This window comes from Cucumis sativus, chromosome 1 (assembly GCF_000004075.3).
Source record: "Cucumis sativus cultivar 9930 chromosome 1, Cucumber_9930_V3, whole genome shotgun sequence".
NCBI classification, from domain to species: domain Eukaryota; kingdom Viridiplantae; phylum Streptophyta; class Magnoliopsida; order Cucurbitales; family Cucurbitaceae; genus Cucumis; species Cucumis sativus.
This window is the reverse complement of record NC_026655.2, coordinates 2,723,716-2,861,891: the sequence shown is the minus strand read 5'-3', so window position 1 is coordinate 2,861,891 and position 138,176 is coordinate 2,723,716. Positions and strand designations below refer to the sequence as shown.

General features: G+C 33.1%; 16 protein-coding genes and 1 non-coding gene across 40 annotated transcripts; 9 read left to right on the top strand and 8 right to left on the bottom strand.

Moving 5' to 3' along the window:
- Window positions 1-1,222: 1,222 nt before the first annotated feature.
- Window positions 1,223-5,833, bottom strand: LOC101204349 (zinc finger CCHC domain-containing protein 7). 2 transcript variants are annotated; one of them, XM_011650964.2, is made up of 10 exons: window positions 5,292-5,833; window positions 4,746-4,862; window positions 4,496-4,651; window positions 3,788-3,949; window positions 3,570-3,683; window positions 2,884-2,991; window positions 2,671-2,778; window positions 2,425-2,532; window positions 2,192-2,299; window positions 1,223-2,060 (listed from the first exon to the last, which is right to left on the bottom strand). In XM_011650964.2, the coding sequence occupies exons 1-10, from the start codon at window positions 5,691-5,693 to the stop codon at window positions 1,593-1,595; spliced, it is 1,851 nt and encodes a 616-aa protein (XP_011649266.1). In that variant the 5' UTR covers window positions 5,694-5,833; the 3' UTR covers window positions 1,223-1,592. The 2 variants fall into 2 exon arrangements, with proteins under 2 accessions (XP_011649266.1, XP_011649268.1); XM_011650966.2 differs by lacking the exon at window positions 2,192-2,299 and having other exon boundaries at window positions 5,292-5,830.
- Window positions 5,834-8,306: 2,473 nt separating this feature from the next.
- LOC101204110 (protein BUNDLE SHEATH DEFECTIVE 2, chloroplastic) lies at window positions 8,307-10,015 on the top strand. Its single transcript, XM_004137309.3, has 4 exons — window positions 8,307-8,703; window positions 8,838-8,874; window positions 9,151-9,234; window positions 9,849-10,015. Exons 1-4 carry the CDS (start codon window positions 8,428-8,430, stop codon window positions 9,899-9,901), a joined length of 450 nt encoding a protein of 149 aa, XP_004137357.1. The 5' UTR covers window positions 8,307-8,427; the 3' UTR covers window positions 9,902-10,015.
- Window positions 10,016-10,189: 174 nt separating this feature from the next.
- On the bottom strand, window positions 10,190-19,385 carry LOC101212777 (kinesin-like protein KIN-12E). Its single transcript, XM_011650948.2, has 22 exons — window positions 18,970-19,385; window positions 18,024-18,179; window positions 17,866-17,949; window positions 17,500-17,619; window positions 17,232-17,345; window positions 16,825-16,917; window positions 16,521-16,610; window positions 16,346-16,416; window positions 15,928-16,002; window positions 15,735-15,822; window positions 15,173-15,231; window positions 14,925-14,988; window positions 14,696-14,761; window positions 14,366-14,524; window positions 14,185-14,289; window positions 13,757-13,992; window positions 13,534-13,603; window positions 13,368-13,424; window positions 13,155-13,208; window positions 12,693-12,752; window positions 12,482-12,561; window positions 10,190-12,303 (listed from the first exon to the last, which is right to left on the bottom strand). Exons 1-22 carry the CDS (start codon window positions 19,228-19,230, stop codon window positions 10,284-10,286), a joined length of 4,182 nt encoding a protein of 1,393 aa, XP_011649250.1. The 5' UTR covers window positions 19,231-19,385; the 3' UTR covers window positions 10,190-10,283.
- Window positions 19,386-27,475: 8,090 nt separating this feature from the next.
- Window positions 27,476-37,244, bottom strand: LOC101203626. Of its 5 annotated transcripts, none has more exons than XM_004137308.3 (11): window positions 36,443-37,240; window positions 36,079-36,336; window positions 34,677-34,919; window positions 34,393-34,542; window positions 32,415-33,799; window positions 31,688-31,761; window positions 31,479-31,560; window positions 31,276-31,401; window positions 30,950-31,056; window positions 29,427-29,584; window positions 27,476-28,067 (listed from the first exon to the last, which is right to left on the bottom strand). In XM_004137308.3, the coding sequence occupies exons 1-11, from the start codon at window positions 36,881-36,883 to the stop codon at window positions 27,819-27,821; spliced, it is 3,273 nt and encodes a 1,090-aa protein (XP_004137356.1). In that variant the 5' UTR covers window positions 36,884-37,240; the 3' UTR covers window positions 27,476-27,818. The 5 variants fall into 5 exon arrangements, 2 of the variants coding, with proteins under 2 accessions (XP_004137356.1, XP_031741834.1); XR_004216848.1 differs by having other exon boundaries at window positions 27,932-28,067; window positions 30,950-31,046; window positions 36,443-37,242; XM_031885974.1 differs by lacking the exon at window positions 27,476-28,067 and having other exon boundaries at window positions 29,426-29,584; window positions 30,950-31,046; window positions 36,443-37,243.
- A 1,597-nt stretch (window positions 37,245-38,841) lies between these two features.
- LOC101203378 lies at window positions 38,842-43,796 on the bottom strand. Its single transcript, XM_004137307.3, has 6 exons — window positions 43,555-43,796; window positions 43,313-43,444; window positions 40,911-41,065; window positions 40,285-40,374; window positions 39,871-40,029; window positions 38,842-39,195 (listed from the first exon to the last, which is right to left on the bottom strand). Exons 2-6 carry the CDS (start codon window positions 43,440-43,442, stop codon window positions 39,097-39,099), a joined length of 633 nt encoding a protein of 210 aa, XP_004137355.1. The 5' UTR covers window positions 43,443-43,444; window positions 43,555-43,796; the 3' UTR covers window positions 38,842-39,096.
- A 6,572-nt stretch (window positions 43,797-50,368) lies between these two features.
- On the top strand, window positions 50,369-51,243 carry LOC101203132. The gene has a single exon (XM_004137306.3). It carries the CDS (start codon window positions 50,480-50,482, stop codon window positions 50,990-50,992), a length of 513 nt encoding a protein of 170 aa, XP_004137354.1. The 5' UTR covers window positions 50,369-50,479; the 3' UTR covers window positions 50,993-51,243.
- Window positions 51,244-56,296: 5,053 nt separating this feature from the next.
- LOC101223165 lies at window positions 56,297-61,466 on the bottom strand. 2 transcript variants are annotated; one of them, XM_031890139.1, is made up of 12 exons: window positions 61,308-61,466; window positions 60,312-61,111; window positions 60,017-60,150; window positions 59,795-59,914; window positions 59,621-59,708; window positions 58,044-58,135; window positions 57,851-57,955; window positions 57,457-57,566; window positions 57,254-57,341; window positions 57,127-57,162; window positions 56,936-57,026; window positions 56,297-56,841 (listed from the first exon to the last, which is right to left on the bottom strand). In XM_031890139.1, exons 2-11 carry the CDS (start codon window positions 61,081-61,083, stop codon window positions 56,943-56,945), a joined length of 1,629 nt encoding a protein of 542 aa, XP_031745999.1. In that variant the 5' UTR covers window positions 61,084-61,111; window positions 61,308-61,466; the 3' UTR covers window positions 56,297-56,841; window positions 56,936-56,942. The 2 variants fall into 2 exon arrangements, with proteins under 2 accessions (XP_031745999.1, XP_004137353.1); XM_004137305.3 differs by having other exon boundaries at window positions 60,017-60,129.
- A 1,754-nt stretch (window positions 61,467-63,220) lies between these two features.
- Window positions 63,221-79,548, top strand: LOC101221907 (hypothetical protein). Of its 2 annotated transcripts, XM_004137300.3 has the most exons (42): window positions 63,222-63,387; window positions 64,139-64,214; window positions 64,926-65,000; window positions 65,113-65,196; window positions 65,816-65,892; window positions 66,004-66,058; window positions 66,151-66,199; window positions 66,303-66,440; window positions 66,889-66,967; window positions 67,304-67,382; window positions 67,485-67,528; window positions 67,670-67,864; window positions 67,951-68,026; window positions 68,873-68,953; window positions 69,029-69,109; window positions 69,370-69,446; window positions 69,543-69,597; window positions 69,698-69,746; window positions 69,925-70,062; window positions 70,715-70,796; window positions 70,885-70,963; window positions 71,160-71,206; window positions 71,331-71,542; window positions 71,789-71,876; window positions 71,962-72,081; window positions 72,173-72,291; window positions 72,377-72,449; window positions 72,531-72,650; window positions 73,590-73,658; window positions 74,032-74,202; window positions 74,295-74,342; window positions 75,154-75,295; window positions 75,467-75,564; window positions 76,066-76,210; window positions 76,310-76,398; window positions 76,468-76,578; window positions 77,269-77,343; window positions 78,021-78,086; window positions 78,202-78,390; window positions 78,475-78,585; window positions 78,950-79,030; window positions 79,134-79,548. In XM_004137300.3, the coding sequence occupies exons 1-42, from the start codon at window positions 63,295-63,297 to the stop codon at window positions 79,314-79,316; spliced, it is 4,119 nt and encodes a 1,372-aa protein (XP_004137348.1). In that variant the 5' UTR covers window positions 63,222-63,294; the 3' UTR covers window positions 79,317-79,548. The 2 variants fall into 2 exon arrangements, 1 of the variants encoding a protein (XP_004137348.1); XR_004216780.1 differs by lacking the exons at window positions 78,475-78,585; window positions 78,950-79,030; window positions 79,134-79,548 and having other exon boundaries at window positions 63,221-63,387; window positions 76,475-76,578; window positions 78,202-78,251.
- Window positions 79,549-80,598: 1,050 nt separating this feature from the next.
- On the top strand, window positions 80,599-87,985 carry LOC101222147 (DEAD-box ATP-dependent RNA helicase 42). 9 transcript variants are annotated; one of them, XR_004215784.1, is made up of 6 exons: window positions 80,600-80,768; window positions 80,858-84,612; window positions 84,761-84,887; window positions 85,330-86,038; window positions 86,265-86,307; window positions 87,407-87,966. XR_004215784.1 is itself a non-coding variant. In XM_011650903.2 (3 exons), the coding sequence occupies exon 2, from the start codon at window positions 80,864-80,866 to the stop codon at window positions 84,218-84,220; it is 3,357 nt and encodes a 1,118-aa protein (XP_011649205.1). In that variant the 5' UTR covers window positions 80,600-80,768; window positions 80,858-80,863; the 3' UTR covers window positions 84,221-84,222; window positions 84,761-85,121. The 9 variants fall into 9 exon arrangements, 1 of the variants encoding a protein (XP_011649205.1); XR_004215780.1 differs by having other exon boundaries at window positions 86,265-86,311; XR_004215790.1 differs by lacking the exon at window positions 84,761-84,887 and having other exon boundaries at window positions 80,599-80,768; window positions 80,858-84,222; window positions 86,265-86,311; window positions 87,407-87,985.
- Window positions 87,986-89,592: 1,607 nt separating this feature from the next.
- LOC101222545 (aldose 1-epimerase) lies at window positions 89,593-91,821 on the top strand. Its single transcript, XM_004137303.3, has 5 exons — window positions 89,593-89,769; window positions 89,853-89,902; window positions 90,083-90,209; window positions 90,626-90,730; window positions 91,044-91,821. Exons 1-5 carry the CDS (start codon window positions 89,655-89,657, stop codon window positions 91,664-91,666), a joined length of 1,020 nt encoding a protein of 339 aa, XP_004137351.1. The 5' UTR covers window positions 89,593-89,654; the 3' UTR covers window positions 91,667-91,821.
- A 643-nt stretch (window positions 91,822-92,464) lies between these two features.
- LOC101221680 (zinc finger protein VAR3, chloroplastic) lies at window positions 92,465-96,446 on the bottom strand. The gene is made up of 7 exons (XM_004137299.3): window positions 95,938-96,446; window positions 95,479-95,596; window positions 94,966-95,312; window positions 94,198-94,314; window positions 93,678-93,794; window positions 92,951-93,049; window positions 92,465-92,786 (listed from the first exon to the last, which is right to left on the bottom strand). Exons 1-7 carry the CDS (start codon window positions 96,327-96,329, stop codon window positions 92,639-92,641), a joined length of 1,338 nt encoding a protein of 445 aa, XP_004137347.1. The 5' UTR covers window positions 96,330-96,446; the 3' UTR covers window positions 92,465-92,638.
- Window positions 96,447-98,739: 2,293 nt separating this feature from the next.
- Window positions 98,740-103,306, top strand: LOC101221439 (prostaglandin E synthase 2). Of its 7 annotated transcripts, none has more exons than XR_004214199.1 (7): window positions 98,740-99,205; window positions 99,901-100,035; window positions 100,174-100,261; window positions 100,904-100,998; window positions 101,549-101,716; window positions 102,616-102,844; window positions 103,041-103,306. XR_004214199.1 is itself a non-coding variant. In XM_004137298.3 (6 exons), the coding sequence occupies exons 1-6, from the start codon at window positions 98,866-98,868 to the stop codon at window positions 102,774-102,776; spliced, it is 987 nt and encodes a 328-aa protein (XP_004137346.1). In that variant the 5' UTR covers window positions 98,741-98,865; the 3' UTR covers window positions 102,777-103,300. The 7 variants fall into 7 exon arrangements, 1 of the variants encoding a protein (XP_004137346.1); XR_004214196.1 differs by having other exon boundaries at window positions 103,034-103,306; XR_004214194.1 differs by having other exon boundaries at window positions 103,023-103,306.
- A 1,371-nt stretch (window positions 103,307-104,677) lies between these two features.
- On the top strand, window positions 104,678-115,177 carry LOC101221204 (outer envelope protein 64, chloroplastic). Its single transcript, XM_004137297.3, has 13 exons — window positions 104,678-105,082; window positions 105,987-106,139; window positions 106,504-106,628; window positions 109,635-109,760; window positions 110,380-110,562; window positions 110,673-110,817; window positions 111,035-111,203; window positions 111,975-112,109; window positions 112,437-112,637; window positions 113,800-113,927; window positions 114,024-114,075; window positions 114,360-114,429; window positions 114,759-115,177. Exons 1-13 carry the CDS (start codon window positions 104,880-104,882, stop codon window positions 114,842-114,844), a joined length of 1,776 nt encoding a protein of 591 aa, XP_004137345.2. The 5' UTR covers window positions 104,678-104,879; the 3' UTR covers window positions 114,845-115,177.
- A 152-nt stretch (window positions 115,178-115,329) lies between these two features.
- LOC101212542 (uncharacterized protein C17orf53) lies at window positions 115,330-119,472 on the bottom strand. Of its 2 annotated transcripts, none has more exons than XM_004137507.3 (7): window positions 118,830-119,467; window positions 118,660-118,742; window positions 118,328-118,390; window positions 118,127-118,228; window positions 117,920-117,985; window positions 116,293-116,371; window positions 115,330-116,143 (listed from the first exon to the last, which is right to left on the bottom strand). In XM_004137507.3, the coding sequence occupies exons 1-7, from the start codon at window positions 119,308-119,310 to the stop codon at window positions 115,656-115,658; spliced, it is 1,362 nt and encodes a 453-aa protein (XP_004137555.1). In that variant the 5' UTR covers window positions 119,311-119,467; the 3' UTR covers window positions 115,330-115,655. The 2 variants fall into 2 exon arrangements, with proteins under 2 accessions (XP_004137555.1, XP_031740992.1); XM_031885132.1 differs by having other exon boundaries at window positions 116,069-116,206; window positions 118,830-119,472.
- A 2,452-nt stretch (window positions 119,473-121,924) lies between these two features.
- Window positions 121,925-124,690, top strand: LOC101220972 (protein C2-DOMAIN ABA-RELATED 4). 2 transcript variants are annotated; one of them, XM_031880437.1, is made up of 4 exons: window positions 121,972-122,163; window positions 122,878-122,973; window positions 123,382-123,441; window positions 124,131-124,690. In XM_031880437.1, exons 1-4 carry the CDS (start codon window positions 122,002-122,004, stop codon window positions 124,416-124,418), a joined length of 606 nt encoding a protein of 201 aa, XP_031736297.1. In that variant the 5' UTR covers window positions 121,972-122,001; the 3' UTR covers window positions 124,419-124,690. The 2 variants fall into 2 exon arrangements, with proteins under 2 accessions (XP_031736298.1, XP_031736297.1); XM_031880438.1 differs by lacking the exon at window positions 123,382-123,441 and having other exon boundaries at window positions 121,925-122,163.
- A 3,377-nt stretch (window positions 124,691-128,067) lies between these two features.
- Window positions 128,068-131,070, top strand: LOC101220737 (probable auxin efflux carrier component 1c). Its single transcript, NM_001305738.1, is given in 10 exon segments — window positions 128,068-128,362; window positions 128,513-129,028; window positions 129,031-129,040; window positions 129,043-129,046; window positions 129,049-129,425; window positions 129,572-129,824; window positions 130,060-130,145; window positions 130,239-130,396; window positions 130,467-130,543; window positions 130,736-131,070. Coding segments are annotated over 10 exon segments (1,821 nt in total). The 5' UTR covers window positions 128,068-128,089; the 3' UTR covers window positions 130,803-131,070.
- An 820-nt stretch (window positions 131,071-131,890) lies between these two features.
- Window positions 131,891-131,964, bottom strand: TRNAI-AAU. The gene has a single exon. It is a non-coding gene; the product is annotated as a tRNA-Ile (tRNA).
- Window positions 131,965-138,176: the final 6,212 nt, after the last annotated feature.

Sequence of the window (138,176 nt, the reverse complement as noted above, 5' to 3'; positions counted from 1 at the left end):
TATATTTTTTAACCTCAATTTTCACACTAAATACTTATTTCATTAATAAACTTAAAATGAAATTAAATTTATAATTTTACTTACTAATTATCTATAATTAATTAATATATCGATACTAGTATTTAATCAAAATTTAAGATTAAAAAGATAAGATATTGAATATTAGGGTTCAAATTAAAACAAAAACTCTAATGTTGAAGGTAAAAAAATAACATTTTAATATTTAGGAACTAAATTAAAATGGAAAGAAATAAATGTATAATATTTTGAAACCTAAATAAATAGAAACTAGATCCAAGATTGAGAGAGATAAAACTTATTTATTGTCATCCCATTTGTAATGATAAATTGTGGCAAGAAAAGTAAAGTGAACATTTGTAAGTTATATGACAAGGCATTCCACTCACCAAATTTTATGTAATAAAAGAAACTTTCATGGTTACTGCTTTGGGTTTCTTTATTATTATTTTATTTTGAGTTTGAACTTTAGATGTTTAAATTATTGGGTGAAGATGTAAAGTTCTAAATGTTCAAATTGTAAAAGTAAATTAGGTTAGTTTTGTTTATTTTTATTTTTAATTGACTTAATTTTGAACAACCATCCAAATGATTTTGTATAAGACATCATTATACCTTATTCTAATTATATTTGTAATTTCGTAGTGGTATAATTAAATTGATAAAAATATTCTTAGAAAATATACATGTAAACTTTAAAATATGTATCAATTAAATTACATTAAACTTTAAGTTAGCGTAAATGTATCTTCTTGCCATCTTTATTATATTTCGACTTATAAGTATATTGACTAAGTCTCTAAAATTTCATAAGAGAACAAATTTAAAGTCCGAGTTAGAACTTCCTTTAAAAATTTACAAGACAAATATCCATAGTGGAGTTCACAACTTCATTCTCCCCAACTCCTTAAGTCACACCCCACACAATATCACAAGTGGAAAAAGCTAAGAACACAAGAACATTTTGCATTTTAAAATTTTGATTATACTTTCAAAACGCTTTTCTTTCTGCTTTTTCTAGAAAAACAAATACCTACACGTCTGCAAAGAGCTTGAAATGAAAAAGAAAAAAAAAAGGCTTTCTGGTCTTCAACAAATGAACCACAACAATGGAGAATACTCCATGTCACTTGTCTTGATTAAACGTGTTGACCAATCTACATATAAGTATCTCAAGATCAATAAGAAATTGAATCACTCAAAATATAGAAACTTCAAGAATTGATTCATAAACAATCAAAATTGTTGACCAATCAAGTCCAAACTATTGTTTTTCCGAATAAGGGCTGTAATCTTCAATTTGTTGTTGTCGTACAGAGAGAGACCAGTGATGCACAGAAATGATTATGATAAACTAAGAAATGTTTAAATTTATAAACTGCAAACAAAAAAAAAAAAAAAAAGGAAACCTGACAAGCAACTCTAGAGATAAATAGGGATTCATGAAAACTAGGCCAAAAGAAGAAAATATGGTACTATTACAAATGAAGCATTAACTTACAACAGATTCTGCTTTGAAATTAACACATCCTTGAGAATTATTTCTTTTCATTCAAATCAAATAACCACCCTTTCTACCACCATCCGTAGCTTCTACTCCTTCCTCCGTTGCTAAAGCCACCAAATCTCGACGCTGAGTATCCATTTTGAGGAGTTCCTGGATGAAATGCGTGCCTCTTTGAGAAAGATTGATGGTTTGAATAGTGACCAGAGGATTGAGGGCTTGCATAGTGACCCGAAAAATGAGTGTCTGCGTATTGACCGTCGTATTCCGCATAATAATCATGACCCCACCGAGATGGTGTGACAGGAGAATTCCAGTCGTTTCTATTGAATGTGCCAGGGGAAAAGTTATCAGGACCAGGATCTTCCATCATCCAGCGACCCCTTTGTCCTGACTTCCTAGGCAAGTTGGAGTATCTTTCCTCATGGTTTATCTTTTTCTTCTTATCATGAGGTGCAGATTTTGACCCCATATAGTTAGTTTCTTCTACTTGTGACCTCCATTTTGGATTTGATAACTCACGATTCCTCTTGCCACCCTGAGCAGGTTAGTACAAGTTTAGAATCGGATTTTGACATGACTTATAAGCAACTGTATGCCAAAATGAACTGTTTTTCATTGTCGTTTTTCCCTAATATAGCAGGCCGATATGTAAGCTATTTTATATACCTTAGTGGAACTTGTGCACTCACGGGCAAAATGCCCTAGTTCACCACATCTATAGCACAAGCTAGGTGATGCAAAAACAGAGGATTCCTCAATAATCCTCTTGCCACCCTGAGCAAGGTCGGTCCATAAAGTCCAAGTATAGAATAACATTTCAACAGGAGATTATACATAACAAAATGAACATTTTCTTTTTTCCTAATAAAACAAACAAACATGTAAGCTATTTTATCTACCTTGGTGGAACCTGCACACTCACGAGCAAAATGCCCTTGTTCACCACATCTATAACATGAGCTAGGTGATGCAGCACCAGAAGTTTCCTCAAGAATCCTCTTGCCACCCTGAGCAAGCTCCAAAAGTATCAGTTTAGAATGACATTTCAACATGAAATATAAGTAAATGCACAAGGAAATTAACGGCTTCTTTTAATTTTTCCACAATAAAGCAGGCTGAGGCCAATATATAGCTCTTTTATCTACCTTAGTGGAACTTGTGCACTCACGGGCAAAATGCCCTTCTTCACCACATTTATAGCATGGGTTAGGTGATGCAGCACCAGAGGCTTCCTCACGATTCCTCTTGCCACTCTGAGCAAGCACCATGGGGTAAAGTTTAGAATAGCATTAGAAGAAAAAATACAAGTAAATGCATAATGAAGTTAATATTTTCTTCTCCTATTTTTCACTAACTACCTTGGTGGAACTTGTGCACTCACGGGCAAAATGCCCTTCGTCACCACATCTATAGCATTGGCTAGATGATACAGCACCAGAGGCTTCCCCACGTAATCTCGAGCATGACTGTAGATGCACATACACACAGGACAAAAATTTAACCATCCACATGCAATAAACTTAGAAGGAAGGAACATTAATCTAAAAGAAATGAGCTCTCTAGTCAACAAGTTCCTATAATTAAAAATTTCATCCTCGTACAAGACATCAAATCAAGCAATACCAAGTGAAAGCAACACTTATTTTATAATATAAAAAAAAAGGTGAAAGAAACGTTATAGACCCTGCCTACTTTCTCACAAGTTTGACTAACTAAACATTGAACTCTATAATTACGTTACAAGCAAACATTAGCATCTCATCAATCTCAATTATTTGATCAGCGTACGGAAATACACTGAAATTACATAAGTCCAGGAATGTAAAACCATTCAATGCTCAAGAAACAGCCAAATTCAGAACTGGCGTCAAGATGTGTTCCAATGGCTACTGCCACTGGGGTGAACGTGAAACTGAAACAACTGAACGGGTGTATATAAAAACAAAACATAAAAAACCCAGAGAACGTCTCAAATGGAAATGAATGGTGATATAAGTATCATGTGAAGATCGTCTACAGTCAGATATAAGCAAAGAGGACTTACCAGACCAGTATGTCCAGTCTGTCCACATTTGTAGCAGGAAACTACTGAAGTATCACTGGTGAAATTCACACAACATAAATGACCAAATTTCTGACAAATGTAGCACTGTATCTTCTGGAGGAAAAGAAAAGTCCCACAAGTCAAGAGTTGAGAAAAAATGCAAAACAACTTTTGGAGAAGAGCCAAGAAAGAACACTACAATGAAAGTAGAAGAAGACCTTAAGATCATCATCTGCATAATGATTCTGACAAGAAAACATATCATGCCCAGAATCTCCACATTTTAAACATATCCTCAAGCTTGAAGAGCCATTCTTGTGCTTCTCTGGACAAGCATTTGCACGATGCCCACTTTTCTTGCAAATAAAGCAGTCTCGGGCCTGAGAATAGTAAGGAGCAGGTTTTCAGTTTTCGAAGTTCCATAAATCCAAATGATCAAGAAACAGAAGAATCTTAAGAAGACAATAATCCCACACATGGGATACTCAGGTTGATTGTGTGCTTTAGGTTATAAAAACTGATACATTAAAAATATTTTCTTCAAAATTACCTCTGTTACAAATATATTTGATGAACTGTATAATTTCTGAGGATCATTAGAAAGCATGCATAGATAATCGTAGACCACCCATTGAGCACAGTAGGTCCATTTCAGAGAATTTTTCCACTACACTCACCATAACTACACTTTGAGGAACTTAAACGTAACCATGAAATCCTAATATTTATTGCCACCAACAGGGCCCAATCCATGACTTCAACATCCAAAAGATATTTCATACAATTTATTATTTATTACTAGTTATGCAAACTATGTTTCCCCTCCCACCCACCCACAAAAAAAACATAGAAGTGAGAACTCAAAACCATCTATGAAATAAAAGAGAAGTAAGATGCAGATCAATTTTAGATGATTTATTCCTGACCTTTGAGCAACTCTTTGCATTGTGCTCCAGACTTCCACAGACAAAGCATGGTCTCTTTCGTTTAGCCGATTTGCAATTCACAGCATTATGACCTTCCTCGCCACAATTATAGCATGTTCCCCAACTATCTGGAGGATCAAAATATCTTGGTCCACGCTGGTAGAATAATGTATGAGAGATGCAAAACTAAGCAACCACAAACATTAACTTTTCCTTAATGACAGTTCAGAGCAGTTAAAAAGGGACTCACAAGAAGCTTCCTGAACACATTATTATCAGTTGTCCCGGTCAAGTTTGGTTCCACTGGATCCACTTGATCGATCACTCCAGTAGTTGTCTCGATCTTCTCTTCTTCTGTGACAACCACCTAAAATGAAAGGAAGCAGCAAAACAATAAAGAAAAATGAAGCTCTAGTAGGCATATCTCACGATTGTTTAGTCAGATTATAGGAAAAGAAATATGAACTCTGGCTCAAAATCTACGACGGTTTATACTTTGAAACTAGTGTTATATTATCAGATATTTTGTTTTAAATCAACCAGAAAGAAAAAAAAATTGAAAATTTCACCATTACACTGGTTACTGGTTATGATGAAATGAGCGCTCTTGGGCTAAGTTCAGTATTTCTTTCTTACCACTGTCATCGAGTTTCAACAAAACCCCAATGGGAAGGTCTCTTGAGCTGTGGCAATGCTCTAACAGATAAACAATCCTTCTACAACTCATTCACTCCCACTATATTCTTCAAAAAAAAAAAAAAAAAAGAAACTAAAGCGAAAGTCGTAGAATGCTTACATTGCGCTCTTCAGTTCCCAGCTTCTTAACCTTCTTCTTCCTCTTCTTCACTGTCTTCTTAGAAGCAGTAGCGATGTTATCGGCGCTGGCTTTGCTAGTTCCAGCGTCGACTTCAGCACCCTCCAATGACGATGAAACCAATTCAATGGCTCCGACGGCATATACATCATCATTACCACTTTGTTCACATTTACCATCCTTATTAACGCCGGCATCGGTAACCAACTTTCCTGAGCGCAATTGCATGGCCTTCTCAACAATTTTGAGGGTAAGATCTTCATTGGCCTCGTCGTCATCACTGCTCGGCGAATTGGTAGACTTGGGAGCCGCAGTTTTCAAAACCTGAAGTTCGTCATCGTCGTCTTCGAATTTGAACTTCTTCTGCTTGATTCTTCTCCCCATCTTCCAAATTCGAAACTGAATGAAACTGCAATCTTGGTAGCCCTAATTGAAGGGTGGGAGAATAACTGAGCAAAGTTGGGAGTTTTTCAGCCGTGGGTGGCTAGGGTTTCCGCAATTTTTGTATATACTGCTATTTCCCTATTGGATAAATTAAACGACACGTCGTTTCTTCATAAAGGTAAGGAACCGTCTTATTCTGACGTTTGTCGGAACTGAACTCCCGCTTATGCTGCTTAATCGTTTTCTTCCGTTCGCAAGTTTTACTTTTGAGTGGTATTAAACGCTGCGTTTTCTAAAACGTTAAAACTATTTTTAAAAATAACAATTTATTATTCACAATTTACTCCTCTACTTTCAATTTTGATATAAATTGGGTTAAGATTTAAGGAAGTTTCTTATTGAACTAAACTAATTAGAGTTTCAATATTTTTATAAAATACAAAATCTACACCATCAAATAATAAAATTTGACATCTAATTTCAACTATTTGTTTACAAACAAATATGAAAGTATTTTAACTAAAAATGGTTAAAGTTTATTTATAAAATTGAAAGACATTGATTAATTTGTTATACGCTAAAGTTCATATACTAAATTATTAATTTGATTTTTTTGAGTATGCAAATATTTTATATAATAATTTTAAAAAAATAGTATGCAAATATTTTTTTAACATTTATGGTAAAAATGTTGATATACAAGTGATTAAATTTAAGATTGTTGAAAATAAAATAAAAATTTATATTCTTTTATGTTCTTTTTAAAGTATGTGTGATTCTTTTTAAAATATATATACGAGATAATTCTTATGATTTTAACAACATTCTTACGTCTATCATATCATTCTAATCTTCCTTACACAGTCAAAATTGGTAGTGTGTATAAAAACGAGGTTGGGTTGGTGGATTATAGAAGGAATTTCATAACCCTCATCTAATATGATATAGTTAGATGTGTTTTGGTTTAGGTAACGAGATTACGAGAAATTTAAATGTAAGAGAATCAACCAAAGGATATCCAATTCAATTCAATTATTTCATTGAACTAATTAAATATCTTATTAGAAGCTGAAACTAAAACCAAGACAAATCCACAGTTTCTAAATCCTAACAAGATCTTCTTCCTCAATTCATCCCTCTTAATTTTCTTAATCAACAAACTCTCCATAACTTTGACCTCTTCCACTTTCCATACTCCATTATACACCTTCTTCACAACAATCAAATGGGCACAGAGGGAGGGAGAAAGATCTTTGATGGTACTTTTTTTTCAAGGCTTTATGATCTCCAGGAACCTTCGCAATAGAAGCTAAATAAAAATCTATGGTATATATAAAGGGATGGATGTGGATAAATTCTTTAGTTCAATTTTACCTTTTATTATAACTTTATTTAGGTTTGTTTTCGTGACAATATTGTTATTAACCTATATTTAACGTTTAACGTTTGTATCTTTCACATTATAACTTTTAATGATTGCTTTACTGATTTTTTAAACTTTTCATTTCTTTCTTATAATTTTCAACCTTTCAAATTCTGGTTATAAATATCTCATTACTTTTTTTCATTTATGTTCACAAGTCATGACAAAATGTTAAGGCTGAAGAGAAAATCAAATCATGTTTTTTTATTCTCTTCTGACTTTGTTATCTATTTTATATATATAAAACTATGTTTGTATTTATTCATTCATTTATAAGTTTATTTTTTAATACACAATATAAGTTGGAAAAACTTGAACCACAAACTTCGTGGTTGTGGTTGACATGTACATATGTTTATATTATTTATGTTTAAATCATGTAATACTGAGGATCTTGTAACTATGAGAATCTTGTTCATGTTTTTTTGTTCATTTAATTTTTTTATTAAAGAAATTGTCTAAGTGATTTATATCTTAATTTTGTTAAAACAACGTAAATATTGTTGGAATTTATTCAATATAAGTAAAGATAATAAAATATGTAAAGCAACAAATATGCTTTTTACCTACAAAATCATTAAAAAATAATTATGATTTCATATTTATAATTTCATAATTTGAAAAGAAATATGATTTTGATAGAAGTTAAGTTTTGGTTAACTTTTCATCTCCTTATTTAAAAAAAAAGTTTTGATCTCATAATCACAAATAACAACATTTCTACCTTTCACTTTATGTAGATATATATATAGATTAGATGGTTAAGTTTACAACATGTAAACTCAAGATATTAAGAAATAAAATTTGAACATTCAAATATATATTTAAAAGATGATAATATTGTTTTTTCTGAATAAATTTATTTTTCGGTCGTTATCATATGAATATAAAAATGATATAAATATGAAAATATTGGAATGATTGTTATAATTTTATAAAGTTAAGTTATAATTTGTTTCATATGTGATTTCCACGTGTGTTGTTTACTGGTATATAAAAAAATCATATAATTACGAATTTGTTCCATGCAGTAAAAAAAAAAGTACAAATTCAGTGGTTAACATTGTAAACAATTCACCATAGTTTGATAAACCGTCGGTAAATAATTCAATTGAAATTTAAGGTAATTTTAAAATTTTTTAAATATACGTATAAATAATATTTAATGGGCCATAGAGAAAATTCTGTTATGTTGACGATTATCCGTTCATCAAAATTAGCAATTGGCCGACGAAGATTCTCGTCCGACCTCTCAGTCAGTACCCAAAATCTCTGTACCCACCGTGAGAATCAAACTCTTTTCTCCCTTCCATGGCTGCACTACCTTCTACGGCGGCTCTTCACGTTCTCCCACATCTCCCGTTGCTAAAACCTGAAGTTCCTCTTCTTTTTTGCTGTTCTTGTTCTTCAGCTGCAACCACTTCCTCCACTGTCTCCACTTCCGCGGCTGCGATTCACCCAATTGACCCTCTTATTCACCCCCTTTTGCTCTTCGACAGTTTCGATGCCCCAATTGACACCCAAACTTTTCTTGCTACTCTCAGTGTCTTGGTTGCCATTTCTCTTTCGCTCTTTCTTGGTCTTAAGGTATCACTTCTTTGAATTCTCTTTCGTGTTATGGTTATGGCCACTCCAGGGCTTTCTGATGAATGTAATAGTTTGAAAGTTGTGAGGATTTTGGTTTGATTCTAACGGTTGTTGGTTTGGATTTAATTCTGCAGGGTGGTCCGGTGCCTTGTGAACGTTGTGCTGGAAATGGTAAGTATAAACAGTATCCAATATCGATGGAAAGTGGCAAAGTTTACTGTGACCTAAACTGTATGCATTTTCACTTCTCAGATTCATATTAATTAGCAACATTTCAAGGAGTCTAGAATTTGCAAATCCCATTGAGTATAGAAGTAGCTATTAACTTCTACTTGATATAGTTGGTAATCTGTGGAGGCTAATTCCCTATAAGCCAATGCTTTAGTCTAAAAAGTTTCTTAAACATCTCCATTACTCAATAATGTAGCTAACTATGACAATGTGCAGGCGGCACAAAATGTGTTTTCTGTGACAGTGGTAAGATGCAGCAACAGTCAGGATTAATTGACTGCAAAGTGTGTAAAGGTGCAGGTATTTACTTCAAATTACTTCAAATTACTTCAAATTACATCAAGTATTCATTGTTTTTTTACCACATCTGATGACCAGCCTATGCCCTAAAAGATGTTGAATGTTGGGGAAAACACAATGCATTTGTGTAGAAGTTTTACTTTTAGTCCAATGACCACTTTTTGAGAGAGATATCAAAATTGACCTGTTTTTAAAAAAATTTCAAAATGGCTTGATCAAGCTGTCCATTTATTCTATAGAAGAAACTTCCCCTTACCCATTTCAAGCTTCAGCTTAAGAGATGGTATCATTTGGTTTCTAATTTTGTTATAAATTCCATTATTCTTGGCTTGGGTGCAAGTATGATTAATATTTAAACTTCTTTGCCTTTTTCTTTGAAACTTCTTTTCCTTTCAATTTCTTCATTATTTAATTTTCCCTCGTCGCAATTTAAATCTAAGACCGTAAGTTTTCCATTCATGTGTTAAAGGTATATTGATCTCACACATACATATATACATTTTTATATCTTGTATGTTTAAGGCTTTAGATATTCACTTGTTACGTTGAATAACCAATGTTTTAGAACAATTAAGTCCGTTTATTGAATGACTTTTTTTTCCATTCCCCTGTAGGATTGATCTTCTGCAAAAAGTGTGGGGGTTCTGGATATTCTAGACGGCTTTGAACCTTCGAGTGAAACATTTCTCCACGTGCAATGTAATTTTTAACATTGTCGAACATACTCAGTGTAACGATTCAATTTATTAATACCAATGAGACCTAAATGGTTTCTTCTTCATTAGGACGGTGTTCAATTGTTTGTTTCATTTTCTTGTGTAAATTAGTTTTCCTACAAGATGAAAATGGTATGAAAATGAATTAGGGGTATCGGTTCTCTCTGAAATACATATATATTTCAACAAACATATTTAGCATATAGTTTATTGAAAAGAAAAAAAAAAAAAAAACCAAAGGATCAAAAAGGGGATCAATCAATTAGGCATTATCAGCACAATCATCTACAACTGCACATATACATAAATTGTGGCAACAGTTAAAATGAAAACTTAACTGTGTTGTAGATTTTCCTCCCCTAACAATGATCTTGCCTCCATAACTGAATAACGAATGCCTTTCAACATTTCTTCCATTTTTTCAGATAAGAAGCATGAGCTACGCCCGTTATCTTCTAATAATTGCATCATCTTTTGGACGGATACAGACTTTGCAATTACTAATTCCTCCATCCTTCTATGCTCCATCTGCAGTTCTTCTTCCAATATTTTGATCTCTGCCTCCTTCAGACCTGCTTCAAACATGCACTCTTGGCACTCCAAAATAATGTTCTCAAATTCTTCTATTCCAACATCCCGAGTTTCCAACAGTGTGTTCTTCTCATTGATTACCCCCTGAAATGCAAGTTCCATCTCGTCGACTGACTTTGAAGCCTTCTGTACCTCCAACTGAATAGATTCAATATCAGTATCAACCTTTTTTGACTTCCTCGTCAAATCTTCAAGTTCCTTTCTTATGACCCCAAGTTTTTCTTTAGCTAGCTTCGTTTCATTTTGCAACTTAGTTTTCTCTTCTGCAGACTTGAGTAAATCCGTGGCTCGACCCGCAAACTGCCAGCTCTTTGGTTGGGGATCTGTTTTCTCAATATTATCTATTGCAAAGAGGACCTTGTCATTTTCCTGCTTTTGAATTTCTTCATCTAATTTGGAGTTTAAGCTTGCAAGGTTGCTTTTCAGTTCCACTTCAGCTTGTTGAATCTTTACGTGTCGAGTTTCGATTTCTTCTTTGCGTGCTTGAAGGAAGGCCAACTCTTTTTTCTTTTGGTTCAAATAAGTTTTTGAAGCATCTGCCCTTACTTTTGCCCTTGTTTCTCGTTGTTCAAAATAAAATATCGAAGACGAGAAGTTAGTTAGAGAATATCTCAAAGCACAGAACTTATTTTGTGCAAGATCTCTACTTTCTTGCTTTTTTGATAAGGCGAGTTTAAAGGATTCAACCTCCTTCTGCTTTAACTGTACTTCATCTTCCACAACTTCAACCTGTTTCGAGAGTTTATCGGCCTCAATTATCATCTTCTCAAGTGAACTTAAAATAGTGACAGTTGTGGTTGAATCTGAAAGCTGTTCATCTGCTTTTTCAAGCTTCTTTCGGATTATACTTAAATCTTCTGGTAACATTTCTACAATAAGAGCTGGTGGTGGTTCAATTTCCATAGGAGTTCCAACATCCATCTGCTTTGGATTTTCCAAAATAGACGTATCTTTCTCTTCAACAGACTTGCCTTCTTCATCCAATCCACTCCCTCCCTTCACAATGAAATTTATGTCGGAACATAATTCTTCAACAAGACCATCGTTTTGCTCTTCAAAAGAATTTTCTTGGTTTTGAGTGGACTCGTTGCACTCTTCCGCTCCATCAAGCATTTCCATTTCAGGTGGTGCAGATTGACAGACCAAATTTTGCGCTTCATTAGGTTTGAGAGTCTCGATGCATGCCTTGTTCATCCCATCATCAACTTCAACAAACTTCTCAATGCAAGCGGATTCTCCTCTGGTGTCAACTTTTGTGCGTTCTAAAGAAGAAAGCATCTTTTTGAGCTCATTTTTCTCTTGCATGGCCTCTTCATACAAACTCATCAACTTATCATTTTCCTCGTGCATTTCCACTAGCTGTTGTTGTAGCCCTTCAACCGCTTTCTCATGAGCCTCTTTTTCATTGGAAATTTCAACCACTCTGGCATCATTCTGTGCAGTTTCAACATTTTCGTACTTGCATTCAGAAGTTGCCGTTTCATACAGTTCGATGAGTTTGTTGTTATCCTCTATTAAAACTCTTAGCTTCATCCGCAGGTCATCATTCTCTTTAGACAATGCTATTGCTGTTTCATGAGCATTTGCTTCTCTTTGGCTGGCTGCAGCAATGGCATCGACCATCGTCTTTAACTCCACTTGGTCGCTAAAATTGATGGTGGATGTGTCAGTTGATGCCAAAGGAAGCTCAACTTGATTAGCTCCATCCATAGGTTCAGTATACTCCTTAGTCCCGAATTTTGCTACCAATTCATCTACATGCCTGCAAGATCAGAAGCACTGAGTTACAATCACAGTAGTCAAACTTAAGAACCAACATTATAAGTAATAATTAACAATAATTATAAACAGTCTCTCTAAGCTAAATACCATTTTCAGTTAAACAATATATTGTAGTTGCTCAAAATTCCTATTACATATTACAGAACATATAATATTACCTTTTCAGCTTTTCTTTTTCTTCAAGACATTGTTCGAGTTTCTTGCGAAGTGTATCCACTTCGTCTTGGTTATGAATTGCCTAAAACAGTAATATTCACATCATAAAAAGTTCAAAACCTAAATATACAAATAGTATTCAAGTAGAATATATTTTGAGAAACGGAATTAAGCTTCCTTTGTATTCCATCCATACTGAAGCAAGTGTACTACCTGCATGCGAAGGAATTCGTTCTCCTCTTTAATTGAAGATTTCCATGGTGATCCTCGGTCCTAAATTCGAAAGATGAGCAAAGAACCATGAGACCCTCATGCACTGGGAGTAACTGATGCTTGAATTAAATTTGTAGCACAAACGGAAACTGGTTATATGGCTATTAATGAATGCTCTAATTCCAGGTTATACTTGTATAAAAGTAATGAAAGACTTGTAGGCAAATGAACATCTCAAGGTTTCAGCGCAATGTACGAAAAAATGAAAAAGAAAAAGGATTAACTTCCAGCATTCAATCAATCATAAATTATGTTACAACTGTTATCGAGATTATTTTTTTTTGTAAGAAACAATGTTCAACTGTTATCAAGAATGAAGTAAGCAATCGAATAAATTCTTCTAGTAAAATAGGAACTCTCTCCTATCAAGGACAAAAAGGTAATATAATAACTCAGTCTAACCTGATTGGTAATAAGAAAGTTTTCATCGTCTGCCAACATGTCTGAATTTCCTTTCTGCAGTAGCATTTACATATGGCAGTTAAGGGTTTGGCCGTCAAGTTCATTTAATGATATACTTGCAATGTACGTGTATTCTTTCATTGTTTTCAACGAAATTTTTTATTAAAAAAATGATAATTCACCGAAAATTTAGAAAAATATCAGTAGAAGTACCTGGATTGACGAGGGATCTGATTCATGCATTAGTTTCCAATCAAGTGCTTCTAGTAACTGTAGATTTGCTCGCAAGAAACATAATTTCATTAGAAATAGAAACTATATTTGTCGCCATTGAATTTTAAAATAAAATGAGAAGAAGGATTATATTTAATCCTTTTACCTTGTTCTCCAATACCATGATCTGGTCGTGTACCATGTCTCGTTCGCCCTCTTCATAAAATGACTTCAACCTGTAGATTAATGCAACTTAAATAAAGGAAGAAAAAGGAAAATTGCACATATTGCAGAAATTTGACTAATTTTAATAGTATATATATTTTCTAAAATACGAATCTCGTCTGAAAGTTCAAGATCGATGATTGAAGCTATTAGAAAAAACCTGCCTTCTAATTTCTTCTTTCAACCGCAGGTTTTCCATAGCAAATCTGGTCACCTCTTGGTTCCTATCAACCTGATTTTTCAAAACTTCAATCTCCTTCAAATGTTCCTCCTTTTCTTTCAGCAAGTGTGTTTCTGCAGAAATCTTTCCAGAAGCAACTGCTTCCAACCTTTTTATTCCTGCTTCTCGAAACCTTAGTCTCATTTTAAGGCTTTGGATTTCATCCTCTCTTTGCTTGGCCTAAACATACCAAAAAAGAATTTTCAACAATGTAAAACTAGATATCTTTTACGAAAGCAAATGCCAATTTCCATGTCTTTGTTCCAACTTTCACTATAACTAAAATTTCATCATTGATGACAAGTAAAATTATACGTGGCAGTGTGCTGAGCATCTATGAACCAAGAAGCAGCAGTACTTCGGTTAACGCACCAGTTGCATCGCTGCCTGATTTTCGTTAGTTAATGCTTGCAACGCCATGTCCTTGTCTTTTTCCCTTCTAAAGGCCCCAACAAGGGCAACTTCATAGTCTCTCCTCTGGAACATATCAAAATTAATAACAGATTAGAAGTTTCAAATAATTTCCTCCAGCTTAAGAGGTAACGGTTGATACCTGAGTCATCCTTTTCCCAGTTGTAAGGGGACTCATTGATCCGTAAAGTCCTTCCCATTTTAAGGTTCCTGGAGATCCCGGGAAGCTTACTGCTAAACTATCGTTATCTTGACTGTCTCCTCCTCCATTAACTAAACCCCGCAACCTGGAAACTTCTTTCTGAAAATTGCATAAGGGTGTGTAAATAACAGCAACCAGAACCAAACATTTTTTAACTCAGAAGCTACAGTTAATTAATTTGTATTTCATATCTCTTTCCAGTTTCATATATAAATTTCAACAATCCTGATGAAAGAATACAAGCCAAGTTCAAAGTAGACATCTTGGTACCTTAAGTTGTTGAATCTGTAGCCTCATGGCAATTACATCTCCAGAAGCATCTTCGTTCACAATTGCCTGAGTAAAAGCACATATTATTTGATGAGCACTGAAGAAAATCATTGATAAAATCACTTCAAAATTCAAAAAATAATTAAATAAATATCTGGTGGATGGTGACTCCATCTGCCATCTTCAATAAGTTGTGAAACGAAAGCATACAAAAGATCACCAAACTTACATTGTTCTTTATAAATTTAGCTCGTTGTGCAAACTTCAACGTGCTTAGCGTTTCCAAAGAACAGCTGCAAGGACCCAAAACAAAGTTTTCCAAGATTCAGACCAGCGAAATAGAAAAAAAGAACAATAGGATTGCACACAAAAAGCAAAAGAGTGAATAATACCGGAAAAAAAAACAGAACCCAAAAAAAGAAAAAAAAAATCATCCACGTGATTAAGTAGGAATTGGTTCTATAGCAATTAACTAACCCGCTTGAAGGACTGATATTTGCAATTATGATCGTTTTTGCATTTCCTCCCAAAGAATCCTGATACAACGCAAGTTCATAAAACACTAATAAGTTGCAGTAAGACGACAAAAATCTACAATTAGAAAGCAAACAAAAATTACATTGGTTATACTCAACTGTTTTAAAACATGTAAACATTAGTTAGGAAACAACTCCAATATTCAATACCACAATCCGTTGCATTCCGACACATTTGATCATTTAATCAAGCAATTACTATTGTACTCAGAGAAATGGTACTCAATACATTAAAAAGCTGGCAGCTTCAAACTTGACGCAAGGTATCAAAATTACAATACAATTTCAGCCAAAACTGCATGACAAGTACGCCCGAGCACATTTTCATAATAAAAAAATTTAGTTGACATGCGCAAAAAAACATCATGCATTTCATCACTTTTTTTCTAATGATATGCAAGCTTCCCCAATATTACTACAAAGAATAATTTTAAAAAATCAAGTTTTCTAACTTCAGAAAAGTGATATAAAATTTTGCTGATATACGAATTACATTTTGATACCTGAAGCAGAAATGTAAGCTTGGAGTCCCTGTAAGGTACGTGAAGTGACTTTCCATTGGACATATTCACTAGGTTCATTATCACAAGCCTGTAGTATGCATTCCACAACCAAAATACTTAAGTTCACCGAATAATTCTGGTTGCTACTACAAGTTTACAAATTTAAGATAACTTAAGAGCTTAAAAAACATACCCTAATGTGGAAAGTGATTTGTTGATATTAGTAGCTTCCTTAAGACGCTCACCTTCAGCTCCAGAACTCTTCTGCCTGGTTAGGATCCATATATAAAACTCAAGAATAATAATCTCAGACGCATAGCTGGAAAGCATGCTTGTGGAAGGAAGTGAAACTGATTGATATTTATTTTCTTAAAATTAGATACTTCAAGTGCTTAGTCAGATGAAGTGCATGCGTTTGCTTTGTTATCTTTTAAAATATACTTCAAGCGCTCCTACAGATGAAGGCAATAAGATAACAGGGTGATAAGTGTTAAAAAATGTTTGGCTTCTTTAAAATGAATTGCATTGTGTTTTCTTGCAACTTTGTGTGTCACAGTAGCATAGTGGAAGGAGGCAAACGGAGGAAATGTTTTGTGAGATGGATAAGTTACCTTTCTGATCCGGCTAAATCAACAAGATTAAGTCGAGCAAAACGATGGTGAGTTACGCCTTGGGAGTCCCACTAAGAAATATTAAATAAGTCAATTATCTTAAATTGGAAGCAATAAAAGTTTTAATATTTGAAGGAGAAACTTTTCTCCATAAAGATTGGTTCCTGAAATTTACCTTACTTTCAATGATGCATGTAAATACACTATGGGAACGACTGCTAGCACGGTTCATATTGGTGGATGCCACCTTTCTGTTTGCAGCACCCTGAAATCATAATCCATAGGGAACTTTCATTTTAAATGTACAATTAATGTCAACAAACTATATTTATCCTGTAATCCATTGAACCTTCTATTATGATGTGCATATACGAATATTGAATGGTTTGGAAAAAGCTTAGAGTTGTAGGGATTAGTTATCTGATTTCAGTCCACCATTCATAATACATATAGCTTATAAAATGCCAATCAGAACCTACCTGAATAAGCTGCTGAAGAACATCTCGTGCACTTGTAACTTCTATCTCTTTGAGATTCTCTACATAAACTCCTTTCTTACTGTCTTCCCTAATCTGTAACGTATTAGACAAAAAGATAGTAGGAAAATGAATTGTTTATGGGATAGTAGGAAAATCAAAAGGAGGAAATAGATGAAGATAAAAGTTGCTGATTCACGATATTCCTATACATGATCATTTTGATTCGATTCCATTTTGAAACAGATCTCTTAATAAAATTGAACAAATAACATCATAATTAAGAAAGTTAATGATTTCGTTTCGATTTGTGATGCCATTTATGCTTCCAAAGGTATGACATTGAGTTAGTAAAGCTTTCTTTTTTGTTAAAACAATTGAAAACAAAACTTGCAAACTGTTACTCTTACCTGTAAGTTGTTAGATGATGGGTCCAGAAGATCAAGTATCTGTTCATTATATATTTCCAGAAATGAGCATCTACAAGTGTACTTCAGCTTCTCATCTTTCCGAGCCTCTTTTTCCTAAGAGATAATAATCGAGGTAACTATTGTTACTGAAAGATGTTGCAATACTTATACAATGTAACTGCTAAAAAGAATTGGAATCAGCAACCAAAAGACCATCCCAATGAAACTTTTCTAAATCCCGAATTGAACGTAGCAAAGAGATGGATACCTTTTGAATTCTCGTGAATAAGTATTCAAATACTCTTGGTGTCATCCCACAGTTGACACTGTGCCTTCGTGTACCTGCCTCAATATCTCCAAGCATGGTGTGAGTCTTTCCACTTCCAGTCTAGATGTAAAAACTATAATCAGTGAAGCTTGAATCTCAAATTGGAAAATATATATACCCGCAAAAACGATTGACTCAAATAATATTCACCATCAATCACACCAGAATTCAGGAAGGAACTATATGAATATTAATCTATTTTATATGTTACTCTGGTACACGTAATCTTTCGAAATCTCTTCAAAAGAAAATCCCAGAAGCTTTACCCAATATGTCGAATCAACAAGGAAAGTTTGAATGTCTTACTTGGCCATATGCAAACATGCAACTGTTGTAGCCTCCAACACAGTTATCCACCATGGGTAATCCAGCAACTTTGAAAAGCTTCTCCTGTTATACTGATATATTAAGTCCCAATAAACAGAAAGTGCAACCAAAGAACGTAAACAATTAGAAAAAACTACCTGGCTAACATTCTCATCTGCAACTAAATCAAATGTAAAGCGTGATTCAGGATGCCCTGTCCATGTAACAGTCTGACAACTTTCTTGCTTAACGCATTTTCCATAGCCTTGCAAAGATACTTCTGAACTACTAAGTGGGCGAATCCTTATGATCACCTGTATTCATAAGCTGGGTTATTAGCCCTCAAAACAAGGCAAATAAGGAGTAAAACTATACGTTCCATGTAATCACCCAGAGGTAACAACAAGTCTTCATTCTGAGAATCTTGCGTACCAAATACATAAATAAACCCCAAAATCTGGAAAGATCTCAAGTAATTATGTTAAACGACAGCATCTCCATGAATAATATATCAAGATCACCAGCAGAGGTATCAATAAACCCTAAAAACACAGCATATGAAAACAGGACAGTGAATACTAAGTACTAACTCGTCATGAGCATGTAACCACCCGTACCAAACAACAGTTCATCACTTGGAGAACCCACGAATACCACATACTCAGATATACGAACTTGGCCAAACTTCCATGTGCAAATTAGCTGTGTAAAGTCTGTGTCTAACATCTGAAAATATTGATGATTACTTCGAACAGGAAAGGCGACGAAAATGCAGAGTTAATCTCGACATGATTGTCATCATCACAGTTAATTGAACCTAATTTTATGAAACAAGGCCACCCAAGGGCTTCACAATGAAGTTATTCGGCGGTCATTTTAAAGTTTATGTAACTTCTACGAGTTGCAGATCTCAAAGATTTCCTCCTCTCAAGTCTCATATACCAAAATCAAATCAGCTAAAACACAATTGAGCTATGAAATGGCCCATATCTCCAATATTATAACAAGGCTCTACAGCTTACTTCCACTTTCCAATCAACATAAACCAGTTTTTCCCCTCAAAACTTAGAGTTAAAAATATAGCCAATTCTACCAAAGAGTTACCTGCACATTGTGATCCTTCCAGAACGATGGATCTTCACGAAGCTCAAAGCACTGGCTCGACGGTCCAGTAACATCACTGACTGCATCTTCATCGTTGAACTGACCAATACTCCGTATAACCGAACTCTGAGCGACACTCTCCTTGGTCGCCGATTTAAGAAAATCCGGTGAACCCCGTGGAGGATTATAGCTGCTCAATGCATGATCCTGAAACCCGAACCTGCTCTTGATTGCACTGGCCGTGTCCGATAAAAACGGCATTTCTTCTACACTTGTGGATGAGATCCTATTGGAATTTCACCGATCAACGGCGGAAATGGAAGAAGAAAGGCTGGTGTGAAAATGAGAGAAGAGAGAATAAAGCAGAGCGGGGCAGTGATTTGAAAATGAGGGATCTTCGAAAAGAGAGGGAAACAGAAAGACGGGTATATAAGATTAGACGATGGAGGGTCACGATTTGCTGTGAGGATTCAATGGTTTTAGATTTTAGACCGTTTGAGTGACGATTTTAAATTTTGAACTGTCCAGAGGGTACGTACTTTTCTTTTTCGCTTTTATGAAGTAACTAATAATAATAAAAACAATATATTATTTTAATAATTCAAGGGCATTGGGAGAATGATTTGGTTATTATAAATTATGTTATTACAATTGAGTTGTAATAATTTTTTATTCGGATAGATTATTTCGATTTGGTCTTAATAGCATGTATTCGATGTGTAAATTTTTTTAGTTTGAGAATAAAATAATAAACATTGTTGAAAAAAATGATGACCGTAAAATAGTGTAGTAAATAGTAAATTAGAGTTTTGAAATAAGGTTGATTGTAGTATAATAGGGAGTTGATGTTATATACCTAGTGAGATTGAAATAATATTTACTATAGTAGGAGGTGGTTATCTAGTTTTATATTGATAATAAAATAAATTATTATTGTAGATTACATTTTTAAGTGTTTAATTTAAAAATTAAGTTATTTAAAAAAAAACTAAAATGTTTGAAAATTACTCAAATACATTTTTAAGTTCATTTTAAACAATTTTTAGGAAAAAAAGTTTTTAAAAAAATGAATTTGTTGAAAAACATTTTTTTTCTTAATTCAATCAAAACAGACCATTTCATCTTCTTTCTCAAAAGGATCGTGGCTCTTTTCCTTGAAATTTCTTATTGGCCACTTGTCCACTTCCACCATCGACGGCCACTACCCACACGTCTCTGTCACCTCATGCCCTCTTCTTCGATTGTTTTGGTTGAGTTTTAATATCTCGTTAAAGATTGATTTTAAGGAATTTATTACGGAGTACTTAATAAAAAATCATTTTTGCTTATTGAATTTAAGGCATTTGTTACTATCTTTTTTGTAACACGTGACATAATTTATTTTGTTACTGTTTGATAGAATAATTTGTCTCTCTTTAGTATAATATTATGAGAACATGGGATCAATTTCTTTTACTAGAAAGACAACGTCGAATATATCATGGAGTAAAGCTCACTTTATTTTATATAAAATAACTAATCGCAAGACACATGTCATTTTATTATCATTGGAGAATAAAAAAAAGTTTATTAGTTGAAAACTTTAACCTATGGCCGGAAAGATGTGAATTCAAATGTTCATAATTTGAAATTACAACAAGATATTGCAGAATATTGCTTTTTTTCGGACACTTTAAATAAGGTAATTTGACTTGTAACAAGTAACATGACGTTTTCTATAAATCTATAAACCTAATAACAGCACGAACGCTTACTTAAAATAAAAGAGAAAACACCAACACTGTGTGCAAATCTAATAATAGAGTTCATCACGCTTTTAGAATTTGACAGATCAATTAAAGGCTAATTGAGTACACAAATGATATCTGGTGAAGTCAAACTCCACAATCAGAGGTTGACACAACTCACATTTTAGATGGAAGAGAAACGCTAAGTCAATCTAAATTGTCTCCCCTTCTAGCGTCTTTACAAGCCATCCACATAGTCAAACTTCTTGACACTAGTGCATGAAATCTCTAAACAGACGTTTAAGGCAGGGATTGTGTAAGACTATAATAGCCAACTCTTGCTATAGTAAACATTATTTAAAAGCCCGTAATTAACTAGTATAACCACGGTTTCAAAATTAGTCATTTGTTACAATATTCACTATTCCACCTTTATATTATTTTATTCTTCGCTATAGTGTTCTAAAACAATATACACTTCAAACACAAATTATTATAATAACTTAGGATGATAATAACTCATTTCTTACGCCAAACGTCCACTAAAAGTCACGAATCATCCACTCTTAACAACTCAACCTTGGATGATGCATTCAACTGATAAATTCATAGTTTATAGAGAGAGAAAAACAAACGTAATAGCAAATATATGCTTCATCTTTTCAAAATTGAGAATCCCAAATCTAACTCAAGTTAAATCAAATGCATCAAAAAGTGGATAAAGGCATCTATAACCATGGAATTTAAGGCCAATCAACAAAAATTAGTATCAATTTCACTGTACCACTAAAACAAAAAAGCATTGTTCTTTTATAGTTTGGATGCGAATCAAAATATCAAATCAAAATTTGATGTAAAGAAAAAAAGATCAAATCAATTTGAAAATTAAACTTCATTGCTGGTGCAGAATATGTTTACATTAGGCTTCTCTTTTTCTCCACTTTTATGGCTTATTTTAACGGTGAACATTCGATTCGAACAATTGCAAGGATCTGTTTATGTTTTTAGAAGTGCCAAAGTAAACATAAGTTACTGACATGTAAATTGGTTAGCAACTAAAAGTTTAACGGTTTGAATTTCTTCGCTGAAAGAAAGATTTGTAGAAAAGTCTAACTAATCAATGTACAGTAACAAATACTTAATATTCGATTTTTTAAATCTTTGGTAAGATTAGTTGTTTAAACCTAAAAAAACTAAAATTGATGTTCTAGATAGTTAGTCCTCTCGTAAATAATATATATATACACATACATACATACAACTTAACGTCTAAGATTACATATTCTATCGGTGATAATATTGATAAACTTTTATTATAATTAATAGAACATTACACATGAGTATGTATGGAAAAAATAAAAAAATTTAAAACTAAACTTAAAAGAAACATTGTTGGTTCGAAGTTTTAAAGAATTTCTATTCAAAGATATTTTAAATGAAAGACATCAAGGTGGTTTTTATTGAAAAGGTAGATGTTGAAATTGTGTTAAATTTAAAAAAGAGAAAAATGGAATAAAGCTTAAGGTAGACTAAATTAAAGTAGAGGAAGGAACAATCCAATTAATAAATTTATATCATCCAATATAATATTAGGAAATTGTTCTGAACAACAAAAACGAAACTATTTACGAAATATTAACAAATTTTTTTTTAATGTCTTGTAATATATAGATTTTGAATGTTTATCATTTAGTCAAAAAGTTAGCATAACTAAATAGTAATTAATCTTCAAATCATCAGTTATACGAGACGAGAATTCGTTCAAAATGATGAAAAATTATAATGTCATTTAACTATCAAATAATATTATAAAAAAGTAAATTAAAGTATCATTTTGGTTGGTTTAATTCTAGTCGATGAACGTTCAATTATCTAATTTTAGTGTCCGATCAAATTTAAAATTTAAATTCAGAAAGTTGTTCAATAAAACTTAAATTTAAACTATTGGAGTTAATTTTTACCAATATTTATTAAATAACACCCGTAATTTTCACGTAATGACATATACTACATGAATATTAACTTTTAAAATTTGTAGTAAAAATATCAAAATATAATAACTCTCCTAGAGAAAAAATCGACAACAAAAAAGGTTAAAGATAACAAAAAGTTTTTTCTTTAACAAAAAAAATTAACACTAAAATAGTGATAACTCAAATTAAGATTTATTGGAACCACGTAAAAAAAAAATCGAACAATAAATTTTAACCTAAAAAATTATAGTTAAATCAAGTGCAAATTGCAAAAACTTGTAATTATATTCTTAAACTTTCAAATTAAAAAAACTAAACCCTCAATTTAATCGAGAGAATACAAGATAGTTTTAAACTATTTTACACTATTTAACTACACGTGTTCGTATCAATTATTTCAACTCTCTTACACACATTATATAAACATCATAAAGTAGTCGAGTGGAATTGAAACCTTTGTTAAAATAAAATAGAATGACATCTTTAAACTTACATAATAATGGAGTATAAATTAAAGAGTTCAATTTTTATAATTATGGTTAAGTTTAACTGTTAAATTTTAACATCAAATTTGTTTATTTGAGTCGTCTTTAAATAAAATAAATGAGAAAATGTCAACAAAGGAAAAAAAGAAGAAAAGAATTATGCGTTATTTGTTGATAAATGACGACAGAGCAAATTTCTTTTCTTAGAAAAATTCCAAAAATTCTTCGTCTCTTTCTTTCTTCCTTCTTCCTTCTTCATCTCTCTCTGCTTAAATTCTCATAACAATGGCTGTTAAAGGAAGATGAAAGTGAAATGAAATTACTACGCGTTTATTCCGATATTTTCTCCTCTGTTTCTCTTTAACAATCCATCCATTTCCCCCCGTCTTTTTCGCTCTTTCAATGGCGATTAGATATCTTCCTTTTCTCAACTGATCAACCCCCCTTTTTCGTTCTCTTTTAACTCCTCTTCTTCCTTTCATCTTTCATTTCCCACCCATTTCTTTCCACCACCGCCGCACCGGTGGCTCTCTCTTTCTCCGAACAAATGCGTTGCCAAAACCAATTAGAAATCCTATAACCATTCTCCATCTCTCCTATGGGATCTTCCGGTTCCCTCTAACCCAATCGGAACCCTATCCCAATTTTATTCGGATTTCTTTATTTTTTCCTCTCATGACTCGGAAGGTTCTCCTCCGATCTGCGGCTATCCGTCACAGATCGCCATTACGGGACGGGAAAATCGATGCGCCACGAGAGAGACGGCAGTTCGCGGAAGTAGCCGGTGGGTCAGCGGCGGAATGTACTGCGGTTTGTTGTTGTTGTCCATGGACGGTGTTGAACATCTTGATCTTTGCCATTTACAGGATGCCGGCGGGACTATGCCGGAAAGCGATAAACAGGAGAAAGCGACACCGGAGAATGAAGAGAAAGTATTTGATTCAGCAACGGAAAGCCGCCTCTGAGGATTTTACGGATGGATCGGTGGGGCCCATAATCGATGGCTACGGGACCCACGAAGCGAATGACGTGGCAGCTGGTGAAGACTTGAAGAAGTTAGAAGATGAAATGTGGGGCCGGTTTAGTCAGACCGGGTTTTGGAGAAGTTCTTCTCAAAGACATAAATAAAAATATTATATAAACAAAGAAACACAAAACAAAATGTTCAAAATGTTCAAAATGTTTCCTTTTTCTTTTTCTAATTTTCTTTTTTCTTTGTACGTTTAATTTAATATCTTTCATTTCATGTGATTTGGAGAAACTTTTAGCAATACGAACGTGCAATCTTTTATAAGAATTCAAAAGGGTGCGCAGATTATATTTGTAAATATAAGAAAGTTACTCATAATTTAGAGACATTTTTAAAAAATAACCAAATATTAAAACTAAATTTAGCTATATATTTTTCTAAATAGTTTTATTTTCATGAGTTATTTACAATAATGTAAGTTAATTATTAATAATAATACTTTTAAAACCAAACTCGTTTTTTCCATTTAGCTTTTTGTCTTTTAAAAAATTGATTTTCATTTAGTGTAGTATTTTATAATTCTGTCTTCTAACGTCCAGATTAAATTTAATTTTGTAAACTTTGGAAAGAAATTAGTTATAAAATATAGCAAAATTTAAGATGGAAGAATTTTTTGGTCCTATAATAAAAAATAATTTCGACATTTTACTATTTATAACAATTTCTCTTAATTTTTAGTTTATATCACGTTTTTAGATAAAATATAGTAAAAATACAATGTAGAATTCCCATCGAACCCAACTGATTTTGGCCTCGACTATGGTAAATTGAGGTGTGTAGGAAATCAGATATTCAAATTTTTATTGCTATTTTTTTATATGAAAAAAAAGGTAAATATATTTTAATGTTCTTTTTATTTTCTTTTTCGATTGTTGTAATACCGTTTTGATAATCGTTTAATTTTCAGTCTTTAGTTATCTAAAAAGTTAAGACCGTAATATGCATTTCATATCTAAGTCTCACGATTTATTTTATAAAGCTTTGAAAACTTAAAACTGCCATAAGTGTGATTTTAAAACCTCAATTTTGTTTTTAAAATTTCCTTAAGAATTAAAAAAAAAAAAATTCGTACCAAATAGACTTAATTGAACCTTTAAAAGACGTTGTATACCCAACAATGAAAAAGTCGTATAGAATCATGTTGGGATCATACATTATCTATAAGACTTGGAAAATAATAAACTGTAAATTGTTTATGTAACTGATGTGCATGAGTTTATGAATGAGATCGAAAGAAAAAAGCATGCACATTTATGAATGAGACTTGCCTCATCCTTGCTTTTTCTCAAACCTCCATGCCTTGTGCCATTCTTACAAATATTTATTTAAAGATAAATAATGGAATTGTTAACTACAATAACAAATTTTCAATATTAGTTAAGAGGATAAAAGGAATATTTTCATGTGTCACGAAATTTTTATAATTTACTTGAATTAATACTAATACTAAGCTATGGATATTGCAGTTTCATAAATGACAAAAAATTTAATATATTTTACGAACTCTTATAATAGATGTTAGAGAAATCCATCGGTATTCATACCCTTTGATTTATAGATATACCGCTTTCATCTATGCTATTATGGCAGAATTAGAAAAGAAGAAAGAAAGACCCCATCTAGATGTTAGAGAAAATTAAACTAGCCCGTCTCAATTGACCACCGATATCAAAATCCAAGTGTCACAGTGACATGAGAAAATAATGGAAAATTGACTACATCTAAGTTGAAAGAGTCCTGTTTATAAAGTGTTACAGCTCAAACAATAATATATAAATACATACATGTATATTGCCATCAAGAATGAGTCTCAGGTACCATTACTTAAAGAAAGAATTAGCTAATTATTCCCATAAATATCACACTTTTTTTAGTCTAAAACGTGTGAGAAAATTCGAACCTCTATACATTAACTACTAATAAGCTACATTGAAATTGATATATATCAATACTTTCAGCTTAGCATATCTCTATTTTCAAAATTCCCCTTATGGTTGGAAATCTTTTTAATTAACATCAAATTCATCATACTTTCAAAAGGTGCATATTCCACTAATGAAAGTCATCTGACATTTCTACGAAAAGTCATACCAATTGTAGCTATGAACTTATTACATAATATGATATCCAAGAAGATTAAAGAGACAAAAACCATTTGAAACAAAAGCTAAAAATAAGAGATCAAAATGAAAAATAAACACAAAATGGAAGCTAAAGGAGTGAAGAAGAATAGAATTAGTAGATTAAGATCCTAGATTTGGATTGGATTGGATATAAAAAAGATATGTGAAATCTAATTCCTTATCCAAGTCTAGGTATCAAATACCCCACTAAGAAAGGGAAATTCTTGATTTCTTCTACTTCGATTTTTTCGTAAGGAACCATAGAGAAAGAACCCTCTAATTAAGAGGGAAAAAAGAATATTTTTTCCCATAAGAAAAGAAAAACTTGGAGCAAATCCAATTCCTGTTTGATCAAGACGACAGTAATGAAGTCACTTCCTAAGAATCCGAATCAAATCAAATCAAATCAAACATCTAATAAATTCTGATTCAAAGTTTCGCAATCTCAATTATAAACCAAATAAGAACTTCCAGAACAACAACATACATCCATTCACGGTTGAACTCTACGCACCTCAAACAAATCCATCAAACGCAGTAAAAAAATGGATTGAAAGAAACATCAAGAATGAGAGAAAAAGAATGGAAAGTTGGATAAACAAAATGTTTAGTGGGTGAGAAGGAGGTTGCATGGACATCGACTCAAATCCGATGTTGGCAATGATAAGGCCTGATGGCGCTGTTGCCTATGCAAAGCACATCAATAAGCAAGACTGCTCATGGATTCCTATACCAAATATACCTCGGGTTTGTTGTGTGTGTGTGTTTTGTAGCTCACTGAAGGCATGGAGCAGCCTACCAAAAAAGAAAAGAAAAAAAGACAAAAAAGGACTTCTACAACAGGTTACACCATCAAAGCCATCCAAACCAATCGAGGGAAGTCGTATCCAAACCGGCTAATCCCAACAATAACAAACAAAGAAGGCATGCGAGGAAGTCAATAATTTTAATGTGGGTCTTTAAACTTACAATTTGTGTGTAATAAGTTTCTTGAACTAGAAACAACTTATCAGTAACAACGTGAAAAGGAAATGTTCAAGGAATACAATCCAGATAGTGAGGTGGAAAAGGAAAAGAGAAACATTAAAATAAGCTACGACCAAACAAAGGTGCACAAAGAAAATAAAAAATGAAAATGGGCCATCAGCTTGATGGACGACGGGCAACATTACAAAACTTGTGTCTGACATATCCATCGACTTATTCTTCATTTTCTAAAAATTCACAGTTCTATAAGACATTAAATTGATCTTCATCTTCCAATCCTAGCATCTATCTATTAAGAAAAGAAGAACACACTGGAAATAAAGGAAATAAAGAATTTCAATTTCCTAGTTAACTGTTATACACTGTACACAATATGTACACGGTAGAATATTAAGTAATCCAAAGATCATAAACTAAAAAAAAAATGCACTCAACACACAAGAGCCAATAAAAGAATGAATTGAATCAGAACTTAAAAATTTGAAGAACCATTGCCTATGTACCTTTTTCTGCAACCTCCACAATCACGATACATATCTTACAGGCAAGGAAGACCCCTTGCTTTCCTGGTGCATTGCCTTCGCTAGTGCAATGAAATTAAGTAGATTCTCTTTACAGAACCATTTTAACTTCCATTTCAAAGAACAAGGCGATGAAATCTCCTTCTTCTGGATAGTGGTAACCTTCTTGTCAGATTTGGAGATCAAGGAGAACACGGATGATGCAAGTTCTAAAGATAAGGTCAAGCACAACGCCCCCTTCACTTCAACAACCTATCAACAAGGTTTGTATTCAATAACATCATACACGAGCATTAAGAAAGATGGCTAAATTCCTCCAAAAAATAAATAAATAAAGACGGTAATGATTTTCCTTTACTTCTTTTAACTGACTTGAAGAATGTACAAGAGCACATTTCTCGTTTACTTTTGAGTTAAATTACAAGTTTAATCCCTCAGCTTTCAAAAATTGTGTCTATTTAGTCCTTAAACTTCAAAATTTGACTAATGGAACCCTCAATTTTCGATTTTGTATCTAATAGGTCCCTAAATCTGAAGGAAGTTTAATGGGTCCTTCAACTTTTATTTTTAAGTCCTTATTCAAAAGTTGTAAAAAAATATCTGGTTCTACAAAATTGAATTTTATGACGGGTGAGATCCCAATCTTTCAATTTTGTGTTTAGTATGTGTGAGAATTTAAAAAGAAATAAGTGTTGTATAAGTCAAGGACCAATTAAACGCAAAGTTGGAAATCAAAAACACAAATTAGAAGTTCAAATACCTATATCTTTTTTTGAAGTTTAAAACCCTGTTGAAGACATTGAAAGTTCAAGGATCTCTAAGATACTTTTTCAAGTCCGTATACCAAATAGACATAAAGCTAAAAGGTCAAAGACTTAACTTATAGATTAATCTCATTAATACGAGAACAGTTTGGTTGTCATAGGATAAAGATAAGGAGCCCACTTCTGCCTACGTCTCATAAAAAATTTGTTTCCTGAAATTAACATGGTTGTGGGAATAACAATCCTAAACTTAAACCTCTATGATCATAATCATCATGTCAACCCATTGGACTGAACAAAAAAATCATACAAAACGTGAGCTTGATAACCTAATTCCATCTAAAGTGTGGAGAAATGGACAAAGACCGGATTCTAATTACAAGTAGATGTCTGCTTCTCACTCAATTTTAGTTCTAGCCACATCCCAGCTATGAAGTCTCTTTTCCCAAATTTGTGCATCCTAAGACTCATGCCATGACATACTATGAGTCTGTTTGGAACGACTATCTAAATGCTTAAAACACATGTTTTTACCTTTCACACATTTTTTTCTGACACTTACAAAATCAACCCAAACACGTCCTAGATCCTCCGTAACACTAATATTTATAATAATTGTTTTTCCATTTCCATTCTATAGGTAGTTAAGGATCAAGAAAGCACAAAAAGAATGAGCTCAGCAAGACAAGTACAATTTGCCTAAAATGCCACAATACAGATTAATATCACTCATAGCTCAGGAAAGAAAGATACCACTGCTCCAAGTATCTCAAGGCATGTCTAATCAGCAAAACAGAGTTGATATATTTTCAATATAAAACAGGCATAATCAAGAACGAGAAGTTACCATCTCAAGTATGTCAGCAATCAAGCAACATGAATCAAGGGAAAAGTATGGAGGTAATGATCCGTCTATTGAGAAAGAACCAAATTGCTTTAAGTCTTCCGTGCACACAAGTAAATGCCCTTCAGAGATGAACAGGGATCGAGGATGCCACAATTCTCCTACATTTCAAAGGAACTTGTCAATGTTTCAAGATACTTTTGTTAAAACAGAGAAAACAAAGATATTTGATATTTCCATCTACTAACTTAAACAAGTGACTGCAAAAACCTATCCATCAACTCAAGCTCCCTGGGGAGGTGAAGTCCACATACATTTATTACTAATCAAATATATTATGTTGGACATACATATTGAATTTCTTTTTTTGCCACCTCACTTATTGAAATACTACAAAAATATTTAACTTTACTCCGTAGCATAGAGTTGCCAAGTATCAAATGGACCCATCAACTTCCAAGTCGGCATTGCATTAGTTACCAACGATTCCCTTATGTTAGGAGCCGTAGCCCCCCCCCCCCCCCCCCAAAAAAAAAAAAAACAAAAAAAACCTCAAAACTCTAAAACAAAAGTGTAGCATTTTGAAACCTACACAGTAAATAAAAATTAGAATGAGCGTGTAATATTTTGGATTTTTCCTAAATAAACATATAATATTTTGGAATGTAGGATAAAACAGAAACTAAATCAAAACTAGCATGCAAAAAAGGGTATCCATCAATGTTGAGGCTATTTTAAGGCCAAAGCTAGAAAGATACATACATCTTCCTAGTGTTGAAAAAGATAGAAAACTTTCTTCTTCAGTTCTTATGGCAATTGCAATTCATAACCTTGAGAAGCATTTCAAGAAAACAGAATAGGGAAGTCTTTTTGAAAAGATCTTGTTCCCTGCAGCTATTGCAGAGGACGCTGGTGTTGAAGAAATTTAAACTAGGAAAGGTTCCAAATATAATATGTCACACAAGAGGATGCTGGTGTTAAACAAAAGGGTTATAATTCTTGTCCCACTTTCTATTGATGTACATACTCCTCGTTGTGAAGGAATAAAGCTCAAGTAAGGTCATCGATTAAAGCTCAAACAGTCAAGTTCCATTGTTAATACTTCAATTCTCTCAAAAGATACTAAAGAGCTCAAACAGGCCATTAATTATTTAATTCTTTTTTCTAATAGAAGGTTACCATCTTTCTTATTTAGATTATAAATATTTCTGCTTTCCAAGCATGATGGTTGGAGGTAAAACACCAACGCCTGCAAACACTACTTTTGCATTGCTAAACAATCCCAGGAGAAGCTTTTCACAAATCTCTGGGGTAAGATACCAAAATCCATGGACACTACTTCAAGAATCCTATGAAAAGTTTTTCACAAATCAGTAAAAATATTGTAGGCTATAATTTGTCATTTAGTTTCTGCTACTCTCAAGGTCCTTGCACTAATCAAATAAGTAGCATGATTCACTACACATTTACATCAAGTGTACTTCGAGAGTGAACAAAGACAGCGCGTGAGATGAGCATGAGCTAACCTTGAATCTCACTGCAGCAAAAGAGCACCACGGAATATTGAAGTAAGTTAGCTTTTGCACCTCCACATAGTTGTGTTTCAAATAATTCAACCTGAACCTGCTCCAAACTGCCATATAAATATCATATCCTGAGTATACCACAGTAAAGATACAAGTACAGATGCAAAAGTGGCAAATGTGAAAAACTGTTTGTGTGGGTTACATACAACTCAAAGCCACATAAGACTGATGTGTTGTGTCCTCAGACATCCAAATAACAATGTGACACCACGCTCAAGCATATTACAGAATCAGAATAAACTATTTACAAGCAATGGCAGAATTACCTTCTTAAGAAACTCTTGTCACTAGGACTACCAATGCCAGATACTTGCAACATACAAAGTAGTCGTCTTGATTTCTCAATGCATCCAGTTAGAAACAAATGTTTTACACCACTTTCCAAACAAACCCTGTATCAATTGAGAAAAAAAAAATTCAACTGATGTGTGCTATCCACAATCACTGAATTTTTCAAAACTGCACTAACCTCACAACCTGAAGTCCCAGGCCAACAAAGACCTCTTTCATATCCTCAACACTGAAACAATCCGATAAAATAAGCATGACTCCTATGAGAAAGAAAAATGTAGTTAGCAATCAGTCACAACAATAAATAAACAAATAAGAAACTCCCAAGGCTCCCAAAGAACCAATACGCAGAAATTGAAATATGCACATAATGAACTAAAAGCCAACCTGAACCATCTCCAGCAGCCCGAACAATTAGTATGTACAACTTGTTTCTACTACTCAGAACAAGAACCACTTTTCTGCAATTTTGAACACAAACGATGTCAATAAAACAATACTCGGGAGAAATAAGACAATTTAAACAATTAGTAAGTTATTACAGATGGCTTCCATTTAAATATAAGATAATCTGAATGGCTAATTAACATAGATGGTAATTAAACATCACAGTAGAGAAGGCTCCTTAGTTGAAGCATCTCCTATTTCCAAAATCACACATGTTGAACCTCATTGCAATAGAGTGCAGGAGTCATGGGAGAATATTTTAGAAAACAATGTAAGTTAATTTTCACTAACTAATGGGTCCAACTTTTGGGAAAGTTGTCAACTTTTGCAAAACAAAGCACCCTTTACTAATCAGTAATTGGCATTCTCTGGTGTAACCACCTTTTGGTGTTTGGGGTTCTCCCCTGATTTCATATATCAACGAAATGTTTCTTTACAAAACAAACAAAAAAAAAAAACACTGACACTATCCTCATGTCTTGTTTCTTTCACTCTTCCTCAGTTGATGGTGCTAAATCCAAGAGAATCCCATTATTATAACCATAAATAAAGATAGAAATCGTCTATAATCTAAACTTCTATTTAAATCAAGTCAAATGAATTAAAGAGGAGGATAAGCAATGGGTCCTGAAACTAATAGTTTCCACGGAAATTAACAATAAACTACCTGTAGACTAGCTCAGAATCAAGTATACAAATGCATTTGAGATACTGCTGACAAGTTTCATGAACTCTGGAGTCTGCAATATTTAAATTAAAATAATTTGCAATAAAACTTCTGTTTTCTAGTTCAATTTCCATATCCGCTCCAAAAACACTTGGATCACAGCTTGTCGATTTGTGGCTGTCTGTTATTCCAACTACAGTATGTCCTGACAATGAAACAACTCTTTTCTTCTTTTTTTTCTTGCTTTCTCGATTCCTCTGCTGATTCATCTCATGTTGGATTGGATGATCGGTTTCATATGCATGAGGACCAGCAGGAACAACATTGCTTGGCAAATGAACATTGCAGCCTTGACAAACAGAATCCGGCATGCTAAATGTTTGATCAACAGATGACTCACAAAGGCACGAGCCATTTTCTCCAACCAGATGAAGTTCATGGCACTGTTTAGAAGTAATGTCTTTACTATGATGTATTGACAACTGACCTTCAGCACCTCCACACAGAGACTTACCATTTGTAGGTTCAATAACTTGTGGCATTAATGGTCCAAAGGGAAAGATATCATCCTCGCTATTGCTGGAATAGCTGTCAGATGAAGGAATTGAATATGACTCTGCAGATAATTGCAAAATTTCTTCCATAAAATTATGCCGACGATGTAGAATGTCCTCTTGATAATGGGGTGGTGATCCATGGAATACTGAGGATGAGTGAGACTCAGATACACTATCTATGGCATTCAATGGTGACATACTAGGATCTTCAACCTTTGCTTCTCCTCCCTGTGACCTATTATACAAAGGATAAAAGCTTTTTATATGAGTGGAAGGACTACCTACTCCTTCAAATGAAGAACTAAGGTGACCATTTTTGAGATCCGATCTGCGTGTTCTAGATTGGGGAACAACAACATCATTCCCCAGTGAACCATTCAGCCCAAAGTAGTGGGAGGCCGTCAAACCACTGGGCATGTCTCCAAAGGAATTATCTGACTCCACCAAATTTGTACTACTTTCATCTCCTGATGCCTGCATAGACTCTGATTTATATCTTGAGCTCTCCCCAACATGCTGTGGAATTTTCCTACTTGTCATATATTTTTCTTTTCCAGGCTGCATAATAGCCCTATTGATATTGCCATTGACAGTACTTCGAGGAGCGTGATCCATCCAATCCTCAAACTCCCGAAACCAAAGTGAAGAACGCTCTTTCTTCATAAATTCAATTTTATTCATTAAATCAACTACTTCAACTTCATTATCAGATAATGCTGCTTCCTCTCTGCTATAAGTATCATTATCACACGATACAGACTCCTGGTCAGAACAGAAATATGTACTCTCTTCTTCACTCTGAATAGAAGCAATTCGAGAAACTGTTCTCTACAAAAACAATGACAATGACTTTTATTATTACTTAGATAACGAATCCTTAACAACATAAAGAATTTATCAAAGGACCATACAATCCTACGAAACTTCAAAGATTAAATTGAACACCGAAAAATAATAAATTCACATCTAAATCCAAAACATTAAAACAGAGAAAAAAATGAACGTTGCAATATGAATATAATTAATCGTCAGATATTAAAGAACTGTTATCTACAAGTACAATGAAATGAACGTTGGAGACTGCTTGTTTGTATGATATAATCCACTAAACTAAAATATATATTGTTCTTACACAAACAACTGCAACTAAAGTGACTTCTCAGATATCTTTCAATGAGTTTGTATATGAGCACTCTCAAAGACCAAGCAACTAAATAAAAAGTTCGACAACAGTTTATCCTTAAAATAATATTCTCAACATACTTTGTTCGTTCAGAAATAGATATTTTAATGCAACTTATATCAGCATTTGCTTATACACCAAAGTTAAGATACCCTCATGAGAACTTATGCTCTAATGTAGCATTCTAATTTTAAAGCAGCAAATAATGGTCTACCTTACAATAACAGTGATGACCTACCTTTTTATTGTTTGCACTCCCCTCTCCTTGAGCACCATCTTTTGCTGGGGAATAAAAACCAAAACCAGCAGGTCGCTTTTGCCTGCTAGCAATGATAAATTTCCTCTTCCAATATTCTTCTTTGCAGATTCCCTTGTCATCTAACTTCAGCTAATATACCATAAACAAAAAAAATAAGATGGCTAAATTACTAACATTTTTTGGCTTCATACTATGCACATCTCACATATTTTTCTAAATTAAAATCTTAAAAATTAATAACATTAAAATTTCAGAAAACGAACATTATCTGGATGAGAGAAAAGGCTGAACACATGTGCTCTGTACCACCGTGCACAACATAAGGGATTGCCCTCTAGCCATAAATTCTGTAAAGATGTAATATCCACAAGGAACTCCAGCTCTGAAAAATTGGAAATTATATTGTAGGACACGTCAAGTCCTTCAAGTGACTTCAAATTCTCAATCCCACGCAATGTAGTTAGAGCATTGTTCCTCAAAACAAGTTTAGTTATATGCGACGGGACCTGCATTTTACAACAATATTTGTGTGTAGGTCTGAAACTACACCTAAAACAACTTGAAGCAAAAAAAAATTATGTTGCAAGCTCCACAGCTTCAAAGCAAAGCACCACCTTGGTTCTGAATGAAAATAATTGCATTTTTTTGCATTTGAGGTAAAAAGCAAATCAAGATCCCCCAATAAATCAATAATTAATTAATTAACACTACATATTGGGGGTAAAAATCCAATCAAAATTAAAACAAACTGATAAACTCAATGTAAGGCCATAGTCTAAAGAATCAAAACCACAAAAATTCACCAATGTCATTGTGAGATAATTCAAAGACATTAAAACGTTGAAAAAAAAATGTTCTCAACACATTGAAAGAATTTTACAGTCATCTTGTTACCTTACCATGCGCATACAATAGATTCATTGTTCAAGCCAACCACCAAATGAAGCTTTAAGTATAGACAGTGGACTCAAATCTCAGAATAATCATCCGACGAGTTAGATTCTAATAGCACTCAAAAAGAATTAAATGAAGACCAGCTTTCCTTTATCTTTGCTACCCATAAGAAAGCTTAACAAGCATCAGTATGATAGTTGACTCTAGCCTCTAGAAAGAACCAATCCTGTTCTGATGAACTATTGATAACAGTGAATGACCATGGAATAGTGGCAAGTTCTGCCACTATTGTTGTTAAATCAGGCAAGAATGTTTGTTTTCATGAAAGGTTGGTAGTTATTTCATAAATTTTATTATAAACAATATTGTTTATAACCATCAAAAAACTTCATTCTCAATATTCTTAAACTATGATAATCAATACCACCTAGAGAACTTTATGTTCTCAATATATAAAAGAGAAGTACACGTTTAGCAGCAAGGAACCTAGCAAAGTCCCATTCCTTTTTCTATGGAGCTAACATTTTCCTACTTTGTAGACTTAAAAAAATATATATATATTCAAACGAAATATTAGACCAGAAAACAAGTATTCCCAGAACCATATAGAACAATAAAAAATCATATACAGAAGCGATATATGGTAATAAAGAACAGTCAAAAGTCATACAGAAGTGGCTATGGGAATATAGAACAAATCTGCACCCAATTTTTTTCAGTACAGACAGTGGTCTGGAGAAAAATGTTGACGGGACTGTTTGAAGTACATACCTCAGTAAATGAGGCAACTGTCCTTAGATGATTAAAACCAAGATCCAAATGTTTCAGTTTCACACACTTGCGAAGATTGTCGACTTTTGCGAACTTATTCCGACTCAGATCAAGGGTTTCAACAGCAGGTAGAAGTTGCAAAGACTCGTCCATAAGAACTAGGCCATTGCACGCACACGAAACAAACGACAGTCGGTTCCATTGCGGAGAGTTCTTAACCTCAACAATTCTACTTGCAAACACATGCCGCAGAGCATCCTATACAATTTAAGAAAACGTCTGTGTTAAGAATCTCAATCGAAAAAGTAGAGCATTAAAATTTGATAAACTCAATCTTTTAGGCAGCAATTAGTTCAAAACATACAGTAGAATTATGGCAAATAATCTTCTCCAAGGTCTGTCTCAATTCCAGCAATCCTCTTGCCGCGGAGGTCGACAAATCGCATCCTCTAAGCTCCAAAACCTTCAAACTTCCAAACGGCAACAGAGACAACGGTGTCGGGTCTCGCTGCGGCTGCGGAAGCACCGAAACAACCTTTAAAGATGTAAGCAGTCTCAGAATTCGTCGGAGCTGTTCAAGCGCCCGGTGGTCGCCAAGGTCAGAGACATATGCTCGAAGGTAGTCAACTGGAGCTCCGGTTAAAAGACTCTCGAGTTCATGTAAGGCCTCCAACCTCGACTGCACGTAGTGCAATCCCGCTGGATTTAGCTTCAACACCAAAGTTCCTTCAATCAAAGGATCGGCCCGTTCTTCCACAAACTTTACCAGCTTCTCCAAATATCGATCCCCTGTCACAATTGCCATCTTAATGGCCGAATTAGGGTTCGTTTATCATAATTGAAACGAACTAAATTCCATGTAGCAACCATAGACGAGGTTCGTATTCCAAAATGAAGGGGGCGAATTGGAAACTAAGAAATACTGTGAGAGAAATAAGAAAAAATCTAGAGATAGAAATTACTGAAGAGCAAATCATGGAAGAAACAGCGAGAGATTCATCTGAGTAAGTTTTGAATAGAGAAAATGGTAGAGAGTGAAACGGCCATGGCATCTCCACAGGGAGATCGAGTGAAAAACAAAAGAAAAATATAATTCCCCCGAAGAAGACGACAGGTGTGAGCATGAGATCGGTAATTTTCTCTTCCTCTTTCCCCCTTTTTCCGTTTTCATTGTGTTAAAATGTCATTTTATCAGATTTGTTCAATTAGTATATCCATTTATAGTTCTCCTAATTTCAATAAATCTTAAATCTATTTTTTAAATTAAATTTTGTGGAAATTTATTAAATAATTACCATAATTTTAATGAAAATAAATGTTAATATATTTTTAATAAGAAGAAAATGGCCAAAAATAGAAAGAAATGAAAAATAACAACAACACTAAATTTAATATTTATTAAAAATATACAACTAAAATTGAATAAATTTTAAGCTATAAAGATCCAAAAATAAAATTTTAACGTTTTTTATTTTCAAACTAAATTGTAAAAACGGTTGCAACGATCTTTAACTTACAATAATAACATTTAAGATAAAAAAAAATTATCAAGCTTGCAACAATTGTATAATGAAAATTGTCACAAAAAAAAATTAAAAAAAATATATCTCATACACCTATTTTTTAAGGATGAATAATTAATTATATATTTTCTATTTTTTCAATTTAAAATGTGTAGTGATGTGATTCTGTTATCCTGAAATTTTTTTGTTATTTTTTCAAATATCTTATTTATAAATTAGATCCACAAATTACAAAATTGAATTCTCAAATTTATATGTATAAAAGTATATCGAGGTTTTTTTATAAATTGAAAAACAAAATTGACAAAATTGACAAAATTTATATTTTTATATAAAGTATAAATATTTCGTAAAATAGAGAAGGGTTAAAATTTGATCATATTGAACCTAAAGAGAATGTCTTGGTGTAAATTATGGAAGGGGAAAAAGAAGAAAAAGTAATTCATAATGACGTGGCAAAACAAGACACGCGGCGGGCATGCACTGGGTGCGAAGTTCAAGGCGTACAGAAGGGAAACGTATCCGGTTCAATCAGACTGGTTAGTCTTTTTTGTCTTTTTCGTGGTTGAACCGTTCATAAGAAAGTCCTTAGAGAGCGTCCGTCACGTGAGAGTAACATTTTTGTCATTATAAGGAGAAAATTTAATGACGATAATAATAATTCAGGTTTTCTTTTTTTTGAAAACAAAAATAATAATAGAGGTATAGTTCTTTGTGGAGAGCATCCGATCTAGTCAATGATTATTAATAATTATATTTTATTTTAGATATTTATTCGAAATATTTACTGAATATTAATTTATTTATGGTGGTGGTTGAGATAAGTATTAGTAGAAGTCCTATGAATTACTGTTTAAGTGGATAAGCTTTGAAACAATATTTTAAAAACCACACGTTAACAAGTCAAGAAGTTAGAAACTTTTCAATCTTGTAACAAAGTAAAAAATTGGTATCTTAAGAATTGGTTCTCATCTCATCTCAACTTAATTTTTATACATCTATATATCAATTGAGTTGTACTTGTTTTGATTTTTAAAACTCAACTTGTTGACATGTTCTATATGTGGTTACTTAGTTCATAAACTTTAAAATTTAAAATGTAATTGATTGCTTTCAATTATGCTTAGATTTAATTTTCATTCTCAAGGCTTTAATATCTTACTGCAATTTCAGTTTCACAAAACTTTTTATAAAAGGTTAAAATGAATTTAGTTCGATGCTATTCACAACCTTATACCCATAAGTAAGAAGTTTAATCTCTCATTTCCTATTTGTACTAAAAAAATAGTTTAAAGAATATTTGTCATAAGGTAGTTTTGATTTATTATCCTAAGAATAGATTACATTATTTTGTACTTTCTTACAGCTATCTAAAATGCATTATTTAAGCTACTCAAACTTATTCTACACTGTTCCCATATAGAATACTATGCACAAGACCCTGCTCCTCAATTTCTAGTCCGAGAACTTCTAAAAAACAGGTATAGAAATGACTTCAATTAACCTGCTCGCTGCTTGCTGATTGACTCTTTTCTTCCTCGACCTGTTCGAGTAATGCTACGAGCTCTGCTTCTGTAAGGCTTTCAAGGCGTTTCTACAGAGAGTAAATTGATAAGAAGGATGGTAATAGAGTTATTGCAAACTAACGAGAGAAAAACTGCCATGTAGAACAATAAACTAATCCTATATAGAATACTATGCACAAGACCCTGCTCCTTAAATAATGCATTTTAGATAGCTGTAAGAAAGTACAAAATAATGTATCAAGAGCAAAAGAGAAATTCTGTGGCAATTATTCTATGCTTGACAAAAACTTTGGTCACTGAATTTTAGTAGGGAACTACTTACTTTTTCTACCCTATTATGAATTTTTTTATACATGTAGAACAATAAAATAATATGAGATCAATAGTTTTTATAAATAATAATATAACGAGTTATTACGTAAAAAAATCAAACACATTTTCATGAGATTTTTATGATAGGAATTAGAGATTGAATTGTTAGAAACTAAATTGTTACAGATTTAAGTACATGAACTTAATCATTACCATTTATAGTTCATGGACTAAATTATTGTTTTCATGAAAATTCAAGGATAAAAAGTGTTCTTTAACCTCATTTTAATGTTTGGTTCTTCCATGCTCATATCAATGGATCTCCTTACTGGCACTTGTATCAAAAACTTTTCTCAAACATTTACTAAACATGAAAATTTGGAGTAGAGGTTTCTCTATATAAACCTTCATTATGATATATCACGTTATACCTGCATGACTTTGTCTTCATAGTCACGTAGTTGTTGAGCATATGTCATGTCCTTGCTTGAAACTCTGAACATGTACGTGGAAATCCATCCTAGCGTTAAACCCAAAACTAGAACAAGCTGAACGACGTTACCTGCTTGCATAGGATCATATCCAGCATACTGCACAAGACACCAGGACAGGGAAAAAATGCATTGCAGATCAGACAAACAAGAGCCACAGCATGAATTCTACGCAACAAAAACTACAATGAACTGAAAACTTTGTCTCGTCCGCTTGTATTATGAACAAATAGCCAGAAAATTAACGAAGTACACAAGAGATGGGGTGAAAGTCCCACTTTGGCATTCTATGAATACAAATGATTGCTTGTGGGAGGAACAATTACTAATTAAAGGAAATGTGAAATATCTTACCTCTAATCCACTTTTCAATCCAAATCCAAGAACTGTGACACCTAAACCAATTAATAAAACATCCTTCCTCGTGTAACCAAAAGGTGTTTGCTGCAGGAAAAAAAAGTGAAACAGAACTTATTTGCATTTACTGATAATCCCCAATGATAATGTCTAGCTGTAAGGCTCAAATTAATGCAAAACCAAACAATTCAAATAAAGATTAATGCAAAACCAAACATTATTCTGAACCCCCAAGATGGGCATAACCGTCTGAGCTGTATCTTATAATACAATGGTAAAGCGCACAAGTTCACAAAAAAAAAAAAAAAAAAAAAAAAAAAAAAGAAATCTAAAGCGGTGCCTTTCCATCTACCATTGATTGAGAACATGTTCGAATTTCACTTAAGCTATGTCTAGGTCCTCAACGAATGTTGCTCTATAACGGAAAGGTGCAGAAGAAACCTAAAAGTGTAACTTAAGCCAATATATCATTGTTGCCACGAGTCAATAAATCTCTCGGGAAACATCATTACACTTATGCTTTGTAGGTACAAAAAACTGCATATAAATCGTGTAAATCAGCTGAATTTAGCATTCTACAAATGCATTCACCATCTACTCAGAAGGAAAAGAACACAACTTGCCTCGGTTTGATTTGTAGAGTCGTCATTGCTGCTGCTTGTGTTTGAAGAGCTACTGTCCTTAGGGACTGTGAGGACAACTTTCCTTGTGCCAAAAAATCCTTTCCTTGGGAAATCAATTTGTTCCTTTTTTGACAACCGTCGACTAGTTCCTCTCTCTGAAGAAAAATATCTAGTTATCATATGATAAATGAATAGCCTCTTGTGGCAGATCAACTTAAATGGTCACAATCAACTTGAAATGCTGGTCTTATTGATATGAAAAGATTACACTTGAAACATCTATATCCAGTTTGGGGGGGGGGGGGGGGGGGGGGGGAATAATTTACAAGTCTCCAGAAATATGAGTAAAACAATAATGAGAAAGAGCGAGTATCTGCTTGATTCACATCTCATTTTTAAGGCAGGACGTGGTGAAAAATTCAAAATAGGGAAGAAACTTAGATAGAAAGCAATAAATTGCAGCTGTCTTTCTAGCCCTTTGTATTCTTATTCAGAATAAATAAGAACTGAAAAGGTAATGATTGTTGAGGCAAGCACATAAAATATAAACTCTTTACAAAAAAACTCTAAATTAAGAGAATTTGAGCTTTAACAAATTTTCAGGGAAGGACTAGCTTCTGAAACCTCATAGGTTATAAGGTCAAAGATAAAAGAGTACGACGATATGAAAACACAGGAGAGATCTCTTGCAAATCCCAACCCCAACGTTATTTCAGTCTCTGATCTAAAACCTAACAGTTACCTATCAAGCAATATTTGGATAAGGAAAATTCCAAGGAAAACCAAATTCTACATTCGGATGCGTTGGTGGAAAAGTTGAACACAATCTAAATGCGCAAAAAGTTACCCTTCATCCATTTGTTTACTTGTTTGTGCTTAACGTGTAAAAATCAGTAACAAATAAAAGTATCGGGGTCGAAGGATTTTCAATTATCACCGTAGAGGTTTTCAAGCATTGCTTGTTTAGGTTCTAACTGGAAACTTTTTATAATTATTATTATTATTTCTTTTTCATCTAAGCCAGTTGTAATAACGAACTGCCACAGAATTGGGCAAGGTGGAAAATAATAAACCCAGAAATTATGAAGATAAAAAAAATGGCGGAAGAAATGCTAGTAGTCTAATACATATTTCTTAAGGTATCCATCATGATCCGCTTTTTAATAGAAATAGACATACTATAATTAAATTGAAAAAATGAAAATTACAGAAGTGCAGAAGTCCAGAGAGCCAAGGGATTACTAAAAACAGTTCCAATGGATAGCGGGTGATGAGAGTTTTATAGCTATAGCAATTAAAAAAGAGGAGAATTAAAACCAAGTAAGGACAATAAAAAGATAAATGATCAAAGGACTCAAAATCCAATGCCTTGTTGAGTTCTCGTAAAAGATACGACAATCCTCTCGAACCACTTCAACCAAATGAAAGTCCTATTGAAGTTTAACCATGATACCAACATGAGCTCATGTAGTATAATCTCCCCAAGCCAAACAGGAAAAAAAAAAAACCATCTTCGCTTGCTTGTAATTTATAACAAATCTCTCCTTTTTTTTTTTCATAAGAAAAACCGGATGGCGTGCACCAACACTCTTCAAACTGCATAAATCAACTTTACAGGGTGGTTCCAGGGGATTATTGACTTAAAAACATGAGTTGTTAGAATATGTATTAAAGATATAGTTAGCTGTTTCTCAAAATCATGTCCATAACAATATAGCACTTCTGCATGGGGCAAGTTTTTGCTAAACGTACATCTCGATTTGCCTTCGAACAAACTGAATTTACAAGTCTATTGGGAGTTGTCATTTTGAGAAAAAATTAACAAACAATCTAAATTATTCACTATTATTTTTCCACCAACTAGTGTTTAAAGTAATACTATAACTTGTGAGACTCTCTCTTTCTCTACATTGCTCAACTGACAGCATTATTAGTTGGGGGAAAACAGCAGAGAGGTAGAAACTCTAACTTCCACTATAAACAATTGGCAAATAATGCAAGGCAAATTCAACTCAGCTCAAAATTTTCCAATACTTTTAAATCACCCATTAACCCAAAAACATAAGCGGACAATTTTAATATTATATTGTTTGTGAAAGATCCAACAAATGAAAATCAGCATTAATTGAGATGAAAAATAACATGGCAAGAGTTTGTGAACAAAATAACTTAACTAACTGCTATAACATCATCTTGGATCACATATTGACCCAATAACTTAACATAATCGGCCAAACAAATTTAATATTATGTTATCTAACAAATATCATCCAAATTGCAAAATACAAGCAAACAAACCATTTCAAATTGCACGAACTTAAGTTTATATAAATGCATATTGCATAATAAACAATCTACAGCTATTACATCTTCCAATTAAAAGACACCTAAAATTGACTAACCTCTCGCAAAATGTCCGTAAACTCTCGCACTCTGTGGCAAAACAGGAGCTGCCGAAATACCTAAAAACAAGGTCCCTTCCCTTTCAGAAAAAATTCTGGAATTGGAGCATCCAAGAGTAAAAACAGCCATTCCTGCATCATTTTCCAGATAAAAACATTATAAATGGAGGAGGAGACATGAATGGGATGAAGCAGTAAAGTAAGGATAACCGCGGCCAACTGCCGATTTTATGAGGACAAACCGGAACGCTTGTCACGTATCAGAAGAGGAGTGGTTGCAGGAAATTGATCAATCCAACTGCAGGAGGAAGAAGAAGAGGAAGAATGTGAAGATTCGAAGGTGGAACGGATGAAATTAGTTAAGAAGATGCAACGGATGATTGGTTCATAGCTCAACCTTAGCTTGTGGAGTAAAAAATCTAAAATCGTCTCTTAATTCATATCTCATTTTGAAAAATCTGTTTAATTTGGGACCCGCGCTACAAATTGCATTCTTATTTCTTTTTAAATTGTCTTTGTTTTGTTTTTTTAAATTAAACCGCAACTTTTCTCAATGCTTTAAATTTAAAATTTAAACACTTTAGTTATATCTTTTTATAACGGCTTATAAATATAATTTTCTGAAAGTTTGATTATGAGTTTTTATTATTTTTCAATCTCATTTTCTAAAAATACATTTTAACAGTTACTAAACACTTCAACAAAAAGAACTAATTTTTTTTTTTTTATTTAAACAAGTAATTCCAAACACATTTACGGCGTTTAGATTATTTACGAAAAAAATAATTTTTAATAATACAACTATTTTAACATTTTTTAAAAATATTTAAACACTCAAATGCTTAGTTAAATCTTTTTACAAGTGTTTATATACATACTTTTCTAAAATAAAAACATATTTTCTTAAAACTTGGTTATTTCTTCTTTATTATTTTTTTAACCTCGTTTTTGAAATATGCATTTGGAAGTCATCAAATCTCTCAATTTTTTTAAGATAACTTTTCTTCAAATTTAATCTTTTAAAAGACAAACAAACATTCTAAGTAATTGGATTATTAGTTTTAGTTTTTCTAGGATAAAGGAAAATAATTAGTTAAATGGGAAATTGGAATGGATAACCATTTCATCAATAATAATTAAGAAAATAACAAAATTTAAAAAAAAATTGCAAATGTAACAAAATTATCTCTGATAGACTTGTATCACTGATACACTTCATATGGTCTATCACTGATAGACCAATATTTGCAACATGATCTATCGTTGATAGACTTATATCATTGATAGAATTTGACAAATTTTGCTATATTTGCTATATACTTAATTATTTTGAATCTAATTGTTAAATTTGTTACTACCTCTAGTTAAATTTTTTGAGCTTTTGCAAAAATAGCAAAAAAATCTATGATAATAGAGTTTATATTGCAACATTTTACAAATTTGCAAAAGTAGCAAATTTAAAAGTGATGATCATATGATAGTCCTATGATCACCGTCTGATATCACTAATTTTTGTGCATATTTGTAGTGATATGTAAAAAAGTAGTGTCATGAGTTATTTTTCTAAATGTTTTGGTCATTTGATGCAATTTTTTCAAAAAATATCATCAAATTATTACTTTTTGTCTTAAGCAAGGTTTGTGTTATTTGAGATGGAAAAGTGGTGAACAATTTGGAAAGATGTGAAGTGATAGAATTTAGGATGTAGGATGTAAGAAGTTAATAATCATAAGTTGATGTAACAAGTTCATTAATCATAAGCTAATATACTTATCATAAAGATAAATTGTTTTAAATTACCCAAAAAGACTACAAATAGTTTCAAGCATAACAAAAAATAAAAAGAAAAAAATCAATTATTATTAATTTCATTGTTCTATACTTCTATTTAACGTTCTACTTTGCCAACGTTCTATACATAAAATAGATTATAAGTTTAGCTAAACCTTCACGTTTGTGTTCTAGTATCTAATAGATTTATGATCTTGTAATTTCATGTATAATAAATAAATAAAATTAATTTTTTATATTTTTATATTTTTTAGAAAAATTAATCAATCTAATAGAACCAAAATTATTTTTAAAATTTACATATATTTAATAGCTTAATTTTTAATTTTAAAAGTCAGGCATAATTGTAACTATCATCCAATTTTAGAAATTATGTTTGTAATTTCACTAATAAAATGTTAAAATGGTCAAATACATATTAAATATATTTTTAATAACTATCAAATACAAAAAAAATTTGAAATTTCAAATAGTTTTAAATAAAATAACTCTTAATCTTATAAGCATAGTTCCTTCAAAAAGAAAAAAATAAAATAAAGTCTTCTATAAACATAATTAAAGGTCAAGCCACACCCTCTAAACATATTTTATTTTCATTATTTAGTAAATATTTGTGTGGGCGTAAATAGTTTATTTTTTTATTATTATTTTAAAAATTATTTCAAATAAAATAAAATTTGAATTTTTTTTCTCCATAATTTGTAAATCAATCGTCAAACTTTGATATTGGTAGTATGATTTTATTAGAGTTGAATTATGTTTATACGGTGGAAATAAAATAAAGTTAAAGAAGAGAGGAAAAATGAAATTATTTTATAGTAATGTTGACGAAAAGGGAGAATGGAAGGAAGTTTGATAGAGTCCAAAATCTGTTACACCCACCGGCTACAGGGAAAGAAAAAACGCCGTTTTATTCATAATTATTGAGTTGAAAGAATTATTATATCATTACGTGATTTGTTAATGCTTGATTAACAGTTAATTAATTACCATAAATCAATCAAGTTGACCATTATTATATATTCTCCCATATCTTGCAAAATCAGCAACCATTTTAGTTAGAGTTGGCCTTCTTGTTACTCATTCATTTCCATACAATTTTTTTGTCCACTAATGGATCAATTTTCTATTATTTGCTGCTTCACTTCAATTTTCAAATATACTATTAAATTTTCATTTTCTATTTTCATCCATATATTTGTAAAATTGAGACATCGTCGTTTTGTGTTAATTTTTGGTTGACTTGAGTTGAAACGCTTAGTTTTTTAATAAACTCAGAGATAATTTTTAAATAAACAATATGTTATGTCTCGTGTGAGTGTGTGAGAGTATGCTTGTGTGTTTTATTTTGTAATGGGAGATGTAAAGCATGAAATAAATGTAGCTATGGTTTGGGGTTGTAGAGTGAGAGGTGGATTGATAATTAAGAGAAATGGATAGTTGCAAATTTAGTAATTAAATTCAAAATAATTACGTATATAGTAACATTTAAAAAAAAATTGCAAATATGACAGAATTTGTCAAATTCTATCAATGATAGAGTCTATCACTGATGGATCATGTTATAAAAATTGGTCTATCACTGATAGATAATACGAGTCTATCAGTGATACGAGTTTATCAGCGATAGTTTTGCAATTATTTTTAAATGTTGCTATATGCTTGATTATTATTCCTCACATGTCTACCAATTACAATTACCTTAAGAGAAAAGTAGCACGTAAAGCAAGACGTGAACAAAGGATAATTTGCTTTTGAACACATCAAGATAGAAGTTTACTCGGCGTGTAAATTTTTTTATCCCTAAGAAAATGTTATTTTCGTTTTCTTCGATTACTCATCATCTTGTTGTTTAAATTAATAAGGGTGTTCATTAAATACTTTTTAGACACAACACAACAGTTAAAATTGTAAGCTTATGTAACTCAAACAATCATTGTTAAACATTAAACTCAAACTCAACAACGAATCTCTTTGATTAGGTTAGTTCGAGTTAATTAGTCATTATTTAACATATTTGCTTTTTTTTAAAAAAAAAAAATAAGTAAAATGTTAAAAGGCAAAAAACATTATTTATAGGGATAGTTGTAAATTTAGCAATTAGATTTAAAATAATTAAGTATATAGCAACATTTTAAATTTTTTTGTAAATATAGAAAATTTGTCAAATTCTATCAATGATGTCTACCATTGATAGACCATGTTGCAAATATTGGTCTATCAGTGATAGACCATACGAGTTTATTAGCGATACAAATCTATCAGCGATAAATTTGGCTATATTTACAATTTCTTTTAAATGTTGTTATATTCTTAATTATTATTCATAAAATGACTATCAATTACAATTACGTTTATTTTACTTGTAAAAGACATTATTAAGTAATTCAGTTTTGTTTCCTACTTGAAATTAAAATATGCAAAAAGAATATAAAGTTTTTTAAAAAATATTAGAAAAAATTCAGAAAAAATTGTAAAATATAAGTATAAATAGTTTGTAAACTTTTTCTATTTTTGAAGAAACATAAACCAAATTTGACTCATAAATTGTAAATTTATTTAAATCAAGTCGAATTCAAATGAACTTAGATAGTACGGAGTAAAAGAACACATAAATGAATAAAGGGCAGTAGAGTAGAGTAGAGGCATATGAACAATGAACACCAAACAACAAACAAAGCAACAAGAAAAAGCAATTTAGGTGTGATATTAGAAAGAGCCAAAGCACTTTTTGAAAGCCAGAGTGGAGCAAATGACTTTTCCTTTAAAGGCAGCTGTTTATTTGTGGTGATAATAAATAAAATTTAATTTAGTAAGTAATAAATAAATATAAATTTGGGGCATGGAGAGTTAGGTGATTCCCAATGGCAAATAAAATCGAATCAAATTTTGCCATTCTCAATCATTAGTTAGTTGCTCTTTTTTATTATATCACCACACAATTCTCACTCTTTTTCACAACATTTTCATTTTCATTTTATTTTTTTTGTCCCATTCAATTATTTATAGTGATTAGTATAATGTAGTTGACAATTTTATAGAAAATAAATATGTGTGTATTTATGTATTTGTACTTTCCTTTCTTTGTATATCAATTTCTACACAACTTTGCCTTCTTAATTTGTATATATAAAGTATAGTATTTTTAGAAACATTTTTCAAAATAGAAAAATAAATTAAAATATTTACCAGCTATAGCAAAATTTTTGGATTAATTATATCAATGATAACAGGTGATAGAGTCTATCACCGGCTATCAATACCATCAATAGAATGGTATTAGTGCCTATCAAATGTTTGTTGCAAATAGAATCTAAAATTTTGATGCAACTTGTAAATATTTGTCGATTTTGCTATTTTAGACAATTTTCTAGTTTTTTTTTTTTTTTTTTTTTTTTGTCAGCTTGAGTGTAAGGAAATAGTTGAGTTCATTTTTTATATTTTTAAAATTACTCTAAAACTTATTTTTCATAATTATAAATCGATTTTGATGATATGAAAGTTGTGTGTCAGTCCAAAACTAAATACTCATAACCATTTTAAAATGATTAAATGAGTATGTTTAGAGTGATGAATCAAGTATGCCTAATCTGATTAACACCGGATAATTATACCGCATTATTACTTTTACCGTTATGATTACTGCATCATTTTACTATCCTTTTTAATCTATCTATTGTTTTCGATACTGTTGTCACTTAACCCTCATAAATAGAAAAAGAGATAAAAAGTGACAATACATTTGACAAAATTCATAATTTTAAATAAACAAAATCAAAAGCAATCCAATTACATTTACGAATCAAACTCATTCAAATTGATTCATCAAATATTTTTATTAAAAACGAACACATTATAACGAAAATAGTTTTCAAATATTTTATAATAATTATTTATTTCACAAGCATTTAACCATTTAAAGAGAGTGACACCCACCATATAATGTCCACATTGCATGATTTTGCCTCACATCAATTCCCCATATTTAATTTTGTAACTAAATTTCAATTTAGCTCTCTTTCTTGAAAAAAAATTTCCTTTGTATTGCCGACACTCTCCCCTCCGCCGCACCAAATTTCTCGCCTTCTTATGCCAAATTAGGTGCACCCGAATCTTGTCCATTTTTATTTAAAACCCCCCCTCGTTCCTCCTAATTTTTTTAATTAATAACATTATATAAATCACTTTTGTTTTTTTCTTCCTTACAACTTTAGGTTTATTTTATTTTATTTTATTTTATCCATACCATACTTTAGTAGCTGTAACTTTATAATTTTCATTATTTTTTAGTACCAACGTACTTTAATATTGAACTTAATAGAGGTTGTTCCTTTGTTTTGACTTTGTTGTTGTTTCCTATTGTGTAACAAATACGATACAATAATAATAAATCATACAAACAACATATTAATTTGTTGTTATTATGTTTTTAGTACAAAGTTTGAAATTTTGAATCATAGACTTATTAATTACTGCTTTTATTTATATATGTTAGTTGTGTTATGTTTTGCTTTGAACGTAAGTATTGTTATTATTAATCAACATCAAATCTAATTCAATTAAGGGGAGTTTGCAAAAATAGCAAAAAAAAAAAAAAAATGATAATAGAGTTCATATCACCTAAAATGTAATACTGTCAATTACTAATCATATTTGTTAAATTTCCAATGTGTAAAAAGATGTGTTGTGAGTCCTTTTTTTTTTTTTTTGTCGTCTAATGCAATTTTCCTTCAATTAATTTTTCATGTCTATTGAGTTTATAATTATAAAACTAATATATTCAATTCTAAACTATTACACGTGGTTGTAATTCATGCTATACACACAGACTAATACATCAAACACGTTAGTTTTCATAATTATTTACCAAAGAAGTTAGAAAAACAACAATTTAATAAAATGTTTAAATTAATAACGTGTGTATTTTTTTCAAAAATAATATATTTTTCAAAAATAATATAAACGTCGATCAATTCATTCTCCATGTTGATATCAAATTCATAGAAATGTTAGAATATTTGGGCACGAACCAAAATTCAATAGCATAAAGTAAAAGATAACTTTGTTTTGTTGTCTTTTTCCTCTAAACTTTGCTCTTCGCATTAGGCTGTAAATGGTGGTTTCTGTTTGTTCTTTATGTTCTCTCTTGCTTCAAAATAATTATTAAATTGAACAAACAAATCATATAGTAAATAAATAACTCAAAAAATAGATATAAATTTATAATTTAGCAATTAAGAAAAAGAAAAGAAAAGAAAGAAACGCACTTTTTTTTCCCTCTCTATTTCTCTGTCGTATTCATGTATAAATTGAAGCATTGGGGGGAGAGATTCCATTATCGGCGCAGTTCCCATTTTCTTCCACAACGCTATTTCAATGGGGAATTCAGCTTCTTGTGCTCCTTCAATGGCCTCCAATGGCGCCCCAAAGGTTTTATCCTTAGATGGAAGATTACAGAGCTTCTCAAAGCCAGTGACGGCCGCCGAACTAATGATCGAGCATTCCGGTAAATTCCTATGCGATTCCAGCGATCTTAAAGTCGGCCATCGGATTCAAGGTCTATTACCGGATGAAGATCTGGAATGGCGGCGATTATACTTTCTTCTTCCGATGGATCTTCTTTACTCTGTTCTAACACTGGAAGAAATGAGTTCTCTGACTTTCATCGCTACAAAGGCTTTGAAACAGGGAAATTCGAGCGGATTTGGGAGGATTTTTCCTGTTTTAATCAGTGAGTTTTGTAATTCTCCGGCGGATGTGAAGGGATTGAAATTGGAAGATGATGATGATCGAGAGAATCAAAGTTCGAAGGCGGTAAAGAGATTGATGTCGAAACAGAGATCGTGGAAGCCGGCGCTTGAAACAATTGCTGAAACTTCGTGCACATAGAAGGAAAACAGAAGGGGAATTCGGAATAATGGGGAAAAATGTATGAGATTAATTTACATTTACGAATAATTGGGTAGCGTTTTTGGTTGGATCAATGGTAGTTGATAGAGATGAGATGAGTGGATAAATAAACAGAGATCTTGAAAGTTTGTTTATTCTTATACATTATTCTTTTTCTCTTTCTTAGGCTTATGATGAACACATTCTTCTTATTGATTGATTTATTTATGTAGAACAACACGTTAAGTGCTTCCAATCTTCCCAAATTATTTTCTGAAGTGGGTTGTGAGAAAAAAGAAACAAAGACGATCTCCGTAGATGCACTAACTATTACCTATCTAAATATTATTATCTAACTCACTTTCTTCTATTGTTTTTTTCGTTATTTAAAAGAAGTAATTAAAAAAAATATCATTTTAAAAAATGGTACAATAAATTAAAATATTTATAAATTATAACAAAAACATTATCTGATAAAATATTGTTAAATTTATTATTTTTGTCCATTACCTATTAAAAAAACTTATTTTATATAGATTATTTATTTATTAACTTAAAATACTTTAAATTTTAAACTTATCTATGAAAACTAAAACGTTATGAATTATGATATTTATAAGTTTGAATATATCTTTAATGATATTAGAAATTCGAGTAGGATTGAATCAACCCATATTTTAAAAAATATCATCAATAAAGGGTTGATTGGATAGTATCGATTGTTGGATTATTTGAACACGTCTAATAAACATTAGCCATCACGAGAATTATTTCCACCAATTTTCTTTTCTTTACAAAAAAACGTTGTCCTCCCATTTCTTAAAAGAAATTAAGAAGAAGATAATTAAAAGAAAAAAATGAAATTGCCACGTGGTAGCATTATATTGGATATATTAGTAGTGTAAAAATAAACCAAATAAATGAAAGATGTAAGGAATATAATGGGGGAAGTTTAGTTTACAAATATACCAATGTCAAAGTAAAATTTAGGAAACAACATTTGATAAAAGCAAAAATTTATAGTGGGAGATCCCAAAAACTAAAGGTAGATTTTAATTTTTCATTAATAAAACTTTGAGATTTATGTTTTCCTTTTTAAATACTACTTTCTTTGTTTTTTGGGTTAGTTTCTATTTGGTTTTGAGGTTTCAAAAACCAAAATTCATCAGTTTCTTTTTAGTTTAATTAAGTGTTTTTTTCCTATATTTTTTAAATAGTTTTATTTTTTTATACATAACAATTCCCCTCTCAAAATGTTAGACAATAAAATCTATTTGGTAACCATTTCAAGTTTAGTTTTTAAAATTTAGCATATTTTCTATCCATTTTTAAAAATAATTTACATATTTATTCAACCATTTTTAGCCAAATTTCAAAGAAAAACAAATTATTTATTTAAAACTTTTTTTTTTCAATTTCAAGATTTGACTTATATTTTTTAAACAATGGAAGAAAGTAGATAATTGTTCACACGAGATTTCAAGAAAATGTATTTCGTGGAATTGAACTTTGTATATTGATAAATATTGTGAATATAGTCTCTAGTATTTACTCCTTTGATGTTTTTTCTTGAATACAAGTTAAAAATTTATAACTTCTTGGTCTTAAAGACATCGTAATTGCAAGTTGATTTGAACATGATCATTTGGAATCCAATAAAATTTTAATCTTCAAAGTCTCCGATATTTCATAAGATGTTAATCTTGAGATTGATACAAACTTGCACTTCTTGAGAGCTTGTACAAGTTTAAATTTTTAATTCTTAAGAGCTTTGAATATTTCAGCGTTTTAATTTGAGGTCTATATTTATATAGAATTTTCATGAGCTTTAGTTAACTTGGATCCATTTGCTTGTTGGGCTTGTACTTGAGCTTGGGTCAATTTGTCTGTTAGACTTGGATTTGGACCCAATTTTCTATTCGATTTGGACATGGGCTTGGAACAATTATTTATTTGGTCCAATTTTTACATTGGAGGCTTGAATTTGGTTGAATACGAGAAAATTTAATTATTCAAACCCAATCAATTTATAATTATCACAATGTTTGTCGTGATGACGTGGCAAAATGTAATTGATTGAAATTTATTGCTCAAATAATAAAAGTCGAAATCAATTTAGAGGTGAAAAATAATGTCCATTTGCTTAATTTTAAAACACAAAAAAATTGTTAGCAAAGAGTCTTAGTTTTAAGTTTTTATTTTGGTTTTAATTTGTTGGAAGAATCAGACTCACAAGGACTAAATGTGTAGTGTTTGAAGCTTAGAAACCAAATAAAAATGTGTAGCGTTTGAAACTTAGGAACCAAATAAAAATTAAACTACAATTTGATGGACTAATAAGATATTTTTTTCTAATGTTTTTATCCTCTCAATTTGTGTTTACAAATTGTTAAGATTAAGTAGTCGAATTATATTTTTATTACATGGAAAAATACATTTGGTACCTAAATTTTAAGATTCACACTTTTGCTTAATGAAATACTCACTTTTATCGTGAGTGTTAATACTACTAATTGATTTAAATTAATTATTGAGTGAAAATTTAGAATTCATTTTAATACTAACCAACAACGAAAAATAAAACTTAAGACGAAAGTGTAAAATTGCAACACCAATACAGTGAAATTAAACTTAAAACTTAAGACGGATAGTGTAACACTTTAAAACCTATTAACAAAGATGAAAACGAGATGTATAACTTGAATACCAACTACATACTTCGGTGTAATAAAAAGATAATGAAATTATTAAATGTTAAACACAAATTAGGGAATAAAAGAACGTGAAATTCAAAGATTTTGAATGAAATTAATATATGAAATAGATCCAACCACCAAATGTTTACAAACTACAACGACTATATGTGAGATATACCCCTTCTTGTGTATTGTGGAATGAAACGAATCCTCTGATCATTAGTTTAGACATTTTTCAGTAAAATATATGAAGGCTATAATTCAAAAGTGACCTATTCTTTTAGAAGTGATATTTTTGTACATCTTAATATATATATATTTTAATGAATTTACAAGCTTGGAAGATTGAGCGTATCCATTTTATTTGAAAATATCCTTAAACTTAAAAAGAAAAAAGTTATCGTTGGTATATGGATAAAAATTGTTGATTCCTTCTTTATAAAATATTTATAAACTTTGAAGAGTTGGATTCATACTCTTAGATAGGGGTAAGCATGATTGACAAAAGAAATGGACCGATCGGTCGAGGTCGTTTTGTAAAGTTTCAAATCGATAATTTCTAAAAAGTTTTCAAGTGTTATCGACCCTTAACCATCAATGTCGATTTGAATATTTACTAAACCGACTATGGTCGGTTCGATGACAGTCTTGTTTTAAAAAAACCGACTACGACCAATGATCACCCCTACTTTTAGAAATAAAAGAATTTTCATTAGAAATGTAGAATAACCAAATACAAATACAAATACATTCGACAAAGGAATATCACCTCCTATCTCTACCAATTTAGTAATGCAACATATTTTTCCTTCCACTAGTTGTCCTAAGTGTTTTAATTCAAAACAACTTTTGACTTATTATCGCACACTTAACTATTAATTATTAATGCACAACTTTATTAAAGCACACTTAACTATTAACGTACTAACTTTACTAAAACACTCAAATCTTTGTAGAAAAACAAGAATACTTTTTCATTCACTAATAATTTTCATGTGTATGAAATACATTTTGATATTAAGAAAGAAAACGCAAGGATGATGAGCTTAGAATCCATTTTCAACAATTTATTTCAAATTCATACACTAATATTCTTAGAAATTCTGAAATGTATTTTTCATTCTAAAAAAAAGAAAAGAAAAGAAAGCATTGAAGTGTAATCCATTTTCAATTTCAAGTGTATAATTTAAATTTAATTAATTTGAGATCAAAATAAAGAGTTTGAGAATTTGTCAAAATGATTTTTTTGTATATTTTAATTGGTTTTTATAGAGAAATCAATAATACAAATGTATGTATTTTTTTTCTTGTAAAAGGGTAATCAATTCCTATTCAAAACTAACTCCAAGTTGAAACGAAGATTAATGGAAATCAGGGAGCCGAGTGTTAGAAAATTTTGTATCACAAATCGAATCCACAAAACGTTGTTCAATCCACGTATTTTGATTACATTATACAGATTTAGATGTTAACGACGATGCTGGATATGAAGCAGAAGAGGAATTTTACAAAATCTACTCGAAGGTGGGAAGGGAAAAAGAGATAATTATTATTCATACAACAGAAGAAGGTGAGAGCCCTAGGCCGTCGGAGCACTCGCAAGTCCGACATCGTATCGTCAATCGGAAGGCTTCTTCGACGATGGAAACAAATGCCTCCACAAGTAGCGGCCGCTGGCCATATCCACCAACGTCCAGAACCCCGAAGACACCTGTTCAAACAAACCACCACAATAATTCCATTCAGACACAAACAAAGAAAAAGAAAATGCAAGATTCCGGTGAAGAACAATTAGAAGAACCTTGGAGCAGGAGGACGAATCGGAGGAATCGAATTCGTTGGAGTTATCGTCTGAATTATCGCCGGCCACGAAATCTTGAGGCTGAGATTTGAGGTTGCGGAGAACGAAGAATCCGGCAAGCGTCGCTGAGAGAAATATGAGAATAAATCTCAGCGGACACATAATTTTTTTGTTCTTCTTCTACTTCTTTCTCTAACCTCTGGATCTGAATAATGAGAGAGAATTTTTAGGGTAAAATCAAAGGAAGGGAAGGAATTGTCAAAATTGGGTATAGAAAAATTGGGGAATTGAATATGGAGTTTGCTTGTTTTTCCACCTAACCTAACCACTCATTTTCTATCATTTCTTATGAATAATTAAATGAATGAGATGTCAAAGACAAATAATATTAATAATCAGATAAGGTTAAAGATTTGGTTAGTGATAACCCACAATGCCACAAGCTCAATTTTTTATGCAAAAATAAACTAAAGTAGACTACTTTATTATAATATATTATAATGGTGGATGGCTGCTTGGAAAAAAAAAGAAAAAGAATAAGGGTTAAAATTAAGAAAAATGAGTCTTTCCAAAACTAGCAAAATGGTATTTAAAGACCATAATAGACAACTATTATTAATACTAAAAAGGTTAATAGAAACTAAAATTGAACAAACTTGTTAACTAACATTGATATTTTCTTGATTTTAATTATATAGAAAAAAGATAGTAGAATGACAATAAGGAATTAGCAGCCATATGTAATAAGGAGCAGAGGAATAGTGGGTTGCAAGTTGAAAAGTCAAAAATGGTGCACCAAATCAACTCTGACTGTCAATGTCATCATCCATTTATGAGGAGCAATGCATGGAGAGAAGAAAAACAGAAATTAATTTGTTATAAAATAAAAACCCTCTAAAACATTAGACATCTACTCCAAACAATAATCACGAAATAACGTGAACAAAACGAGCATAACTCAATCAATATGCAATACATGCTAGTTACCAACAGACCCGTGGTTTGAATCTTCTACCTAAAGTCATGAATATTGGGGCTAGGTATAAATGGGTATTGTAAAACCATCTTATACATTGGAGCAAAAAGAGGACAAATAGAAAAAGTTAAGGGATTGTGAAAACTCCGCAAGCCAGTAGGTAATATTCCAAAACATCCATAGCAAGCAACATGATTGACCCTTTTGAGCCCATTGATCCTGTGGAATATTCGTCTTCACATCTTTGAATTGTAACCCAAAAAAGACGATGCCTCGTATTTCTTTCAGCTTATGCTTACCCCACCATATTCTGTGTTACTCAGTTTGTTGAGTTGAGCCAAATTGCAGCAGGGACTTCATTGTATTTCCAAGTTGACTGCCAAACTTAAGCTGATTAGTAGAACATCCATGACCCAACAACAAGAAGCTTTATGATTAATTTGCTTAGCTATAATTTATAAAACAGGCACCTCTCATCTAGACTTTAGCAAACCGAGCGATTGTAGCCAAAACTGATCTTAAACTACGGATGCCAGCTCCTGATTTTGAACTAACCATCATCTGAAATGAATGACCAACCACAGTCAGATCTATTAGATCTCTCAGTATACTTAGGGAAAGTCATGACAATAATTAACTCAACAAACAATTTTCTTCATACCAGAGGTTGCACAATTGACTTGTTTCGCGTGAGTCTCTGAAAAAATGTCGTGACCGATAGTTGTTAGAAGAAAGAAACAAATGATGATTTAAGAACAAATATTATAGTCGTATTGAGAGTTAAAAACCTCTTCAATTTGCATTGCTCTACGTGCTACATCCATTGGGAAAACTGTATCGGTCTTTGTCAATACAACTTGGTATTTTGTTTGAGATCTATCACAGTGAATCCATAACTTCAATGCATCATACTTCCAATGGAAACGTAATTATTCATATAACAAATGATATATTAAGTGCAAGTAATTTGCCTTAGCTTCAAGTTTGGTACCTTTCCATTAAATCAATGAGCTCTTGATCCCTGGGTTTCATCCCCCACTTTGTATCAACAAGTAAGCATACCCGTCTAAGACCAACTCTTGTTGAAACATATTCTTTTACCTGAGATATACAAGTAATCGGTCAACTAGATAAAACCAACCCTAAAACTTAAAAGGAAGCACCATGCACTTCATAATTAAACAATACATCTAAACTTTTCCATGTTGTTATAAGCAGTCCTTTCTTCTTTTTGTGTAACACTGTTAGTTTACACTTCAATAGCTCAGAAACGAACGATTAAGAAGAGTTTGCAATAACATCTGAGTTTTTATAAAAGAAATAATAAATTGCTATCATAAACAATCAGTTTTTTGGGCAGGCCAACTTGGAATTGAAATTCTTACCAACTCTTCCCAAGCATCCTTAACTTCCTCTTTTGCGTAAGCAAAGCCATATCCAGGCAAATCCACCAAAGATAGCTTTGATCCCAGATTAAAAAAATTAATGGTCTGTATATGAACAAATATTGCCAAGTGTTAATTTAATAGACATATCCAATCCGACACAAGATGTAGTCAAAACTATAGATGTCAGCACCTGAGTAAGACCAGGTTTGTCAGATGTTCGTACAACACCCCACTGTCTTGTAAGGGCATTAAGAAGTGATGACTTTCCAACATTTGATCTTCCTGTCATGAAGAAAGATGTAAGGCAACATCAAAAATTCTCCAAAGAACTAATGTTCAAACAAAAAATTCAATATTATTCTAGCAAACCAAGCATTCAAGAAAATTTTAAAATATTGCATAAGAATTAGGCATGGTTAAGTGAGTTGGAAAAATAGATTCAATAACTAAAAGTAAAGCAGTTTAGCTTTTGAGGAAAATACACTCAGAATGTTATATTCTTGCCTAAGGATTATAGTATAGCTTCCATTTGATCCCTAGGTTTCAAAATGTTACATTCTTGCCCTTGAGTTTGCATTCCATTTTCATTTTGTCCTTAGCTTTCAAGATTTTAAACTTATACTCTCTGAGTTTTCACTAATGTTCACTTTGGTTATGGCTGATAATTTTCAATTAATTAATCTAAAATAATTATTAAATGGAAATTTGTATTAATTCTAATAGTGGCAAAATTTTAGTGAATTTCATTTATAATTATTTTCAATTATTTTAAACTAATTATAAAAATGAACACAAAGGAATAAAAGTGAGGTATCCCCAAAAACTCAAGAATAAAGAGGGTAAAATCTTGAAAGTTTGAAACCTAAGAGACCAAATGAAAAATAAACTCAAAACTATTGTAAAAATGTAAGATTTTAAAAGGGGAATTTACATAAATAGAAGAAAATTGAAAGTATTTACATTCTATAGCAAAAAAATAATGAATACTTTGACCTTGGGTTAAAATTTTGATCATCAATTTTGGGCTTGGATTAAAATTTTGCTATGGGCCATAAATAGTTTGTCAATTCTTCTATTTTTAAAAATCCCCCATTTTAAAACCTAGAAACTACCAAATGAACAGTAAGCTCAAAACTGAGGAACAAACTTTTTTATGAAAACAACCACTTTCATTGAGAAAAAATGAAAGAATACAAGGGCATACAAAAAAAACCAGCCCACAAAACCAACATTTTAAAGAAGGGGGGGCAACTAAGTAAAATGTTCCCTATAGAATAGTTACAAAAGTTCTTCAGTTCCGAAGCCCACAAAGACCGGTGAAATCTAGCCAACGACCAAATATAACTATGCCCCCCCACCCCACCCCACCCCTAAACATTCTATCATTCCTCTCACCCCAAAACTAAGGACCAAATGGAAACCAGGACCAAAAGGATATTCCTTCTATTGTGAGGGAGGAGCAAAACCTTCATTATTTCCAGACCGTAAAATTAAGTTCAAATACATTCGAGATATAACTTGTAGCAATAACTTGCTCAAAGTCTTCGAATATGAACCAGACACCTTAAGAAATACTAGCTAATTCATAATAATAGTACACTTCAATTTCTCATATGAGCATGAGAGAAAAACATAGTAACATATATAATGAATATTATTGGAAAGTTAGAAAACATTACAAATTTAAATTAGATTTACAAGAACTACTAGTTAATGTATCGAGAAATTGAGATAGAGCTAAGCATGTGCAAAACTTTAAATGCGTACCAGCAAATGCAATCTCTGGCACATCAGGAGGTGGAAAAGAGGATGAAACTTTTGCAGCAGCAAAGAAGGTCAACTTATTCCTGAATATCTGTGCATTACAATTAGTTTCCACATGACAGAAATGGGGAAGAACAAAAAATTAACATTTTGTTTACATAAATATCAAATACACACATTTTCTTCAATTCTTTCTCTCTCTTCACTTTTAGAAAAGGGGATATTATCCAAAGGGGAAGTGAGGTCAGTGTTGTAGCCTGCTCTTTCAATCTCAATCATGCGCCTACGGCCCAATAACTGTTAATAACATAAAAACAATCATAAACGGAACAACACATGAAAAGTTAATAGAATGCTAAAAGGCAAAACAAATTTACAAACACATAGCTATCAAATTACATTCTCTTCTACGAACGAAATGATAGATTTACTAGGTTGTATGGCTCGAAACTCAGCATTCTTTGACATCTTATCCTTTTGCACTGTTTTTGATTTCTCCTGTCTGACATTTTCTGGAATTAAAGGAAGAGCCTCTAAGGAAAGGGAAAAATGAACTCATATAGGAATTCAAGCGAACAGAAACGAGATAATATATCATTAGGCTTAGCCTATCGGAAAATAAAGTAGTTCAGTTACATCCTAGAAAATGAATGAATCGGATTGGTAGAAAACTGAGACATGGATATCAACTCACCATCAGTTATTGTCCCGTCATCCAGCCGCTTATTAGAGAGATCGTATGGATTTCTGAGAATTGTCAGCTTCCTCCTTTTTGGTTGATCAATTAGGAGCTCTGAATCACCATTTTCACCTCTTTTCTTGGAATCTCTTTTCTTGGCAGGATCTGAAGGAGATACACCCCATGATTTTTTCTCAGTAGAATCCAATGACTTGATCGAATCCTTCGTGTTTTTGGTATTTGTCTTCCTTATGTATTCCACATTGTGGTCTTTTTCCCCTCTACTCTTCCTTTTTTCATAGAATACTTTCGATACTTTTTTCTCAGTATAATTCAATGTCTTGATAGAATCTTTGGTGTTTTTCGAATATGACTTCCTTAAACATTCCACATAGTGGTCTTTTTCCCCTCTACTCTTCCTTTTTTCATATAATACTTTCGAACTCCTTACCGCATATTCTTGCTTTTTAAAAGAGCGGTTGAAAGTCTTAGAAGGCAAAACTGAAGGCATTTCAGAAACTTCTTCATCGTGTCGTCTTCTGAAAAGGGATTTCCTCTTGGATTTCGAAACATCAGTGAGTGAAGTATCCTTCGTATCACTATTTTCGCCACCATATACTCTGTGTCTTTTTACATTATCAATCGCAGGCCTCAGTTTTCCCTTCCGAACAGCTTTTTCAACACTATCTCCTGTGCTTCTATCAAAGTTTTTCGAACTCCTAGATTTTCCAACTGCAAGTTTGAGTTTCTTCTTAAGCCTAAGCCCGGAGCTGGGCTCTTCGGACATTGTCAAGCAGTTTTCTATAATCCTGAACCTAAAATTAACAAACATAAATTATTTTCTGCGCACGGGGGAACCCATTGGGATTATATTTACTTCGGACGGCTATATTGAATATGCCATATGAGATGTGGAAGAAAACAAAAAATCCCACGGTTCTATAGAGATTAACCAAAAAGAAAAAAAAAAACTTGGAGCCATTTACAATGCTAGAAGGAAAGAAGACATACCTATGGCTGATAGCAGAATCGCTCGGCTTCTTCGTCCACAAACGATTTGGTAATGGGATTCCCTTTGTTCACAGTGTCGAGGTGCTCGTCGGTCTCTCTCTTGTATTCATTCAGCCTTTTCCAGTCGTGGCCCAATTTAATCTCCCAACCCAAAGCTAATAAGTATCTTAACTCATATAACCTAAAATAAAATAAACAATGAAAAATCGTAAAAAAAAATAATACATATCATAAAATATTTACACTTTCAACGAAAAATGAAATGTAATATATTTTATTTGTTTTCGTTTTATGGACGATAAATAGTTAATTATAAAAAAACAAACACATAAATAATTTAGATAGTAATAAATAATGATTCATATATACATACACTAATATGTTAACATTTTGAAAATGTAAAATATGTCAATCTATCAAGGTAGACCAATATTTTTATCATTGATAACTTTGTTGCATATATGTTTTGCTACAATCAAAATTATGTTGCAAATATTGATGAATCATATTACAAAAATTATATTTGCTTATGTTATATTTGTAATAAACTTCATTATTATTCTTAAAATTAATATTTATTATATAGTTTATAGTTAAACAGCTCTTTAAAGCTATATATTTGGTAGGTGCACATGCAATACAACTCTTTTAATGTGTCCGTCCTAAGATTTAGGGTTTAGACTTTTCTATTGGGAGTTTTGAGTTATTAAGATTTTTAAAATCATTTTTTATTTGTTTAAAATCACTCTATTGTCCTTTTATATCTAATTTGTACTTCTAAGTGCTCTTTTAAAAAAAAACTAACAACGAACAACCTCTCAATAGAAACTATGAACAATACAATAAAATATTACTTATAAATTCAAACAAATATAACAAATTAAGGAAAGAATCTATGAGCAACCATTTTCATTTACAAAAATATATAAATATAAACAAAAACTTACAAACACGTACTTTGACTATAACATGTGAAAAAACCATTTTGCCAATCGGCTAGAATGAGTACAAAAACAACATTTTGTTGAATGTAAACATCTAACTCACTCATACACAGTGAATTGTGAGGTGCTGAGCTTTAACAAGTAATTATGTGCAATTTAAAAATGACAATTTCAACTGTCTAAACCATTCAACAAAGATTTTTATTCTCAAAATTGTGACAATCCTTCACTTTCCATCTCTCTCTCACTTTCTTCGCTCTTGGATCCCATAACCCGATTATAAGTTAAGAGAATAACGCGTGAACATTAGTGGTAGTCTTGTTTCATGTGAAGATCACAAGAATTCGTAAGCTACAAAGATATGATCTCTATAAACCCTAATTTAGTTTAGGTTGGGGAAGAAACATCTTAATATCTAACAGAATTAGAATCAACTAGAGTGTAATTTATCCATATTCCTCTACTCATTTCTACATTTCCTCCATATTTGACTACATCCCAAACATGGCACAATTTTCCACCCTTCTCACCCCTCATAAAAAAAATAAAAAATTAAACATTCTAAAAAGGAAAGAGAGAGATTTATCACAAAATAAATTTTGTGGGACAATCTTTTTTTGGAATATACCAAGATAGGTGTACCTAAATAAATAAATATATACACTTGTTTGGTAAAGATGAAGGACAATTATTCACTCTTATTCTATAAATAATGAAAAGAGAGATCGGAAAAAGATTTTGTTTTCTTTTCAAATTATTGGCTGAGGAAGAGAAAGGAAAAAGGTTGGCCGTTGGGGACAGTGACGGACTTTTCACATTTCTGAATTCTAATTTTCTTCACTCAAAAAACTAAAACGGGAAAACGTGGCACAATATGGTTACGCCACGTCAAGGGTCTACATGTGAACACTCTACAGGTAAGTTTTCGTACGTCAAGAGGTAATAAATGGATTAAAATAAAATAGTTCTCATCAACCTGCTGTTTTGGACTAACCTCAGCTCCGAGGTGAGAGCAGGAAACTGATCTCTCAACGATTTCAGAAATGGCGTTCGTTGGGTTTATTGGCTTTGACGATTTTAGCTTCCAATTAGCTACTTCACTAATCCGTGCTGGTTACAGAGTCAAAGGTTTTGAGGTAACTTCATTAAAATTCATGCACGGTTTTGCTCTTCAGTAGTTTGCATTACTTCTTTCATCTTCTGACTTGGAATTCTGTTGTTGAATCGATATAAATTTTCCTCTACTTATCGATTGCTATCCAATGTTTAGCTCGAGTGAAGAACGAAGTGAATTGATTTAATATTACTTAACTTAGTGTCAAAGTTGGGATATATGAGACTGAGAGCTGTGTTTTCAATCATATTTGTTAGAATCTGAGTGGAAATGACGTTGTGGGTTTTGATGGATCTGTTGAATATTGAAATTGTAATGGAAAATGGATGCTTATAGACGAGAATGAGCATTTTTCTTAATCGTTTTTCTCCATGTGTAGATTTGGAAAATGTTCATGAAGAATTGTTGAATGCTCATTATGTATCACCGTGTCTTACAATGATTTACATCTTTCTTAAATACAATTGTTGATTTCTTTGCTAAATTCCAAAAACAAAAACAACATTTTGAAAGCTATTTTTTTTTTAGTTTTTAAAATTTAGATTGGTTTTTTTAAACCACCTGGTAGAATTTAGATAATAAATGAAGAAAGTTGGAGGTGAAAGTAGTGTCTATAGACTCAATTCTAAAAAAAAAAGTTACCGAACGGATATTCAATTCTACAGATACCTTTCATGTTTATTTTCTTTGTTCTTGGTTAACTTTCAGTACTAATATGCTGTATTTGAATAGTGGTGACAAGTTCACGTTAACTGCTACCATTCTGTCTTTAGATAAATCAGGCGTGGAAAGATAAATTTTTGAAGTCAGGTGGAATAAACTGTGCCAGTATTGTAGAGGCAGGGGAAGGTACACTGATTGCCTGTTTAAGTTGATTTCTATTATATTTCAACATTACATCTTTGATTGAGCTTCCTTCCATGGTTCGACTAGATTGAATGGTTTAACTTGGGTTTTGAGCTGGATCTTAGTCATTTATTTAATTGAGGTTCATGTTTAATAGTAGCTAATGTCCCATTGATTCTTATGGAGTACTGATATATATCATTTTAATATAGTTTTGCAATTATTTTTGGTTCACCATTCCAATCCATTAAAAAGAAATATCGTTCTTTTTAGAAAGATTTGAGTTGGAAATGATTATTTTAGAGGAGTGGATAGTTTAAAGGCAAAGCTTCATCAGATGCCAAGTCATTTGCGACTTTGTAGAAATCATTTCTGTCAAATAGTGATTCCTAAAATGCCAACTTTTCTTCTGAGGCACTGAGAAAATACATACAAGAGAAGAGGCTGGAAGTCTCAATGAAGAAAAATAGTTTTAAGGAGAAATATGACAGGCAACTTCAGTTGCTAATTCTTTTTTTAGATATCGAGAAACTGCTTCTTTTTGGGCTTTATATCGAAACATCATATACAGCAACTTGACATATAACTACTGGAGATCGCATTGCTTGAATCAAACTATCAAATATCATTCTCATAATGCTTGCTTTCTATCTTAGGAGGCTCTTTTTAGTTTTTACCCATTTTTTTCTCACTTTGTTATCTGTTTCCTTGCAGATGTTGCCGCATTGTTTATATTGAATAGTCATTTGAATGTGATTAATGATTCAACTTTTGGCAATGCTCTCAGAGGTTTATACGAAACTTCGTGCCACAATTTTAATAATATATAACAACTTGGAGTGAATATTAAATTAATATTTCACATTTGATTAATGAACTACTTAACTCTGTTGATTGGCAGGGTTGCAAAAGGATGTTGTTGTTGTCCTTGTCAGTTCAACTCCACTGAGGAATGATGTCCAGAACTTGGAAAAACTTTTTACAGGCATTTCACTCTTACTTTCTTAGTACTTCGATAATGGAACGTGAATAATAAATGTCCTGTCTTTTAGCCTATATATTTGCATCTCTTAGTGTCTGGGGTTTGAGGCTACAAAGTTCTCTGCTACCAAATATCCACCTCCTCTATATTTCTTGTATGCTTCCAAGGAGATAAGAGGAATATTACATAAAATTTCAAGCTCATTCCATTATATATATATAAACCCACCGTTCTGAAATGTCACTTATAAATTCTTTATCTTTCCACTAAGCTTCCCTCTGAATTAAGCCTTGCAAAATTAAAGTTTTCCTCCCAGCTCTCTCAAAAAGCTACTTCACTTAATATGTTAAATTTTTAATCGATCAAGATTAAAGCCTAGCTGATAGTGGAAAGTAATTATTTTTTGACTTGGTGTCTCGAATCTATTGTTTTTTCCGTAATTATTCTCTATCTCAAATCTATTTTCTTTTTCCCGTAACTAAAAAAAATGTAAAAGTTTTTCAAATTATGAAAACAATCAGACTTGCTTGAATTTCTAGGTTCAGAGAATCTTCATAGGATGTTTTGCATCTCATTATTTTTCAGAGAAACCTTTGTGACGGTCACTTCCGCTTTTCTGCAGTTGATTACGAGATACACAATCTTGTTGAAGCATATGTCTCTAAGGGTGTTTCTGAAGCACCGGATGGTCAGCTTTTGGTAATTGTTATATGATATAGCACTTTTCTTCTTTGTTCTTGTTGCTAAAAATTGCATATTGGTATTTTTTTTTCCTGGTGCGTAGAACACTGATTTTGTATTAACTGCCAGACAGTAGCCTCTGGAAGGGCAACTGCAATTTCTAGAGCTCGACCTTTTTTATCAGGTAGGTTCATTCTCAGTATAAATGTTTGCACATTAAACCTCTGTTCCTTTTCTCATCTCTTGATATTGACTATTTCAAATTATTTCCTGCAGCTATGTGTGAAAAGCTTTTCATTTTTGAAGGTGAAGTTGATGCTGCAAGGTATCTTTTGTTTGTTTATTAATTAAAATGTTTCTTTTTTTCATTGATGATTATGCAATATTCAAACTTCTTGACGTATTTCCTACTTTTATGCACATTGCAGTAAAACAAATATGGTAATTGAGCTCCTGAAAGGAATTCATTTCGTTGCTTCCTTGGAAGCTATTTGCCTGGGTGTTAAAGCTGGAATTCACCCCTGGATAATCTACGACATTATTTCGAATGCTGCTGGGAATTCATGGTTAGCTCATCATAGTTTAACGATTATTTTATTCTTCGTCAAAGGGATGTTGTTCCCTATTTTAGTGCAGCTAACTTTTGGTTAATTTAGAGCTTTAGTATCTCCGGCAGAAGATGGTCCATTAAACTATATGTATAGTATGGCATTATCTTTTCAGTTCAATATTGTATCCAGTTTCTATAAAGATACTTCGCCCATACTGGAAACATATATGCAGATAGCCTTCTCTCTGTTAAGTAGAAAGGTTTATTTTGTTTATTCCTGAAGATCAGTAAATGCTGGAACTATATGTTCTTCAATGAGTTCTGGAAATCCCACAGTACTCAATCAAAATAATGTGGCACAAAATCATTGTTATGGACAAACAATTTTATTTATTTGTTTATTATCTTCTTATCCATGCTTTACTAGAATCATTCTTTTGGATGCGGTGGGCTTACATTTGCAGGGTTTTCAAGAACTATGTTCCCCACTTGTTGAAGGGTGATGTTGGACCTGAGTTTTTGAGAAGTTTGGTTCAAGATATGGTAAGATATCATGCAAGCCATATGGCTTTTATCCTGTTCATCCATTAATTATCTTTTTGTTACAATGTTTCACGACTCGATTAGGTATCTTTGTAATCGTTAAATAGTTCATTTCACTTTAAACAATCATAAAATTCAAAATTATGTATGGAGATGTCATGGAAAGTCCTCTTATTTTGTTTAAACCTTTCATCATTTTGTTAATGAAGGATGGCCAAAAATGAGAGTGTATTTGTTTTTGTGATTATTCATCAGCTTGTGACTAACCATAGATATAATTGCATTCTAGATCAATTAGTTTATTTAGCATAACTAGTGTTACCTCTCTTGCTGAAGGGGATTGTCATGGATAAGGCGAAGTCACACACTTTTCCTCTTCCACTCCTAGCAGTTACTCATCAGCAACTTATGTTGGGTAAACACACCATTCAACTCTAAAGTAACTACTTTATTTGAGATTATCTCAATATGTAGTCATCTGGTTTTCTTCCACCACCTTTCTCTATTTCCTGTTCAGGATCTTCTCACGGCTATGGAGATGAGGATGTCTTGTTAGAACAGGTTACTTTCTCACAGAAGCTTCTTATGTGATTTTGTAGAACTACTGTTAAAATGTGAGATAGGGATGGTCTTTGAAATCATGCTATTTCACATTTTAGGTATTATTTTAACTGCCATCTAAAAGTTGAGAAAATTGGTCAGGCATGGAAAAGCGCATATGGAGTAAGTATTTCAGATGCAGCTAATACAGAAGTTTACAACCCTGAGCAACTAGCCGATGAAATAACTTCTAAATCAAGTTCTGTTAAACGAGTGGGTTTCATTGGTCTTGGTGCAATGGGATTTGGCATGGCAACTCAACTTATCCGATCAGATTTTTGTGTGATTGGTTATGATGTAATATATTTTCCAATCTTTATCTTCAAGAATGACTTTGGCAGTTCATTAAATAAAAGCTGACATGAATTTTTTTTTCATTGTAGGTGTTTAAACCAACTCTAACTAAATTCACTGATGCTGGTGGCTTGACTGGGAACTCGCCTGCAGAAGTTAGTAAAGGTGAAAAATCAAGGATGTTCAATGTTGAGCGTAATTCATTTTCACCATTATGGAGACATAAAATTACTTTGACAATAAATATTTACAGTGATAAATTAGGAAAAGTAGTTCTGTGGAAGAACGACAAGAAAAATAAAGATGATTATATATTGTTTTGTTAAGAACTTTTTGTTTAACTTAAAAAGTTGTTGATTGCTCGTCCTTCCAAAGGATTCATCAATTTTCTTTTATAAAAATTAGTCAAGTTTTCAATGTTTTGCTGAATTAACTAGAATATTTTGTGCCTTTGCTTATTAAATTAGTGTAAATTGTATCAACGTAGTCATAAAATTATTTAGTTCTTTGTCTTCTGATCGAATATTTTCTAAAAGTTAACAAAATCCTTCAAGTTGATGAGCTTTTTTTATTTTACAATGCCTATTGTTATGGATATAGGATAATTTTTCTAGTTGATTTATGAGAAAAGAATACATTATAATGGGAAAATGTTAAGAAGATGAAGCTTAATGAGAAACTGTACTGATGACATTTTTTTACAAACTAAAGATAAATTATAATATTGTGCATCGCAATTATTAGTTGATTGCTAAATTTAGATTTGTCGTCAAGTGATTTGTACTACCTTTATTTAAAACCAGTTGCTATGTTGTAGCTGTTGGATCACAGCATTAGGGCAGTCCTCGTCTTTCTGTTGTAAGTTGACATTTAGAAAATTTTTAGTAGCTTCCTGAGCTCCATAACTTGTTCTCCATTATGTATGAACTATACGTAGGAGCAATGTGCTATTCTATTTTACAAAGTGTTAGAGCCATTTCCCCCTTTTTTCTTAAAACATTCTTTTCACAGATGTTGAAGTGCTCGTAATTATGGTGACAAATGAAACACAAGTGGAGAGCGTTCTGTATGGGGAAGCTGGGGCTATCTCTGGTACACTTAATTCTCAGCATACAATTTATTGTGTTAGAGCTGATACTGATTCTATAACTTTCTTGTGTTTGATAGCGCTTCCATATGGAGCTTCGATTATTCTATCATCTACAGTTTCTCCTGGATATGTGAGCCAACTGGAACAGCGCTTGGGAAGTATGTCCTACAGATAGAGTGGAATGTTACTCAAATCTTTTTTAGATAAAAGCTCCTTGTTATGAGATAGTAACTAGTGTTTTAAATCAATATGCTACTGACGAGAAATCTGTCTTAAATCACTATTTCAATATTATGAAGTCTTTCTAAAGTACTTCCATGACGTATACTTAAGCACGATTAAAAAAATTTAGACGAACTCCGAATGCATGATACTTATTATTCTGTGATTGAACTAATGTCATTTCTTTATATGTAAGATGAGGGAAAAAATCTGAAATTGGTTGATGCTCCTGTTTCTGGCGGTGTTCAAAGGGCCTCAAAGGGAGCCCTTACGGTGTGCTTTCTAGTTTCTTCCTCTTAAATAGCTACAATTCCTTTAAATTTTGGGTTTCCTTACCTCAAAATTGATGACAGCTAATTTTTAACACAGATAATGGCTTCTGGGACAAAGGAAGCTCTTAGGAGCACTGGTTCAGTCCTCTCAGGTTGTGAAACATAAAAGTACTATAAGAATTCTGTGAAATGTTTTATTGCCAAATATAAGTAGATGACGTGCCCCTATATTTGGGTTTTATTTGTTAACAGCCTTAAGTGAGAAGCTTTATGTAATTAAAGGAGTTTGCGGGGCAGGAAGGTATTTCAATATTCCAAACCAGCTCACATTTGTGTGGTTTTTTGAATGTTAAACAGAGCCTTCAATTTTATTCTATACAACTCTCAGTTTCATGTCATCATTAAAGATTCATATAGTTGTGTACGTTCTCTAAGTAATGGTTAGCCTGACCTTTATTTTTCCAAGTGCTTTGTTATAGTGGTGTGAAAATGGTAAATCAATTGCTTGCTGGAGTTCATATAGCATCAGGTGCAGAGGCAATGGCATTTGGAGCTCGACTTGGTCTCAATACTCGAATTTTATTTGAAGTCATCCTAAACAGTCAGGGAACGTCCTGGTAAATCCTTTTCTTAACAATGTCTAATTACTGTGATTTTTTCCATCTTTTAAGGGCATTTTTTTCCCAGATTTTCTAGAATGGAACGTTTCCTACCTTTTTAGGTGTAAGTACTATTTTGAAAATTGAATCTAAAGCCATCCACTTCATTCTCACATCTAACACGTACAGAGGTGTGTTTTTGTATGTGGATCGTCAATTTTTGTCATGCAATACCTTTACATATTAACTAGAAAATCTATACACATAAATTGTTTTGGAAAAGCTTAACCACAGTCTGATTCTAGCAGAATCTAACACGATATTTTATTTGGTAAACAACTTGAAATAAATTTTCATTTTTAGTTTAGGGTAGAGGCTGCATCTATTTTACATAATAAAACCCCCAATTTTTAAAAGAACAATAAAGAAAAAAATAGATGAAGCAAAGTAACCTTCACTAGGACGAAGTAGATTGAAAATTTGAACAAATATGGGGATTGATAAGAAAATGAAACACTTCAATGTTATTCCATATTTCTTACACTACGTGTTTAAATCCCTCTTCTTGTTGTAATACAGCCATCTCAGAGATGGCTGCCTCCAAGAGACTTTTTGGCATCGTTTCCATGTACTTGAATAAGAAGATTTTTCTACCTCCATTTAATTTCAGGATGTTTGAAAACCGAGTTCCACATATGCTGGACGATGATTACATACCATACTCTGCACTTGACATCTTTGTGAAAGATCTGGTCAGCATGAAATATCCATTGACAACTTTGAAGGAAGAATTTGTAATCCTATGATTATCTCTCTGTATAAAAAATTTATATTCAACAGGGCATTGTTTCTCGGGAATGTGCATCTCATAAAGTTCCTCTACACTTATCAGTGACTGCACACCAATTGTTTCTGGCAGGTATTGAAACCTAGATAAGGCACTATCTGGATTTTATAATTGACAAATGAAAAATTAGGCCATTTCAGCAGCACCTTGCTCAGTTTTATTAAACAGTATGAAGAAAAAGAATAAACTTCCTTATAGAGAATAATGCTGGTCTGATTGCATCTTTCATAACAGTTTAGGATAGTATCTGAAGTTTGATGTATTTCAGGTTCTGCTGCTGGTTGGGGTCGTCAAGATGATGCTGGAGTAGTAAAGGTATGGAGAAGTCCTGCAACATTTTGTATTCACTGAAAAACAGATTTCTATGGATGAATGTGACAGCTAACAATATCCAGAAAAGATAATGACCAAGATGGTGACTTTCCATGTGATGTCATAGGTTTATGAGACACTTACAGGTGTCAAGGTTAAAGGAAAGCCTCCCACTCTTAAGAAAGAAGTTGTATTGAGGTCTCTTCCACCTGAATGGCCGGAAGATGTAATTGGTGATATTCAACAACTAAATGAAAGAAATTCAAAAATTTTGGTTGTGCTGGACGATGATCCTACAGGAACCCAAACTGTTCATGACATAGATGTTTTAACTGAATGGTGAGCTTCATTCCTTCATTCTTTCTAAATCACTATGTGACTTTGGGGAACAGTTGTTTAGCAGCACATCAACCAACTTTATAAAACTAATTTACTGTTTTTCATTTCATTAATGTAAGATGCTGTAAGCTTCAAGCTTCTTTTTCTTCCGAGGAAAAACTTCAAGCTTGTTTAATCTAAAGAATGTAAGCTTTCATTTAGAGTAGATAAATTCCTAGTGGTATATTTTTTATTTGATCTTTTCAGGACTCTTGATTCACTTATTGAGCAATTTCGTAAAAAGCCCCAATGTTTTTTTATATTGACCAACTCAAGGTCATTGAGCTCTGAAAAGGTAGAAATTCGTCTCCTCCCCCAGTGTTACTTGTTTCTGATCTATTGGAATGTCTTCATTTATAAAACTGATACAAGCCTTACAGGCTGGGGCATTGGTTGAACAAATCTGCACTAATTTACGTGCTGCATCTGAGAGTGTCGAGTACAGTGACTACATGGTTGTTTTGAGAGGCGATTCAACTTTACGAGGTCACTTTCCTGAGGTATATAGAGTGGCTTCAGCATTATCTCATTATCTGGCAATGTCGAGTCTGAATTTAATTGTCGTAACATGAGATAGTTTTGTTTGTCTAGGAAGCCGATGCTGCTATTTCTGTGTTAGGTGTAGTGGATGCATGGATCATCTGCCCATTCTTTTTCCAAGGAGGCCGTTACACTGTTGACGATATACACTATGTTGCAGATTCTGATGAGTAACATTCTTTTCCTTAATGTGTATCTTGATTTTTCATGATGACTTGTTGAGCTTGATGTAGTATGTTATGATCATGTATGTAGGCTTATTCCTGCAGGGGACACTGAGTTTGCAAAAGATGCCACTTTTGGTTATAAATCTTCAAATCTCCGTGAGGTTCGTTGATTATACTGTGCCGTATATTAAATTCTTCTTTACTTAATTCTCAACTTTTTTTCTCCCATCTCTAAATAATAGTGGGTTGAAGAGAAAACGGCTGGACGCATACAAGCTGGCACTGTCGCCTCCATTTCTATTCAACTTTTAAGAAAGGGTGGTCCAGATGCTGTTTGGGAGTACCTATGTAGCTTAGAGAAGGTACCAATGTGTACCCTTGTTCCACAACATACATGAATAGAAAATTACATTTTTTTGTCTTGTTTCACTTGTTGGATTCCTAATGCAGTGTTTCACTTTTTGGACGTTTCACAAAATTCCAAGTCCACATATGCGGAAAAATGTAAAGTATTGATAAAAAAAAAAAAAAGAAGAAAAAAAGAAAAATTAAACTCACAATATCCATCAACTTAAGCTTGTGGGCTGATTGACAATTTAAATACATGCGGCAACATTTTTCTGCATCTGTATTTAAGAAAGCATCCATTGTTTGGTATAAGTGCAGTCTTGTGTCCTTTTCAAAAGTTTGCCTAGAAAGGAACAAGATTTTAAAGATCATATTTCATACTTGAAAGACTTATTGGAAAAAATGTGGCCAAGAAAATTTATACTTTTGCGTGAGTACTTGCTCCCTTTGTTCGCTCGGTAATTTTTCTTCATATAACATTGTTGGACTTATCATTTTTAAATGATGATGATGTGACTATTAATGAATGAGAGTGTACCCATACTTTAGAAGCATTGGAAAATTTTCCGCTTGCGGCTTTTAAGAGACTTTTTTCCCCTTACCGGTAGGTTCGTAGCCTTGATGGTTCGTTTATTTGGTTGGCTTATTTGCCACTCCAATGTGGCTCTGGTTCGAAGCTTGTAATCGGTATGGGGTTCAGGATTTTCATTCAAATTTGAATGTTGTGTTTCCAAAATTTAATGACTTTCTTCTTAACATTTTGTATCTTTAATTATTTTTTATATTCAAAGCCTATGGAATTGTTTTCAGAAACTCCCATGGCTATGGGGCTTTCCTTTTTCCTTTTTTTTTTTTTTTGTGTGTACAATTCACATTTTAATGAAAATTGTTTCTATATTTTTTTCATTATGTATATATAACCTGTCTGACGTAGTTTTGTTTTGCTAAAACAGGGAAGGGCATGTATAGTTAATGCCGCTAGTGAGAGGGATATGGCCGTTTTTGCAGCTGGAATGATTAAGGTAAGTTTTCTGTGGTAGTTATCTGATGTTTCCGAGCTTTCCTCTAAACTTACCTGATGTTGATATTTGATTACTTAAAATACTCTCTACATTATTTGATGTCAATCAGTTAGTTGTCAGTTAGCAGTTAAGCTAGTTGATTTGCAGATCCTCTGTTTCTAGTTTTAAGTGTCTACCGCTCTGTTTTTATGTTTTTTACTTCAGCTAAAAATCTAGTTACTGTTTTGATTATTTGTTGTTAATTAACGATAAAAGGCTAGTTTGTAGCCTTTAAATAGGGGTCCCTAGGTTGTAAGAGATATTATTCTTAAAATAAAAGAAGTCTCCAAAACTGTCCAGTAAAATAGTTTCACTATTAATTTTTTATTGTCAGGCAGAAATGAAGGGCAAGAATTTCTTATGTCGCACTGCTGCTAGTTTTGTATCAGCCAGGGTTGGAATCACTCCAATACCTCCTCTTTTGCCTAAGGATGTTGGAATCGATAAAGAGAGAAATGGTGGTCTTATTATTGTGGGTTCATATGTTCCAAAAACTACCAAACAGGTAACTGGTTTTAAATTCCCTTGCATCATAGTGTTTCTATTTTCACTTATTTGAGTCTTAAGATTTTCCACTTATGTCTCATGATGTCATAGGTTCAAGAGCTGAAGTTGCGATGTGGCCTGTTTTTAAGATGTATTGAGGTGATCTGACATTTCAACTGAATATGGGTTTTTATTTTCCTTAGTTATGTTAGTTAATCCCTTTCTTATACGTACATATCCTGTGAATCTCTTTGTTTACATGGTTTGACCTTTGTTTTCTTTTTCTTTTTTAGTGAAAATTGCTGGAAAATACTGTAATTTTATTTTTTCTATATGGTAATGGAGCTAGGTTGTATGAGATTAAATAAATATATTACGTGCAGCCAAGTAGCCATACAAACAACCTCTAACAGTCTTGTAAACTCTTAAAAGATATAGCTAACAAGTCCTTTCGCTTACTACTCTCAAAGGATAGAAGATAGCAGTTAACATTATGCTATTTGAACATAGAACTGGAGGAAGAATAGCATCTTGGTTGTATACGTGGATAATATTGTTCTTACAATGGATGGCTAGCTAAGTGACTTGTGAAATTATTGGTTAAGGGTATGAATAAAACATGGGTGATCTCAAATACTTTTTCAGGGATGATAATAGGAAGATCCAACAAATGTATAATGGATGCCAAAGAATTTAGGTCAGATTTATAGAAATAATATAGTGTATTGATGGGTGAAAGAAAATAGAAGTTCAGGGAGCTACCTTGATAGATCCTATCTCATATTGTGCTTTATACAGTGCATCTAGTTCCTCCTTTGAGCATTTCTTTGTTTGTGGTCCGCAACATAGTACATGCTCCTTCTCTACACCAAACATATAGCTTTTCCATTTCTCACATATATCTGGCTTGTTGTGCATGTATGCTTTTGTTCATTTTATATTCGCGTCTAATTTCCTTCTTCTCCATCAGGTTTCTGCTGCTAAACTTTCCATGAGTACAGAGAAAGAGAGGGAGGAGGAAATTAAAAGAGCAGCTATGTTGGCAGATATTTATCTCAAGGCTCATAAAGATACTCTAATTATGACTAGTAGAGAACTTATCACGGGAAAAAGTTGGCCTTTCTAACTTCTATAGAGCTCAATTTATGATACTTGTGTAATTAAATGCATGCTTGTACTTCTAGCATACACACATTGGCATATAAGATATTGGAGGATTTTTCTTCTTATTTTAATCTTGTTTGTTCCTGAGGTGGCTACTCATAATCTCATTCTCTGGTTAGGTCCTCTGGAGAGTTTAGAAATCAACGTCAAAGTAAGTGCAGCACTGGTGGAAATAGTTCAACGGATTAATACAAGACCACGCTACATCCTTGCAAAGGTACCAAATAACCATGTTTTCCTCCCTCCTCTCTTTTGCCTTCATGCTATGTGTCGGTTATTACCCGAGGGACCCTCTCCAATCACCAAAGAATGTGCGTCTTATAGGAATGTAATTGGTTTTGCAATTTAAACTAATCATGTGTGGTCGAGATGATTTAGCATATTTGTCATCTGAAACTGGGATTACTCAAGTGCTAAATGCTTGAATGTTTATATCATAATTCTATTCTTGACCTGAGTATTTTGTTGATAGATGACAGAGTATAGTTCGTCAATTTAAGATAATGTGAAATATGTCCCGACTTTCATAATTCTAGTTATTAACATCTTATAATTGTGATGGAACAATTGTTGCAAATAAAATGTTTTCCTTAGCAAATGGAGCATTTGTGCATTGATACACGCATCTAAAAACTGGGCTAGAGTACTAAATTATCTTGCAGAATCAGAACTCCAAAAGCAAGAAATTTATATCGATCTGTTTATGTGCTTAATTTAGGGTGGAATTACCTCATCAGACATTGCTACAAAGGCTCTTGGAGCAAAATGTGCTAGGATAGTTGGACAGGCCCTCTCTGGGGTTCCCTTGTGGCAACTAGGCCATGAGAGTAGACATCCTGGAGTTCCGTACATTGTTTTCCCAGGTAAATTTAAATAAGATATCTTCTCTTTCTTTTCTCGACATTCCAATTTTTAATAACTCGTCTATGATCACTGTCTAATTTGAATTATGGTTTACTTAGGTAATGTTGGAAACAGTGAAGCACTAGCAGAAGTAGTCAGTGCTTGGACTCTTCCTGCCAAACTTTCCTCCTCAAAAGATATTCTTCTTGTAAGGATTATTTAATTCAAATTTCTCTAGTAATTTTCCATAAATTTCTGAATTTCATTGCAAATGAAGAGTGCAGAACGAGGTGGGTATGCAGTGGGAGCATTCAATGTCTATAATTTGGAAGGAGTTCAGGCTGTTGTTGCTGCAGCTGAAGAACAACAGAGTCCTGCCATATTACAGGTACGGTACCATGTAGTTTAAAGAATAAAATATTCTAACCACAGCTGCGTTATGAGCATATCTTGGAAGATTTTATCAATTAGATTTGCTCATTGCTGAGTTACCATGTGATCTGCCTTGACAAAAAGCAGATTTCAATGATTTGTAAACCATAATTGAGTATATTCATAGTATTAATCCTCTTATGGTCCAGTCAGCTACTTCTTTTTATTTTGGAGAAAGATAGAGAGATAGCTTTTTTCCCTTCAAAAGCTATAAATGATATGCTCAAACAAAGCTTGACTTTGGACTTTGGTCGTTGCTTTCATGACCTTAGCAAAAACAAATATTGCTTTCGTGATTGCATATTTTCTCCTTTTTCCATAGAAAATTTTCCAGATTATTCCTGATAATTTTATATAATATATGGTATAAATCAAAGTTACATAATAACCTATTACATGAGTGAATAAATAGAGACCAAAATACTAATAAAGGAAAAATACAAATAGGGAAAATATTAAATTAGAATAAACCCAATAGACCCTAATTTCCTTTAACAATTCTCTCCCTTTGGTTTTGTTTTGTTTTCTTTTAACCAAATTCTTGAATCTTTCTACAAATACTGTTGGATTCTGTTTCTAAAGCATGATCAATAAAACCATGCTCCTTACACTTATTTAAAAAACTGCAAAATCTTCAAATTTCCAGATTCATCCAGGTGCCTTAAAGCAAGGAGGTCTCTCTTTGGTTTCATGCTGTATTGCTGCTGCTGAACGAGCCAGTGTAAGTGATGATCTTTCTCAGGAGGGATAGGGGGAAATAGAATTGATCAAGTAGAATAGGAAAAATGGAATTCTATATTTCTATTTGATGTTATTGGTGGTTGTTCTTTCTAGGGATGGCAAAATTCCTCGTGGGGACCCGTCCCATTTGGGGTGGGGAATCCCCGGTTTGACTAGGGACAGGGTCAAACCAGGGCACCAATCAGGTCCCCGAACTCGGGACGTGGAGACTGTCGTCTAGAACTTAGAACTTCTTTCTTGTTTCCTGCAGGCTGTGGTTTCTAGTTTTAATTTTTAAGTGTACATTGAATATTCCTGAACTATTACACGTTTCAGTTTGGCTTTTATGAAGTGTGGAAGAGTAACAAATGCTACGATTAAATGATTTTCTCATTCTTTAAAAGAGCACGAAGAAGTAGTGATACTTGGTTTATCTTCTTTTCCTTTTTTCTCTTTTGGGTATAAAATTTTCCGATTTAGTGCGTAAGACATTCACTTGGATGGAACAACCAAGAAAACATTGTTGGATAATGTAGCTTCCATTCTCATATTCTAAAACCTGCTAACCAGCTATTGGCCAAATATCTGAAAATGAGGTTCTAAATATGATGTTATTTCCTTTTAATTGAACATGAATGCTGATGAAAGCATATATTTCTCATCATTGAATATCTGTAGGTACCAATTACTGTTCACTTTGATCACGGAAATTCATTGCAAGACCTGTTAGAAGCTATTGAATTGGTATATTTGCTCGTTTTTTTAGTTAAATTTTCGGAACTAACCATTTGATTTTGTACCAAACATTGATTTTAAAAAGTTCGCTTATCATTCGTTGACGAGTTGCTTTTCTTATTAGGGATTTGATTCGGTAATGGCAGATGGTTCACATCTTCCATTTAAGGAAAATATTGCCTACACAAAGTTCATTTCTTCCTTGGCTCAATCAAAGAACATGCTAGTGGAAGCTGAACTTGGAAGATTATCAGGAACAGAAGATGACTTGACTGTCGAAGATTATGACGCAAGGCTGACTGATGTGTCGCAGGTTAGTTCTGTTGCTGCTATATAGAAAAATAATACTTTTCTTCATCCGAGCATAGAAAAATAATACTGGTGTCATACAATTCAGGCTCAACAGTTCATCGAGGAGACTGGTATAGATGCTCTAGCAGTATGCATTGGTAATGTCCATGGAAAATATCCACCAGGCGGCCCGAACCTCAAACTCGATCTGCTCAAGGTTTATTACATAAACACTTATATTTAAATCATTCTGAGTTTGAAAATGTGTCTTGTCTCCAATCTATTCTAATGTTGCAATGAGAGATTTTAGATTACTTTGCTTGTTCATGAACACTAACTGATTTGGGGAATGGCTGAAAAATGATGAGGATTTTCACTCATCAGCTTAGAGCATGAGTATGTGGTCCTTTGTCCTTGGGTGAAAAATAATAATGTAACTTGTGTACATAAGATGATATAATATTGAAATTACCTTATACCCATCACCATACACTTCTAACGTAGGACCTTCAAATCATACGTCTCTAAACTAGCATAAATTTATATACAAGTTAACTGATTCAGATAAATTTTTTAAACAGGACTTGCATGCTTTGACCTCAAAAAAAGAAGTCTTCCTGGTGCTCCATGGAGCTTCAGGTTTGCCCGAGAACCTCATAAAGGTATGAACGTCTAATCTTTTTTCGTACAATGCTATACTTGTTTCACTTACTATGGGTTCATGTAACTAAATTTACTTTGAATACCATCCGATTGCACAAATAGGCTTGTATCAAGAATGGAGTGAGAAAGTTCAACGTAAACACCGAGGTTCGGAAAGCATACTTGGATTCACTGAATACTCCTAGTAAAGATTTAGTCCATGTGATGGAATCAGCCAAAGAATCCATGAAAGCTGTGATTGCAGAGAAGATGCATCTATTTGGTTCTGCAGGAAAAGCATCTTGAGTTGTACTATGTCTATGATGCTTTTTCCTTCTATTTAAACTGAACAATAAAGCTACATACTGCATTGCATGTAGTTAATTAATGTTTATAACTGATTATCTTGTTTTTTTTTTCCCTGTAAAAGTAACAAAACATTACCATATAAAACTCATTTGAAACATACAAATACATGTGAAGTTGTAAAAATTATTAGACCATTATTCTTTTATGAGATAGCCATTTGCTTTACTGAGATCCCGAAGTAGTTTTTCTGCTTCACAGTCTTATTGTAGCTTTATTATTTGTTGCTCCCTTGGGCTCCACCTGAATGGTAAGTGTTTTCTCTAATGCTTTTTCAGCCTTGGCTTAGTGAATGCTTCCTTGTTTTTGTAGATTGTTTCCCATTACTTTAATATACATTTCTTTTTTGAAAATTATCGTAAATGACAATATTATATTGAAAATATTTTTAAAGTAGAGTAAAATTTCACTCTATCAACAATTAACACTAATATACGTTAACACTGATAAACATTTTTATTAGTCTATCAATGCACTGAAAGACATTTTTATTAGTAGTTATCTACTGAAAGACTTCTACGTGTGTCTTTTATCTTTTTGGCAAATATTTATTAAATTATAAACCTTGTCACATTAATTCCTTAAAAAATTCTTACAAAAAAAATAGTTGGTTATATTTAAAAATTATCATTTATATTCTAAACTATTTAAAAGTCAAAGTAATAGTAAACAAATTATATATACATTAAATTGGGAGGAAAGGAACAGATGAGAAGAAAGTTAAATAATATATAGATTCACTGTATATATAAAGTTAAAAAATGTAGACATTTGCATACTTTAATAGTCATTTCTAACTAGGGATATTTGTAAATTTAGTAATTAAATTTAAATTAATTAAGTATATAGCATAATTTAAAAAAATTGCAAATATAACAAAATTTGTCAAATTCTATCAATGATATAAGTCTATCACTGATAGACCATGTTGCAAATATTGGTCAATCACTGATATACCATATGAAGTCTATTAGTGATACAAATCTATAAGTGATAATTTTGCTATATTTACAATTTTTTTAAAATGTTAACTGATAGACTATGTTGCAAATATTGGTCCATCACCAATATACCATATAAAGTCTATCAACTATATAAGTGATAGTTTTGTTATATTTACAATTTTAAAAAAATGTTACTATAATTTTAATTATTATGGCTAAAATAATCCTCTATTTCAATTTTGGTTCATGGAAGTAGAGATTTGGGCCGAATAAGTTGAGACGGGCCTGAAGACAGCAATTTCCCAAAGGACTAAGCTAAGGAGAGTGGAGATCTCTTTTCCGTGATCGGACTGAACGGCGCGGTTGAAGCCTACAGCTTCTCACCGGCCAACGCAGCTCTTCAAGCACCGGAATTAGGGTTTTCGACTACTCTTTCCTCCTTGACCTGGTTAGCTTTTCTAGTTTCATAGTTTTCGGAGTCGAATTGTTGTTTTTTTCCTTTTGTTTCTCTCTTTGATTTGGAAGCTTTTGCAGCAGCAATCAATGGAGGAAGGGAGAAGTAAATCTAGAAGAGACGATTTGGATGAACCAAAGAAGAGTCATCGTGAACGCGACAGGGAAAGGGATAAAGAGAGAAACGGAGATAGAGGCAGGGACAAGGAGAAGAGAGATCGGGAAAGGAGTTATGATTCTGAAGAGCTGGTGCAACACGAGAGGGAAAAGGAAAAACCTAGGAGGGATAAGGATAAAACACGGAATCGGGATGATGAAAGAGATAGAGGAAGGGATAGGAGGAAGGAGAGGGACAGGGCGAGGGAGAAAACCAGGGACAAGGAGAAGAGGGAAAGGGCAAGAGAGAAAGAAAGAGATAAGAGGGATAGAGACAGAGACAGGGAGAGGAGAGAACGTGAGAGAGATAGGGAAAAAGAAAGAGACAAAGATAGAAGGAAGCGGCGGGAAGTTGTTAGCGAATATAGTGATGAAGATTCTACTGAACATGGTAGGAAGCGGCGTAGGAGAGATGACGACGACCATAGAGCTCACGAAAGTAATAGCAGGATAAACAAGCAGAGAGATCACGTTGACGAGAGTCCACGAGAAAAGAGTGAAGAAGATGCATTTGATAAGAATGAAACAAAACCAACTCGTGAAGAGGAGTTGGAAAATGAACAAAAGAGGTTGGATGAAGAAATGGAAAAACGAAGGCGAAGAGTTCAGGAGTGGCAGAAGTCAAGGAGATTGAAAGAAGAAGCTGATGGAGATAAGCAGGGTGAACTGAATGCTGATGAACCAAAATCTGGCAAGACATGGACCCTTGAAGGTGAATCTGATGATGAGTATGAAAATGCCAGGCCCACTGAGACGGATATGGATGTGGATGAAAATTCTAAGCCACTTGTAGATGGTGAACAGATTGCAGTGAACTTCAACAATGGCAATGAAGCAGCTGCATCTCCACCGCAAGATAGCATTGGTGGTGATGCAGCTGATGATGAAATTGATCCTCTGGATGCTTTCATGAACTCCATGGTTCTGCCTGAAGTGGAGAAGCTAAACAAAGTTGAGGTCCCCACAGTTAATGATGATAAAATTGTAGAGTTGAAGAGCAGAGATAAACCAAGCGATCAGAGTGGTGGTAAGGCTCAAAGAAGAATTTCAAATAAATCAATGGGCAGAATAATTCCTGGTGAAGATTCTGACACAGACTATGGAGATCTTGAGAACGATGGAGATACTTTAGAAGATGAAGACGACGACGAGTTCATGAAAAGGGTGAAGAAGACAAAGGCTGAGAAGCTCTCTATTGTTGACCATTCAAAGATGGACTATCAGCCTTTCCGTAAGAACTTCTATATCGAAGTGAAGGAGATATCAAGGATGACTTTGGAAGAAGTTGCTGCTTATCGGAAGCAATTGGAATTGAAGATACATGGAAAAGATGTTCCGAAGCCTGTTAAAACCTGGCATCAAACTGGACTTACAAGTAAAATCTTAGAAACAATCAAGAAACTTAACTATGAGAAGCCAATGCCAATACAAGCTCAGGCATTGCCAATAGTCATGAGTGGCCGAGATTGCATCGGTATTGCCAAAACTGGATCTGGAAAAACGCTTGCATTTGTGCTTCCAATGCTGAGGCATATCAAGGATCAATCACCTGTTGTACCTGGTGATGGTCCTATTGGGCTTATAATGGCTCCTACCAGAGAGTTGGTCCAGCAGATACACAGTGACATAAAAAAATTTTCAAAGGTAATGGGTCTAAGGTGTGTGCCTGTATATGGAGGTTCCGGTGTTGCCCAACAAATTAGTGAGCTTAAGCGTGGAGCTGAAATAGTAGTTTGTACTCCAGGAAGGATGATTGATATACTCTGCACCAGTGCCGGGAAAATAACAAATCTGCGTAGAGTTACATATTTAGTCATGGATGAAGCTGATAGGATGTTTGACATGGGTTTTGAACCTCAGATTACTCGAATTGTGCAGAATATTCGACCAGACCGTCAAACTGTACTATTTTCTGCTACTTTTCCTCGTCAAGTTGAAATTTTGGCTCGTAAAGTGTTAAACAAACCTGTTGAGGTACAGGTTGGTGGGAGGAGTGTTGTGAATAAGGACATAGCACAGTTAGTTGAAGTGAGGCCCGAAAATGAGAGGTTTTTGAGACTGTTAGAACTGTTGGGAGAATGGTACGAGAAAGGCAAGATTCTAATTTTTGTCCACTCACAGGAGAAATGTGATGCTCTCTTTAGGGATCTCCTGAAGCATGGTTACCCTTGCCTCTCACTCCATGGAGCAAAGGATCAGACTGATCGTGAGTCTACCATATCAGATTTCAAAAGCAATGTGTGCAACTTGTTAATTGCAACTAGTATTGCTGCCAGGGGTTTAGATGTCAAGGAGCTGGAGCTAGTGATCAATTTTGATGTACCAAACCACTATGAAGATTATGTGCATCGTGTGGGTCGCACAGGCCGAGCCGGTCGTAAAGGGTGCGCCATCACATTTATTGCTGAGGAAGATTCAAGATATGCACCAGATCTGGTGAAAGCATTGGAACTCTCCGAGCAGGTTGTTCCTGATGACCTGAGAGCTCTTGCTGATAGTTTCATGGCGAAGGTGAATCAAGGACTAGAGCAGGCCCATGGAACTGGCTATGGTGGCAGTGGTTTCAAATTTAACGAGGAAGAAGATGAAGTGAGGAGGGCAGCAAAGAAAGCCCAAGCTAAAGAATATGGTTTTGAGGAGGACAAATCAGATTCAGAAGATGAAGACGATGGTGTCCGGAAGGCGGGTGGTGATATCTCACAGCAGGCAGCTTTGGCCCAGATAGCTGCTATAGCAGCTGCCACTAAAGTCAGTGCAGTTTCAATCACAACTCCCAGCTCTGCTGCTCAGCTACTTCCAAATGGGGGATTACCTGTTTCTCTGCCCGGTGTTCTTGGGCTCACAATTCCAGGAACAATGCCAGTTATTCCTAGTGCAACATTGCCTACAGTTACTAATGATGGGGCTGCTGCAAGGGCAGCACTAGCAGCTGCAATGAACTTGCAACACAACCTAGCCAAGATTCAAGCTAGTGCAATACCTGAACACTATGAAGCTGAATTGGAAATTAACGATTTCCCACAGAATGCTCGATGGAAGGTAACCCATAAGGAGACCTTAGGCCCAATTTCAGAGTGGACTGGAGCTGCTATTACTACTAGGGGACAGTTCTTTCCACCAGGCAAGATTGCTGGACCTGGAGAGCGCAAGCTTTACTTGTTCATTGAAGGTCCTACTGAACAATCTGTTAAGAGAGCTAAAGCTGAGTTAAAACGTGTCCTTGAGGACATTACAAACCAAACACTGTCACTACCCGGTGGATCACAACCAGGCAGATACTCGGTCGTTTAAGTGTGAGAACTTAATCTTTACTTTGACGGCATGGTTTTCATGAATCCTTTTGTTGCTGGAAATTGCACGTATCATGTGATTTTCCCCCTTTCTTTGTTTCTATTTTCAAATTGAGAAACAAAAGATTCTATTAGTTGAGTCAGGAGCATAGTATTCTCAGGATTTCTATTTCTTCTTAGCTTTCTAATATCTTGTAGAATTTTGCCCTAGATGTAAGATATCATTAATATGTATATTATTTCAATGTTCGCCTCTTTTGATTTTTGTTCTGTTTTTCTTTTCCTATGGTGCGAGGGATGTTATATACCTAGATCACATGTTCAATATTGTCTCTCCGCTATTACCTTGCAATAGTGGCTATCAGATGGCAATTATGGTGCGCCACCCTTTGCGTTAGTGTTCCAGACATCCTTGCACTTGCTCAATTTGATCAATGCTCCAGCGGGGCTACTCTACACTTGCTATTGTTACCATATTTTATCAATTAGAATCTTTTACCCTTTTTTGGGTTTATGTGAAGTTTATTTTTCCTTTTTCCAGGTCTAATTTTGAATGCTGCAGTTGATTGTTTTTCTTCCGTGATCCTCATGATGTTCTGATTTGCAGCTGGAATGTTGAAAGCCCTCAAGTTAGATGGTCATGGTTTGTCATATCTGGTTTATGAAATGTACATATACTGTACTGTTGATCCCCCATACAGATATTGATTTCATTTATGAATATTTCATATATGAAATATTTATAGTATTCAGAATGTTGCCTTTTATATAATCCTTAGATTCTCAGACGTTTCTACCAATTTACTATGCTTTCCAAGAATTACTAGCCTAATTGTGATAGATGAGTTTGCATATGTTATGGGATCCTATAATCTGTTGAAATCTATTGTCTGTTCGCTCTATTTGTTAACATTTTCTACCTTAAGAACAGTAATGTGATTGTTTTGCATTATATGGAATATCACGACTAGAAAGGATAATGGGTGAGCTTTGAGAACCTCATTTCTTTCTTTACTTTTATGCTGAACTGCCTAGAGAATGGCCAAATAAAAATGATTGATCGTTTCATGGTTAATTGAAATGATTGAGCGCAAATTTTGTCAACCACAGGCATCCACCATTGCAGGGTTGTGAAATCTGGGAGAAGGAAATACCATTACCAGACCAGAGCTCGGACCAAAGAAATTAAGAGGGTGGCAAGGGGAGGTCTCCCGGAGGATGGGAATCAGAAATGTCCTTCCTTATCCCTCAGTTAGAAGTTGGGGAGTCCTATTGGCTTCTTTAGAATGTGTTTTGGTTGTTTCCAATTCCATTATGTGATAATGGTTTGCCTTGTAGCCTTTTTATGCAGCGAAGTGAAGGTATTTTGAACTCTGATCGTCCTTCATGAGGAAGCTTGCATTTGGAATGGATGTTATTCTTCATTCAGTTGGGTAACGTGTAAAACATTCCCTTGGATGGAACAATCAAGAAAGCACTGTTCCATTTTCATATTGTAAAACCTGCTAACCATCTATTGGCCAAATATCTGAAAATGAGGTTCTAAATAGGATGTTATATCCTTTTCATTGCACATGAATGCTGTTTAAAGCATAGGTTCTCATCATTGAATATCTGTAGGTACCAATTACTGTTCACTCTGTTAGATTTGTCATCATAAAACTCATGTGAAACATACAAATACATATGAAGTTGAAAAATATTAATGGACGATTATACAGTTTTTATCTAACCATTTGTTTTATTGAGCTTCCCCTATATGGCTATGAGGAAGACAGACCCTGAATGTGTGAATTATGTCACAGCCAGAGCCTTAATGGTAGAGTAATCTTTCTGCTTCACAATCTTATTATAGCTTTACTATTTATTGCTCTCTTGGCCTCCACCTGAATAGAAAGTGTTTTTTCTAATGCTTTTTCAGCATGGACTTTGTGAATACTTTCCATTAGAACACGCTTGTTTTTGTAGACGTTTCCCTTCACTCTGATGTACATTTGATGATAAATATGCCTATCTATCTTCTCATAGTCTCTGTACTTTCGCAGTAATCTTCGGAGGACTCTCATTCTTCTCATCCATAGCAGCTTTGTAGGTAACCTTGCTTCCTTTGTTCCTCTTCGTTTTCCATTCCCTGAGTGACGTCCTCTTGATTTTGCTTGATGGCGTTGTCGAGATCGAGATTTTGAGTGGGTTGTTGTCAATCTTTTGATGATTAGGCCATCTTTTATGAGCTTTCTGATGCTCATTCCTGATAGTTACATATGCTTTTTAGTTAAAATATCCTTGTTCTCTTAGAAAAGATTTTGCTACTTGAATTGTTAATATCAGGGGTACAAAATTCTTTTCTGAAACTAAAGATTTAATTGCCCACTCTTGTGTGAAATCTGCATCCAGTGGAATCAATTATTCTAAGGGTATGTTTTGGGAGTGATGATTGAAATATGATTTTAGAAAAAAGATTATTGATTTTTATATAATCATATTAATGTTTGGTTTCAAGCCCTTAAAAGTGATTTTTATATATTTAAATATGATCTTGAGTTGTTATGTTTGGTTTTAAAAACGAGTTTAGAATTATGGAATCAGTAAGGTCTAGTTTGTAACTATTTCGTTATTTGTTTTTGTTTTTCAAAACTAAGCCTATATCCTCTTTGTGTGGTTGAATTCCTAGCTAAATTTCAAAAGCAAAAAGTTACTTTTTTTTTTAGTATCAAGTTTTGGCTTGGTTTTTTAAACAATTGGTAATATTTAATATAGATAGCAAAGGAAGATATTTTGGTAATATTTATTATAGATAACAAAGGAAGAAAGAGAGAGACGGAAAGTATTGTCTATAGGTTTATTTTTTGAAAACAAAAATAGTATCAAATGGAAGTTTCTATCTGAGAACTTATTTAACTAAATAATTGTGATAACTATACTTTTTCTCTAATTTTTTTATTATGAAAATTTTATATGTATGATTGATATGTATGTAAGAAAACGTTTATAATAAATATTTCAAAACATGCATCTAGCACTTCAACAGAAAACGCAATTTTAAAATGTTTTTAGAATTTTCTAAAATCAATAATATTCAACATCAAACACCAAAATGATGACTGATCAAACCTGCCTTACTTTTGATTTTCTCACTGTTCTCTTTAAGTGGTTATGTACTTACAACTAAACTTCATGACTCTTCAAGTTAACACGAAGAGAAAGAAAAGAGAAGATGCAACAATTCTAGATAAAGTTGAAGTGCTTACTTGAATTGGCCAAGGAGATGGTGGTGGTCTCGTCCGGATCAAGCCATACTCGACGTTTGCCACAGTTGAGGCTGCTGGCGGCAAGCCGCTTTTGTAGGGTGAGAGACACCATTGCTGGTTCTGCTTGTGGTGGCTTCTTCTCTACACTGAACCAAAAGAATGCAAACTTGAAAGAGCTTGAGGTGAGCTAATTGGCTTAAGTGCTTTCTATATGAAAACAAATTTGAAAGGTTTTATATAGAAAGTAAAATGTCTATTGCTTGGTTTTGTGTTACTTGGAATGCAAGGATTATGCCTTCTTCGTTTCTTCCATATTCCCCCCTTTGTTTCTTTGACCATTCAAACAGGGCTTGAAAATTTTAAGTGTTTCCTTGGGGCCAAAGTAAAGTTGTAATTAATTTATTTTAGTGTTCTCTTTTATTAAAGTGTGGAAGGATGATGTGTGGCAATTGATATATATATTTCATTGATTCAGCTATTGAATCTCGCATTTATAAGATATTGCTAGTTATTTTTTTCACTGGTTTATCACAAGAATACTCTTTCTGTTCTTGCATTATTTTGGAAAAATGACACTCTTGACCCCTTTTTGGAGGTTCAAAATAAACAAATGTCCCACTTGTTAAAACTCTTTGTGCAATGTCATGCGTGTGTGGAATTATCCCATTTGTCTTTTCTTTCTTCAACAGGACTCATGAACACGAAAAATTGCTAAATGTCTTTGCTCCCTCCCTTTCTTCTGCGTAGCTTGCTCTCCCTCTGTTTCGTTTGTCTCACTCTCCATTGTCTTATTCTCCTCTATATAGTTATCTCACTCCTCATGCTCTTGTTTTTTGGTGTTCGTTTCGTTATGCAATATCGTTGAATTTCAGTATAATTTTGCTTGTTGTCTTATCTTATTCTCCTCTATCACATTATCTCACTCCTCTCTATTCTCCTCTATCACATTATCTCACTCCTCTCTCTTTTGTTGTTCCTTGGTGATCGTTTCGTTATGCAATATCTTTGAAGTTGTGCGTGATTTCATTCGCTAGATGAGAAGGAAAAGATGAACAAGAGAAGAAATAAGTTAAAAGGAAAAGGGATGATGAACCAGAGAAGAAATAAGTTAAAAGAGAAAAAAGGGTTAATAAACAAGAGAAGAAATAAGTTAAAAAGAAAAAAATGATAATGAACAAGAGAAAAAATAAGTTAAAAAGAAAAGGAAAAAAAAAGGATAACAATGGAGGAAGAGAGACAAATAAAATAGGGGTAAGTTGGTAAAATTGTTTGAAAATGATGTAAAAGTCAAATTTTTCTAAAAACTTGGCATTTTCATTGGGTCATCAATACAATTTATTCCGTTATATTATATAATATATTTTGAAAATTTTATATTAAGAATCAAGTTGACAAAGTAAATGAGTAATCAAAACACTTCTTCTTAAGTTCAAAACATATTTAACACATTGGGTAACACTCATAGCTAGGAAGTTTTTTGAAAGGCTGCAACTTGTCATTCTACCTGACTTTTACCAAGCAATTTAACCTATGTTTCTTCCTTTCCATTTTTACTAAAAGAAAAGAAGTTGTATTCTATTCATTTGTATGCACCCTATGTGCTAGACAAGGTATCGTGTTAACCTACCACTCTCTTTATTGCAAGCTCCCCCTCTTCTTTTTCATTATCTATAGGAATTTCAAATGAAACTATAATTTATCAATACAAAAAGAGAATGGTTTTGAAATCTAAAGAAAAAACACTTTCTTGATCAGAGTTATCGAATTTCATTCAGTTTCCGTTCATAATTAAATTATCATCTTAATTATTATATAGCTAAAAGCCTATATATTAACAAATTTCTAATTTTGTTTTCACTTTGGATTCATGAAAACATAGGAATTTATTTGTATTACTTCAAACTTTTCTCATTCTACAAAATATAATTATTTTAAATCATTTCTTAAACTTCCTTAAATCATGACCAATCCCACGATAAAAGTTTACCCTAAGAAACATTTATAAAATAAAAATTAAGGGAAATTTGACGTTAAAAAGTAGTATATTATGACGTCATCATCTAACATGAAAGTCTAACTGCCGGAGGGTTCTTCTAATAGTAATTTATTAGTACTTTTACGTTTCAAACATATCTCTTTATTTATATAACTCTTTTTCTCTCTCTCTTCTTACTCAAACGTATTCCAATGGCGGATCAGACTCAGAATCCCGAGCTTTTCGAACTCAACAATGGGACCATGCAGGTTCTCATTTCCAATCTTGGTTGCACTATCACTTCTCTCTCTGTTCCAGATAAAGATGGTAACGAACATTTTTGTTGTTTTTTTCGCATTTCTCCATCCTCTTGTAATGTTGTTGATTGTGGTCTTTATGCAACTTTGTAGGAAAATTGGCTGATGTAGTCCTTGGATTTGATTCTCTCGACCCGTATTTGGTAATATTTTTAGCTTTTTTATTGTGATCTATTTTATTTCGATCGTTCATTATCCGCGATTCAAATGGTTCTGGATATCTCGGATTTGACTGAATTGTGGGGTTTAGAGTGGATGCTTACATTTTCTTTCCCGAAATTGCGATTGAATATTGTTATGTTTGTGGATTTCATTATGAACAGAAAGGTCTTTCGCCTTATTTTGGCTGCATTGTTGGTCGAGTCGCTAATAGAATCAAAGATGGGAAGTTCACACTCGATGGGGAACAATACTCTTTGCCTATTAATAAACCTCCAAATAGTCTCCATGGTAAGGAATTGGGAATTTTCATTGGTTTTGTCAATGGATCTTGTAGGTTGCAATATTCAGAGGTTTTTAATTGCACAAAATTCTGATTTTATTCAAATTATAAATTGAATCTGCTGTGAATTTCTTCTTTGATCTGAAATCTCATAGCATGCATCGAGTTTGTCGTTTCTCACTTATTATTACCCCAAATCTACCATGGTGGGAATTTTGGCAGTTGACCATGTTCTTTTTTATCTATAAGCGCATGCAGAGTTTTTAAAAAATTCGCTAATTGAAGTGTGTTCGTCAAATATGTTAAAGTTCGAGATGTTGAGTATATGGAAGAAACTTTTAGTTTTGACCTTTTTTGCTTCTCCCACTCTGTATTATGTGCCATCCTTAGGAGTAGTCTGAAGCACTCTCTCTAATTCTTTCAGGTGGGAAAGAAGGATTTGACAAGAAAGTATGGCAAGTGAGTGAGTACAAAAAGGGGGAGAATCCGTCCATCACCTTTAAGTATCACAGTGCTGATGGAGAGGAAGGTAATCTAATATTCATCTTCCTTCCTTTTGTTTCATCCAAATGATTTAGGCCTTGTTTCTGGTGTAACCATTAGGTTTTTGGCTTTTTTGTTTTTTAAAATTAAGTCTATAAACAGTTATTCCACTTCTTAATTTTTTTATCTACTTTTACCATGTTTTAAAAAATCAAGCCTAATTTTGTGTACCAACTATGCAAATTTTGGTAAGAAATTTTAAAAAAAATCTTAATTATTAAAAACCAAAAACCAAAAACGAAATGGGAACCAAACGTCACCTTAGTCTTGGAGATTAACACTTTTTTATCCCGAAACAGGTTACCCAGGAGCTATTTCTGTTACTGCGACATACACACTCACCTCAAGCACAACAATGAGACTTGATATGGAGGCAATTCCTGAAAACAAGCCCACCATAATCAACTTGGCTCAACACACCTACTGGAACTTGGGTGGGCATAACTCAGGGGACGTTCTCAACCATTCAATCCAACTTTGGGCGAACCATGTTACTCCAGTCGACGAAAACACTGTCCCAACAGGAGAAATCATGCCCGTCAAAGGCACCCCTTTCGATTTCACTTCTGAAAAGAAGATAGGTACCTCTATTCATGAGGTTGGCATGGGATACGACCACAATTATGTTCTCGACTGTGGTGACGAAAAATCAGGTCTGAAGCATGTCGCCAAAGTGAAGGAACCATCAAGCGGTCGGGTCCTGAACTTGTGGGCGACTACCCCTGGAGTGCAGTTTTACACAGGCAACTATGTGAATGGTGTTGTTGGCAAAGGAGGGGCTGCTTATGGAAAGCATGCAGGTCTTTGTTTGGAGACACAAGGATTTCCCAACGCAGTGAACCAACCCAACTTCCCATCTGTTGTTGTTAAACCAGGTGAGAAGTATCAGCACACTATGCTATTTGAGTTTTCAGTCGAATAAAGTGCTTGAGATTATAAGAACAATTGTGACAATAAGGTTCTTTCCAGTTTATGTTGCGAAAATAGTTTTGTTTTGAGTATTTCCTTAATGCCTTTACTTTGTGTTTTACTTGATTCTTGTTTTATGTGGAAGTTTTAGTAGCTGAGTTGTTTGAAGCGTCATATTCTTTTAGGTTTACTGAATGGTATAAGATCCCACTGCCCCTTGCCTTTAGGCTTTAGCTAGAGATATCTCCTTTTAGATTTTAGGAATATCTCGACCTTACTAAAATCATTGGACAACTAAGTTCTAGCTTAAACTTACCTTTGTTGACATACTACCAAACACTCAAAGGTAAATTTTTGGTTCATGAGATTCTTAGATACTTATTCCAAGACATGTTTTGATGGTTGTAAAATGCAAAAAAGATTTGAAAATAATAATAATAAAGACATCTTTGGATAGTAGATCTCGAACATGCAAATACAAGTCCAATAAGTTGCCCAACTTAACCAACATAGTATTAACTATTGGGACATGTTTGAAAGTAATTTTTGAGATGGTTAAAATCACTAATAATTTTTTAGACGGTTAAAATCACAATCATTTAAAAAAAATATTTGACCGTCTGACATTCTATTATTCAATTTTGAATTCTTTTTAAATAAAGCCTACAAATGCCATTTCTTGGTTTATTATCTATTATCATTAATGTTTCCAAAAACCCTTTGTTTTAAAAAAATTGGTTTAAAGAAAAAAACTCTTGTGTTTTAGGAAATGCAATACATTGAAAGATATTGAGAGGTAAAATAGGCTGGATTTTAAAAATAAAAAAAACTAACAATTAAAGCCCGATTTTAGACGCTAATTAACAATCACTAGGAATTGGATAGAGACAGAATTAAAATTAATAACCAAAACCCAAAATAAATTCCATAAAACAAAACAATTAATGGAAAAGTAACCCAATTTTCATTACTAACATCCAAAAATTTAATCACGCCCTGTTGGCCTTGGACGTCTGTTTTCACGAGGTGACTCCCATAGTTGCTCCTCGTACTCGTCACTTATTTCTTGTTCAGGACGCTCAGCATTGCACTTGCGGCAGCTCATGTTTCCTCTGAAATTCACATAAGCACACCTGTGGAAGCCAAATGTTTCATTAGTACTTCTGTAGATTGTTTGAACTGCCCAATGAATCATATGAGTGCAAGAGAGACACATGTACTTTTCTTTTCTCAATGTTGGAGGATCAAAACCTCATTGTCGTTTAATAGAAAAGGGTGTGAGAGAGTGTAAACTTACATGGGGCATTCCCATTCTCCTCGATTCAATTCCCTCTTCGGACGAAGTTCTCGGCAACGAAGACATTTCTTGTTACTGGCAAAGTTCATGAATGAACATCTGTAGGGTAAATGCAACCAGCAGAGAGCAGCACCGTTAAATAGAAAGCAAATTTTATAGAAGATGAGAACAGATGAAAGTGAAAGTTGCACAATTAGAAAACAGATGCAAACACTCGGTCCAACTGAGAAATCACATAAAAAATAAACATTGTCATAATTAGATTTAATAAAACAACTTGGGATAATTTTGACATAGTTCTGCTTGTTGTCAAATTTCTCTAGTTACATAGATTACTTTTTACAATAGAATTGTCGATGTCAATTCACTTGACCAAACAAACCTTAACCTCCTCAACAAAATCTACCTTCAACCAATTAATCACTTTTCCAGTCGGTTCATACAAAAGGAAAGAATTCGTTTTTCTGAAATAGAAATCAGAGGGTAAGAGTGGTATTGGCATCCACTTTACATCTGACCCACTTTTTCTCAAGAGGCTAGGTACTAGAATTAGTATCATGTCCAACATCTCCACATCAAATAACTATTACTCTATTGAGCAATCAAACCCAGCAGACAACGTGAAATAAAACAGTCTATTTTCTGTGAGTGCACGTAACTGCAGACACTGTAATAGAAAACTATATCATTATTGATGAAGTGGCATAAGAATAAGTTGCGAACTTACTGCGGGCAGACCCAATCTCCCTTCTTCATTTCAGCTTGTTCGACATTAACCTTCTTTGGCCCCTCTGTTTTGCACTTTATGCAGCGAATATTTCTTGAGAAGTTCATAAATTTGCATCTATTAAATAACAAAGGGAATATGTAAGAGTTTAACCAGGGATGTATCTGAGGGTTTAAAAGAAGCATTGTCAAATCAAGATAAACTGCCAATTTTCAGAAAGATGAGCTAAAGTCCTCTTATATTCTTTATCATCATTACATCATATTAGAGCACCAGAATCTATCCTTATAACTCGTGCAACTTAGATTTAGGCAAAGGAAATTATTGTTCAATCAAACAATGTTTCTATTAGTACAAAACATGAGACGCCTATGAGGGATCATTTGTACAATAATAATTTATATTTACTGCTTGAACATGTAAGAGTACAATTAAGTTTATCAATAAGATCAGTAGAGATACGAATATTATAAAGCCAAAAATTGTTTGTTAGTGTGACTAAGCGTGAAGATGTACTTACTCTGGACAAATCCAGTCTCCACTCTTCATTTCAATATCATTTTCCCGTACTCTTTTAGGACCATCTTCGTTACATTTTAAACATGTTCTGTTCCTTGAAAAATTCAAAAAATTGCATCTGCAAAATAGAAATTTTAAATCAAAATATAAAGAGTTAAATTAAGAGGTTCTTGGGTCTCGGCCACATCTCAAGATATAAAGCTTATAGGTAGATGAAACATTCATGAAGAATATCCATGTTTTTCTCGCCACAAGCTTCTTACAACTTCTTTTTTCGCATGCCAACCTTCTGAATGACTATCTACATTCTCGTGACAAGGTTATAACTTGTTGCAATTCATACGCTTTCCTAAAGGAATTTTGAAGTGGAAAGAACAGTGGACACTACCAAATAAACAGTATGTAAATTGATCTCTGGCCCAAAAAACACAACCCTGCTTTAACCCACACCCACTAATTAGTCATTCTTTTCCTTTGGCTTGTGTTGTGTGTAAGGGGAGGCTTACTTTTCACTACTTCAAAATTAATCATCCATATCCCTTTGTTTAATTTCTAGGACAGAAATAAATGGTAAAAAAAATAAAATATTGAAGAAACTGGTTAAATTAAAGTAGCTTTGAACCTGCTTTCTAGCTCCTAATTCAAAGCACAGCCCCTAACAACAGTACCACGATGGCTTTGTTTTTCGCATCGAAGGGAACAAAGAAATTCAAGCTAATAGAAAAGTAGTTCAAAGAAGGAATGAAGATACATTTCAAATATAACTTACTTTGTACACATCCAATCCCCTCTCTTCATCTCAACATCTCGAGTTGAGGCATCTTCTGTAAATTTTGATGATTTTTCTTTTCTTGTGGGAGGTTTTGTAACCTCCCTCACTGCTGCTGGATCAATGGGTTTTTCACTAAGTTCTGATAAGTCAGAAAGCAATTTCCTCACAGAGACTTCGACATGCTCTCTACCCGAAGGTTTATCCCCTCCAGACAAAACAAGTGGATCCAATGCATAGGCCAGCAATAATCGAGCTACATCCACAGTTCTTGCAGTTCCGTCTGTTTGCTTTAAAATAACATAAGCTCTATCACAGGAGCCTCGAAGGTTGCAAGTACTACAAACCTGTACAAAGTAGATATATTGAAATGAAAAACAAACCTTATGACATATGCTTGAATAGAGTCAGTTCCCCTTTCAAATTAAACAACATTGACTCAACCAAGGCCCTGACACAAGGAAACCCAGCTTGTGAAAGAAACAATGACGATATTTAAGTGAGACTACATACGTCTCCTTCATCTAGTTGCACATAAGCCCTCAACCTTTTAGCTGAATTAACAGCTTTCCGGAGGAGATTGGGGCATCCATCCTTCACAATCGTTTGAATATCATCTGTGGACAACGACCTGCACAAGGAAAAATTAATAGATTCTAAACAAGCCCTGAGAAACGTAAGACAAGGGCAGTAACCAATATCATGCTAAGAAATGCAAGTGGAACGAAGACACTACCACAGTTTCCTCCCAAGAACAACAATGGTAGTCTAAGCAGGTATGATAATCCAGAATCTTAAACTACAATGGCCATGAAAATCTATCAATTCATTCCAAGTTTAAGAGGGATAGATAATACTTTCAGGGGTATGAACTATCCATTCCCAGAAGATACAACCGTGGCCACGTCAATATCAAGTCCAATTTCTAGTTGATAAACTTCAAAAACAGAAAACTGTAAACACAAAACTCACTTGAAAATATCAAAGCGGTCGCGCGCAAAGCTGACACAAGCATCCTTCAACACGTTCATGTCGCTGTAATCAATCACGGGTGGCGTAGCTGCTTCACCACCGGTCCCATCTCCAGTTGCATCTTCTGAAGGAGGTTCGATCAAGTAACCTTTGGTTTTCAGGCCGTCGACGAAGGAAACCCATTCAGGCCATGGGTGGTGGGTGAGGGTGGAGTGTGGTTGGGGAGCATCAGCGCCGCCGCTGCCGACGGAATCAAGTACGGTAGAAGAACTGCATTTCATGAAAGATATGAACTTTGAGGGGAGTCTTCTGGGGAAAAGGAATGGCGATAGAGCTCTGGATGTAGTTCGGGAGATTGCAGTGCCCATGTATAGGAACTTGGGAGCTGCCATGGCTGTGGGTTTGGTGAATTTCACAAGGAAAGGAAAAGGGTTTTTGCCCTTCGGTGTTTATGCAAATGGGTTTTAGCCTTTAGGGTGATGAGAGAGACGAGTCAATTGTCTAATGAAAAATGGTTCCATTGATAGATATATCGTATTGAGTTTCAAACATAAAACTAAAGATAGATTGAAATGTTTTCATCCTATTTTACTTAAAGAGTTTACAAATCTAATTTGTATTCCAACTTTATTGTTACCAATTGACGCAATCGAAGTTGTTTTTTTACAAAATTGATTTCGAATTGATCATAATCGGTTTAGTGAAGTGTCAAACTGACTTCGACATCGACACTTAGAGGGTTGGTTGGTCGGCTTCTTCGAGTCAGTTTAATACATAATTTTTTTTCTCTAAATCCTCGATTTAGTACTTTTCAAAACTGGTTTATACTTCATTTGGTCGATCACCTTGATTTTTCTGTGTGTGTTGCTCACCACTAATTATATGTGAATAATTGTTGATTCATTTTCATAATTTTCTTATTGCAATGTTAATAATAACAATAATGAGATTTTTTAGGTAATTTTCAACCACAATCAGATTAAGCACCTTTCTTACTTAACTGGATTACATGTTTTTATCTCATTACGAGAGTGACAAATGGATACATATCAACAAATGTAATTAAGGACCAACTTTTCATATTACAATTGATTTATTAGGTTTTTAGTGGGGTAGACGTGATCTTAATTATTTTATGTAATACTATTATAAATGAGGTGTTTTTTTTTAACTATTTTTAAAAATGTTTAATGAAAACGTGACTCATCAAGATTAGCTCCATAGTGATTAACGTGTTGTTGTTTTCTAAAAGCCAAAAGTTCAATCCATTGTCTTTGTAGTTGCTATAGTGAAAGAAATTGGATAGAGTGTATTAACAATATTGAAATGTAAAAACGTTTGAGATGCCTACATTGCATTTATCTATAACGTTGTTAGTGTAGAACGTAGAACTTTTGCAAATAATGCTAATGGTATCTTTTGAATTTAAATGTAGAGCTAAAATATTTCATACCGATTGTTATTAATTATGTCGAGTTTATCACGGATGAAATCACTATTTGAGATCATATCTTTCAGGTCGATAGTATAGAATTTATGAATTTAAATGAAATACCTTAAATGAAAACTTGTATCCTAAATTTGAAAATGTAAGTTTCTATTGCACATTTTTAATAGCAGAGTAGATGGAGAGATGAAAACTTTTAAACTCAAACATGTGGATTAGTCTCATCAAGTTAATATTAAATTGATACACAAGCAAAAATGATGGCTCTTTCTATGTGTGTTTCTTCGCTAGTTGGTTGGCGTCAACTTGCGAAATCCGTGTTTTAAGAACAAGGGTTGATAAGGAGAAGGTTGCAGATGTTATGTTTAAAGCGAAGGTGTTTGAAGAAAACGAATGTTCTTGGTTGAATTCGATTGCCCTGAGGATGTCAAGTTTTTGAATTTCAAAGTTGTAAGTTTCCTTCTTTAATATTGAAGCAAAAGATAGAGGTCGAAAGTACAATGGAGTAACATTCTCTCATGTCCCTCACAGTCAAAATGTGTTGGCTCACTAAGTTACTCACAAAGCTTGAATAGGTCATGGACCTACCATTCTACATAGCTCTAAACAATGAGGTAGCGTTTAAGATAAGGAGTTCGTTAGTATAGTCTTAAGTTATAATATTTTATATATAGGGTGTACATTACTTTAATTTAAGTTATAACACTACTTTAAAAGTTACAAGTCAATTTAAGAAAAAAAAAATCCAAAAAATTAGTGTTTGTTTATTAAAGAAAAAAATATTATAAAAAATCAAAACACAAAGAAACCTTGATAAAAAAAAAAAAAACTAAAAATTAATCAAAAACCAAATTTGTCTAAAACAACTAACAAATGCATCAAGTATTCTTTTAATTAAAAAATCTACAAATTTTGAAACATATATTTTTTTTTGACGGAATTTGGATCAGATCACAAAAACATTTAGAAAACCAGTCCACGACACATTTTTTACATATTGCGAATGTGACAAATTAACGACTATAAGAAAGAGTGATCAACTTTTAAATTTGCAACCCATATCATTTAGAAAATTTAGTGACATGAGTTATATTATCGTAATTTATTTTTTTGTATTTTTTACAAGTACCCATTTACTTTATTTAGGTCTATTACGATTTACTGATATTTGTATATCTCATTCTCATCACTTGCCTCAAACAAATAATTAAATAGTTTGATTGAATGATTTGATAAAATGCAACATGAATGATATCCAAAATTCACTTAATATCTTTCTTACTAAGAAACAACTATGATGGAGAAATCCGATTGAAAAGACTATAAAGAATAATGCGTAGTAAAGTTGCAAGATGTTACTAGAAAATAACTCATCCCATTGGCACTGGCGACAAGAACCCCACGTAAACCCCTAAACCGCAAAAACAACTCTCAAATCTTCCTTCTTCTTTCTTCTTCCTCAAAGATCTCAACTCCACATCATGAGGAGATCTTCCTCCATAGCTTCATCCTTCCTCTCCCGCTCAATCTCCACTTCTCATGGCTCTTCCGCCATCTCCACTCACCGTCTTCTACAAGCCGCCCTCTTCAGTTCCACCTCCCACAACCACCGCCGATGGTTCTCCTCTCTCCTCGATTCCTTTTCCGGTCGCTCTACCCGAGCTGTATCCCTTGGCGTCGTTGGTGCTTTTGCTTCTATAGCCGCTGCTGTTTCCATGTCCCAGGAGGTTTATGCCGAGGAGCGCTTGCGCCAAGACTTGATTCCTAAGGAGGTTGTGCTCTATCAATATGAAGCATGTCCGTTTTGTAATAAAGTTAAAGGTGAAGTTCTTAATTTTGTTGGTCTTATTGATCTAAATATTTATTATTTTTTATTTTTTATTATTGATTCTGTTGTGAGGGATCTTGGGGAAGGAATTTGCCTTTATTTGTATCATGCAACTTGGTTAATTTTGTGTGCTTTCTTCTGCTGAGGTGGGGGGCAAAGTTTGTAGATTCAATTATGGGTCTTAGGGAAAGCAGAAATTATAATGAGCAATAACCAATTTTTAGTGTTCTAACTTATAAGCGTGTGCTTTCGGAACTAGATTTAGGAACTGTGTTATTTCTTCAAAACCTTTCCTGCACATTGAATATGATATAAGAGCATATTCAATATAAATAAGTTTTAGGGCTACACGTGGGATTGGCTAAGGAGAGATGAATAAGAATTGTCTATGAAGACTGTGTTAAGTGTATGTATCTACAGCATGCTGAATTTCTTCAGGCAACATTTGGGTTGAAGTGTTTTACGGATCTGAATCCAATGAGGTCTTGAAAACTTTTAATCCACTTATTTTCATCATCTTGATGAGACTGTAAAAGTAAAGAAAATTGTATGTGGTTTCCACTATATTTAGATTTAGCCTTTTTACCAAAAACTGCAATTCACTATGGCCATAATTGTACTTTCTAAATCCCTCATGTGGTTTCACGCTCTTGTGGACTTAATGACAATGTTTCACTTTCTATCTCAGCGTTTCTTGACTACTACGATATTCCATATAAAGTCGTCGAGGTCAATCCACTTAGTAAGAAAGAAATTAAATGGTCGGATTATAAGAAGGTGCCTATACTGGTGGTTGATGGTGAACAGTTGGTTGACTCGTCAGGTACTATATCATTATTCTGAGTGTTCTTTCGAACAGTTGAAATAGAAAACCTCGGTTTTGTCTTGGTAAATTATTTTACTAGCATATTTAATTTTCATGTTATGCATATACTAACTTCTGGCAATGGGATTACTCCAGCCATTATCGACCAGTTGAGCCACAGGGTTTTGCCAGATAAGAATGTTTCTTCTGTCTCTGAAGATGATGAAGAGACAAAGTGGCGCAGGTAGTTTTTTACTCAGTGAATCTCTTTTTCCAAATTTCTGTTCGTCAAATACTTTGAATAGAGACTACTCAAACTTTTTCACGCAATTGAATTTTACACGTGAACTATTTATTTAAGGGTGAGGGGATGGGGAATGGGGGGTTGATAATTCTTTATCAGGTCCGATCACTTATGTCATTATGATCTTATATTGATTATAGATGCACCAAGTCTGAAATTGTTTTATATCATCTGAAGTGCTAAAATTCTGAAAATTTGTGATAAAGGAGCAGAGGCTTCGTATGTTCTGCACCTTGGTGTTCTGTTACGCACAGTTCAATCTGGAAGCTTAAACCAGATGCATGTTTTTGTTCCTTGATCCATACTGCATACTTTTTAGTACCATGCAAGTCCATTTTTGATAATATATTTCTTGAGTTCAACAATTGTGGGATTGAACTATTACCTTTGTGATGATAATTGATGCCTTAGGCTATGTTATTATGGGTTTTTTTTTCTAGCAGGCTATGTTATTATGGGTTTTTTTTCTAGCATGTTTAATTTATTTTTAGTGACAATTGTATTATGGGCGTTAATTTTATAAAACCTTTGGTGATGCTTTTCATTTGTTTAACTTTCTGTACTTCATGGTTTTTGGTGCAGATGGGTAGATAATCACTTGGTACATATGTTATCACCAAATATATATCGAAATACTTCTGAAGCCCTTGAATCATTTGACTACATTACTAGTAATGGTATGACCCAATCATGGATTTTTTACTGTCATGTTCATCTTAATAAACATATCTTAATGTGGATCTGAGGATTTTTAATTGGCATTTTATTCAAATCCACTTCTGTTTGGTCTTCTCTATGTTTGGGTTACACTTTCAAGTGTAAATTTAGAAAATAAGTTATTTTTGAAAAAAAACTAAAGTGTTTTGAAGCCACTCAAAATAGATTTTCAAGTGTATTTTAAACCATTTTGAGGAAAAGGAGTTTAAACAATGAGTTTCTTGAAAAATATTTTTTTCTTAATTCAATCCAAACGGACCCTTCAACTTACTCTGTAACTAGTTTCTGATTTATGTTAAGGGGATTAACTTCTTGGTTTGAGATTTCAATTAGGATTTGATTCTGATTCTCATTGTTACATTATTTTGATTTAGGCCCTAATTGATATCTACTTAGGCTATTGATTTTATTCGGTTTTGGATCGAGAGTCTGAGACTGAAAGGAAATTTAGTGACTATTGAGTTTGCTAAGCTGTTACATCATATATCCACTTCTCCATCTCATTATTAGGTAATTTTGGCTTTGCCGAAAAGATTTCTGTAAAGTATGCTGGAGCCGCCGCTATGTACTTCGTGTCAAAGAAACTAAAGAAGAAATATAATATTACTGATGAGCGTGCAGCATTGTACGAAGCAGCAGAAACGTGGGTAGATGCTTTGGCTGGACGGGACTTCCTAGGTATGTACTTTGATTTTATTTTCTAAGAAACCAGGAGCCAGAAAGTGTAGATTACGAAAAAGATAAATGATACAACTAGGGGAGGGAAGGGAGAACCTCCTTCCAGGGGAAGCTACTTCCAGAAAAAAACAAAGGACGTTTCCAAAATGTGGAGTAATACCTTAAGAGGATAATTAAGCTATCAATTGCTACAGAAAAAGACAATAGGTGATAATTTATCTTCAAATATTCTATGATCTCTTTTCATGGCAACAACTCCACAGAAGTGTCTTTTTACACTCGTACAGTAGGTTGTAGTCTTGACGTTTTTTGTTTTTATTTTTTTTTAAATTTCACTATTTCTCCCCTTTTTTTCCGATATGAATTGTTAGACCTAAATTGAAAAAGGAGAACTTTTTACTTTAGTGCTAATACAGTTTTAAAACTCCACCTTTCCAACATTTCCAAAAAAAAAAAGAAGAAGAAAACTAACGATGTTTCCTCACAGCATTGTTTGATTGCTCTAGGCCGCAACATCTTCGTCTTATTGTTAAAACTTAAAAGCATTTAAGAAAAAAGAAAGAAAATAAGAACCTCCTTTTGTTTGCCTGGTCAGTTTTCTATTAAAAATGGGAAACAAGTTGTTCTTAAACTCGCCTCTTTTAGAAAGAAAAAAAAGAAAAAAGTAAGTTTGAGACAAATATTCAAGGCTTTAAAATTTTGTTGGCCATTTAATCTTAACACTTTCAAGATATGTCATATGTCAATATTTTCTTCCATGCATGAAGTTCAATGGTACACTTTCAAGATATGTCTTAAAAGTTTGGCAAGACTACAACCTTTGTATAAAGTATGAACAGTTCCATCATTTATTTTCTTCCATGACATGAAGTTCAATGGTTCTTCTTCTGCATTTTTAGGAGGCTCAAAACCTAATCTAGCTGATCTTGCGGTGTTTGGGGTGTTAAGACCCATCCGTTACTTGAGGTCTGGTAAAGACATGGTGGAGCACACACGGATCGGCGAATGGTACACCAGAATGGAGAGCGCTGTTGGAGACTCCTCCAGGATCAGATCCTAATCGAATCTCATTTTCTGGGCGTTAGTAACCCTGGAAAAATCACTTTTTGCTCACTAAACTATTTCTCTGTGAGGGTACACAAGATCTATATGTTCAAATTTTGATATTCCAATTGATTTTTTAGAAACTACCATCGTTATTATTACCATGAGAAATGGTGTCATCAATATCGAAAGTAATAAAAAGAATACGTTTTTTTGTTTGTTTTTGTTTTACTGTTTAAGATGAGAAATACTTGTTGAACAGAGTGGCAAAAGATTGCAGGTAATCATTCGGAGAGGAGCCAGAAACGGAAGTACAGCAATATACTATGGAAAGTGGATTTGGATTTTCCCGCTATAGGAAGGCAATTGAAACTCACTAATCATACCAGCCCTTGTTTATTTCCCTCTTTTGTTTGGGATAGTAATTTGTTGAAAATATTTTGTAAGGATGTGATACAGTCTCATGTTCTTTGTTCAATAATCTGTTTAAAACTTTGAATGATTTACATAAAAGAAATGAAATGACAATTGTTCTGATTATAATTATGATTACATTTTAAATTATAGACATTTTTGGTTACGATACGCTAAATATTAAGACTTTTCGAAAATTTTGAGATCCATGTATCCATTTGTCATTGCTAATTTCAATAATTTGACATTTGAAGAATCGTGCACAATGGAGTCTTCACAGTTTGGTTTGAAGTTGAAACAACATCGAATTGCTTAATTGTGTCAAACGGAATTAAGAATATACTGCTTATACGATTTGGTTTAAATCCTTCATCTTCGTCTATACTAAGGGTTTTTTTGCATCCGTAAAGTACTGAGCATTGTGTTTGTGTGCCATTGTCGGAGGGTTTGCCTTTGTCTTTGTCTGGTCGTCTGCATTTGCGTGTCGTTGCCATTGCTAGAGGGTTTGAGTGTCGTTTTCGTCTACCTCTCCTCTAGGCTCTACCCTAAAGTTATACACATATATATTTTAATTATTTATATACACATACACATATATACATATATATTTAAATAAAACGGTTCGGTTCGGTTCTAGACTCAATTTAGTGTATTAAATCAAACTGACCACATAAAGCAGCAGTTTCAATTAAACCGAATTAAACCGCATGCATTCGATTTTGATTCAATTTGTTAATCATTTCAATTTCCAACTATTTTTTGAACACCCTTGCTACGTGTATCTAAGGTCTTTTACACATTTCCCATGCAATGTGTGAATTAGTTAATAGTTTTAATTAATATAGCTCCACATATTCCACTTATCAGGGGTTAATTTGATATTGTAACAAAGTATCATTGGTTTTTGGGTAGGAATGAGCATGATAGACCGAAAAATTGATCAGTTAATTAAATTGGATATGAAGAGAAGTTTGGTCAGGACATTTTTTAGAATTTCAAAGACTTAAAACGACTAATCATTAATTAGTTTGAACATTTACTAAATAAACCATAGTCGGCAGTTTGGTTAAAAAGTCAACCCCAATCGACAGATGTTCACCCTAAGCTTATGACCCGTGGAGTTAATACGTTAAAGTTTGCGAGGGTAAAGTTGTAAGAAGAAGTTCCTTCATGAAGGGAACTATTAAATAACGGGTAAGACAAGATAGGAATATGAAGTTACTCGATAAAGCTTCGATATTGTTTTTTAGTGAAATCAAATTGTTTAGACGATTGCATCGAGAAGTTGGTGGGTCTAACGATCCTAAATTTATAAGAATTAATTTCATTCCAAATAAGTCCTTACACAATCTAGTTTAATATTTTCTCCCTCTTTTTGTCACATAGAATATTACTAAACCCTAACTACCTATCTACCCATCAATGAAATTGAGACTTTTCATAATTGCTAAAATTTATACTTAAAATTGAAAAATAATAAAATATAAAATCTATGGTTTCAACCCCCCAAAACCCAAAACTGACGGAAGAAAAAGAAAGAGAAACTGATTGAGGAACCCAAACGCCACACTCCACCGTATCCCTCGTTCCTTTGTCAATATCTCCCAAGCCGGTTACTCTAATCGTTATCTTCTTCTCTTTTATCTCCGCCTAAAACCCTTTTGCTGAATCGCAACTAAGCTTCTAGGGTTTCTAACACCCTCTCATGGCTTCCAATTCTGCTAATCTATGGGTACTCTTGGGATTGGGTTTGGCTGGAATCCTTCTTATGACCAAAAAACTTAAGAAAGCGATTAGAGAGGACTTTGGAGCGTTCATCGAGAAATTTCAGCTACTTCCTCCCCCTCAACCTGCCCCTCCTAAAGCTCCTCATCCTCTTACCGGTCTCACCTTCGCTGTTTCCGACGTGTAGGTTTCACAGCGTTTTATGATCGTTGTTTATTGTGTTTTTCGCCCTTGGTAGTGATGTTGTTGTTTTACCTGGGTTTTATTTATTATTCACGTTTGTGAGCGAGTTGGGGGGTTTTAAACTAGTTGAAGGAAAAAGCTTTTTGTTTTATTTACTGGGAAAGTTTGGTGTTTTTGGTTACTTTTTTGATAAGTTAAGTGCTTTGCGTTTCAGTTTGTGGAGTGTGGACTTCATCCATTTCGTTTTCGTATTTGGATTTTGGTTTTGGAATGAAGAATGTTTGGGGAATCTATGAAAAAACTAACTTTTTTTGAAATTATGACATTCTTTGTTTCGTTGAGGATAACTGTTGGGATCCATATCAACTTGTTATTTTAATTGCCGCGAGAATCCAATAAAAGTTTTTTGAAGTCTGGAAATAATCTGCCTTTTTTGTTTGGGGAATAAGGAATGGATGATTGTCAAGCCACCTTTTAAACTTTAGCGATTAAGGAATATCTGGTTAGAGAAAAATTGGTGAACATTTTTCTCTTTGGAGGCCGTGGGAGGAGTGTCGAGATTTGACTAATTTCAATTACTCTATTTGAGTTTCTATGTCCAAACCTTTTTTGTTTGTAATTATTGTTATTGTACTTATTTCCTAACGGTTGGAACTTACTTTTGTGATTTTTGTTTAGTTTTTTAGGCCCTGTTTTGTTTCAGGCTTTTGTTATTTGTTTACCAGTTAGTTTTTCTTTATAAATTTCACTGAAATTTTTGTTTCACATTTGGGAAGAGAGAATATAAAAATTAGCTGTCTTTAATGTTTTGTGATGGATTCATGATTTTACATTTTCATTCTCTCTACATGAGCCTTTTCTAGTTTGTTCCTAAATTGGAGGATTTATATATGGTAATAATCAGATTTGAAATTGAAGGACATGTGACTGGGTTTGGTCATCCAGACTGGGCAAAAACACATGATGCAGCTTCTCGGACATCTCCAGTAGTTTCTGCTCTTGTTGAAGGAGGAGCTACTTGCATAGGAAAAACTGTTACCAATGAATTGTCAATGGGGTAAAATATTTTCTTCAATCATTTAGTGCATTTCAGATTTTTTTGCTAGGTTTGAAATGGAACTGGAAGTTCATTAGGATTAAAAAAAAAAAAAAGAAGAAAGAAACTACATGGTTTCTCTTAACTCCTTTCAGGCAGTGAGTGAGCATATTTTTTAATTTGGTCAGGTGTCCTTTGGTATATTATTAATAGGAGCTGGTCATTTAGTTTAGAGTAAAAACCATGTTATTCATAGCTTACAGTAATTTGGGAAATACTACTTTATTTCCTGCTCATTTAATTATTCATTATGATAATAGGGAGTTGCTTGATTTTCAATCTAAAAGTTCTTATTTTGTTGTGTATAATTTTTCTTAAACTTCAGTATCAGTGGAGAAAACAAACATTATGAGACGCCCACAAATCCTGCATCACATTCCAAAGTTCCTGGTGGGTCATCCAGTGGAGCTGCTGTTGCAGTAGCTGCTAATCTCGTTGATTTCTCTTTGGGTGAGTTTCTTAAATCCCGTGTATCTATCGAAGAAGCACAATCACTTTAATTTGGCTAGTGTGTCCATATCCAACACATGTCAGACGCTCTGACACTTGGTGGACACTTATCAGACCTTGTTAGTGCGACAAATGAAGTAGACATGCATAGAACTCTCGTTGAATAGACTAAAAAAGCACATATATGACGATAATAATAACTTTTGAGTGTAGAATACATCAAGCTAAGTATTTTAAGCATATAAATTCATCAATGCAGTTACTACCAATTTTCTTTTACTATAAAAATGATATATATATTTTAAAAACGAATATTTTAATAAACGTGTCCTTGTCTAGACTTTTAAAATATGGTGTGTCAGTGTCGTATTCGTGTCTCACACGTTTAGGATGTTGGCACTTTGGACACCTTCACACACACTTCCCCAACGCAAAATTTCCCCTAAAAGAAAACCTTTGAAATTCTCTTTAGTGGTTTGCCCACCAAATATTGTTGTAGGCTTCCAAGTGGTTTATTTGTTCCGTCCCAATGAAGTCTCAAAATTTTCTCCAATCTGTTGCTTGGTTAATCAGAATTTTGAAAATAAATAAATAGCATGGAAAAAAAATGTTGAAGAATCAATTGCCTTGAAGTTAATCTTTCACATCTAGTGATGCTCTTCCATTTTGCAAGCCTGGAGCACACTTTATCGATAACAGGATTGCAAAATGTTTCAACCTTTGGAATTTGTCCTATAGCAAGTGTCAAATAATTTAGCGGCAAAGACTTAACATTGAAGAAGTCAAACAACTGGCCTACCTATTCCGCCTCTTGAGCTTCAACACAGAATCCCAGTTAGTGAGGATTAAATTGATTTTATTGTTAGACCAGAAAGTTGCTGAAAGCTGTTACTTGTTAAGAAGTTTCATCCAACTTTGGAGGGCTTTCTTCAGCTCTAGAGTTGGATGAGAAGGTATCATTGGCTTACTGACTTGAATTAGAAGGTATAGTTAGCAGACCAAGGGGTAAACTAAAAGATACCAGAGGGTTTAGACAAGGAGATTCTCACCATTCCTCTTTGTCATTGTTATGGACTGTCTCATTAGAATGATGATCGAAGCATATGATCACGGCTGTATCAGATCATTCTATGTTGGAAGAAGCTCTCTACCAATCCATCATCTCCTCTTTGCAGATGACACCATCTATTTAAAGTAAATGATTCCAACACATTCAAAAATCTCTTTGGACTTGTTAAAATCTTTGAGGATGTTACATGATTGAACATCAATCACCAAATATCTTTAACTGATGGGTATCGATTTGACTGAGACAGATATTTGATTGATTGCTACATCCTAGGTTTGCCTTTGTTCGACAAACCACGTACAACTTTTTTTGGAATCCCATTATTGTGAAGATTGAAAAGAGATAACACTTATGGAACCTCTCCAACATCTCCAAGGGTGGACAGCTTACCCTCCTCTAAGCTACCTTGTCTAGTAGCCTACCCAGATATTACCTATCACTTCATAAAATGCAATCTAAGGTGATTTTTAAAATTGAAAAATTATACAGGTCTTTTTTGTGCTAAGGTGGATCTCACAACTCCAAATGGGACAAGTTCATAAAACCTCGTTCTCATGGGGATTTGGGAATACAAAGCGTTGAACACAAAAATAAGGCTCTTCTTGCAAAATGGATTTGGGGATACCACCATGAAGAAAACGCCCTTTGGAAACAAATCATTTGGGCCAAATATGGTGAGAATTCTTCCCTCCATTAGCCCAATACATCTTTCACTGATACAATTAATGGACCATGGAGATCCATCCTTCAACCCCTTGACTTCATAAAGAATAAGTCACTATCAAAGTGGGAAATGGAAATAACACCTTTTGGAATGATCATTTGGTAATGCCCCCATCTACACTCTCTTTCTGCCCCTATACAATTTGACCACAAACAAATTGGCTACTGGGAGCAACTTTTGGGAAGATAATCATGGATGGCACATTTATGGAGAAACTTGAAAGAGGAAGGGTTTGAAGATTTGTTGGCTTTGATGAATCTCCTATCTACTGTCAATCCTACTACTTCAAGAGACAAATGGACTTGGAACAATGGATTTTCTCCTCCAAGTCAGTGACAATGGATTTAGCACAAAAGGTGAGGAATCAGTCCCTTTCCTTTTCAATGTAATTTGGACTGACTTCTACCCTAGAGAAAAATTAAATTCTTCTTGTGGGAAATTGGACACAATGCTGTCAACACAAATGATCAAGTGCAGAGGCACCACCCACACATAACCCTTTTTGCCCCAATGCTGCCGCTTTTGCTTCTCAGATTATGAGACCCCAAGCCATCTCTTCTATCATTGCCATTTTGCCAAACAATTTTGGAAGGGTTTCACCATCTCCTTTGGCTGGTCAACCCCTCTATTGCAACTCCTTTGGTTTTGGGCTATTGCCCTCCTTTGTACTTTCACAGATCAATAAAAGATATTTCTTATAAAAAAGAAGTTAGATGTATTTTGATTCATTGATTTTAAAAGATTCAATTCTTCTTGCATTCATTATCAAGCGAACAAATGAATTGGCTACTAGGGTGAAGAGGAAAGGAGAAAGCATGTTTTGCTAGTTTCAAATACTTGGATGTGCTATAGCAGTTTAAATACCCTTTTCAGAGCTCAAGTGAAAACCCCCATATTGGCTATTCCGCCTCAGGGCCAAGTTGTTTCAAGGGTTATATCATGGGTAGTCTAAGTTGGAGATTTTTTAATTACTCCCTCCGTTTTCTTTTCAGAAAGGTGGTTTCTTGTCTCCCTGGCCTTTTGGCTGTTTTGTTTAGCTAAGGTTTCTGTTTCGTATTTTTTTTAAAAAAGGCTTGATGACACAAGCTGCAGAGTTATGGTATGCGTTGGTTTGAAAAATGTATGTTTTATGGCTAGCATTCTTTCAAATTTCATAAGTTATTCTTCTAATTATATTTGTCTGATCACATGTTTTTCAACTCATAACTTGCAGGTATTGATACTGTTGGTGACGTGAGAATACCTGCTAGCTTTTGTGGCATTTTAGGGTTTCGACCTTCACATGGATCTGTTTCCCAAGTTGGAATTGTACCTGTTTCGTTAAGTCTTGACACTGTTGGTACGCACATCATTATTATATGCTTGTTCTTTAGCTATAGTTGGCAAACTCACTGAGATTCACGAACCATTATATGAATCTTTTTGGATAAGAATGATATGTGATTTTCTCGGTCTGCCGAAATGGTAGCTCTGTCTATCATTGAGAAAAGTGAATTTTTTTTATGAGAAAATGGCTTTGAGTCCATTTTATTACAACTTCAATGATAAAAGAACCTCATATTGAAATGCAATGCCCTTCCCTGGCTTCAACTTTAGCAGCATCTCCTCCTTGACAATGCTAGTGAGAATTGTGCCATTTGCTTTTCCTCTTTTACATAGACTGAATTCTTCCACTATGTGGATTATGCACAAGGCCTGCATTTTTAGAGACCAAATAGCTTGGTTCATCTGATGAGCAGAAGCCCTTCTTTCATTTTTTTCTTTCCTTTTTTAGTTCAACAATATGCTGGTGGGGGTTCAAACCTTAAATTTCGGGCCAGTTCGATTTATTTCTATTAGAGACGATCATCATTTTGCAGAATGCAATCTAGGGAATTCTAGTTATGTTTTTCTGTACCTCAACTTCTTTGTTGTTTGTTTTTCTTCCATTCCTTTACTTTTCTATTGTAATATGACAGGAATGTTTGCCAAGGACCCTAATGTCTTGCGTCGTGTTGGCCACGTGCTTTTGCAACTTCCATATGCGGTTCAACGCAATCCTAGACAAATTATTATAGCTGATGATTGCTTTCAACTACTGAAGATACCTGTTGATAGGATTACTCAGGCGGTGACCAAATCTACTGAGAAACTTTTTGGCAGTATGTTCTTTATGCGCTTTGTAATTAGTTATTTGTGAATTTCTCTTTAGTTTCCAGAAGAATTTAATTTTCATCTCTTGGATCACCCTTAATACAATATTATTCATTAGGACAAGCATTGAAGCACGAAAATCTTGGAAGCTATTTGAGTTCTAAAGTTCCAAACTTGAAAGAGTTAATTGGGAAAAAGACAAATGGGAATCTGAATTCTGCTTCAATTAGAGTGCTGGCCAATCTGATGCAGACAGTTGAAAGGTGTGACTGCTATTTTTATTGATGTTGGTTGAACTTACCCTTTTAAGTTGCAGGGGACAAACACTACTAAATCTTTGCTTTTAGTTTCTCATTCTCAAGAACCACTATTTTTCTGATCTTGTAAATAATTGAAAGAGGGGTTTCCCCTTATTTTCCTTCATCTGATACCATAGTGGAAGATTTGTGAATCTACCTTATCACTGACATATGTTTACAGGATTGAATTCAAAGGCAATCATGGGGAATGGATTGACTCGGTGAAACCAGATTTGGATTCTGCTCTAATGGAGCAATTAAATGAGAAGTTGGAGATATCAGATACAATGATTGAAAAGTTCAAGTCTGTTAGAAATGAAATGCGTATGGCTATTAATTCTCTTTTGAAGGTAATATTTATGAAAGTGCTTTAGTTTACATGGTTACTTTTAGCTTAACTTGTGTTGAAAAATGAGAAGGTTTGCCAGCTCGGAAGCCATTTGTCTGCTTATTCACTGTTTTTTTAATCTGTACATTGGATTTGAATAAATCTATTATGTGATAGCTTGCTATTTAGAAATTGATAGAAAAGATATAATTGTTACCTGAGTTTTGAGAGAAACAAAAAACTTCACCGGCCATTTAAAATGCCATTGGTTTAGAACTTGTGGTGTAAACTACCAAAGGGATTTTTGTATGAATAGTATTCTACCCCTCAATGAGAGGCAACAACTTTATTTATAAGGAAGATTTAATAAGAAGTTAGTTGCTAACTAACTAAACAATCTTTAACTACAGCAACTAACAATCAATCTTTAACTATAGTAACTAAACAATACAGTTTAGTATAGCCTTATTTACCGCTTTGTTTACACCAACTTGTCTGCAGATTGTAATTTCTTCAACGTGATTAAGAGAGTATTAGTTAATAACTCTTGTTAAAGATAGCATATTTACGTGTCTTGTACATGTACTTCAATTTTCAAGACATCCTAATTTTTCTTTTTTCTTTTTACTTTGTATTACGGTCATATTTCACATTTGATGTTTTCAATGAAAATTGATGGTAGTATGTTTCCTAGTTGTTTCTTTTGTGGGTATTGTCCCAACCCCAATATTCTTTGAGACTACATTTTAAGTTGATTAGCTTGATTTTCACATAAATTTTTCACGTTGCTTAGGATGATGGAGTTCTAGTCATCCCCACCACTGTAGATTCTCCTCCAAAACTAGGTGGAAAGGAGATTTTTTCAGAAGAGTACCAGACTCGTGTATTCAGTTCATTAAGCATTGCTAGCATATCGGGTTGCTGTCAGGCAAGCCTTCCCCTACTCTCTTCCTGCATCTTCTTCTTCTTCTTCTTTGACTTTATTATTATTATTAGGGCTATTTTCAAATATAGCATAATGGACCAAAATATTAACAAAATATAGCAGAATATCACAGCCTATCTTGGTCTATCACATATAGTTTGTGATATTTTGCTATATCTGTAAATATTTTCAGAAGTTTTGTCATTTAATAATAATGTTCCTTCTTATTATTTTTGTGTATGAAGCAATTGCTTGCATTTTTTTTGGAGGATACTTTTCTTTTTCATGACAAAGTTCCCACCAATACAATCTATGTTTGCTTAATTTCAGGTCACCTTGCCACTGGGATTTCACGATAGTTGTCCAGTATCTGTGTCCTTCTTAGCCAGGCATGGGGCAGATCGATTCTTACTAGATATTGTGCAGACCATGTACAGGTCTTTGCAAGAGGAGGCTGAGGCTGCTTCCAAATCCAAATTCTCAAAGAATGCTGTTAGCCAAGAACAGTCGGCTGAGATTGCAAAAGAAAAGGTATTTTTAACTGTTTGTAGATCACCTTTCTTTTGGGCCTTAGGGTTTCTGCTGCTCTTTGGACTTTCTTTCTTTGCAAACATATCTTCTTGCCCTTATTTTTTTCTAATATGAACCTTCAAGCTATTTAGCTTCTTTTACTCGTGCAACCTGCTCATTCTGATGAGCGTGCTTTATGCAGTTGTATGACCTCTATAATCGTTCTTGTGGCTGTTCCCTCTCTCCTTGTATCAGAAGTGTTGGATATTTTAATGATGAGATTCATGTTACGATTGTTTTGAAGTCTTCTCTGGATCAGCTTTCTCTCTTACTGATTGAGAATAACTGATTTCTTTGAGTTTAGTATAACAAGTTACTTTTAGGTTCCATTGCAAAAAAGGCCCTCAAATGTTGCTATATGTTTAAAAAAACCCTATTGGGACTAAAAGAAAATACTGAAATGGTGTGGTGATCTAGAACGATGTGGTGATGTTCAGGTCCCAATTTTCATTTCATGTCACCGTCACTCCGTTCTTAGAACTCAAGGACACAATTCATAGAACAGATCCTATTCAAGTAAGGTCGTATTATGTGGATATCTGCCACCAGCTATTAATCATATTGGAATCGATGTGTAGTAAATTTAATCAATTTCAAATAAAACCAAACCAAATGCTAGTCACTCTGCAACTTGGCATCAATCCTTTTTTATTATTAGTATTATTATAGCCATCAAACGCCTTATTATTATTTTGTTTTTTTAAGGAAATGATGATCTCCTTGCTGTCATGATAAACTGACTGTGATAGGTTACTAGTGCCAGTACTAATAATTTTGATATTCTCATCATATCATTAGCTCTGTATTTGCTGCTTGCTCATCAAAACCCCATCTCTCTTTCTCGGTGAACTTAATGGCATGAAATGTTTTTTTTATTACATATCATATTGCTATAGCTTCACAATATATTGTTAGAGATTGTGCTGAAGTGTCTAGTCTCTAGATTTCACTTTAGGGGTTGTAATACAAAATCATGTTCATAATCTTCCACTTTGATAAATCTCGTGAGTTGTGAAGAAAATGTATATTTGTTGATTGTGATGCCTGCAAATACTTTTGGGAAGGCATGAACTCTTTGCTTAAATTTTGATTGGGCTCACTATCTGTAACCTTGGAATACCAGGGTAATCAAGCATACAAAGAAAAACAGTGGGAGAAGGCTATTGGTTGTTATACCGAAGCCATCAAACTCAACAGCAGAAATGCTACCTATTACAGTAATAGGGCTGCAGCATATTTAGAACTTGGACGGTATATTCATTATTTTAAATGCAGTTTCCGTTTTAATCACTCAACCATCTCCTATAGGGTTGTGATAGTTTCTTTCTTTCCTTTGTGCCCCTTCAGGTTTCACCAAGCAGAGGCAGATTGCAGTAAAGCTATTGACCTGGATAAAAAGGTAACTTGTGTAGGGAATTTTTATTCCTTATGATAATCAGAAACCTTAAATATATCCTTTTGGTTTGTAAACAAAAAATAGAAAACTAAATAAAAAACTAGAAATTTGGTAGCCTGGCAAGTATTCTACCCTGCCCCCAATTGTTCCCTATTTTTGTACTAATAATGGATTCCATATACATTTTCCCCGTACTGCATTTGTCTCCATTTTAGTGAGATTAGCGTTTCGACTTTAAATGCTTCCATAATTTGCTTTAACATTTCCCAATCTTCTCCATCTTCCAGAATGTTAAGTCGTATTTACGAAGGGGTACAGCGAGAGAGATGCTTGGATTTTACAAGGAAGCAATTGAAGGTAAGCTGGCGTCTCGTTTGGATGTATAATTTTATAGAGCTTCCTGAATGAATTTTACCAAAATTCTCAACAGTTCTTCTTATAGTGCACACACACATTTTGATGAAGCTCACATTAAAATTTCATAATTAGTTTACAAAAGGCCCCCGACATAATTCTTATCTGTAGAGAATTTGCACTTCTTTTGATTGTTTCATTTCTGATGCCAAATCGAACTTTCACTAGTTGGATGGATTCACATCTCACACCACTCCGGTGTCCTGCATTTGCCCTCGAAAATTTTTAGATGTGTTCCCTGATCATTGTTTTAATTGTAATATTTCCTGCAGATTTTAGTCATGCCCTTGTTCTTGAACCAACAAACAAAAGAGCGTCAATATCTGCAGAGAGATTAAGAAAGCTATTCACAAGTTAATTCAGCGTTGAGCAATCTTCTTGGGACCGAAAAATCGCTCATTTGGCGAGACATCGTTCCATACATGGTTAGGGTGGGATCAGACTTTCCTTGCTGCTGGAATACTTGAGAGCGCATTTGGAGCTAATAATGTTATTATTCCTTATTTTTGTATTTTGATTTGTTTAGGAGCATAGAAACATTGGTTATTATTTTGCGAAAGCTGTGTAATCCAATTTTGTCTCAACCAACATTTCTCAAATGCGGATTGTAGTTCTAGTTGAGCTGAGAAATGCTTTACAATACAATGCTATTATGGTGATTGGTGAGAATATAAGTTCAATATTTTTTGGAGATCTCTTTGTATTCAGCTCAACTAGCATTCATTGTGCAAGCTTGTAGTAGCTTTTTTTTTAATCTTTAAGCTATGAAATAATCTCAACTAGCATTCATGTTTTGCCGTTCAATCAAATGTAAAATCAATACTTTTAAGTTTAATTTCCATATAAAAAGTATGTTGGAGTGATTTTGATTCTCTTAAACTTCCTCTTAAACGTGCCTAATTCAAGTGCATTGCATTTGTCACACTTTGATATCTCAATCAAACTACAGTTAATCTCTCCCTCAAAATTCCCAAGCTGGAACTGCTGTAAAATATTAGTCAGTTGCTTCTTCACAGAAAGAGATTGTAGATTTATGAAGAAAAACCAGTTCCCATGTCGTCGAAAGAGATTGTAGATTGTAGATTTTGGGCAGTGATGAAGAGGACCTATCTTTTGCAAGAACTTCCACTGATATAACCTACTGAAATAAGCTTCAAGATTACATTACCTCAGTCAAATACAAAGAGCTCATCTAACTGCTCATCTGTCCATTGTGGAAGTAATGGTTGTTGTGTTCGTGTGACTGTCTTTTTCATCTCATTGATTGTTTCAACTTCTTGATTATTTGGGAGTTGAACAGTGTTGGATGCAGCACCATTTTCTTTGGCTGGATCTGTACCCATAGGATGGTTGATAGGCTCATCCGATCCTCTTCCTTGATCCTGATCAACATGGACTGTGTTACAACCAACACTTGGGGTTCCTTTAGAGATACCCACATCTATCACTCCCCCTTCTTTCTCGATGGACTGTCGGTTTCCAACGGTTTCATTCCATTTCCAATTTCTAGACGATGCAGCAATTCCTTTTCCTGTTTGTAAATCATCTAGTCCATTCCCTCTCAATTTAGAATTTTGCTTTAGATTGTTCATGATATTTTGAGTTGATTCACGTGATACATCAGAATTCATCTGCGGCATGTGTACTCCATGTGTATCTGGACAGTGAAAGGAGATTAATTGAAAAAAATGGATCTCATTCTAGTCATTCTTGTGATACACTGTTAATGAGAAACCAAAAATCTTATTAGACGTAATCAATTTGGGGGATTTAGACAAGAAATTTGAATGAGAAAACATTGCGAACCTCCAGTTATAGAATCAGACTGTCTGATTGCTGTAGGGCTATTATGCTTTATAAGAGGTCCACTGTCCTTGGAGATAACCTACAGTATCAAGCATATTGCATAAGCAGAAGTTAAGTACAAGTGTATGCCTTGAAGTTAAAGTAAATCATAAAGGAAAGGGGGGAAAAAAAATAAAACGTTCTAATTTTCTATGAATCTTTAAAGAGTTGACCTTACTGTTCTATAACTATATATATCTACGTTACATCCACACTAGGTTAAAATTAGTTTCCTGAAAAATTATCCTGGAAAGTTTTAAACCTACAATAATTTCCCTGAAGGAATCTAGTGCATTCTCTAGCAGACAACAGGAATACAAGAGGGAAGTACAAGTCCACAGACAACAATAGGTATCAGCTATCTAACTCTGTTCAAATAAGCTTATGATTGCCAATGTCAAACAAACTAGGAGTCAGATTTTTCTTAAATATCAATCATTATGCGCATGCATATGGGCTGTCCAATCACACATGACGTTTGTCACCAAGTGAAAGAGTGGATAAGTTGTCTAACTCTTGTGATTTGCCACAATAGATGCCGTGAAAACACGAATCTCCTTTGTCCAGTAAGCCAGTAATGATTCCTTTTACTTTCAGAACCTTAATTTTCAAGTAGAAAAGGTGCGTACACGTGAATTAGATGGCTAGAAACAAGAAACTCACATTGTTACAAATGGCCCCTACCCACTGTCAAAAGAGGGTTAAAGGCACTCACTAGAACTTGTGGAAGAATATTTTGAAAGAACTCTCTTCATTTGTTCACTTGGTCCGTTGTGTATTGGGGAGGGAAGGATACGAATTTTTGGGAAGACCATTTGGTGGGAGATGGACCTCCTCTGTTCATTGTTTACTTGTCTTTGTCTTCCCTCAAAAATCATTTTCTTCTCGATTTTTTAATGTGGTCTGAAAGCTCTTATTCTTTTTCTTTCTGATAATATCGCCCCCTTTCCAATAAGATAGGGACGAATATGGCCAATCTTCTAGTAGGGTCACCCCTTTAGGTATGAGAGAAGGGGCGTGAGGACTTGGAGCCCCAATCTTTTGGAGGGGTTCTCATGTAGTTCTTTCTTTTGTTGTTTGGTTGATCCTTCTCCCTTAAGAGTGTAGGTATTTGTAGTCATTTGGAGGATTAAGATCACTAGAAAAATGCGAGTGTTGAAATCAAAGAGTTTCTTCTCAATTCACCTCATGGGAAGAAGGGTCGCTCTTTATGGTTTGTGGGGTGTATGTTATTTATTGGGTTTTTTGGGTTGACCAGAATAGTAGGGTGTCTAGTGGTGTGGAAAGGGCCTAGTTAGATTTTCTTCCATTCATTTCCATGTTTCTATTTGAGTTTCAACTGCAAAGACCTCTTATAATATTCTTTAGGCGTTATTTTGTCTAGTTGCCTCTTTGTAGAGAGAACTCCCTTCTTTTGTGGGAAGGATTTTTTTGTATGTCCTTGTATATATATATATATATATTTTTCTTCCACGAAAGTAGTAGGTTGCTTTTAATACATACAAAAATTAAACAAAATACTCATATCAGAATAAGATGCTCCCTAGTATGAAGCCTCACAAACTGCAATTCTTAAAGCAGACCATACCTTGACAACGTTACTTCTTGTTACATTGAGCACATGTACAGAACGAGTGGGAGAAAACACGGCAACCTGGACGATAAATGAAAGATGAGATGAGCATTTATTCATCGAGAAAAGCAGGTGGAACTCTAGTTCACGAAAGTATAAGTTCCAAACAGAATCAAATAATAAATTCAACCCAATCATCAAATACAAATAAATAAATCAAACCTTCTGCAATATTAAAACTGCACCAACAGACAAGTCCTTCCCAAAATTTCCTTCAGAAATGACTCTATGGTGGATGCTAGCGTCTATTGTACCTGTTGGATCCTGACACCAGAAGTTCGTGCTTATTTTCGTAACCACAGAGTATTGAAATCTTAGAATGCTACTTCCGCCGTATAGGACATGGATACTCGGAAATCTAACCTTTAAAGCTACCATCATTCCACCCAGACCATTTGAGGTACAAGATTTGATAATGGCTACGACCTAACAAAGCAGCCAGGGGAATGACATGAACAGAAAACTCAAAACCCTAATGGAAAATTTGCAATTACAGAATCCAAAGTGAATATATTAGCAATAATTGATGCCCTTATATAAAGAAGGAACATCCAACAAATGGGTTTTAAGTAATAATCATTTGAACAGCATATAAAATTGCAATTGTAGCTATAGGCCAGGAATTTGATTTATCAAACTTCCAAAATCTTTTCGCGCCAAAAAAAGAAAACGAAAAGGATCTGAATAAAACTTACAAAACCAACTTTCTCATCGATGAAGCCATTCTTGATAGAGTTCAAAGGAGTTTCAGACACAGCTCCATTACCCTCCATCGCACCTACAAAAGAAATCCTTGAATTAAAGACCCAACAATTCCACACTTCTCAAATCACCAAACAAACAGAAAAAGAAAAAGAAAAATAACCTATGCCGCGGACAAAATCCAAAGCGCAAACCCACGCACTGCGATTGAAATCATCGTCCTCTTCATCCCCATTCTCAATGACTCTCCTTATGTACTCCTGAGTAGGAACGGGCTCTTCATCACCGACACAAGAGTGATCACCACGAGTTCTACGCTGCATTGCTACCTGAACCGCTCCAGCAGGACCAGGAATGATACGTGTAGACGCACCGGACGGACACGAGGCCTCTAATTCAGTTGAAATCCGTTGGGATCGACAAATTGAAGCCTGAGGTGATAAACTCAACTCCGATTGGAGGTTATCAACCCGGGGTTGGGACTGGGAAGGGGGGAGAGAGCAGGTTTCAAGAAGCGGCAGAGAGAGAGTGGAAGTGGAGGCGGAGGAAGGGGAGAGGGGCTGGGGACTACGGTGACGCTTCAAAGGGCGGAGGAGGGAGTGTACGTCGGAGTAATCAAGATCAAGGGCTTCCCATGGTTCCATTTTTGGAGCTTCGAATTAGGAGGAAAACTGTCGAAGCCGGCGATTGAAGAAAGGGAAGCGCGGGAATTTGAAGTTGAAAGATGAAGAACACCATCGCCGTCCATTTTGATTCGTTACCGGCTATCTCGTTTTTCGGCTTTCCCGGCAAGTTTCTACGCTGTGTTAGCATTGGGCTGGGCCGGATCTGGCCCGTTATTGTCTTATACGGCCGACTTTTACTACCTAGAAATTCTTTTTTAAGTCGCGATTAATGTAATAAATGATACGGCTTAGTTTCATTACATTTGATATTTACTGTCTGTTTTATAATTGTAACAAGCTGTAAGTCTAACTAAGCATAACTGGATTTATTAAGAGTTAGGAGCACATGCCTCTCTCACGTTCTCAAAATTTTAAACGTATCTCGATTGTTACTAAACTTTGCTTTTGGTACCGTGGTTATACCTCTTTAAAACTCCAAAATTCAATCTCATCAAAAGAATTATAAAAGTGTCATAATTATTATTACTATTACCATTGTTAACATATTTTGTAAATATTTTAAAAGTATAGATACTCAAACAAACCAAATGAAATATATATAGGACCGAGATAGTAATTATTTTTTTAATAAAAAAAAGTGATAGATTTAGAGAAACTTTATATATATACAAATATATCAAAATCAATTAAAATATTTACAAAATATGTTCAAATATCACTGTATATTTATGATGAACTGTAGTAGATGAAGAAGCACTAGTGCATGTGTCTATCCATATTATGATAGACATATATAATAACATATCATGGTCAATTGCAAATGTATCATAATATTTACTATATTTATAAAAAAAATTAAAAGTTTTATCATTTAAAATAATTATTAACATAGTTTGCTTGTCTTCTTAAAAAAAATTAAACAACGATTAAATCCATTTATGAATTGTTTTTATCTTTAACTTTTTACTTTTCATCTCACAAAATTTAATAAATGTAGTATGAATTTTACTTTAAGTATACTTTTCCTACAAAATGTGTAGGTCTAAACATAAACCTTCAATATAATAAATAAATAAATAAAAACCATTTTCTTAAACTTTTAAATTAAAACTATAAAATGATATGTGCATATGTTAGTTTAGTAGTTGAAATAAAAGATCACGTTACATCAATAAAATAAATCAATTAATTCTTTGCCACAATCATCAAATATAAATGGGTCCCACATATTTTATCATATCTAATTTTATTTTACTTTAGAGAAATACTTTAGTGTATATATACTATATGTTGGTTACAGAGCCATGAACATACTTATCATTGGACAAATAAAAGAAATTGAAACCATTTAGATAAGTTTGAAATTACACCTGAAAGATTAGCAATTTATTTGGAAGATATTGGGTGTCCATGAAAAGTAATTTAATCTTTTCAAATGGGTGTGTCCATTTAGGTCTTCCAACAATCAAACGAATCATATTCCTCTAAAATATTCATAAAAAAAGTCAAGTAAACAAAGACCTAATGGGCCAAAGGAAGTACACATTTTAAGAAAGGAATGCTTTGGTGATTTTATATATATATATTAAATATAAAAGGATTTAACATCATGTAACTCTATCATACCATGTATTGATATATTGATATTTAAAAGTGATGATATACTCTTGTTTCTAACGTGTTAGTCATTTTTCTAATAGTAGTAATGATTTTATATTTAAATATTCAATTTTATTTAAAAATGTTAAAATTGGTTAATAATTAATTTGTAAGATGTGGAAGAGAAAAAAAAAACAATTAAACTTGAATTTCTATCCTTTTAATAGAAATTTAGAGGAGAAATTAGTTTTTTTTTTTATTTTAAAAAAATTATTTTGGCATTTTTAAAGTCATCTAAATTTCTATTGGTTCAAATAATATTATGCTTTGAACATTTTTCTCAACTTAACATTAAATTGAATATACTAAATCTAAAAATAAATTTGAAACTTTGGAGATGATAGTTGTGTTTTTGTTCATGTGGAGGACGGACTCTTAGGTTCATAAAAATATTAAAATGAATTATAAAAATTGAATACACTAGCGAATTGATTACGTCTCGACTAAATACAATACACATTATATACAATACTAGTATACAAACTAAAAAATGAAGTCAAATAGTATAGACAATGTTCATAAATCGCCATAACTATAAATCTCTTGAGATATTACAAAGAGACGCCAATAGGTAGGTAGTCGAAGTTAAGCATTGTCCCAAATATCATCATTAGCTCTCCATGGGCTGCAAGTAGACTTATATACAATAACTAATTCTAGTAGAACTACAACTCTAAACTACTTGAATTTGACGAAACTCTTAAATGCTTACTTTCTATATTGAAAGAAAAAAAATAATAATAATAGAAGGAGGACCTCGTTTCACAAAGCGAAACCTAATCCACACCTTCCCATTATTTCCGCAACCTACAACCGGATGTGTTGGTCACCCATCATTCACATGCAACGACTAAGGATAAAATTTATAAATATTAACAATTAATTCTTTTTGCTAATAAAACCAATTCCAGAAAGGATCGGTAAAGCTTCTGGGTCCCACGGAATTTGCTCATCATTTTTAAATATTTATTTAATTATTTCTAATTTTGAAATTGAATTCTTTTTTCTTTTAGTTATTTGGTGTGTGTATAAATAGGGAGGGAGCAGAAGATGATACCGGACGCACCTACCTCGCCAAGGAGCGTTGGCCGGCTGTTGCTAATGGAGAATCTGCTCGGCCTTCTCCGTATTCGCATCGTTCGTGGTGTCAATCTCGCTGTTCGTGATGTTCGCAGTAGCGATCCTTATGTTGTCGTCAAGATGGGAAAGCAAGTACGTTTTTCTCTCTCTTTTTTCTTTCATGATCACCTACTTTTTTTTCTTTTTTTTTTTGCTTCGAATTGGAGGTTTTGTTGTTTTGATTGTTTGAGCCTGTTGATTTACTTCTGATTTTCATCGTTTGTTGAACTTTGTAGTACTTGATCGATTTGTTTGAGTAATGGTTAGTGATTGGTTGAGTTTGAGGCTCAATTCTTTATGTTTGATGGTTTTCATGGACGGAGTTTTTGAAACATGCGAGCCTTTAGCTAAGGCTCCGAGAAGTCGCCTATAGGTCTTGTAACTTCTGGATCGTTTTACGTGTATGGAGATTTGGGAGGTGCAGAAATTCCTTGCGTGTGTGGTGGAACTGAGCTGGCTTTTAATGCGAGTTTTTATTTGAGGAATGAGATGAGTTAAATTCTTAATTCATAAGTTTCGTTGCTATGAAATGAACGTCACGAGAAATTTCTGTAATGAACTGTGGTTTTTTAGGTAGGTTAATCAATTACTTTGAAGATGTTAATGGTTCATTGAACTATGGCGTTACAAAAATTTGAAAGTTGGATATCTTAATATTAGATGTGAAATCCTGATTGCTGTCATTATTCGTTCGTCTTTGTTTTTTTATTACAAGGAAAAAGAGAGTGAGAGAGTGAGAGAATTAATTTTCATGTATTGCGGCTGCTTACTGTTTTTTTTTTTTTTTTTTTTGAACTTTGGTTTTAGAAATTGAAGACACGGGTGATAAAGAAGGATGTCAATCCTGTATGGAATGAAGATCTAACTCTCTCTGTTAGTGACCCGAACCTTCCCATTAAACTGGTAATTTCTCTTTATTTATTGTCTGTTCTATCTGTTTTATCATATAAACACGATAGAAAAAGTTTGTTTCATTGTCTGGCCAGCATTGCCACACTTTACGAGTTTTTTCTTTGCGTTGTTGCCTTCAAATACACGCTAATTATGAGAGACTTTTAGTTTTTTTATACTTGTTGAATTCTCTTTTGAAATGATGATCCATGAATGGCTGCTTATTTTCTCCGTTAAAATGACATGTATTTGGTATGTTGCTCTGCCATCAATCAGGAACGGTTTTTAAACAATTTCACATAGATATACTCATAAAGTTACAAAGCTGATGTGATCTTATTGTTGACCAATTTGTAGCAATTACTATTTCTAAGCCAGATAAAGCCGTTTTGCCCTGTGAACTAGTGCATTTTTTTCCAGGGAAGTTCTAAGCGATCATTTTTAGTCTCCGATGGCATCTTCCATGGACGCCATACTTCGGTAGCTTTTCCATCATATTCTGTCGTGATTCCTTTTATGTTTACAAGAGAATCACCTGACACTATCTCTCACAGTGTTAAATACTCGTTTGGACTTTGAAAATGAGACTGTGTAAGGAGATTTGGCTCTTCATCGATAATTTGCTTCATATGTTCTATTTTTTATGTGCTGTTTTAAAGACGTCTGAAGAGAAATTTGTTAACAAAACATATTGTCCTCCTAGTAGATCTGGGGCACAAAATCGTAGTCTGGAAGAAAGCTTAATTTTTTTCTCTGGTACTCTTCATGTTTTTGAATGAGGAACTGTTAATCAAGGATTCTTGAGAGAAAAAAGAGTTTGTTTTTGGGGGGTGGTGGAAACAAGTTCTCCAATCCTTTTGGCCAATCGCATGATTACTCCATCACTCATAATTTAGTTTCCCATGCTCATAGTTTTGGATTCTCCAAAAAATTAAGACTGAAAAGATCACCCTTCATGAGTGGATCCTTTTTCTCTTCCTTCTGATTTGTCTTCCCCTTAAATATTTCCTGTTTTTCCTCTGCTGTACTAAAAAAAATGATCAAAGCTATTTTAACGAGTCACTTGTCTTGGTGCTATAACGAAAAATTAACATCCATGGCTTTCTTTATCGGGTACCGTTTTTCCTCACGTCGATTTCCTTTTCTATTCATCTTTGATCTGGTTACAGACGGTTTACGATCACGACACATTTAGCAAGGATGATAAAATGGGATACGCCGAGTTCGATATCAAAGCATTTATGGAAGCTCTGAAGATGAACTTGAAGAATCTTTCCAGTGGAACGACAATAACACGAATGCTACCAGCAAGGCAAAACTGTCTAGCTGAAGAGAGCTGCGTCGTCTGGAAAGATGGTAAAGTAGTCCAAGATATCTACCTTAGATTGAGAAACGTCGAATGCGGGGAAGTCGAGATTCAATTGCAGTGGATTAATCTTCCAAACTTCAAAGGATGAAAGAAGATTTGGTTTAATTAATCTGCTCCCATGCTAGCTAGAGGTCACCTGCTCATTCCACGCTTTCTATATTTTTCCTTTTTCAAAACCTATATTTTGTATAGTGTTTCTGATGTTCCTTCTTAAGATCTTATGTATCTTAGTCAGTCCACTTAATGCTTGAGTGTAGCATATGCATATGCATGTTGTGTAAGAATCGAAGTCTTGCGCTTTGGCTCAGGCTTTTTATGGATTTCTTAAATAAATTTTGGTTTTTGATTTTCATTCCCTAATGTATGCTATGATTTTCATGCACATCTAATTTCTTATTGGACCTTCAAGTTCTATATCATACTTTGTTTGGGGTCAATAGTAATTAACATCGACTTAACTTAATCTATAATTATAGATTGAAAATTTGATCCTTTATATTACAATTATACATCTAAATTGATTCATATTATATTTTAATTGATAGAAATAGTAATTTAGAGTTTTAATTGGATGCATACAATCTACATAGTTTAAATTGATTTCTTGATTTCTTCCCTATCATATGTTACTCCATAAAATTTATATAACTTAGTTATTATTATTCAACTTCGTAATAATAATAATGATAATAATTTATACCTTTGTATATGATTTTTCTACATAAAATTTGCAACTCATGACAATATAAACTTTCTTTACCTACAATTTCTTCAACAAAAAAAAATTGTTGTATTTACCTCATATATACTTTCTCATTTAATATCTTTTCTTGAAGTTAATTATTAAAAAGTTACTTATGATTTGAAAATACTTACACACCATACCTCAATTAATTAATACATTTGTTTATTTTCGTTTAGTATATATCTCCACGAAAGTGGAAACTTTCCTATAAATTCAAAATTGATGGTAGAGCCTATAGCTTTAATTTAGTGACCCAAGAAAAAGACTAAGCTTTCTTCCCCCAAAAATAAGGAAGCCTTAATTAATAGTGTGTTAATTTTTCAAAGCAACTTACTTTTTAATTGACCTAATCCAAATTGAAGAGTTACTTTTTCTTTCACCTTTTTCTTTAAAAAGAAGATCTCAATTGGCTAGGGTTTATAGCTTAACTTTGCATCCATATGGACTTCTTAAAGATTGTAAAACAATTTATTTAATATATTTATTTATTTTTTTAAAAGGGCTAACTTTATGGATAAAATCAACTTAATGTGATCTTCACTTTTCTAATTGTAAAAAGATTTTGATATCTCCATTGAATTGTATCTAAATATTAAAATTTTCCCTTTAATATTTGATTAAAATATCATTTTTGTCAATCTATTTTGTATTTTGTTTATTTATAATCTTCATAGTTTTAAATATCCAAATTTAATTTGTGTTCTTTAAAATAATCATAAATAATAATATATGAAAATATAGTGTTGGAATATCTTAATTACCAAAATTTAAAAGTGAAAATGGTAGTATGTAACAAAAACTTTTGTAATTACATATAGACTATAGATAGATGTTTCAAAGTATATGAACTTTAAAAATTAAATATATGTGTGTGTATATATTAAGTTATATAGTAATGTGTAAATGATGAAGTATTTGATTGTATTTGTTAAAAATAACATATGATATGATGCCAGCTTTATGTCATTTCTCATCATGCATACACTCATATGATATGAAAATTGACAAAATAATGCAAAGCTTCATCATTATTATAATTATTCCATTTTAGTTTTGAGCATATAATAAAAATTTGATTACAAAAATATAAAAAGTTTCTCAACGTTGCATGAAAAGTGCAACACTGTTTAATTATAATTTGAAAGTGAAAAATATAAAATAGTCTACAAAAAATATCATAAATAATTATAAAAATCTCTAAATTCTAAAACAATATTAAAAAAAGGAGTTCAAGATGTCTTTAACTAGATAAAAAAAATTAAGAAAAAAATTAACAATCCATTTCTAATAATATAAACTAAATTTGAGATTTATTAAAAGTATAAAAAGTAAATAAAATTTGATTATATAGAAACACACCAATATAATAGATTATAAAACCTAAAGTTAAAAGACTAATATAGCAATTCACAAAATTCCTATTTGTAGTATGAGGGAAATGTTGTCCATAGAAGATAATCTTTTATACGAATTAGAATACGAATTAGAATATTTAAACTATGTACAAATTAAAAGACAATACATAACGAAATTCAAATCTATAGCACCTTAATATAACCATCATGTATACTATATTCTTATCATACTAAACCATTGGATATGTGACAAATAGAAAACTATGATGTTTATTTCTTCCCCATATGATCTAACAATATATATATATAATTATTAGGGTGATCACATCACATTCTACACTCTTCAAACAGCACTCTAAGATCACTAATATCTCTATCAAAGACTAATTAAAATTAGGGTTTTGAAAAGAAGGGAGATATTGAAAGATATGATTTGGGCATGCATGAGAAGTGAAATGAAAGGGGGATTTGATGGGGAACAAAGCATTTGAAATGGTTGAAAGTGGTTTTATTTGATTGTACAATTTAAGAGAGAGTGTGGGAAACAAAATTTGGGGTCCATTAAACATATATATATATATATATATATATATATGCTTTTGCTTTGGGTTTCCTTCATATATTCTCATGTTTCCTTTTCTCCTCTTCCCACTAATTACCATTTTTGCTTAACCTATCCTCTCCTCTCGCGTGCCCAACAACAGTACTTCCACCACTCACTCTCTCTTCTCCTCTTCTTCAAATCCCCATTTTAACCCTCCCTTTCCTTCTCGGGGTCGTTTTAATCCCCATCCAGCCTTTCGATTGTCGTTAGAGTTTGAACATATACGATCTTAATTATCTTATGCTATGATACCATATATGTTAAATTGGTGATTAGTTTCTAAAGCTTAAGTTTATAGATTATATGGAAAATTCTAATTAAATCATGTTTGGGAGCCTAGTTATTTTTAAATGGTTAAATTTACCTTTCTTATTAAAAAAATTGCTTTTAATTGTTCATAACCAATTTCGATGATATGATATATAAAAGTGTAAAAGTTAAATATTAAACATTGTTAAAAGTGTGTTACCGAGTAATTTTGAACTTAAGAAAAATGATCGTTAAATCAATTTCAAACATGAACTTATTCGTGTAGAATTCATTTACAAAGAAGCTCTTTACTTTTGTACAAGATATTAAATAAATATATTTTTCATCTAATTTTTATTTGATCCTTGAGTTTAAAATTTTTACAAATTTATCCTTTTAAGTTTTGAATTTAATTTCCATTTAGTTCAATGTTAATTTTTGAATTTTATCTAAATTTAGTCTCTAAGTTTTATTATATAATATATTGAAATTTAGTCCATAATTTTACATTTTTAACCTCCAACCTTAAACCCTCCAATATTCAAATCCATTTAAAGAAAAAGAAAACACTGTTTTATTTTTAAAAAAAGGTTCCATAAAACCCCTCCAAAATCTGCCTTAAAACCACTCTTCTTTTTCTTCTCTCTCAACCGAAACAAAGAAAGAAAGAAATATAAAACATATGCTTTCCCCATTTCACTTCCCTTCTTCTTCATCCTCATAAAACCAAAAACAGATCTTCACTTCTTTTTCCTCTTCTTCTTTACACTTCCTCTGTTTCTCTCTGAATTCAAACTTCTTTCAAAATGATTACATTATTAGACTTCTACCATGTCATGACAGCCGTCGTGCCGCTCTACGTTGCTATGATACTAGCTTACGGTTCCGTCAAATGGTGGAAGATCTTCACCCCTGATCAGTGCTCCGGTATCAATCGTTTCGTCGCTCTCTTCGCCGTTCCCCTTCTCTCCTTCCATTTTATCGCCTCCAACAATCCCTACACTATGAGCTTTCGGTTCATTGCTGCCGATACTCTCCAGAAAATCATCGTTCTGGTGGTGCTCGGCATCTGGACAAAGGTAAATGTTAAACTACCACTAAACTCAAAAGTTTTAAAACCACAACATGAAACTTCAAACTTAATAATTCATGTTCTTATGTTAAAAATATCTTTGTACTGAACTATTTAAGCTGACGGGTTACGGTAAATTTACCGTTTTTTTCAACAGGTGAGTCGGAGGGGTTGTTTGGAGTGGACAATTACTCTGTTTTCACTTTCGACTCTGCCTAACACTCTGGTTATGGGAATTCCTTTGCTCAAAGGAATGTATGGCGATTTTTCTGGCAGCTTAATGGTTCAAATTGTAGTTCTTCAATGCATAATTTGGTACACTTTAATGCTCTTCATGTTCGAATTCAGAGGAGCTAGGAACTTAATCTCGGAGCAATTTCCCGATACAGCAGCATCGATCGTCTCGATCCATGTCGAATCCGATGTTGTTTCGCTTGATGGTCGACAAGTACTGGAAACAGAGGCAGAGATAAAAGATGATGGCAAACTTCACGTAACCGTTAGACGATCAAACGCTTCTCGGTCAGATATTTTCTCACGTCGGTCGCAGGGGCTGTCGTCGGGGACTCCCCGGCCTTCGAATCTCACCAACGCCGAGATTTATTCCCTGCAGTCATCAAGAAACCCGACGCCGAGAGGGTCGAGTTTTAACCATACTGATTTTTACTCCATGATCGGCGGCGGACCACTTCCAGGAGCAGCGTCAAGGGGGCCAACGCCACGACAGTCGAACTATGAGGAGGAGCATCACGGTGGAGGAGGTGGAAAGAGTGGAGCGAGATACTATTACCATGGGAATCCGGCGGGAGTGCCGCCGCATTACCCTACACCGAACATGGGAATGTTTTCGCCGACGGGATCAAGAAATGTGGTGTCGAGTAAGAAATCGACCACAAACGGGCAGGCAGGACAGTACAAGATGGATGAGAATAGCAATACCAACAATAAAGATCTTCATATGTTTGTTTGGAGTTCAAGTGCTTCTCCTGTTTCTGATGTGTTTGGAAGCCATGATTATGCAGCTCCCCATGATCACAAAGATGTTAAATTGAATGTTTCTCCAGGAAAAGGTTTGTTCTTTTTTCATCCTTTTCTTCATTTGTTGAGTGAGATTTAACATGGTATCTGACAAAATTGAACTTTACAAAGTCGTCTACATACTTTAGGATGTCAATCTTTTGAGTCTAGTGATGATTTAACCGATCGAATCTTGCAGTGGAGGTCGGAGCAAGACAGAACCAAAGAGAAGATGTAGAGCGAGAAGAGTTCAGCTTTGGAAATAGAGGGATGAACAGCAGCAGCAACAACTGCCAAGAAATAGAAGGAGAAAAAGGAGGAAAAACGAAGACAATGCCACCAGCAAGTGTAATGACAAGGCTTATTTTGATCATGGTTTGGAGAAAACTCATAAGAAACCCCAATACTTACTCAAGCTTGGTTGGCCTCACTTGGTCCCTTGTTTCTTTTAGGTATACCTTTTCACTCTAAAAACATCCAAACTTGTTAGGTCCCGGATGCATTATAGGTTACACCAATGTAATCTATACTCAGTTGTCAACTAAAGTTCTTGTCAACTAAAGTTCAATAAGACAGTCAATATATTTTTTCCTTTAATATTAGATAGATACAGCTCAATATGCATTTAAGTATTGTTTTTCCCTGACATAAGCATTTTTTGATAAATAGAGTTTAATTTCTTTACAGGTGGCATGTTGAAATGCCTGCTATTGTGGCGCAATCCATTTCCATTCTTTCCGATGCCGGACTCGGCATGGCCATGTTTAGTCTTGGTACGTGCGGAAATAAAAGATTTCGTTTTCTTACATGATATTACGTCATACTAAATGAAGATTCAAGCTTGGTTTTGAATGATGGTTTGACAGGTTTGTTCATGGCTTTGCAACCAAGGATTATAGCATGTGGAAATTCCATAGCAACTTTTGCCATGGCTATTAGATTCCTCACTGGCCCTGCTGTCATGGCAGCTGCTTCAATTGCTGTTGGCCTCAGGGGTGTACTCTTACACGTTGCCATAGTTCAGGTCCCTTTCTCTTTTTTACAAACATCCAATCATTCGCCTCCCTTTCGTATAAACTTACCATTTGTAACAGGCAGCTCTTCCTCAAGGGATCGTACCGTTTGTGTTTGCAAAAGAGTACAATGTGCACCCAGATATTTTGAGCACCGCGTAAGTTAACTACGAGAACAGTTTTGTTTGTAATAATATTGCATCACATGTTTAGGTTGAGATATTTCAAACTTATAACCTTTTACAACAAATGATAAATTATTCTCACTAACAGTTTTGTTAGTAGGGACATTTTAGAGTTTTGTTTTAACACAAACTATTAACTGTTGTTATGGTAATTTTTGTTTGCAGAGTGATATTCGGGATGCTGATTGCACTCCCAATAACATTGGTTTACTACATTTTGTTGGGATTATGAAAAGTTTATTTGCTTAGGCATTATCAAAGATCGAAGAATTCATTTACAAAAAGCATATGGAGAAAAAAAGGGGAAGAACCAGAGAGCATTGAACAAGAACTGATAACAACATTATTATTTCTTATTAACCCAAAGGGAAAGAAAATGGGAAGAGATTAAGAACAGAAAGGTTTGAGGTTTTCTTTTTCCTTTTCTTTTTTTTCCACATGAAATTTGTAAAATCATGTACCCAAATTGTTTTGCATAAATGTATCTTTCCTTTCGTTTCTTTCTTTCTCGTATGTGATTATCGTCGTCTACTTCTTGACGTAGTTTTACACAAAATTACTAATTAAATTGGTGTAAATTTAAAAAATAAAACTTAATATGAAATTTATAACAATTTGGATGGACTTTTGGAGTGCTTAAATCAATGTTTATAATCTTTTAGAAAATTAATTCAAACTATTGGTAAGTTAAACTTGAATTTCAATTTTCTAAACCATTTAGACATTTATATTCATATATGATTATGTGTTTAATAAAACTATATAGCTTATATTAAGTCTCATTTCAAGAATTAGTTTTATATTTTTATTTTAAAAGCATTACTCACATGTTTTTTTTTCCGTTTTAAAATTATTTGCAAACTTCTTAATTATTTGAGATTTGATCTTTTCTTGTTGTTTTTAAATTGTATTTGGTTTGTGTTTTGATTTCAAATATAGAAATAATCGAATATTTTAAAAAAACTAATCTAAATAAGAAAGATAAACTTTGGATTTAATTTGAAAGATATTAAAAAGTACTTTTAAAGTAATATAAAAATTAAAAATAAAGGCAATAATTACATTTTAATTAAAGAAAAAAATGAGTATATGCTTTAAATAATAAAAATTATATATATGAAGAAAGAAAGTTGGAGGGATCATTAGATTTTAATTACAATATGAACCTTTTTGGAATATTTAGGGGAAAAATAATATTCTCAAATTTCCAAAAGAAAGTTGGAGGGATCTTCTTCTTCAATCTTAAGCTTTTTCTATCATTACTTACATGGAATGCCTTTTGACTCGTTAAATCAAAATGAATAATGAGTTCAAAATTAATGGCCCATGCAGGTTTCGAACCTGCGACCTTCGCGTTATTAGCACGACGCTCTAACCAACTGAGCTAATAGGCCAGTTTGAATACTTAATTTAATTTTTTTTAAAACAGTGACGACATGTCGTTTTGCTCCACTTTTTTGTTGTTGGAATCAAACTCGTGTTCGCGGTTGTGCACCGAATATACTAAGTGGGTTGAGTTTTTAAGATGAATTTTGTTAAGTTTTTTTTAATGTTTCTTAATCGATTTTGGATACTCATTAATGAATTAATTAAGGATTTAATATAAGTTTGATTATTTATTTGACCACACTTTCTCTCTTTTTTTTTTCTGTTCTAATTTTAATAATTTCATTTTCTCAAATCAATCCAACCATCTTTTTTATAAATTCTTAAAAATAATTTATTTATACAGTTCAATAAAAATTCAGTTTATACACTCAAAGTGTGCTACAAATATGAGATCTATACGGGAGTGAAGAGTAGCAAGATGATCAAAAGAGAGACGAAAATTACAAAGTAACATGCATGGATTGCTATAAACGAAAAATGATGTTTTTTCACGTGGCTAGAGCACATCTTTGAGTGTCTAATCTAACTAATTTTTATTGTAATTCACATGGATTTTTTTATTTTTTGTTTCAATAGAATTCTCCTTCTACTTACTTTATGGGGTTAGATTGCGAGTTAAAATAACAATCAAATTGAATTTTATTAAAAAAATATTATACCAAAATAATTATGAATTATATTATCTAGATGTTAACAACAAATTAACGTTTACGTTTATGTAATTAATATCTAATTCAAACTTTGGAGAGAAAGAAATTATATCTTATTTATTTTAATCACTTTTAAAAATTATAGGGCTTCTAAAAGTGTCTAAATAATGCATTCAATTTGCATATGGTGATGATTACATCTCTAGCATATTAAAGTTCTACAAATTCATTGATAAACGATAGTATGATAGAAAAATATTTAAAAGTTGAAAATTTAAATATACATGTGCACATAATATAATATATATATAAAAAAGTTGCCATGTCATGTTAAGGAGAAATTTCCAAGAAGGTATAATTTTGATGGAGAAAGTAATAATGTATTTTTGAGTTGAGTTTAGAGGACAAACTCACACCAAATTGTTGCTAAATTGAATTGACATTCCACCTTATTTCTCGTCTCAAAACTAAACACACACTTATTCTTTTTATTTTTATTGTATATATGTATACGAAAAACACTTTAAATAAAAACCGACGGACAACCATCTTCCATATTAACTTCAACTTTAAATCATAACCATTTAGGAAAACTGAAAATTCAGTGATCCACACTCACATTCACAACATCCTATCTTTCTAACGAATGAGTTGTCACATTCTAAAAAACACTCTTTAAAACATAGTATGAGTCTCATCTAAAGTTCTCCCGACAGGAGAATTATACGAATCTTTAAAATTGATGACCTTAATTTAAAATTTGAAAACTAGATTCAACCCAAATATCGTTGAAGCTAAGATCTAAAATCATTTGAAGTCCACAAAACAGTTTGTCTAGCCGATATAAACCTTATTATAACGACCAACTCATTATGGTTGTGTGATTACACCAGATTTATTTTTTCACTGAACGTTGATGGATAGGTCAATACCCCATTTCATTGCATTTGATTAATTAATTTACTTCTAATTTTGTTCCCTAATTTCCTACCTTCTTTTAAAAAGGGAGAAAAAAAAAGGATCAAAATTATTAAAAAGAAAGAAAAGAAGAAGAATAAGAAGATTCTTATTTAGTGAAGAATATATTGTTGTTCACAAAACTTGTAGCAATTTTTAGTTGGAATCATCATGTTTTTCCATTTTGATATATATATTATCTATCAATCTAATCTTTTTGTGTAAAGAAATTATGACAAAATGGAATATTCATAATGTTATGGTCACCAATGAGATATGACACTAAATATTTAGATTGAGCTCATTTGGGTAGCATTTTCCAAATCAACTTCCTAATTATTATACTCTATATACTATTGGTTTGTTCTTCAAAATTAGTGCGTTTGGAATTATTTTTGTAAAATAAATCAAAATATTTACGATCAGCCTAACAAAAATAAAAAGCCCATGAAGTGGTAAAATATTTTTTTAAATTTCAGATTTGCTATTGATATTGTGGACAATTCGTCACTCTTTTTTCTTACTCTTCTTTGTCATTTATTCATCTTCTCTTCTGAATTTCTTCGTTTCCTTTTTCAGATTTTCTTTCTTCTATTTTTATTTATTTTCTCTTTCTTTCTTCAAACTCCTCTTCCATAAATATCACTTTGATGTTTATCATAAACACGATTGTTTAGATTTGAAGCTCATTTTCCATCGTTTAAAAACAACTACATAGTCGTGTAAATATGATTTAAAGGATCGTCTACCATAGTTAACATGATCGTTTAGATTTGAACCATTTTTTCTATCGTTAAAAAAACTGCACAATTGTGTTGATACTACTACCTACACGATCATGTATCATGATCGTTTAGATGAAGAATTACATTTGCGTGTGTGGCAGATTAATCGCGTGTTGACTAAGACACTTTTGGTATTTTTCATTGTAGGTCTGTGAGCTTTTTTCGTTTCCAAAATTGTTTTATACCGTGTATAAATATTTTGTCGGTCTATTATATTTTTTAAAAGTACCCCTTTGTATATGTACATTTGGAATATAATTAATAATTTACAATGTTTTTAATTATGGTTTCTTGAAAAATACGTAAGAGAAAAAACAACATTTACTATTTACTAACGTAATTTCTTTTAATATCCTCGTTAAATACACAATTTCTTTTTATAGAACACCGAGTGGTCATTTGGTCCACCAACTTCTTAAATCAGTGTAAACAATCCAACTTCAATATTAAATATTATTGAATGTTACACGTTGTATTCATCCAGTAATTTTATCTTTCATCTTTTTCTTCCTTTTACCTCTATCGAACTACTTTTCACATTTCTTAATTCCATTAGATAGGCCAAATCGTTAAAAAAAAAATATATGATGTTTTCGTCTACAAACTAAATCTACGTGACATATTAATTCGAGACTTAATAATTTGGAACGTAAAATGATAGGTGGACGTGACAACTAAAATGAAAAGTGAAAAGGAAAGTGAGGGTGAGCCCTATCTTCATCGAATGTGATGAAGTAAAGAAAAGTAGTTTATCTTTCAATGGTGTGTGCTAAATGCTAATAGTAATGGGGAAATTGGTGAAGTGTGGTTTCCACTATCTTTTGTTGGGTCGGCCCTTTCCATGACATTTCTATTTCCCTTTCTCATCTCTTTCTTCTTTTTTTCTCCATTCCCTTTCTTTATTCCTTTTCTCTCTCACCACTTGTTTAAATTACACCCTCTAACCAATCCAACTATATTTAGTTTTAATCTCATTCAAGTGGATCTCCTTAGGTTGTTTTCTTAATTAATTCCATCAATTTATCTACACGAGCTAACTCGTAAGACAACTCACATACACATATTCAATTCCCTAAATCAATACATTAATTCTTTAATTTAGTTCAACTAAACACGTAGAGTTGTGTTTATCCTTTAAGATGGTGGAATGGGACTATTTATAAAGTTTATTGTTTGATATATGTTTGATATATATGCAATATCGACGGAATTAACTTAGGTGTTAGTTAGTAAGGTTGTAGGTTGTTCTGATTGGTGAGCTCGTCTCTATTGTTACTATTTTGATGAAATTGAACAAGTGGCAATTGGACTAACCTAAAATTTGAGGTCATAGCTTTCAATTTAATTCAAGACGTGCAAGATTCTAACATTTCTTTGGACTTGAGACTTAACCTTGCCTTGGCCGATAATCCCCAATAGTATATAGTTTATTCACAGTTCTCTTTGAGTTGCAAGTTTGAATTCTCAATTTCATATGTGTTACGAATGCTCTTTCGAGAAACATCAAATTATTGGTCTCTGAAATTTGATATTTCATGTTCATTTAACTAATAAGACTTGAAGATGACACACTAAAAAAATACGATGCATTATAAACTAAGACGAGTGTGCTTTCTTTCCTTTTTTTTTTTTTTTTTTGTTTCTAATAAACTAAAAGTAATGTTTTCTATATATATTTTTTACGAAAAATTCTAAAAAATAATGTCAAACATTGTTAAGAGAATATTCATTATAATTTATGATACTTATTGTAAGTAAAGTTGTATCAATATTGATCATTTAGAATTTTGTCATTGTATATGTCTAACTAAATATACCAATAAGTCCATGATTTTGCTAACACTAAACATAGATGAATTTGATTAAAACATTAGTACTCTCAAAGTCATCCTCTAAAGTTTAAAAGAAATATTGGAATTGTACCTATATCTACCTACTATATTATATATTTTATTAGAAAATAAAATCTTAATTAAGAAAGAAAAAAGAAGAAAAAGAAATGATTAGAAGAAGAAAAGAAAAAGGGTGAATATGTGAATGGGATCCAATTTGATAAAGTTTATCTTCGTATGTACTTTTAGAACTATTTTTAAATTAAAATATCTATAACATGATCTCATCTCTCACCTTTTCCTAATGCAATATAATTATTATTACTATTTTATAATTGTACTTTATTTTTCAAAATCATTCCATAACATAAAAAGTGGTGTTAGGAACTTCCAACTACATTGTTGATCTTACTGATGAGAAAGTTATTTAGTTTTAGTAATAATACTTCGTTAATTTTAAATAAATAAAAATGAGACATTTTTAAAAATAGCAAAATAAATACACTTCTATCACTATTACTATCTATCAATGTTACTGATGGAAGCATATCAGTGTCTATCAATATCTATTATTGATAGAATATGAAATTTTGCTATACATTTTTCTTTCTAAGTTTTGGTACGGTGTCTTTTGGTGTTTTTAAGTTTCAAAATATTACACTTTTAGTTCTTAAATTTCAAAATGTTACACTTATTTCTGTTTTATTTCAATTTTATATATTTTAGTACAACAATTATAACAGATTTGATCTCTCATCTCTAGAATGAAAGTTTATGTTAATTACTATTGAGCTAAGCTCACTTTGACTTTGACAATTAATTTTTATTTTTTGTGTTAATGTCGACTAAATTGAAACAAAACTCACTTTTTAAGTATAAAGAATAACATTTTGACGTTTAGGACTTAAATTAAACTTAAACTTAAAAACAAGGAGAAAGTAATTAGACTTAAAATTTGAGTAACCAAATTCAAATCTATCATGGTTCATCTTAACAAAAATACATATTCTAATTAATTCTTTTTGATTAAAATGTATAATACAATAACAATAATTCACAAATCAAATAACATATTAAAAGATGGATTGAACATATTCAATCACTATAATTATTTTATTTTTCTAAAAAAATAATAAAATCTCTACTTTCATTGAAATATAGTTAATATTATATGCTTAGGTTAAATGATATAGACTGAGTGCCCACTTTGATTTTGTCATTTCACATTAAAAATAAATAATAAACTACAAAAATTAGATCTAAAAAATTTAGAACAATGAATCTAATTATATAAATTTGCATTATCTTTTTTCTTGTTTCATTTGTTTGGTTTCTTTAAATTAAACCTTTTCTTTTTCCTTTATAATATTTAAATAAAAATAAAAGATAAACTAATAAAATGATAATGATAATGATAATAATTCATAGATATTATTTCTATAACCAATGTATATCCCTTTTAGCTATCTGCCATTTATAATACATCCACAAGATTAGACTTTGTGCACTGTGCAAATTATTTCATTTCATCTTTGAATTAATATCTTTATAATTTTAAATGTTATGATTGTATTTTATATTATAAAGTATTTTCCTTCGATATCTTTATTTTGGTACTAAAAATAATTTTTTATCTATGTTTTGTTTTGGAGTATTAATTCATGTGAACGCGACCATTTATATGTAAGGCATTCAAATAGTTGATATTAATGAATATATTATGAATCGAGAAATTGTTAGAAACTTAGAAAGAAATGATCGAAGAGATAGAGATAGACTCATATTGGAATGAGTTTATCCTTATTGATCAAGTCTTAAGCTCATTCCATCGTACTTAACGACAAATACCCGTAAAGTCATCCTGACTAAGGTTGAAAAAGGTTATGATTAAGATTAATTATTCTCATTAAAAACATGACTTAACACACCTTCTACCCTACATTTGTAAACAATAAGTTTCTCAATCTTTTGCTTTTTAGAAAAATTTACTATA

Excerpts from the sequence above, each read along its gene's own strand:
- LOC101204349 (XM_011650964.2), bottom strand. The coding sequence starts at position 5,693 with ATGGGGAGAAGAATCAAGCAGAAGAAGTTCAAATTCGAAGACGACGAT. Across the intron at positions 4,863-5,291 it reads TGGGAACTGAAGAGCGCAAT|GTGGTTGTCACAGAAGAAGA; the intron begins GTAAGCATTCTA and ends CTTTCATTTTAG. Across the intron at positions 2,533-2,670 it reads AGTGCACAAGTTCCACTAAG|GGTGGCAAGAGGATTCTTGA; the intron begins GTAGATAAAAGA and ends GAGCTTGCTCAG.
- LOC101204110 (XM_004137309.3), top strand. The coding sequence starts at position 8,428 with ATGGCTGCACTACCTTCTACGGCGGCTCTTCACGTTCTCCCACATCTC. Across the intron at positions 8,704-8,837 it reads CGCTCTTTCTTGGTCTTAAG|GGTGGTCCGGTGCCTTGTGA; the intron begins GTATCACTTCTT and ends TTAATTCTGCAG. Across the intron at positions 9,235-9,848 it reads CAAAGTGTGTAAAGGTGCAG|GATTGATCTTCTGCAAAAAG; the intron begins GTATTTACTTCA and ends ATTCCCCTGTAG.
- LOC101212777 (XM_011650948.2), bottom strand. The coding sequence starts at position 19,230 with ATGCCGTTTTTATCGGACACGGCCAGTGCAATCAAGAGCAGGTTCGGG. Across the intron at positions 16,417-16,520 it reads CATGCATCATTGAAAGTAAG|TGGGACTCCCAAGGCGTAAC; the intron begins GTAAATTTCAGG and ends AATATTTCTTAG. Across the intron at positions 13,209-13,367 it reads CAGATCCCTCGTCAATCCAG|AAAGGAAATTCAGACATGTT; the intron begins GTACTTCTACTG and ends ATGCTACTGCAG.
- LOC101203626 (XM_004137308.3), bottom strand. The coding sequence starts at position 36,883 with ATGGCAATTGTGACAGGGGATCGATATTTGGAGAAGCTGGTAAAGTTT. Across the intron at positions 36,337-36,442 it reads TTATTTGCCATAATTCTACT|GATGCTCTGCGGCATGTGTT; the intron begins GTATGTTTTGAA and ends TAAATTGTATAG. Across the intron at positions 34,920-36,078 it reads CAGTTGCCTCATTTACTGAG|GTCCCGTCGCATATAACTAA; the intron begins GTATGTACTTCA and ends TGTAAAATGCAG.
- LOC101203378 (XM_004137307.3), bottom strand. The coding sequence starts at position 43,442 with ATGGCTGTTTTTACTCTTGGATGCTCCAATTCCAGAATTTTTTCTGAA. Across the intron at positions 41,066-43,312 it reads TTACGGACATTTTGCGAGAG|AGAGAGGAACTAGTCGACGG; the intron begins GTTAGTCAATTT and ends ATTTTTCTTCAG. Across the intron at positions 40,375-40,910 it reads ACTCTACAAATCAAACCGAG|CAAACACCTTTTGGTTACAC; the intron begins GCAAGTTGTGTT and ends TTTTTCCTGCAG.
- LOC101203132 (XM_004137306.3), top strand. The coding sequence starts at position 50,480 with ATGGGGAATTCAGCTTCTTGTGCTCCTTCAATGGCCTCCAATGGCGCC.
- LOC101223165 (XM_031890139.1), bottom strand. The coding sequence starts at position 61,083 with ATGTCCGAAGAGCCCAGCTCCGGGCTTAGGCTTAAGAAGAAACTCAAA. Across the intron at positions 58,136-59,620 it reads GCCAGAGATTGCATTTGCTG|GAAGATCAAATGTTGGAAAG; the intron begins GTACGCATTTAA and ends TCTTCATGACAG. Across the intron at positions 57,956-58,043 it reads ACAAACCTGGTCTTACTCAG|ACCATTAATTTTTTTAATCT; the intron begins GTGCTGACATCT and ends GTTCATATACAG.
- LOC101221907 (XM_004137300.3), top strand. The coding sequence starts at position 63,295 with ATGGCGTTCGTTGGGTTTATTGGCTTTGACGATTTTAGCTTCCAATTA. Across the intron at positions 76,211-76,309 it reads TCCGTACATTGTTTTCCCAG|GTAATGTTGGAAACAGTGAA; the intron begins GTAAATTTAAAT and ends TGGTTTACTTAG. Across the intron at positions 78,586-78,949 it reads TCAAACTCGATCTGCTCAAG|GACTTGCATGCTTTGACCTC; the intron begins GTTTATTACATA and ends TTTTTTAAACAG.
- LOC101222147 (XM_011650903.2), top strand. The coding sequence starts at position 80,864 with ATGGAGGAAGGGAGAAGTAAATCTAGAAGAGACGATTTGGATGAACCA.
- LOC101222545 (XM_004137303.3), top strand. The coding sequence starts at position 89,655 with ATGGCGGATCAGACTCAGAATCCCGAGCTTTTCGAACTCAACAATGGG. Across the intron at positions 90,210-90,625 it reads ACCTCCAAATAGTCTCCATG|GTGGGAAAGAAGGATTTGAC; the intron begins GTAAGGAATTGG and ends TAATTCTTTCAG. Across the intron at positions 90,731-91,043 it reads CAGTGCTGATGGAGAGGAAG|GTTACCCAGGAGCTATTTCT; the intron begins GTAATCTAATAT and ends ATCCCGAAACAG.
- LOC101221680 (XM_004137299.3), bottom strand. The coding sequence starts at position 96,329 with ATGGCAGCTCCCAAGTTCCTATACATGGGCACTGCAATCTCCCGAACT. Across the intron at positions 95,597-95,937 it reads GACCGCTTTGATATTTTCAA|GTCGTTGTCCACAGATGATA; the intron begins GTGAGTTTTGTG and ends TTCCTTGTGCAG. Across the intron at positions 94,315-94,965 it reads GGGGATTGGATGTGTACAAA|ATGCAATTTTTTGAATTTTT; the intron begins GTAAGTTATATT and ends TCTATTTTGCAG.
- LOC101221439 (XM_004137298.3), top strand. The coding sequence starts at position 98,866 with ATGAGGAGATCTTCCTCCATAGCTTCATCCTTCCTCTCCCGCTCAATC. Across the intron at positions 100,999-101,548 it reads TGACTACATTACTAGTAATG|GTAATTTTGGCTTTGCCGAA; the intron begins GTATGACCCAAT and ends TCTCATTATTAG. Across the intron at positions 101,717-102,615 it reads GGCTGGACGGGACTTCCTAG|GAGGCTCAAAACCTAATCTA; the intron begins GTATGTACTTTG and ends CTGCATTTTTAG.
- LOC101221204 (XM_004137297.3), top strand. The coding sequence starts at position 104,880 with ATGGCTTCCAATTCTGCTAATCTATGGGTACTCTTGGGATTGGGTTTG. Across the intron at positions 111,204-111,974 it reads CTATTAATTCTCTTTTGAAG|GATGATGGAGTTCTAGTCAT; the intron begins GTAATATTTATG and ends CACGTTGCTTAG. Across the intron at positions 112,110-112,436 it reads GCATATCGGGTTGCTGTCAG|GTCACCTTGCCACTGGGATT; the intron begins GCAAGCCTTCCC and ends GCTTAATTTCAG.
- LOC101212542 (XM_004137507.3), bottom strand. The coding sequence starts at position 119,310 with ATGGAACCATGGGAAGCCCTTGATCTTGATTACTCCGACGTACACTCC. Across the intron at positions 116,372-117,919 it reads CAAGAAGTAACGTTGTCAAG|GTTATCTCCAAGGACAGTGG; the intron begins GTATGGTCTGCT and ends TTGATACTGTAG. Across the intron at positions 116,144-116,292 it reads GTCTGATTCTATAACTGGAG|ATACACATGGAGTACACATG; the intron begins GTTCGCAATGTT and ends TTCACTGTCCAG.
- LOC101220972 (XM_031880437.1), top strand. The coding sequence starts at position 122,002 with ATGATACCGGACGCACCTACCTCGCCAAGGAGCGTTGGCCGGCTGTTG. Across the intron at positions 122,974-123,381 it reads CGAACCTTCCCATTAAACTG|GGAAGTTCTAAGCGATCATT; the intron begins GTAATTTCTCTT and ends ATTTTTTTCCAG. Across the intron at positions 123,442-124,130 it reads TCCATGGACGCCATACTTCG|ACGGTTTACGATCACGACAC; the intron begins GTAGCTTTTCCA and ends ATCTGGTTACAG.